This window comes from Dermacentor andersoni, chromosome 1, assembly GCF_023375885.2.
Source record: "Dermacentor andersoni chromosome 1, qqDerAnde1_hic_scaffold, whole genome shotgun sequence".
Classification (NCBI taxonomy): Eukaryota; Metazoa; Arthropoda; class Arachnida; order Ixodida; family Ixodidae; genus Dermacentor; species Dermacentor andersoni.
Window position 1 is genome coordinate 370,744,495 of NC_092814.1, and position 144,179 is coordinate 370,888,673.

Sequence of the window (144,179 nt, forward strand, 5' to 3'; positions counted from 1 at the left end):
GACTATACCTTGTAGTGTTTACATTTATAGTAAGCACGACAGACTCTTTGTAATGGTGCGATATAACATTGAAAGTGAAATAAAACTTAAATTAAATTATGGGGTTTGACGTGCCAAAACCACTTTCTGATTATGAGGCACGCCGTAGTGGAGGGCTCCGGAAATTTCGACCACCTGTGTTTCTTTAACGTGCACCTAAATCTAAGTACACGGGTGTTTTCGCATTTCGCCCCCATCGAAATGCGACCGCCGTGGTCGGGATTCGATCCCGCGACCTCGTGCTCAGCAGCCCAACACCATAGCCACTGAGCAACCACGGCGGGTAAGTGAACTAAAACCCATCGGCGCATACACTGTGACACGTATACAGTGTCCCCAGTGCACATAATTTTAAACTGTACTTTCACCTGGATCGGCTCACGAAAACGGCGAGATAGGCTGGCCCACCAAAAAGTGTGTTACTCGAAGGACAAATATTAATTAACCAATGAAATGTTGCACATTTACGTGCAAAACCACGATCCTATTATGAGGCATGGCCGTAGTGGGAGACTACGGATTAATTTTTACCACCTGAGGTTCTCTTTAACGTGCACCCAATGAACGTTACACGTTCTCGCATTTCACCCCCGTCGAAATGCGGCAGCAGGGACCGAGATTCGATCCCGCGACCTCGTGCTTAGCAGTGCAACGCCATAGCGAGAAAGCCATCCTGCCTGAGCTCGCAGAAGAATGCTTCGCATTAAAAAATGACGGCTATAGCTACATGACGTCACTATGCCGGACCACTTTCCCCCAATTCATTTTAATTAGCCCGTCACTATGCAAGCTAGTTTGCCACTGCATGGGAAAACAAGCAGCAGTAAAAATCAATTTGCCGATTGTCACCGTCTATATGATTGGTTCTGCTCATTGAGCTGGTTTTACACACGTATGTCACAGCATGACTCACTAAAACTGGATGGACACTGCAGTGTTAATTAATAATCATAGCTAATGCACCTATAGGCACATTACCGCATATTTCAGAAAATCAGAATAAACAGCTGAAATACATTCGTATGCCGAAACAGAGCCTGTGGCACGATATACGCCGTAGTGGAAGGCTACCCATTCGCCTAGCTGCTTAAACGTGCACTTAAGTCAAAGTGCACGAGCGCGCTATTGCATTTCGCCACCCGCCGCATTGCATCGGCAGCCGCCGGGAATCGAGTGCACGACCTCCTGCTCCGCAAGCTGAACGCCCTCGCCGCTGAGTCACGTACGCCCCTTCATCATCATCATCAGCCTAGTTACGCCCACTGCAGGGCAAAGGCCTCTCCCATACTTCTCCAACTACCCCGGTCATGTACTAATTGTGGCCATGTTGTCCCTGCAAACGTCTTAATGTCATCTGCCCACCTAACTTTCTGCCGCCCCCTGCTACGCTTCCCTTCCCTTGGAATCCAGTCCGTAGCTCTTAGTGACCATCGGTTATCTTCCCTCCTCATTACATGTCCGGCCCATGCCCATTTCTTTTTCTTGATTTCAACTAAGATGTCGTTTACCCGCGTTTGTTGCCTCACCCAATCTGCTCTTTTCTTATCCCTTAGCGTTACACCCATCATTCTTCTTTCCATAGCTCGTTGCGTCGTCCTCAATTTCAGCAGAACCCTTTTCGTAAGTCTCCAGGTTTCTGCCCCATATGTGAGTACTGGTAACACACAGCTGTTGTACACTTTCCTTTTGAGGGATAAGGGCAACCTACTGTTCATGATTTGAGAATGCCTGCCAAACGCACCCCAACCCATTCTTATTCTTCTGGTTATTTCAGTCTCATGATCCGGATCCGTGGTCACTACCTGCCCTAAGTAGATGTATTCCCTTACCACTTCCAGTGTTTCGCTACCTATCGTAAACTGCTGTTCTCTTCCGAGACTGTTAAACAGTACTTTAGTTTTCTGCAGATTAATTTTCAGACCCACCCTTCTGCTTTGCCTCTCCAGGTCAGTGAGCATGCATTGCAATTGGTCTCCTGAGTTACTAAGCAAGGCAATATCATCAGCGAATCGCAAGTTGCTAAGGTATTCTCCATCAACTTTTATCCCCAATTCTTCCCAATCCAGGCCTCTGAATACCTCCTGTAAACATGCTGTGAATAGCATTGGAGATATCGTATCTCCCTGTCTGACGCCTTTATTTATAGGGATTTTGTTGCTTTCTTTGTGGAGGACTACGGTGGCTGTGGAGCCGCTATAGATATCTTCCAGTATTTTTACATATGGCTCATCTACACCCTGATTCCGTAATGCCTCCATGACTGCTGAGGTTTCGACTGAATCAAACGCTTTCTCGTAATCAATGAAAGCTATATATAAGAGTTGGTTATATTCTGCACATTTCTCTATCACTTGATTGATAGTGTGAATATGGTCTATTGTTGAGTAGCCTTTACGGAATCCTGCCTGGTCCTTTGGTTGACAGAAGTCTAAGGTGTTCCTGATTCTATTTGCGATTACCTTAGTAAATACTTTGTAGGCAACGGACAGTAAGCTGATCGGTCTATAATTTTTCAAGTCTTTGGCGTCCCCTTTCTTATGGATTAGGATTATGTTAGCGTTCTTCCAAGATTCCGGTACGCTCGAGGTTATGAGGCATTGCGTATACAGGGTGGCCAGTTTCTCTAGAACAATCTGACCTCCATCCTTCAACAAATCTGCTGTTACCTGATCCTCCCCAGCTGCCTTCCCCCTTTGCATAGCTCCTAAGGCTTTCTTTACTTCTTCTGGCGTTACCTGTGGGATTTCGAATTCCTCTAGGCTATTCTCTCTTTCGTCGTGGGTGCCACTGGTACTGTATAAATCTCTATAGAACTCCTCAGCCACTTGAACTATCTCATCCATATTAGTAACGATATTGCCGGCTTTGTCTCTTAACGCACACATCTGATTCTTGCCTATTCCTAGTTTCTTCTTCACTGTTTTTAGGCTTCCTCCGTTCCTGAGAGCCTGTTCAATTCTATCCATATTGTAGTTCCTGATGTCCGCTGTCTTACGCTTGTTGATTAACTTAGAAAGTTCTGCCAGTTCTATTCTAGCTTTAGGATTAGAGGCTTTCATACATTGGCGTTTCTTGATCAGATCTTTCGTCTCCTGCGATAGCTTACCTGTTTCCTGTCTAACGGCATTACCACCGACTTGTATTGCGCAATCCTTAATGATCCCCATGAGGTTGTCGTTCATTGCTTCAACACTAAGGTCCTCTTCCTGAGTTAAAGCCGAATACCTGTTCTGCAGTTTGATCCGGAATTCCTCTAGTTTCCCTCTTACCGCTAACTCATTGATTGGCTTCTTGTGTACCAGTTTCTTTCGTTCCCTCCTCAAGTCTAGGCTAATTCGAGTTCTTACCATCCTGTGGTCACTGCAGCGTACCTTGCCGAGCACGTCTACATCTTGAATGATGCCAGGGTTCGCGCAGAGTATGAAGTCGATTTCATTTCTAGTCTCACCATTTGGGCTCCTCCACGTCCACTTTCGGCTAACCCGCTTGCGGAAAAAGGTATTCATTATCCGCATATTATTCTGTTCTGCAAACTCTACTAATAATTCTCCTCTGCTATTCCTAGAGCCTATGCCATATTCCCCCACTGACTTGTCTCCAGCCTGCTTCTTGCCTACCCTGGCATTGAAGTCGCCCATCAGTATAGTGTATTTTGTTTTGACTTTACTCATCGCCGATTCTACGTCTTCATAAAAGCTTTCGACTTCCTGGTCATCATGACTAGATGTAGGAGCGTAGACCTGTACAACCTTCATTTTGTACCTCTTATTAAGTTTCACAACAAGACATGCCACCCTCTCGTTAATGCTATAGAATTCCTGTATGTTACCAGCTATTTCCTTATTAATCAGGAATCCGACTCCTAGTTCTCGTCTCTCCGCTAAGCCCCGGTAACACAGTACATGCCCGCTTTTTAGCACTGTATATGCTTCTTTTGTCCTCCTAACCTCACTGAGCCCTATTATATCCCATTTACTACCCTCTAATTCCTCCAATAACACTGCTAGACTCGCCTCACTAGATAGCGTTCTAACGTTAAACGTTGCCAGGTTCAGATTCCAATGGCGGCCTGTCCGGAGCCAGGTATTCTTAGCACCCTCTGCAGCGTCACAGATCTGACCGCCGCCGTGGTCAGTTGCTTCGCGGCTGCTGGGGACTGAGGGCCGGGGTTCGATTGTTGTATTTATATAGGAGGTTGTGGCCAAGTACTGCACCAGGGTGGCCAATCCTGCTCTGGTGAGAGAGTGCGTTACCGGTTCTGGTCACCGGGGTCAGGCCGCACTCCAGGCCTGTTTGTGCAATTTTCTCAACACACGTTTTTTTTTTTTTTGTATTTTCCGGTGGAGAATAGCGCGGCACCGGGATATGAATCACGGTCCTCTTGCACTGGAGCCGGATACTCTACCGTACCCGTAGGAGTTAAATTAAAAATTAATTTATGGGGTTGTACGTGACAAAACCACTTTCTGATTATGCACGCCGTAGTGGAGGACTCCGAAAATTTCGACCACCTGGGGTTCTTTAACGTGCACCTAATTCTAAGTGCACGGGTCTAAATCGATGAGGCCGAGTTCATTAGCGCCGTCCTGTCTCGCATACAGCCATCACGCTCTCCGTTCGAATACTTTGTCCTTACTGTTCTATACCGCGGCTTCAACGTGTTTGTGGATGAGAAATAAGGGAAGGAAAAGGATTATTGCCATCGGCTTGCTTTCTTTCTTCCTAAAGGTTACGGCTATGAGGAAAAGGATTTCGAATGCCCACATACGAGTGTCCTTGTTCCAACAACAGCAGTTTGCGACGGGATTCCGGACTGCACTCTACCGTCTAATGTTAGCAGCGGTGACGGCCTGTCCGACGAAAGCACAGATATTTGCGGTAAGCTTCCCCGAAAAACTCGCATGCACATCAAAACCTAGGTACACTCATTCTACAGCTGCTGGTAAGTATTTATGCGTGTAATATTTCATTCATTTATAGTAGAGCTTCATTTTCTATCGTTCGTCGCAACAGCGCCGCGTTACTTTTCAATCTCCCGCGAGAAAAAAAAAAGGAATTTTTTCGCTCTGGCGGGATATGCCCCATTTGTCTAAATACACCAATTTTTCTAAATGATTCACCCTATTAGAGACAACCATTAAGCTGTTCGAAACGTTAATAGTCGTGGAAAGCAATAAAAAAGAATTTATGGAAGTCGGTGCTAAAGGAGAAATTTCAAACAGAAATATTCTCCTGTGATAGCGGACATAGCGATTGCCTTCTGGGTCTGAGACAGCATGCTGGACACACGGTGAGCACCCCAGTTGAGGGTCTCATTGACGACAAAAAATATGTGTGCGTTACTGGTAGGAAATTTCCTTGGGCGCAAAGTCGAGGAAATGCTCTCATATTGAAAAATAATGTCAGCGCGACCAATCCTATCTTCAGGGGTTGCCCTTCTAGAGCGGTCCGTGCATAACGAGTGTATGCTCGACCACATTTGTTCGGAGAAATTCACGGTGCAAACTAAAGGAGCACCAAGAACACCGACAAGACGGGCGCCAATGCAATACCTCGAACACCGTCCGTACACATTGTCCGTGTATCAGTTTCTGACGCTTCCCCCTGCTAGCACAGAATTCTCCTAACTCATCGATGCACTCAGAGGAAGATAACTGTTGAAGGAGCCGCGCTGTTGTGCATATTGAAGCCCCAATAAAACGCATTCTGTCTAAAGATGCTAAAGCTTCGTTTTGTTTCGAAAAGATCCCTTTTCTAAAGATTCGTCTTCCTAGCCCATGGAATTCAGATTCCTTGCATATTTATCTCTGTAATTGAAATTACTTTCTTGAAAACTCCGCTGTTATAGACGGGACAAGTGTTAAAAAATATGACGCAGACTGCGCCCGCTCGTGTCACACTTCTAACGCTTGTCCCGTCTTTAGCTGCGCAGTTGTCAAGAATGCAACCGCACCAACTTGTCCAGCTGTCCATAGTTTTCATACTTTTGTTTGCCATGAGTATACAGTTATGATTTGCAGCGCGCTCAAAGAGTCAACATTAGTTCATCGAACTACGCAATGCAACAGACTAACTTTCCGCGTGGTTCTGTTTCAGCTCCTGCGGCTTTCTTGGATGAGACCGTGTTCCAGAGCCGTGAGGTCACAAGCACGTCCATGCAGCTTACCTGGTTGAAAGCTGCAACTGGTGTCTCAAATCACTCGCTCAAATTGGCCGGCTACTTCCTAACAGGAAAGTCTGAGCCTCATTCGTTTCAAAACACTGTATCTGGACGCCTGCACTCATATCACGCCCAGTGGTTGAAGCCATGGACCAATTACACCGTAATTCTGAGGCCATTTTTCACAGAGAGTGGCAAGCCTCATGTTTCGTATAAGATTGGCAGGGCAGCTTCGGTGAACGTCCGGACAGAAGCTGCTGGTGAGTGTGTCGATAGAACGTTAACATGTGCACCGCAGAACTTTGCGGGGGCTCGCAACCGATACATCATTGCTGTCATTTTCATACTTGAGCAAACATTAACTTGAGCGCGCGTCAAATCATAATTACTACAGCGCAAGCAAAGAAGACGATGGAGTGACACAAAGAGACAGGACCGTGCGCTGAACATACACTGGCGTTTTTTTCTATTGGGAACACATGTTTTATAATGACGCCAAGCTTCTTCTCGTGCATGCTCGCCATTATTTATCGTCATCAGCAGCAGGAGTAGCCTATTTTTAGTTCCACTGCAGGACGAAGGCCTCTCCCAGTGATCTCCAATTACCCCTGTTTAGCGCTTGCTGATTCTAACTTTCGCGTGCAAATTTCCTAATTTCATCCCTCCACCTCATTTTTTGCCGTCCTCGACTGCGTTTCCCTTCTCTTGGTACCCATTCTGTAACTCTAATGGTCCACCGGTTATCTGCACTGGGCATTTCATGGCCTGCGGAGCTACATTCTTTTTATCTTTATGTCAACTATAACATTGGCTATCCCCGTTTGGCTTCTGATCCACAGCGCTCTCTGCCTGTCTCTTAACGTTAAGCAATAATTAGACGCCATCAAATCACTAAGAAAGCCCACGGGCATCAAAATGACGTAACAACCAGATGTCAGTCAAAGCAGGTTCGTTGTCTAAAAGGGCCACCAATGACTGACTCACGCACACGCTTCTGCTTTTTTATGCATACAGTGCCTCCATTAGTTGCATTGCTATCACAACTTTGTGAGGTAACATTACATGTGTTCGATAGAACTGCGCTTGGCACGCGCAGCTCTTACAATGAGCGTCCAGTAACGAGTGGTTGTCCCATTCAACATTGTACAAATGCTTGCCAAGAGGTTTGTTCAGACACGTTGTTCTCGTCTGCCCCATGTGCACACGCGAACAGGTGAGGGGAATGTGATGCACTACGCAGCTGGTGCATGCCATGTATAGCTACCGTTTAGCTTGTTCTTGGTTGTAAATATTAAGTCAGTGACGTACCTGGACACAACCTTCAGTAGGCGATGTGACAGCCCGTGAATGTACGGAATAACTTCTGTACTCCTGCGAGTAGATTCCTGGCGCGCCGGTGGTTTACCCACACGCTCCTTTTTTATAACTTTGAGACTCTTAACACTGTTGCCACAGAGCTGTGACTTTAGGGCCTCTTTTACTCTTGTAACCGGCTCCTCAACAAAGAATCCCTTTTGTGGGTGCACGATTTTGTCAGCGCCACCCTTAAGCACGACCTGGCAATGCTATTCTTCATTTTTGTGTGCGCTGAATAATAATTTAATTTCTTCTGCCTTCTGAGGTGATACTTCCGGCGCGTGTGGCTTCTTGAGAGATACAGTTCGAGGTCCAAATACTGCAGTTTGCTTTCTTCTGGGAGCTCGTAAGTGAGCGTTATACCCATTCCATGTTGACCAAGCGTCTTTTCAACCTCACGCATCGTTACTTCGATTTGATCACGTCAATCACAACCAGGTAGTCGTCTGCATACCTCAAGTACTTCATCTTTGCACACACAGCACGTTCGATCGCTCTTCCGACTTTCGCGAGTAAAATAGTGTTGAGGACTGGGGCCCCACCCTTCATTCTATCCAAACTCCCAATCCCTGCAGAAGCAGTCTGCCATTCCACTCTACGACGGTGTACTCTAGGTAGCAACTAGTGATGTGCGAAAAGCCTTCCACCTTGTCACGAACGCCAATTCAGTGTTGTCGTCGCAGATGCATTCCCATACACTGCGCATAAACTCATCCTGGGGAAGGGAATAATATGAATACTAATGATGAAGTAAGTCATACATTCTATTACCAAGATACCTAAAGCGTCATTCTTACCAAACATAAGGCTTTCGCATGCACAGTATATATATGTATGGGATTTATTGATAGGAAAGACAGGGAGGTCGACTGTACTCTGCACTGGGGAAGAGGGACGGGGAGTGAAAGTACTGGGATGGTTGATGATGATAAGAGAAGTGGTGAGTGCTTATGTACATGAGACAGTTGTCTTGCTAGAGCCGCTCGTCGAGCTTGGTGTCCTGCAGAAACTTCAACAACACTTTAGTTGCCCGCATTGAAATTGCAGTGTCAGGCCATGGGCCGAGGATCGCTTCCTCCGACAGTGGTTGCCTGCTAACGCTGGCTAGAAAACTTCCTAACGTCCTTCGCTCCGGCATATATGCTGGGCAGTCACACAGTACGTGTTGCAGTGTTCCAGGCATCTGGCAGTGTTCACAATCAGGGCTGTTCGATTGGCCGATGAGCTGCGCGTAGCGACGGGTGAAAGCAACGCCGAGCCGAATCCTGTGTAGCAGTGATGTTTTGGTCCGTGTAAGCTTGGGAGGCAAACAGAATTTGCCGTCTGGGTCGATCATATGTAGACGTCTGTGAATGTTGTCATCGTGGGCTCTGTAAGCCTTTGTAAGGTCCTGCATGAGTGCCTTGATCATGGAGTTGATGTCAGGTCGCTAGTAAGCAATCCGTAGTTCATCAGAGGAAGAGGAAGCCGATCTTGCCTCACTGTCAGCGAGTTCATTGCCAAAAACACCACAACGACTAGGCACCCATTGAAAGGCGATCACGTGGCCACTTAACTCGGCACTGTGATGAAGTTCGACGATTTCCAGCACGAGCAGGTAGTATGGTGCTTTCTTTAAAAAGCATTTTAGCTCCTGTAGCGCTGATTTGGCATCGCACAATACCGTCCATTTATGCGTTCTCTACGTTCTCATAAAACGTTCTCTGCGTTCTCATAAAACGGACAGCCTTCTGTATTCCCGCAAGTTCCTCAGTCGTAGGTGTCGATTTGTGGTCTAATCGAAATCATCGAGTAATTCCAAGTTGTGGGATGACAAATGCGGCCGTTGTAGCAGATAGCGTGACCGAACCATTGGTACAAAAACTACATACAGCTGCATGACAGGATTGATGCCGTGATCGTCACAATGCGGCACCAGCTCCCGTGTACTATGTAACTCATAGAACTTTTATCTTCCAGTGATAATGAAAAAAGTGAATTACGTTGCATTCCAGCAAAAAAATTGAGTTTGTCAAGATTTGTGGGATTTTTTAACACTCACTCACTCACTCATTCACTCACTCACTCACTCACTCACTCACTCACTCACTCACTCACTCACTCACTCACTCACTCACTCACTCACTCACTCACTCACTCACTCACTCACTCACTCACTCACTCACTCACTCACTCACTCACGGATCGATGCTTTATTTTCAAACCACTCTGTCAGCACTGTTTCTTGGAGCGTGGCGCCCTTTCTTGGCAGCCCTCGGACGCACAAGACAAAACATCAACTCCTCAATCACCGTAGTGCTCTAGATATGCCAATTAGCCGGCTAATTCCGCGATGTCATGCTTAGCAGCACAACGCCATAACTACTACGCCACCAGGGAGGGTTAGGTTCCTCATAAACAAGGCTGTCTGAGATGGTGGCAAGGAAGCGGCTCCATGAGACCCCCTCAGCATTTCTATAGCAACACGCTCCCCACAGCATTATTTAAAAGATAATTAGAGAAGATTGCCAAATTAAATATCACTTCAGCGATAATTACTCGCTTACCCATGTCCTGGACACCTAACGATGTGGTGCCTCCTGCGCCCCTCCAGAAAAAAAAAAAAGAAATAACGTTATTACCACCTTTTCACCATCCTCAAGGTAAACGAATATGCAGTTTACAAAAAAAAATATGTAGTTTACAGTGAAGCAGTTAATACAAAGCAGTCGGAATCATCATCAGCCACCTCATTTACGACCTGCCAAACTAAAGCCTCTCCAAGCGACCTCCAACTACATAAGCGCACGACACTGGGTTGGGTGTTTCAACAGGGGTGGCAGATTGGTCAAGTTGGTACGGCGTGATCTTGTTTTCGCTCAACTCATGCTGAGTGTAAAGGAAAAGAGAAGACAAGCAAGATGGCAGTACGGATGCTCATCATTTGATCTTTTTTTACAGCGAAGCTTTTAGCCTGTAGTTGGTCTGGATTTTTCTTATCCGTGTGTGCGGTGCTCACAGAAAAATGTGGGCCGATCCCGGAGACAGTGCAAAGAAGCGGGAAGGGCGCAGTGTGCTGCTTTTGAAAGAGGCATCACATGACGCCATTAGGTGAAATCCTCCCTTGACATCTTCGCGTGACGTCACACTTGACGTGATGACGTCATCAGATTATGTCATGTGATATCATCACGTGATGATGCCGTTATTCTGGTATATTCGAATTACAAGCTCAACATATGTCTGCAGCTTACATGTAAGTCGTACTGTACGAATTCTCTGACGCACTTTTAGAAATTCAGTTAGTCCAATAACAATTTTGCTACACTTCCGCACTTGTGTGTGCGAGCGTTACTTACGTGCGCACACAATGTATCTGTCCTTGATGCGTGGGCGCTCTGCCCATTGCATCTGCCACACAGCGTGTGTTGCTACCGTAATCGACATTATGGCAAACACTGTGCAAAAATGACGGTCACTTTAGCTTACGCAAAAGAGCGTCAAGGCGAAGGCCTGCGCGCTCAGGAGACATTCATTAAATCAGTTGACGTTCTCATTCGAATGCGCTGTTACTTTTTATTGTTTTCTCCTGCCAAAGATCGTGGGTTCGAGTGCCTTAATTGACGCTAGCTCAATTGACTGTGTGTTATATAACTTCGCACTGAATAACAACAAAGTCGTGGTTTCCACTCCAGCCAAACGTCGAGGGTGCGGCTCCCACCAAAGCTCGTGGGTTCTAGTGCGTTAATTAACTTCCCCTTAACATCAAAGCTCGTCAGTTCGACTCCCGCTGAAGGTCGTGGGCTTGAGTGCCAGCATTAAGAATATCTTCATAACTTTGCCATTTTTTGGCACGATGAGCGACATCGGAGCCAGCTATGGAAGAAGACGAGGACGAATGCGAGAGCAGTGGCACGAGCAAGAGGGGCAGTATGGGAACGCTGGAATGATGAGCGGCATCGGAGCCAGCTAAGGAAGAAGAGGACGACGAATGCGAGAGCAGTGGCACGAACGCGAGGGCCAGTATGGGAACACTGGTATGATGAGCGACATCGGAGCCAGCTATGGAAGAAGAGGACGACGAATGCGAGAGCAGTGGCACGAGCGCGAGGGCCAGTATGGGAACGCTGGTATGATGAGCGACATCGGAGCCAGCTATGGAGGAAGACGAGGACGAATGCGAGAGCAGTGGCACGAGCAAGAGGGGTAATATGGGAACGCTGGAATGATGAGCGGCATCGGAGCCAGCTATGGAAGAAGACGATGACGAACGCGAGAGCAGTGGCACGAGCGCGAGGGGCAGTATGGGAACGCTGGAATGATGAGCGGCATCGGAGCCAGCTATGGAAGAAGACGATGACGAATGCGAGAGCAGTGGCACGAGCGCGACGGACAGTATGGGAACGCTGGAATGATGAGCGGCATCGGAGCCAGCTATGGAAGAAGACGATGACGAATGCGAGAGCAGTGGCACGAGCGCGACGGGCAGTATGGGAACGCTGGAATGATGAGCGGCATCGGAGCCAGCTATGGAAGAAGACGATGTCGAACTCGAGAGCAGTGGCACGAGCGCGACGGGCAGTATGGGAACGCTGGAATGATGAGCGGCATCGGAGCCAGCTATGGAAGAAGACGATGACGAATGCGAGAGCAGTGGCACGAGCGCGACGGGCAGTATGGGAACGCTGGAATGATGAGCGGCATCGGAGCCAGCTATGGAAGAAGACGATGACGAATGCGAGAGCAGTGGCACGAGCGCGACGGGCAGTATGGGAACGCTGGAATGATGAGCGGCATCGGAGCCAGCTATGGAAGAAGACGATGACGAATGCGAGAGCAGTGGCACGAGCGCGACGGGCAGTATGGGAACGCTGGAATGATGAGCGGCATCGGAGCCAGCTATGGAAGAAGACGATGTCGAACTCGAGAGCAGTGGCACGAGCAAGAGGGGTAATATGGGAACGCTGGAATGATGAGCGGCATCGGAGCCAGCTATGGAAGAAGACGATGACGAACGCGAGAGCAGTGGCACGAGCGCGAGGGGCAGTATGGGAACGCTGGAATGATGAGCGGCATCGGAGCCAGCTATGGAAGAAGACGATGACGAATGCGAGAGCAGTGGCACGAGCGCGACGGGCAGTATGGGAACGCTGGAATGATGAGCGGCATCGGAGCCAGCTATGGAAGAAGACGATGACGAATGCGAGAGCAGTGGCACGAGCGCGACGGGCAGTATGGGAACGCTGGAATGATGAGCGGCATCGGAGCCAGCTATGGAAGAAGACGATGACGAATGCGAGAGCAGTGGCACGAGCGCGACGGGCAGTATGGGAACGCTGGAATGATGAGCGGCATCGGAGCCAGCTATGGAAGAAGACGATGACGAATGCGAGAGCAGTGGCACGAGCGCGACGGGCAGTATGGGAACGCTGGAATGATGAGCGGCATCGGAGCCAGCTATGGAAGAAGACGATGACGAATGCGAGAGCAGTGGCACGAGCGCGACGGGCAGTATGGGAACGCTGGAATGATGAGCGGCATCGGAGCCAGCTATGGAAGAAGACGATGTCGAACTCGAGAGCAGTGGCACGAGCGCATCACCGCGCGAGGCGAGCTCACATAACTTTCTGTACCACACGCCGCGTTTTCAAGGCATCCGTCCGATGAGGCATTTAAGGCTTTCGCCATAAAAACCGCATCTCCAAATAGCGGCCGCAGCCACTCATCATCATCATCATCATCAGCCTGGCCACGCCCACTGCAGGGCAAAGGTCTCTCCCATACTTCCCCAACTACCCCAGTCATGTGCTAATTGCGGCCATATTGTCCCTGCAAACTTCTTAATCTCATCCGTCCACCTAACTTTCCACCGCCCCCTGCTACGCTTCCCTTCTCTTGGAATCCAGTCTGTAACCCTTAATGACCATCGATTATCTTCCCTCCTCATTACATGCCCTGCCCATGGCCATTTCTTTTTCTTGATTTCAACTATGATGTCATTAACTCGCGTTTGATCCTTCACCTAACCTGCTCTCTTCTTATCTCTTAACGTTACACCCACCATTCTTCTTTCCACAGCTCATTGGGTCGTCCTCAATTTAAGTAGAACACTTTTCGTTAGCCTCCAGGTTTCTGCCCCGTAGGTGAGCACTGGTAAGACACAGCTGTTATACACTTTTCTCTTGAGGGATAATGGCGACCTGCTGTTCATTATCTGAGAATGCCTGCCAAGCGCATCCCAGCCCATTCTTATTCTTCCGATTATTTCAGTCTCATGATCCGGATTAGTTGCCACTACCTGCCCTAAATAGATGTTTTCCCTTACCACTTCCAGTGCCTCGCTACTTATCGTAAACTGCTGTTCTCTTCCGAGACTGTTAAACATTAGTTTTCTGCAGATTAATTTTTAGACCCACCCTTCTGCTTTGCCTGTCCAGGTCAGTGAGCATGCATTGAATTTGGTCCCCTGAGTTACTAGGCAAGGCAATATCATCCGCGAATCGCAAGTTACAAAGGTATTCTCCATTAACTCTTATCCCCAATTCTTCCCAATCCAGGTCTCTCAATACCTCCTGTAAACACGCTGTGAATAGCATTGGAGAGATCGTATCTCCCTTCCTGACGCCTTTCTTTATTGTATTTTGTTGCTTTCATTATGGAGGACTACGGTGGCTGTGGAGGCACTATAGATATCTTTCAGTATTTTTACATATGGCTCGTCTACACCCTTATTCCATAATGCCTGCATGACTGCTGAGGTTTCGAATGAATTAAACGCTTTCTCGTAGTCAATGAAAGCTATATGTAAGGGTTGGATATATTCCGCACATTTATCTATCACCTGACTGATAGTTTGAATATGGTCTATTGTTAAGTAGCCTTTATGAAATCGTTCCTGCTCCTTTCGTTGACAGAAGTCTAACGTGTTCCTGATTCTATTTGCGATTACCTTAGTGAATACATTGTAGGCAACGAACAGTAAGCTGATCGGTCTATAATTTTTCAAGTCATTGGCATCCCCTTTCTTATAGATTAAGATTACGTTGGCGTTCTTCCAAGATTCCGATATGCACGAGGTCATGAGGCATTGTGTATAGAGGGTGGCCAGTTTTTCTAGAACAATCTACCCCCCATCCTTCAACAAATCTGCTGTAACCTGATCCTCCCCAGCTGGCTTCCCCCTTTGCATAGCTCCTAAGGCTTTCTTTACTTCTTTCGGCTCAAATTCCTCTAGACTATTCCCTCTTCCATTATCTTCGTGGGTGCCACTGGTACTGTCGTCGGCAAATCCTTAGCCACTTGAACTATCTTATTCACATTAGTAATGATATTGCCTGCTTTGTCTCTTAACGCATACATATTATTCTTGCCTATTCCTCGTCTCTTCTTCACTGCTTTTAGGCTTCCTCCGTTCCTCAGAGCATGCTCAATTCTATGCATATTATACTTCCTTATGTCTGCTAACTTACGCTTGTTGATTAGCTTTGAAAGTTCTTTCTGTTCTATTCTAGCTGTAGGGTTAGAGGCTTTCATACGTTGGCGTTTCTTAATCAGATATTTCATCTCCTGCGATAGCTTACCGGTATCCTGTTTAACGAAGTTACCACCGACTTCTATTGCACACTCCTTAATGATGCCCATAAGGTTGTCGTCCATTGCTTCAACACTAAGGTCCTCTTCCTGAGGTAAAGCCGAATACATGTTCTGTAGCTTGATCCGGAATTCCTCTATTTTCCCTCCTACCGCTAACTCATTGATCGGCTTCCTATCTACCAGTTTCTTCCGTTCCCTCCTCAAGTGTAGGCTAATTCGACGTCTTGCCATCCTATGGTCACGACAGCGCACCTTGCCGAGCTCGTGCACATCTTATATGATGCCGGGGTCAGCGCAGAGTATGAAGTCGATTTCATTTGTAGTCTCGCCATTCGGGCTGCTCCACGCCCACTTTCGGTTATCCTGCTTGCGGAAGAAGTATTAAGAATCCATTCATTCATTCATTTCATTTATTTATACTGTCAGCCCTCATCGGGCTATAACAGGAGTGGAGAATAAAACAACAAAAAGAAACATAGAATGCAACCGAGTTGCAAGCTTTCACTCACAAACCTTGTCTAAGAAGGGAAGAGACGTATGAAATACAACATACAAGGGAAAGTCATAAATAAACCATTCACAATTTGGCACTGCATCGTCATAGACACAATAAGAGTCGCACATGTAAAAGTAGATGCATACATATTGGGTAATTCACTATGTGTTATTACAAAAACTTGTGCTTTTAAGACTTTCCAAAAGTGTAGATAAGGACATCGAGGTTACAAGAGAGTCGGGTAACAAATTCCAGTCTCTTATCGCCCCAGGAAGGAAACTGAACTTGAAGCAATCATTGCGGGCGAGTGGAAGAGGAATGTACATTCTATGACGATGCCTCGTTGACGCGTTCATGGGCATTTCAAAATAACCTTCCGGCTTAATATCTACTTGACTGTGAATAACTTCGAAGAGGAATTTTAATCTGTCGTATTTAGTTCTGAGCTCAAGTGGTGCTAGATCAGCTAATTCACATAACTCTGTTGGAGAAGGGATGCGACGATATTTATTAAATATAAACCTGGCAGCTAGCCTCTGTATTCGGTCAAGTTTAGAACAGTTAGTTATGGTGTGTGGGTCCCAAACGATTTTAGCATATTCAATAATTGGTCTAACTAGAGTTTTGTAAGCAAGACATTTAATTTCAGGGGTTGCCCGATTGAGGTTCCGCCTCAAAGACCACAGGGCTCTAAGCGACTTGATGCACACATGTTCTGTGTGTATATTCCAGCGTAAATCTGATGTAAAAGTTAAACCCAAGTATTTGTGTTCTTCAAAGTTCTCGGGTTTGTCGTCATCAGTGTAGTATGAGTAACTAAGGGTACGCTCTTTACGTGAAATAGACATGGACACTTATTTTTGAAGGTTTATGGCCATTTGCCAATCGTCGCACCATTTTTCAATTTTTCTAGATTTGAGTGAATTTCTTCTTGGTCTTGTCTCAATTGAATCTTGTTATAAATGATGCAGTCGTCGGCAAACAAGCGCAAGGGTGCAGTGATGTCATTATGCATATTATTAATAAATACGAGAAGTAAGAGCGGTCCTAGTACCTTGCCCTGAGGTGCACCAGACTCTACAAGTGAGGTTACAGACTGGCAGTATCCAATTTTAACATACTGTTCTCTGCAATGAAGGTAAGACGTGAACCATTTCGTGATTGTGGGATATTTAAATATGGCGTCTATTTTGTATAACTTAGAATGAGAAGCTTTATCAAACGCCTTTGCCAAGTCTAGGTACACTATCTCAGTTTGGCCACGTGAATTAATGGTTTGGGATAGGTCATGTACAATTTCTGTAAGTTGAGTTGTCGTGGAAAGTTTTCTTCTGAACCCATGTTGACGGCTGTATAATACCTTATGGTAATCCAGATATTTAATTAAATGTTTTGATACAATATGCTCCAGTAATTTCGAACACGCGCTGGTAAGGGCAATTGCCCGGTAGTTCTTGACGTCTGCTGTTGCGCCGCCTTTGTGTATGGGTACGATTTTGGCACGCTTCCAAGGACTGGGGAAACAGCCGGTAGTAATAGATGAGTAAAATATAATGGCAAGTTATTTTGAAACCCACTCCGCATACCTGTATCAAAATTCGTTGGGTATTTCATCTGGTCCAGGTAATTTCTTCGTATTAATGTAGAGGAGCAAATTAAGAATTCCTTCTTCACTAATTACTATATCCTCTATTGGGACCCTATCGGAGGTATCTACAAAGTGTGGAACCGTATTGTTATCTCGCGTAAAAACAGACGAGAAAAAATCCCTAAAGCTGTCAACCCGTTTATCGTTATTTTGACTCGCATCCACTTGTGGTCGCTTATTCTTAAGATCAACGTAGCGCCAAAATTTTCCGGTCTTCTGGAAGAAAATTTCTAAGTGTGATGCTATAACCTGCCCTTGCTCTTCCGAACAAGTTGTTTTAACTGTTTACTTAGTTGTCGAATGGGTTCCTTATATTATGAGGTGGGGTTTTGCGAACAGGCTTTTCGTTTCCTCTTCAGTTTCGTTTTAGTATGTATGATTTCCCTCGTGATCCAAGTAGTTTTCTTCCTGGCAATTGCGCGACTTTGGGGACAAAACGTTCGATGCACTGACGCACAATGTTTGAAAAAGTGTTCCGCAGCAGGTCTGTACTGGCTCCGGAACGATAATGCATTAAAAACTGGTCGAGGGACTGTTCTAAGAAGTCAAGTGCCCCGACGTCATCAGCAGCTTGAAAATCTAGAATGAACTTCTTTGAATGAGTACTAGGTATGTACGCAGTGACGTTTAAAGATAACAAAACCATATTATGGTCGGATAGACCCTCTGCAACTTCACAGCAAACAAAAGAAGAAATCAAGCCTGGCGATACAAAAACCAAACCAATAATCGGGGACGCGTTCCGCATACTCGTGTGTAATCCGTTACAACCTGGGGTAGCTCGTAACAAAACGCAAGCTCTAGTAGTTCTTCACAACAAGTCACCTAGGATCCTAATGTTATCACCTTGGTGCAGATTCGAATCCATAAAGTTCCTAAGTTGAAACAACGAATCTATGGAGCAACCGGGGGCACGGTACACACCACCTATGAAAACTGTTCGACTGCCTAAGTTGGTTTTAATCCATACTGCTTCAATGTCACTCTCAACTGGCAGAATCGTGAATGAAATGTTGCTTTTAATCATAATGGCAACACCACCACCCCTTCTCCCTCGATCTTTTCTTATTACTATATACCCGGAAGGTGTTATTTCCGCATCGCATATGTGCGTGTGTAACCATGTTTCTGTTATGACCGGGATGTCTGGGTCATGTTTCAAAACAGCACGTTCCAAAGCATCAGCCTTGTTCACCAGGCTTCTGGCATTTAAATTTATTATTTTAAAAGCAGAAGGTTTCGGGTGATCAGTTTATGCCGTAGTTTTATCGGGAGAGGCGTGGCACTTGCTCCGCGCATTTGTTACGTCATTCCAAGTGTACATAGTTTTATCAACTCGAAGCTTGTCAAAACATAATTTACCCTGGCACCCTTAATTACTTCTTCTTCCGATGATTTCCAAAGTTTCTCGCGGATTTCAACGACTCGCCTGGAGAAGTCTTCATTATTGCTAAATTGTGTACCTTTGAGTTTCCTGCAGTTGCTCAAGAATATAACTTTATCCCTGAAGTCCGTAACTCTAACAATAATTGGATGACTTTACCAGGGATTTTCTTTCCTAACCTATGTATTCGTTCGATCGAGTTTAGTTTCTGCTTTAGTATACCTCCAAAGATTTTCTCGTTCACATTTTTCATCAAAATTTCATCTGTTTCAGATTCTTCCTCCTCTACTCTCCTTGTGATAAGATTATTTCGCCTAGAGCGGTTATCCAAGTTCTCAGTTTGTCTTCTCAAGGCAGCCACGTGCACATCTAGTGTCTCAACACAAGTTTCCACTTTGGCAAGCCTGTTCTCAATTTGTTCCATGCTCTGTAACTTCTTTTCGATATCGACAAGTTTACCTTGAATTTGCGTTATGTTTAATTCCGATGATACCTGTTTTGGTTGAATTTCGGTAACTTTTGACAAAATTTCTTTTTCGTTCTGAAGCATTTCTTTAACCATATCCTCCAGCGGAGGCCCAGGGTTTTCTTCTACATCTCCGGAAAGCATAAGTAACAGGCTTGCCATTGAAAACACATCATTCGAACAATCCAGCACTATTTGTGGACACGGCAACACAATAAGACATAAGGAATTGCTAGAAAAGCCTGTTTTTCGGCCATCAACCTGCACGAAGAGCGGCACATTAGGTGTCATCGTCACGACAGGGTTGCCGTGTCCGCTGAAGAAAGCAGGCGCTGGTAGCCCTTTTAAACCTAACGGCAAGGCCATCCACTTAACGGTGAGTGACGTCATCGTAGCTTTGCGCGGTCCTCCGTAGGCATCATGCACATACGCAGCAGCTGAGATTGTTGGGGGCGTAGAAAAGGTACCGAAAGCGTTGTCGAAACGAAGCGGCACCGGAGTTCCCAATTCAGCGCCACGCCAGCAGCATCCGTCGCTTGTCGAAATCGTTGTTCCCGAGGCCGAAAAAAGAACAAGGCATCCAGCGGCAATCTGCACGAAGAGCGGCACATTAGATGTCATCGTCACGACAGGGTTGCCGTGTCCACGTCTCAAGAAGTCCACGTCTCTTAGTTCTTGGTGAAGGCTCAGATTAAACGGGGACAATCGATGTTTCATAAGGACTCTATACACTGTTGTTATGTTCGCTTCTCAAGACTCGGCAATTTCTCGCGTGCTTGCTCCGGGCTTTGCCACAAAATATACTGGAATGCGCAAATTATTCCGTTCTGCAAACTCTACTAATAATTGTCCCCTGCTATTCCTAGCACCTGTGCCATATTCCCCCACTGACTTGCCTCCAGCCTGCTTCTTGCCTACCCTGGCATTGAAGTCGCCCATCAGTATAGCGTATTTTGTTTTGACTGCACCCATCGCCGATTCCACGTCTTCATAGAAGCTTTCGACTTCCTGGTCATCGTGACTGGATGTGGGCACGTACACCTGTACAACCTTCAATGTGTACCTGTGATTAAGTTTCACAAGACCTGCCACCCTCTCGTTAATGCTATAGAATTCCTGTATGTCAGCAGCTATATCCTTCTCCTAATTCTCGTCTCTCCGCTAAGCCCCGTTAGCACAGGACCTGCCACTCAGCAGACCTCAAACGGCAGCTGGAAAAGGGCCTTGTCTTTCAGTTTCCGCGTAGCCGAAATATGTTTTCTCGTATATTTGAATTACAATCCGAAGCTGTAATATCTTTAGCTTATGTCTAAGTCGTACTTCACGAATGCTCTCGCGCAATTTACTTTGAACATTGAAATAGTTGAGTAAAGCACTTGCGCTTGGTGGAGCGTCTAGAGGAATGAGCATGTGTGCTTCACTTCTGCACACGTGCGTGTGCGTGTGACGTACGTCGCTTGCGGTCGTTGTGCTTGTCTAACGCCGTCTAACCTAGGTCGTGCTTGTGTAACGTCGGCAACAGCTTCGTTGCACATTCACTTTTACAGGCTGGAATGGAGGCCGATTTTTACCTGTCTTGTTCTCTTTTCCTTTACACTCAACCAGAGTGGCGCTAAAAACAAGGTTGAACAAGGCTTGTGGTGCTGAGAAGCAGAGAATGACGAAGACTTATAGTAGCAACATACACCACAAAGCGCCGGCTATCATATAGAAAATTTTGTTGCGAACGGAGCAATAGTCTCAAAATCCTATGTGTAAAAGCGAGAGGTCATCGCATCCTGCGTAAGCGAACATCATTTTATAATAATAATAATAATAATAATAATAATAGTAATAATAATAATAATAATAATAATCTTTATACATTTGCTGACATCACCGTTTCATTACAGTTGGCAAAAGCAAAAGCGCTTGTGGGCAAGGTAGGGCTGGTAGTAGGAAACGGGTAGACAACAGGTTAATAACACACCACATAAAGAAACTATTGGTTGCAGTGAACTTGAAGAGCGAATTTTCACGTTTATATTTTGAAGTTAGAAAAAATATTTCTTATGTCGTGCGTAAAATTAAAATGGTTGCTCAAAAAACATGGCAAACTGGTACGTTCGACCAAACATCCCCGCCATGACTTTGTATGCCGTAATAGACTACAGCCAAATTTTTTTCTGCACACGGCTAATTGTGTTACGTCTGCACGCACAAGAAAAGACGTAAATTGTTATTTCATACCTTATTTCTGATTCTCTAAGTGGTTTGTAGACTATGGGCCCTATGACGTAAAACTCTTCCAATCTGTTTTTATTGCAGTCTCCTAACGTCAAATATACGTACTGACCGAATCGGACGGTAACCCGAAGTATTGTTTGAAAAGCCCAATCGAACGCGCTCCTCGTTTGTAGGAGGAAACTTTTTTTGCTTTCAAAGTGAATAGCATTGCCTACATTGAGCAGGTTTCCTTGTCAAATTGGCTGACAAGAGCAGAGGAGCACGCTCAAGGGGAGAGGCTTTCGATGGGGCAGAGCCAGCACAGTGAAAGTAGATAACCGGATGAAGAGGGAGGTGCCGGCGTCTGCGATTGTTCCGTTTCCCCTTAGCTTGCATTCGCTGGTCCAAAATCGCGGCCGCGTGCAACGGAAGTTTGAAAATGTCCCTAAAACGTATGCTGAGCAAAGTAGATTTGGCAGAGCAATGACACATATGTTCCGAAAGGTCCCGATAGCGTTAGACTGCCACGCAAAATCTTTTTTTATACGCCAATAAATCCATTCTCCCTGGCAGCGCCGAGTAGCCACTGCCCCAGCAATCGGCGGGCCGCCATGTTTTATTCCTTTGGGAACGGGGCAGGCTCTGGCTATTCAGAAAAATTTTCATTTTTGTTCGGCATATGAATGCGTCTTGGACGCGTACACGTCACTTTGACGCTATTAGTTTTCGCAGTTTTGTACCGTCGCGTGACAAACATGCGAAATGGGCGCAGCCCGAAAAAATTTCGTCAATGACAGAGTATTACGACGAAAAAGACGTCGAATCAGAAATAGTTATTTTCTTTCCTTAGGTTTAACCATGCATAATCAGTGTACACGTATTATATCGCACGCATTATATCCCATGGGGCGTTTTCGCGGTTTTCGTGACGTCGCGTCAGAGACAGGCGAAGGAGCGGTGGCCCGAAAATTTTTTGACCGATTATGGAAAGCCGATTGCAGAATTCGGCTGGAAAAGTTTGGAATAGCTTTACATTATAGCGTCTCATTTTACGAACAATATGCATCATGCAAAGATGTTCGGGCATGCGCACATTGAACGTAAACGCTTGGCAGGTCCTTCAAAGTGTACGTTAGAAAACAGTGTCGTCGAAGTTTAAATCTACGTATTTTGTGTATTTTTACCTGAGTTACCGGCGGTCATGAGCGTGCATCGCAGTCACTAGTGTGGAGATAAAAAGGTGTTATATTTGCGACCTGCTTTATATCATATTAGATAAATCACTACATATTAGTACATGACTCATTAACGAAAATTTTGTTATCAGCGAACCAATGTAGAAATTTAGACGCATAACGATGTGTACCCGAGCAGGTCTGTTTACGGATTTCTTTGGCGTAACCAAACGCGTGTCATATCTGCATAGTTGCTAATTTTATCATACCACCCGATTTTCAGCCGTCCTCGAGTGCGTTTTGCTTTACCTTGGTGCACATTCTGTCACTTTAGTGAGTCCCCTTCTACCTGCCCTACACGTATGAAACAGAATCTCGCCTATCCCCGTTTGCTCTCAGATCCAAAATGCGTTGTCTTCCTGTCTCTTAACACTGCGCATATAATTTTTCATTCCATCGCTTACTGGAAGATTCTGAGCTTCTTCTCAATCTTCTTTAACCTCTAAGTTTCTGTCCCATATTTTAGCACCGGTTGAATGCAACGACTGTGCACTTTTCAAGAAGAGTGTTAAGGCTTCCGGTAATTACATGGCAATACCTACCTTATGCGTGCCAACCCATTTTAGTCTTATGTAAATTTCGTTATCATAATCACGGTCCCTCGTGAGTAATTGGCCTAGATAAATGTACCCTTGCGCAGGTTCGAAATGTTCTAACTGATCCCAAATTCTCGTTCTCTTACCATCTTACCTTAGTATTACCTTGCCTTAGACGAACATTACCCTGCATAGCGCCCTCAAATATTTTTTTGTTTTCAAATCGTTTCTATCGATGCTCAACAGGACACTCTCAGAGAGGGCCACGTATTGCTGAACTGTTGAATGAATTATGGGGTTTTACGTGCCAAAGCCACTTTCTGATTATGAGGCACGCCCTAGTGGAGGACTCCGGAAATATCGACCACCTGGGGTTTTTTAACGTGCACCTAAATTTAAGTACCCCCACTGGTGTTATCGCATTTCGCCTCCATCGAAATGCGGCCGCCATGGCCGGCATTCGATCCCGCGACCTCGTGCTCAGCAGCCCAACACCATAGCCACTGAGCAACCACGGCGGGTGTGCTGAGCTGTTCTGTGATGTTCCTCACACTTAATCATTCCTACTATCGCAACTTGAATACCTTTAAGCGTGCAGTGAATAGCACTGGAAATACCGGGTCACATTTCCGGACCCCTTGCTTAATCAGTACTTTCGCGTTTTCCTTTTCAGGAATTATTGTGGCTTTTCAATCCTTGTAGATAATGCCCACACACATTCCCGCATGCTTCGTATATTCCTTGGCTGCGCAACATAGACCTGCGCAACCTTCAATGTGTACCTCTGATTAAGTTTCACAAAAGACCTGCCACCCTCTCGTTTATGCTATAGAATTCCTGTATATGACCAGCTATATCCTTAATAATCAGGACTCTGACTCCTAGTTCTCGTCTCTCCGCTAAGCCCCGGTAGCACAGGACCTGCCACTCAGCAGACCTCAAACGGCAGCTGGAAAAGGGCCTTGTCTTTCAATTTCCGCGTAGCCGAAATATATTTTCTCGTATATTCGAATTACAATCCGTCAGACCTACTGAAGGTTGTTCATCACTACAGGATTTTCTAGTGAATGAAACGTCTCTTCGTAACATATGAAAGTCATATAGAGAAGTTGGTTATATTGCGCTAATCTATCAATTATCTGACTGAAAACATGGACGTGATCCATTCTTGGATAGCCCCCCCCCCCCCCCCCCCTCCACATTGCCAGCCTGTTCTTAGGCTTGATTTAAGTCAAGTGTTGTCCTGAAAATAACCTTAGTGAATTTTTTTTACAATATAGAAAGCGAGGCAATGCGCACGTAATTCTGTTGGAAATAGGGCTTAGCGAAATTTTTTATTTGTCTATTTAGTTCATAGGAAAAAAAACACAAATCGCAGCACAAATTGACGAGGGCAGGAAGCCATTACACGGGACAACGGCTACAATGCCAACTGATGGTTTATTTTAAAAACACTGCACTTCATTCCAACTAAAGCCCCAGGAACTGGACATCACACTTGTCATGGCTTGTTTCAAAAAGTCCATTGAAAAATCCTACTTCACGGACAGGCTACCATCTATTTAAAAAAAACACTATCCCAAGCTATTATGTTTCTATGACGTCCCCCGGGACTGCAGAAAGAGCGAACGAGTGAACGTGTATGCAGCTGCCAAGAGACCCGTACTGCAACAGGAAGCACGTATTTGGGGGATTGTATGTTGTACATTGTCAGCATTCTACAGAACGGACGTAATATTTATCACTTTTGACATATGTTTCAACTGTGAACAATGTTCCTGCTATGTAAATCGCGGGTTCCACACCCTATTCAACAGTTTCCTTCTGGTGTTCACATTGTGTAAAATAATGAAAGCGATGCGCTCAATTACGAAGCACTCTCACACCTCTAAAAGAAGTCAGAGCACCGCCCAATGATTAACTTTCTACAGAAATAGTTCACTTCTGTTTCCATGGTCTCCTGACAATATACAAATGGCCTGCATATAGTAAAGACGATCAGCCGAAAAGCAATTCTATAGAACCAGATCAGAAACGGGTCTACCACCCTCTTGCATGTCAGCGTGGCTCTTGAGATCGGGCGCAGCCTTTCTCAGCTTTATTCTAGAGAAATTGCAAGCGTTGAACATACGCAGGCTTCAGGTTTGATTATGAGAAAAGGTACTTGAGAGTTTGTGAAAAGAAGTTCCCCATACCTGCCTGCTGCAGAGAGATTCCAGAAGGGTAAAACACAGTTCAAAATGGAGTCTCACCGCTCCACACCTTCGTATATAGAGTTTCCTCGAAGCTTCCTGGCGTGTAGGCCCCATCAGAAAGTGTATCCGGCATGAAACTATAAAACAAATGGTTCATGCATATAATAGGTATATACGTGCAGTATACCATTAACGTTTATGGACGATGGGATCTGAGAACAAACCGAATATCTCAACAGCCTCACAACGAAATCTGGTATTCGGCTTTACAACCTGTGCATGTATGTGCGAACGACACTGCGGTGCACGCTTTTATTGGCGATGCTGTTACGCGCTGCTCTGAAATTCAACGTTTTCCAATGTCCCATGGTCTGCAAACGCTGTGGTTAAATGTGCGTACGGCATACGCCTTCGGTACACGTTATGTCATTGTTGAGACGCAGGCCATGTGCCGGAGCTCATTGTCGATGTACTTGACGAGGCTGGCAGATTTAGTATAGCATGAACAATTCTGTTGTGTGACAGCTATTTATTTCGCCAAGAAAAGAATAATAATTACCATCAGTAAGAACTATCGCAATTTGCAGGCGAGGTTGGACGTTAATGAGTGCTAGTAATAGATAATTTCTACTACCAAGTGGCGCAGGCCTTGTTCACAGTAGTTTTAAGCGGTAAAAGTGAACTGAAGGGACGGGACAGGTTCTCTCTGTCCTTTCTGCTATAAAATAACAAAAATTATCAATAGTATTACAAGCAGGCCAAACTCATTACTGGCGACCATTACCACCTCCACAACTAAAGATGTGAGCACCGTAGTAAAGAAGTGTCCTAGCCTTGTACTCTGTGCCGAGAGAAGGAAAGTAGTGGAATATTGCGACGCAGTCGCAATATTCCACTACTTTCCATAATTGCAATTTGCAATATTCAATTGCAATATTATTGCAATATATATTGCAATTGCAATATTCCACAATTGGTGAATATTGTGACCGACGCAGTCGCTCACACAGTATTGTACGCAACAAGTCTTGCGCATTTTTCGTCTACCACCGGATGGAGTTAACATTCACATATCTAGGCGAGCAATTTGCGTTCGAAAAATATTTATATGTAGAACAAAGCAATGAGGTGCGTTTAGGTTAACAGCAGAGGGGTAGCATTCGTGCATCTAAGAAAAAGAAAAGATAGAAATGGGAATGAAGGCGGGTGCACAATAACAGCAAGCAGTATGGCCTGGGACAGCCGCAGGACCACCACAGACTATCACAACACGCCAATAAGCCCGGGCAATTTCAGAAGACAAGCATGGATTGGAGTGTGGAATAATATACGGATTGAAGTATGAATTAAAGCAAAGTATGGATTAAAGCGCAGAGCACCTGTCAATAATGCCGCGCCGGAAAAGTATCTATTGGGTATCCTGAAGCAGCAAGCCGAAGTGATGAAACGTTATTTGTTTATTGCTTTCTCTAGTCGGCGTACTTGGAGCAGCACTCTCACAGCGAGTGCGATTGGTCTGCTTTAACGTGACATTTAACGTGACAGTTTTGGGACGGAAGGTGCCCCATCCTATGTAGCCGGGTGGGTGTGAAATGACTGTTATGCGGGTTCGCAGCCAAGAAAATGTCGATCTTTCCACGCGGTTAAAACCTCTTGCGACCAATGCAGGCTTTCCCGCTGAGCAGGCCCGTGCGATGGACGCGTAATGGCTGCAAACAGCGCCGTTGAGCCTTCCAGGGTTGTCAGGCGGAATTATAGTCAATGGATGAGAATGTGCTAGCCAGTGTGGCGGCCTTCTCGCTTACCAGGCGCGTGCGATGGACACGTAATGGCTGCAAACAGCGCCGTTGAGCCTTCCAGGGTTGTCAGGCGGAATTGGTGTCAATGGATGAGAATGTGCTAGCCAGTGTGGCGGCCTTCTCGCTGACCAGGCCCGTGCGATGGACGCGTAATGGCTGCAAACAGCGCCGTTGAGCCTTCCAGGGTTGTCAGGCGGAATTGTTGTCAATGAATGAGAATGTGCTAGCCAGTGTGGCGGCCTTCTCGCTGACAAGGCCCGTGCGATGGACGCGTAATGGCTGCAAACAGCGCCGTTGAGCCTTCCAGGGTTGCCAGGCGGAATTGGTGTCAATGGATGAGAATGTGCTAGCCAGTGTGGCGGCCTTCTCGCTGAGCAGGCCCGTGCGATGGACGCGTAATGGCTGCGAACAGCGCCGTTGAGCCTTCCAGGGTTGTCAGGCGGAATTGGTGTCAATGGATGAGAATGTGCTAGCCAGTGTGGCGGCCTTCTCGCTGACCAGGCCCGTGCGATGGACGCGTAATGGCTGCAAACAGCGCCGTTGAGCCTTCCAGGGTTGTCAGGCGGAATTGGTGTCAATGGATGAGAATGTGCTAGCCAGTGTGGCGGCCTTCTCGCTGACCAGGCCCGTGCGATGGACGCGTAATGGCTGCGAACAGCGCCGTTGAGCCTTCCAGGGTTGCTAGGCGGAATTGGTGTCAATGGATGAGAATGTGCTAGCCAGTGTGGCGGCCTTCTCGCTGAGCAGGCCCGTGCGATGGACGCGTAATGGCTGCGAACAGCGCCGTTGAGCCTTCCAGGGTTGTCAGGCGGAATTGGTGTCAATGGATGAGAATGTGCTAGCCAGTGTGGCGGCCTTCTCGCTGACCAGGCCCGTGCGATGGACGCGTAATGGCTGCAAACAGCGCCGTTGAGCCTTCCAGGGTTGTCAGGCGGAATTGTCAATGAATGAGAATGTGCTAGCCAGTGTGGCGGCCTTCTCGCTGAGCAGGCCCGTGCGATGGACGCGTAATGGCTGCAAACAGCGCCGTTGAGCCTTCCAGGGTTGTCAGGCGGAATTGATGTCAATGGATTGCTAGCCAGCGTGGCGGCCTTCTCGCTGCCTGCAATTGCAATGTGGGACGGCACCCATTGAATGGCCCCTTTTGTGGAGTGCCTGTTTGAGTCGCTTCAGTTTCATTTGAAGAGAACGTTCCTCAATATCGAATCTAGCTTACGGCGTCTTCCTGTTTTGAGGCTGGCACCCTCCGATGGTGAGCCAGTACTTCGTTCGCTTTCTTGTCCTGCATTTTGCGTCGTAACCGTACATCCTTGCTTACGCTTAAACCCAACTCGGTGATGTTTTATAGATCATGTCCAAAGCCTCACGTGAGCCAATCACCACTCTCCATATGTATTATTCATTTCTGTTGTAGCATATCGGCACGTGAGCATTATCAGGCACAGTAAGTCTTGCGCAGTTCCGCACTGCTATGATCGACCTAAGTTTTCCAAGAAGCCATCAACTACCCCACCTGGTGACGGAGGGATGCGCCAGCAGCAACACGCAGCTGTGACGGTTGGCGTCCACACCTGATCATTCACTTCGCTTCAAGAAAGCAACGTCACCCTCCTGACCGTCACGAAGTGGCCAATTTTCGATGAACGGGTCCTTCCCGTGGGAGGAGGAGGAGGAGGAAGTAAACTTTATTGCCCTAGAAAGAGTAATTCAGCGGTCGGGCCGGATGTCTTCATCTTCTATTGGTTGATGCCGATCTCCGGCCTGCATGGTTGGCGCCCCTATTCCAGGGCACCACTGAGCGTGGCTGCTCGTCGGGCATGATCCACCAGCCTCCGTTGGAGGCTAGGGTCGCCGCTGGAGAGCACGCTCTCCCACTGCTCCGCACTCGGATTTTCTATTTTGTGGAATGCCTTATTCGTATTTCACTCCCATGTGACGTGATAAAGTGTGGGTATTGCGCCACACCACGGGCATGTGTCCCTGTATTGACCTGGGAACATTTTGTATAGTTTATGTAAATTTGGGAAAGTTCCTGTCTGCAGCTTTCGCCAGTAAACTGCCTGTTCTTGAGTGAGTGTATTGTGAGGCGGGGGATATCTGATCCTCGTCCCTCTATGGTAATTTAGTAAGTCAGAGTACGTTGGGATCACTGTCATGAAGTCCTCAGGATCTCTGTTTAGGTCCGCTCGGTTTGTATGCTCGCGAGCGATCCTATCTACCCTTTGGTTGCCCTCAATCTCAGTGTGCCCCGGTACCCAAAAGATGGTGTGTCTAATGGGTTTATTCTGTTGGCCTGCGCGGAGGAAGATTTGGAGCGCTTTTAGACCGATTCTGCCGTTAATGTAGTTTCGGCATGCTTCCTTGGAATCTGTTAGAATTATAAGGGATCTATTTGTGCGGTAGCCCTCCACAGCTGCTAGAGCAACAGCCATTTCCTCTCCCTCGGTTACCGTACAATCCCGTGCCGACGCGCAAGCGATTTCCCGTGGGAAAGCATAGACGACAGGTGGATGCCTCCTATTGTGACCTGTCTGAGACAGGTGCACCACGTACACGAGTAGCTGATAGAGGTTATGAGCTCCCCGAGCAGCTCATAAAGGACAGCACTGGAGCAGCACACTGACAACTAGTGAGGGGCGATGGAGGTGGTGAATGATTCGGCGTTTTGATTGGCCAATCGATTCCCTAAATGAAAGAAAGATTGGTTATCTGAGGTCGTCCTGGCCCCCGTGCTAGATGAGAACCACTGCAGACTCGGATGCGAGTCACAACCATGTACCAATGAAGTGAATACAATCTTTTCTACTCTTTCTTTTTCATCATCATCTCGATGCCCGGCTTCGTCGTCGTTTCCTGATTCTTGCGGTGAAGACCCACCTGACCCGGCCGAGATCGTATTAGCACCGTATCACTTGGGCTATCCATTCGCAGGAGAGTGCGGTGCAATCTCCTCTCAAGAAGAAAACTTCATGTGTGGAGGTAGCGTTCCCCAGTACCTCCGACTTCTGGTCTCCACTCGGGGCACTAAGTATTTTTTGTTTATTTCTTCATAAACTTATCTGAGAGCACTTAGGTATTCCTCCAACGGGCGCTGTCGTACACCGGTGCCAGCAGCGGTCATGAAACCGACTTTGCGAGCGTGCCCAAGCAGGTATCGCCGTAAGAAGAACGAAGAGAAAAGAAAGAGAAAATCTTTTTTGACGTAAGTGGCGTGCGAGATTGATCATCGGAGCCTTGTATCTCACCCTTTTGTGAGTCGCGAGACCCGAATGCCGAGTAGTAAAGAAAGTGCCTTAAGTAAGAATTTTCAGAGTGGGGGTCTTGTTTATGCTTTACGTCGTGCTTATATAATATGTAGGACTGCACACTAACAACTGCCACGGGCGCACGCTGGAGGCGTCCTTATTAGATATCTTCAATCCTGCGTCTTATCTCTCCGCGCCTCTTCGCAGCACCGGTAGAGCCCGGCTTGGTGTCCGTGCTCTCGGCCCAGCAGCGCCGCATTGTGCTCAACATCATAGGCCCACCGACCTGGAACAGCGACCCGGTCGGGTTCAACGTGGCGTGGCAGGCGGTGAATGATCGCCGCGGACCACACGGCGAGCTGAAAGTGCCGCTGCCGCCCAACTGGTCACCTGTGGAGAACACGCTAAACGCCACGATACCGCTGCCAGGTGGTCACGACTACCGTCTTTCCGTGAGTGCCCTAGGGTCGGATGGTGCCGACAACGATATCTGGGGCCCCGCAGTAGACGTCAACGTAAGCCTGCCACTCGGTAAGCCAAAAGTTCAGCGGACATATACAGAGTGTTCAAAATGAAGCTTTATGGTTTTCTTAAAAGTAGACACTACGAGGCATGCGAATACCACCTGCGCAAATAAGTTATGTGGCCAGGGGCACACACAGTGAGATTATAATTATCGCTGTGAGCAGCCCAATGAAATAAAATTGAGTAATTAACTTTTTTGTTGACTGCAGTAAGTGGGTATGTTTGTATCGAAAAGTTAGCGGCAGCCATGTTTCTACACAGTATCAGTTGGAAGAAGTATTCTAGCATGTGTGTGCTTCGAGATATCCGACTCCAAATTTTAATGGTCTTTCGCATGATTACGCGTGCAAGAGATGAATGGCGCAAAGCTCCTCCCAGATGTGACGCGGCTGTTGCGTGCGGCGTTTAGTCTGACAACGGGGCGGAGGCATTGGCAAAGATGATAACTGCCCCCTTTCCCCTTTTTCCTTTATCTATGCCCCACTTTAACGTATGTCCCCTTTCCCCTCTCGGCTGGCGAAATGAAAAATCGAAAAGCCCAGAACTGCCGTCGTAACATGCGACCGCGCAGCCTGTAACGTTGGCGACAGCTGCCATGCCGAGATAACGGCGCGGGCGGAGAAGCCGGAGGGCAGTTCGCATGCGTAATGGTGACTGGACGAGCCGGCAGGGTCCTTGCCTGGGCTGCGCAAATAGAGTGACTGCTGATTTCCAAGTATTGTAAGTTTTAATGAAATCAAGAGCAACAACTGCACGGCACACCGCGCTGTCATATCTTGATTTCGCCAGCCGAGAGGGGAAGGGGAGCAGTTATGATCTTTTCCTTTGCCTCCGCCCTGTTGTCAGGCTAAACGCCGCACGCAACAGCCGCGTCACACCAGGGAAGAGTTTTGCGCCGATCCTCACTCTCTTGCATGCGTAATCAGGCGAACGACAACTAAAATTTGGAGCCGGAAATCTCGGAGCACAGACACGCCAGAAGAATTCTTCCCACTGATACTGCGTAGAAACACGACTGCCTCTAACTTTTCATTACAAACATACCCGCTTACTACAGTCAATAAAAAGGCAATTATTCAATTTTCGTTAATTGGCCTGCTGACAGCGATAATTATCTTCTCACTCTGTGTGCCCCTCACCGCATAAGTTATTTGCACAGGTGGTCGTCGCGTGCCTTGCTGTGCCTCACTTTAAGAAAACCACAAAGCTTAATTTTGAACACCCGGTATAGCTGTGCGGTATGTGCAGTTCATTGCGCCTGGTCCGAACAGTGGTATAGTGCCCTTAAATCACACCAGTCTAGTAACCTAGCTGCTGCTGTACAGGAAAGCGCACACCCACAGAAGGACGGTTAGATGAGCGGAAGAAGGAACCCGCCGTGCTACTATATGCTGGCTATGCCCTCCCCCCCCCCCCCCCCTCCCACGAAAAAACGGTCGCAGAAGGGGAACACGTGCCAAACAGAGATGTGGGGCGCCGGTGGTGGGCGGTCGTCACGCCGGAGCAACACGAGGCTCGATGGCGGAAAGTTTGGAGTCTGCGAGCGTCGGCGATGACGCTGTAACAGCGAGAGGCTGAGTTGAAAGAAAAAGCGAGAAGCGTAACGCCGGTAAATACAGGCGAGGACGTCAGAAAAGCACGAGACTTCATTAGGGCGATTAAAAATTTTAAAGGTGAAACGAAGAATGAATTATGCAGTGAATTGTGCGCATACGCGATGCAGATATCATGCGATGTGCATCACACGTGCGTATTATATGCCTATGAGCACCATATGCACATCCTCAAATGCACGTCGTATGCTTATTATCATCGCACATATGAATATCTGATGAACATACCGCACTGGATCAATCAAGCGCTAGCGGAGTGTAACTACAAAAAAATATACACAACGTCTTCTAAAGTCTGACAGAAGAAGGAAGAAGGATTAAAACTGTATTTATAGAGAGACATTTTTCTTCTTAGAACAATTAAAAAAAATCTATGAAGCACATGACGCACTTTGGTCTATTCAAATGAATTACCTAGGGAGGGGGACAGTAGTTACAAGAGAAATTACAATTTTCAGCATTCTAAATAAAACGATTCACTGGATAACTTGTAATTACTCCCTTTAAGGGACAAGTTGCCATTGCGGCACTGAACCCGAGCGGTAAGTAAAGTAAATCCATGCCTGCTTAGCGCACAGCCTAAGCTCTACTTTTGGGATACCCGTGCCTGATATCCGTGTTAAACCTGCATTGGCGCTCCAATTCAGATCGTCCCGAAATCGCTTTGCTCACGCTTTCGGGAAATTGTCAAGTGGAACGTCAATGTATTTCGTAGCACATTTTAAGGCAGGACATCTCGCAAGTGGAGCTAGTCTTGCACTTTCTTCAAAGCAAGCTTGAATGCACTGCAGCTTGGCGTCAATATCCGAATTGTAACATGTACCTTGAAATAAAACTGAGCAAATTACTAACTGAATCTTTTTTATTAGTCACGAAAACGATTAGTTTTATAGTGGTGGTAATTTTTGTCGGTCACGGAAATTCACGTGAAAAAGCTGAACAGCAATGTCGCAATCTATTTCCTTAATTAGATGCTTCGAGCTGGCGATATAGCTTATGTGTAGCCCTTTGTAATGCTGCAGATAACGTCGATTTCACGTAGTGTAAAATCCACGTAACGTTTACAGCACAGCTGCTAGGCGCCTGTTCCTGAGGCGAGCATCGGCGTAACCGAGCGAACGGATGCAGCGAAGGATGAAAGAGTGAACGTGGAGCGCGGCAGAGGATGAAATACGCGAGGAGGAGAGCGGAGGGGGAAGGTATGGCGAAAGCGTGCGAAGACAAGCGTAGTGCGGCGACGTTGGCTGCGAAATGGAGCCAGAGTAGCGCGCCAGCGTAGTTCACCTGCGAGGTACATCAGCGGCGGCTGCTGTGAGTCGCGCCCACACGTCATCCACACGCCGTCTCTCGCGGTCTCCAGATTAGGGAGGCAGTGGCGCCGCACTTCACTCCGTTTGCAACGTGCCACACGAGACCGATTGTACGCGCCAGCCAATATATCGCGAAATGAAAACACGTATAGAGCTGCGCTGAAATATCGCATTAGGGAGTATCGTATTAGTAAAGGCAAGGCGCAGAAGACCAGGACTCAAGAAGAATAACACAAACGACAGGACCGGCGACACTCACAACTAAGTTTATTTCCGCAACAAGCCTGCCTTATGTAGGTTAATCAAGCCGAGTCACACACGAAACTTCATAAGTATAAAACAGCTATAAAACAGTTAGAGTGATTTCATTTGGGTTTTCCGTCTGTCTTCCTTTTATTTAACTAGTTTTTATTTTGTTGACGATTTTCTAGTGGCTCTTAAGCTTTTGTTGCGTTTTTTTTTTTTTTTTGACGCAGACACTGTTCTTTAGACTTTATCGTTCAACTGTTCTGTCCATTTCATTGTTTGTCACGTGGTTCATTTTTCGCGTGGTCACATGTTTTATCAATTTTTTAGGTGAGTGACTATTAGAGATTTTGGTTTTGACGCAGACGCTGTACTTAGACGCTTTTATTCATGCTTTTTCCGCGTAGGTCATTATTCCCATAGTCGCGCGGGTTTTATCACTGACTGGGCCTTAGGCGTTTCAAGTGTGTTATGTTGTGGATAGTTTGATAGTGAAGCGTAGACGGTACTTCTTATGTCTCGTTTTTTGTCCCCGCTGGCTTGGAAAAGACTATGCTCGATGAATTGCTTCGCGTGCTGCTCCACGTGTGGTTCTTGTTTGCTCATTTGATATTTTGTGCCAGATATGATTCCTGAGTGGCCAATAGATTGCTGTTTTATACTTCTAAAGTTTCGTGTGTGACTCGGCTTGATTAACCTACATAAGGCAGGCTTGTTGCGGAAATAAACTTAGTTGTGAGTGGCGCCGGTCCTGTCGTTTCTGTTCTTCTTCTTGAGTCCTGGTCTTCTGCGCCTTGCCTTCACTAATTCAAGCATGAACCAACTAGCCCAAGCAAGAGTTTTACTGGAGTATCGTAACTGTTGCTAAATTTTTTTTTTACCAGCAATTCAAGTGCGCTATGTCCCACCGTAAATCGACGTGTGATCGGCAGCATTGTTACTTCATAACCTCGCTTTTCAGAACGGAAAGGGCCATTTTCCTATAAAACGCATTCTGGAAGTTTTTAAACATGCTTGCATGCTAATAGGCGCGCTTTCGTTCTTTTAGACTATTACGAGATTTCAGCGCACGTCATTGGCCCATCCAAGGCAGTCATCTCGTGGCGAGCCTCCGAGATAGTTGAAGTCTTCAAGGTAAGCTCGACAAACAATGCTTCCGAGCATTTTTTTCCTATTTTGATCATTCATATTTACGTGTAGGCCTTTGTGGTATTGTGTAGTTCATTATAGCTATTCGTTCATGGTGACGGCTGGTGGCGCCCAACAAGACCTAAAATTGAAGTTTAAGGAATGGGATGTAACCTAATGAGCTCAGTACTGTTATAAAATAGACATGTGCATAGACAGTAACATATTTCTAACCTTACAGTCAAGTACATATACATATTTCCTTGGTACGCGTACGACGCCGTAAGCACTGAAATTTTCAGGCACGTCCTGAAAAACTAACGTTAACGGCAAGAGAATGTGATACAGCTAAACAAATATACGAGAATATAAAGTACAAATAGCATGAGAAGGGCTAACAGCCGCCATGTTTACGCCAGGTTTCCTGTTATTGCTTCCTGTGAAAGACATGGAAAGGATCTAGAGTCAAATAAGTTAGTTTTATCTCTTATAGAAAAAAAAACAGAGCAGGGATGGAGCAATTTCTCTCAATTTCGATACGCCCACGTAATATTGTGCTGTTTGCGAATATTCAGGAACCCTCATTTCTGGAGAGTGGGTTGACGGCGCTAAGTTTTAGATTCGGTCAAAAGAAATATTACCCTATGATGCTGAACGGTGTCTGTGATCAGAAAATCACAATACAGGGATATTGAATTTATAGAGTTTAAGAATACTAGCACTTATAAACATGGACTCAATAGATAAAACTTTACACAGAAAAACAGGAACGTGTACTCAACACTAAGAGTGCGAGGTAGTGCAACTGGTGTAGTGAGTGAGTGAAAACATTTATTGAGTCTTTCAAGAATTTCGCGGTTACGAGGTCTCCGTCGTCTTCATCTTCTTGGCGCTGGCGACTTGAGACTTCTCTTCAGCAAGGATGGGCCCCTATTCCAAGGCTCCACTGAGTCGTGCTGCATCGCTCGCGTGCTGCACTAGGGCCCTTTGGGCCGTCAGCTCGCTGCTGGTGACCCGACTCTCCCATTGCTCCGCACTCGGGTGTTCGTGTTTGTGGAATGCTTTGTTGCGTTCGCACTCCCAGGTGATGTGGTAGAGTGTAGGTGTGGCACCGCACCGTGGGCAGGTGGCCTGAACTTACATAGACGAACTAGAATTAGATATCCGCCACCACACAAAGCCCTCACAAAGGAGGAAGCTACCAGCTGGCGCAGACTACAAACAAGCTCCTTCCCCAACTTACACGTGCTCAATAAGATGTTTCCGACGCAACTGGTGTAAAAAAAGAGTTGTGGTTCCCGAATTTGCACATGGAAACAGGACGTTGTCTTTCAAATATAAAGGTTTAGCTGAACTAGAGATTAAAGCGCTGCGTGAAGAGTACCTTTAGGTACGCACTGACAAACCACAAGCGGGGCAGTACAGGTTGACGTAGGCTGGGCATTCTAAGAATTGTGGCAGGTTCCGAGAAAAATCTGCTTCGGCAGATGACTCATAAATAAGAAGAAAAATAGATAGGCAGCTAGGGTAATGGTGTACTTGTATAGAATAAAACGTCGCATCGCAGCGCACGAACAGAACCAGGAAACTAACATTAAATAATGGCGCGAACAACGGCATGTAAAAGCTGGTTAACGTATAATTAGAGATGCAGAAAAGAATACTTAATAGGCGCGATGGGGAAGAACCCAGCCTCTGCTGTATCTCAATCCGCAAGGAATTAGCTCTGAAGAGCAAACGTTATGATAATTCAAAGAACAGCGTACTACTGTTGGTAGCTGTTCTATCAGGATGTCGTAGAACACGGCATCAAAGTCGAAAAAATGCCGATGAGAATTGTGCATGCGTACAGCGAAAATAGCGTGGCAGTAATTCAGACTATTTAGTTATTATGTCGCAGAATCCATCCAGAAGTAAATACAGACGTAGTTACCTGTTCTAGGCCTTGGGCATTTAGGATAACAGCGAAAACGAGAATGAATCTGCGGTAGAGTGTACTCAAAGACAGCCTGACTATGGGTAGCGTAGGCGTAGGAAGAACGCATAATGAAAATACTTTTTGGGACAATGAACATCTCACCTAGGATGGTTTGCTAATACGAGCCACGGATTTTCATGCCACCTTTAAATGCAGAAAAAAGGTAAAAATAACCTGTTTGGTAGCATCAGCTGCCTACCCCCATGCACTTGTCAAGGGGGGTGCTTACAATATTGCCACCTGGTGTCACGAAGAAACCCATATGAGACGAAGAAGTAGGAAACCTACGCTTCGTTTTCCGAGGCTCCACGTCCCAGCGCCAGATTACAATGCTGTTTAAAAACATTTCATTTTACCGACCAATTACGTGAGAAGTCTGATGGAGGTGCTGCGTAACGCGTAGTCAGTAACTCCAACGTCGCCTAGCAGCTGCAACATGAGCCCTGTGCCTGTGGACATTCCAGTACATCGTGCCAGTTAATGACTGCAATGCCGGCCCCCTGAGTCGGAACAACATCCTAACGAGGCAGCAATACGACCTGAAGCACTCATGGACGTCCCTAGCTCTGTCCATTATACCCTACACAACTCGCGGGTGCGAAATTCTTTCCATGACGAGTTTTTTGCGGACGTGGAGGACCGGTTAGTCCAGTATAAACGTGTTCCTGCATTCCATGAGTGGGACGACGCCACAATACTGCGCGATGTCTATTTCAGCATGGAGGCCGGTGCCCGCACCTGGTTTCAAAACCGAGAACACGTCTTAAAGTCCTGGCGCGAATTCCCCGTCGGCTCCTAGAAAGATACACCAGTGCTGATCGTCAAGACCGAGCCGATCACGCTCTCGAGTGGCACGTTCATTTGCCAAATGAGTCGGCCACAATGTATGTGGAACGCATGGCGCGCCTTTTCCGATGAGCGACCCTGTCACGATGGAGCACAAGCTGTACCATTTGATGCGTGGCGTGAAAGAGCAGCCGTTTGGGGGTCTGGTGCGGAGCCCCACAAAGACCGTCGCTGAGTTGCTTACTGAAGCCATCATGATGGAGGTGGCCAGTAAGGACTGCATCAGCGCCACTTAGCTTGTTCGCACGCTTCGCATGCAACACCGACTGGGTTCGCGAATTAGTATATTCCGCCATGCGCGAACAGATCCAAAAGCCTAAGGAGAGCCCAAGTATGTGATTGGTTCCATCATCAGTGTCATCCGCGAGGAAGTACAACAAGCACTCATGGTTTCACCCAACCCCGATGTTGATCCACAACTTTCGTGACCATACATTCGCGCCCAACTTACGCGGATGGTTTGTGACAAACCATACTTGGGCCATCTCCCACACCCGCAGAGCACGCCTTGTCTTCATCCCCAGTACCATCAGCAACAGTCGGTCCATGAATCGATGGTTACCAATCGTCCTCACGGAATTCCCATGTCTGGCGCACTTCTGACCGACGACCCTTTTGCCTTCACTACGGTGAGGCCGCTCACATCTATCGCGAGTGTCGGTGCTGACAACTTGGGCTACGTGGCTTTTGCGTCAGCCTGCCTCATCCCGAATTTGGCCAGAGAAATTGCAGAATTAACCGCCCAGCAGCCTATGTCATCATGTCTAAACCTTCATCCTATTTCACCATCTCCCACGTAATTATCACCCAAGCGTACATGCTTCGGGACCATGGAACAGAGGTGATAATAATGAGCCCGCGTCGGCAACCCTGAAGGCAGCTACCTTCGGAGTCAAGGTCGCTGGGCCTCGACGTGCAGACGACCTCACATCGCCGCGCTCACAAGAAAACGTGCATCAACCGCAGATATCTAGACTTTGACGCGATCATGGCACATATAGCCCCTTGTGTGAAAAGACAGAATCCGACAACCAAATCTGACAACGGTGACCGCATTTGGCTAGACATACCTGTGACGGTTAGCGGCCGTAAAGTTAGTGCATTAGCAGCCACGGGTGCAGATTTTTCTATTCTGGGCGGAAAAATGGCGACGGCTGTCCAAAATGTTACGATTCCTTACATTCGCACAACCGGTGGCCACGTTGTTATTCCTCTGGGCCGCTGCACGGCCACAATCAAAATTTGAGTGACCACATTCCCAGCCATGTGTCTTGTTTTCCGCGACTATTCTCGCGATCCGATTCTCGGCGTGCATTTTTTCTGCGCGCTTAAGGCGCAGCAATTAATCTTCGCCGACGCACCGGCCCCTTTCGGAAAGAACGAGCTAAAGGGCGAAAGGAAGACAGCAAATGCAATATTGCGCTCCGTGTTTCTGACGACACCGTGACTTTGCCTCCACAAGCGACAGTTCTGGGCGAGGTCACATGCCAAGGCTTGCCGGATGGAAACGCGGTCGCAGAAACCAGCGCGTCACTTTTGTTGCAGACGGTGTGCGTGCAGCCCAACGCTTCACCAAGTTCATGACTCACGCAGACAGATACCTGCCACAAATTTTTACGAACATTCGCCCCTTTTATGAGGCACCGCCGTTGCCTACGAAGACACTGCTGCCGACATTGCCGAGCGCTTCGCATACGAGAAAGTGCCCGTTGACGCCGCTTTCTTTGGTAGCATGGATGTCAACCCGAAGCATTCTGACTCAAGCAAGACCACACTACACGAGCTTCTCGTGGAATTCGGGTTGTGTTTTGAGTCTTCGTCTAAGGTACGCCAAACGCATCCCACTAAACACCAAGACACTACCGATGCAGATACACGCTCTTCGCGACAATATCCCTATCGTGTTTCGGCGAAAGAACGCGAGGCTGTGTAGGCGTAAATAAACTATATCCTTGAAGATAGTGTCAACAAATCATGCCGCGGTCCATAGTCCTTCCCGGTCCATTTAATTGTTGAAGAAAAAAGGCGAAACGCTGTGTGTGTGCGACGAATATAGAAAAATCAGTAACGCCGCAAAAAAAAAGAAGACGTTTTGCCGTTGCCGCGGGCCGGCAACTGTCATGACCGTAGAGGCATGCTAAGTATTTTTCAGCTGAGGTTAGATGAGTGAAACCACAAAAAAACTGCGTTTCTAACTCCGGGCTGTCCGTACAAATTTCGTGTGCTCCATTTCGGCCTCTGTTCTGCTTCCGTCACATAACAGTGAAGGATGGATGCCGCTCTCGCTGGCTTGAAATGGCAAAGCTTCCTCGTATACCATGACGATGTCCTTGTCTTTGCGAAGAATTTCAGCGAATACCTGACGCGTCAAAAAAATGGTCTTAGACTCCATTTCGCACTGCTGACGTCCCACTCAAGCCACAGAAGTGTCATAGTAAGATAGCGGTCGCTGCCGGTGGGGGCAGCTTCGAGCTTGTCATTCAAGCCGCCGATTTTAGATTATTTAGAGCCTGCATGCACAGCTTTGCAATCTCTTTATTAAGTGAACGTGCTCCGGCACATTTCTTTGCAATGCAAAACTTCAATTTGACTGTCGAAAATTCCCTGGTCCCTATAACGCGAGAAGGCTGGCGTATTGATGCGCAATGTGTTGGAGCTCACGTTGTGTGCGGAGGTTTGGAGGCACGGCTCGGCGAAATGCTAAAAGGAGCTGGAGTGCGGAATGTCCACGTGCGAAGTGTGGTTGCGTAACGTCCTACGAGGCGGTGCTTGGGGTCATCGCGTGAACTCTATTCAAGGGAGTTTTAGCGCAGGTCGTACCACGTGTCTATAGGCAATGAGCGAATGTTTGCTGCAATTTACACTACCCATAAATATGGGAGCCTTGCTTTGTGTGAGATCGTAATACTTTGCTATCACGGCCAACGCTTCGCCCATAGAACGAAAATACCAATATCTTTGAAGTTAACGAGGGATTAGTCGTACAGTTTTCAGAGCGAATAATGCGTTCCCGGAAAAAATTACGTCTCTATATCTGCTCCAATAATATGAATAATTAGTATCCTGGCTGAAAGGATTGCTATGATATATTTTCAAATATACGTTGAGTGATTTTACTAATTTTTGCTACATTCTTTCTTTTTTGCAGGTGACTGTGTACATTGATTATGTGAGTATTGAATTGAATGGGTGTTTCTTTGTTGCAAACAGTACGCAGAGAAATATGTAAAAAAAGATCATTTGGATCCTTAGCCCGAGGTTAGCTGGGATCCAAATGCATTCCTAATTTTTCAGCTTTCCGTCATCCGAATGTCGTAAGGTTTACAGCAACACATCAATCTGTGTACGCTCTATGTGACATACATTTTCGCGTAATTCTTTAGCGCATTTTCTCCAAACCAAGCAAGCACCTCTCTTATCAGAACGAATGGCAACTTAAAATGTACATGCAATACGAAAGGAAACACCTAAATTTATTCAAGTTGTTATAGTGTCATAACGCGCGTACCCTACTGAAAAGTATACAATAATAGTGAATGTTCAATAGGTGAGGTACTTCTTACGCATTACAATGTCAGGTTCAATTTCAGATACCACGAGTATAACCTTTTGCTTGTTCTAAACTTTAAATGGCAAATACGGTGTTCCATCTCATAATGCTCGCGAATGTACACTAATGTGTTATTTGCCTTAAATATTGGCACCATATTATTTGATTTTTTTAGCACGTAGAAAAAGAGAATAAGGTGCTGCGGGGGCTGCTCTGATTCGAGTAAGGCAGATCAAAATAAAACTTCGTATATTGCAGTGTAAGAGCGTGAGAAAAGCACTCATTCTATAGGCAATGAAGACAAGAATTTTACGAAACGAATTACATGTAAGTAATTACTAGTCACTAATTAATTTCTTCTCAATATATTGTAATGAACGGAATATTTTATTTGCTCGGTAACGCTCAATGTAATTCAATTACTTTATTTCGCTGTCTATCTACAAGTGGTTCTAGGAGGGTGGGTAGCGGGAGGGGGTATTAGCAAAATGTTCTATCTACATGTATGTCTATAATTAAACAACTATGGCAACTGTATTGCTGCGAAGAAACACAAAAAATTAATCGACGATTACAATACTGCCTAATGCGAAATTTGAGTGCAGCTGTATACGTGTACAGCTGCACGTTGCAAACGGAGTGATGCGTGGCGCGACTGCCTGAATAATCGGGAAATTGCGAGAGGCAGCGCGCGGGTGAAGCGTGGGCGCGATTCATAGAAGCCGTCGCAGGCAGACCTCCGCTCATACAGACCTTTGTGTCCATGCAGATGACGCGCGCTACTCTGGCGAAATCTCGTAGCCAACGTCACCGCAACGCGAGTCTTGCGCGGCACTACGCTTCTCACGTTTTCGCCATGCCCTCCTCCTCCGCTTTCTGCCTCATGGTCCCGCTGCGCCCTCCACCTCCACTTTGGTCCTCGCACCCTCTTCGCTATCGCAGTCTTTTATCTGTCGCTGTGCTCCGCCTTCGCTTTCATCCTTCGCCGCGTTCGTTCGCTTGGTTACGAGGGACAACGATGACGCTTGCCGCAGGGACGGGTGCCTGAGATCTGCGCTCTGAAACCTTTTCAACCTGGCCCTGTGATGAAGACAGTACAACGCCACACAGCTTCTACGTAGCGTTATCTGCTGCGAGGAAAGTACTAGGAAATATGGACCGGTCCCGAAGGCAGTGCAGTACAACAAAGCGTCTAAAAGGGCTAGCTCAGCGAGGAAAGAATGGGGGAAACTGGCTCGCGGCGCTCTTTGCCAACCGTTTCAATGATATTGTTGGCTTTGGCGCGAGAGAAGTATGTGTCCAATCGTAGCTTCTGTCTTCGTGCACAGCAGCTCGATGATGTTGTACATGCTGGAATCTAATGAAAACGGGGAGACATAGTTCCCCGGGACTCTGCGTGGTCGGTGATCTGGCAGCGCGTGCTCTTCTTGACATAGAACACGTCTGGGAGACCATTAAACGTGTGCGTATACGACTCCTCGTCTGGCCGTGTCGCTCTTCCTTCCTGGCTACAACTTGGTTTCAGAAGAAGAGGTTCTACCAGCGGACATCGGCTCCTAGACCTCCTCCGTGAGACGAGCGATGCCAGCAACGAAACGCCGGTGAGCTGCTCCCTATGCGCACATCTCGGTACTCAAGCAACGCGACCCCTTAACGTTCGAGGCCATGACGTCATTCGTAATTCAGCCGCCGGACGCCTCCAACTTTTCGTCGCCGAATGAGTGGCCGAAGTGGAAACAAAGATTTGAACGTTTCCGAACCTCTTCAGGGTTGTGCGTTAAGCCCGAGAAGCATCAAGTAGACGCGCTACTCTACATCGTGGGTGAGCGAGCTGAGGAAATCTACGCCATTTTTGCTCTCTGAAGAGAACTCCAAGCAATTCAACGCAGTCGTGGAGCAGTTCGACAAATGCTTTATCCCGCGACGCAACGTAATCTTTGAACGAGCCAGATTCAACACCAGAGTGCAACAACACGGCGAGTCCGTCGACGATTTCTTTACTGCGCTTCACAGATTTTCGAAAGACTGCGAGTTCGGCGCTCTTTGAGGAGAGTTCGTGCGCGTCCGCCTCGCAGTTGTGATAAAAGATAAGCAGCTATCCCCCAGGGCTAGAGCTCGACGCAGACCTCACTCTTCAGAAGGCTTTCGAGTCCGTCCGCCAGATCGAGAGCGTCCTTCAGCAATAAGTCGACCTCCGCCAGGATGTGCCATGTGCGAACAAAGTTGCATCCGCTCCCCAATCCACCTGGGGTACTTCGAAACAGGACAAAAGCGGCAGCTATTCACGTGGGGCAAACAAGCCATCTTCATCCTCCGGTAAAAACACCATGCAGAAACCATGCCGTTGGTGCGGTCAAGAGCGTCACCCTCGTACTCTGCGCCCAGCAAGCTCGGAAGTGTGCAGGAATCGCCGGAAAAAGGGTCATTACGTCTCCGTATGCATGTCGCGGAGCCTCGATTGTGTCGAAACGCAACAAGTCAATTTAGAAGCACGATTCCTCGGAGTAATCAAGACGTCTGATACAGGAACGTGGGAGGCAACAGTCTTGGTTCAAGGTGAGCCAGTAAATTTCAACATTGACACTGGCGCCGCCGAAACAGTCCTACCGAAGCAAGTATTCCAGACACTCAAGGACAGACCTTTTCTCTCAGCTCCTCCTCGCCAACTACATGGCAGATCCTCGCCAGAGCTCATCTAGCGCGACCATACGACTACTAAGGATGTCTACGTCTTAGACGAAGTCCGCACTCCGTTGCTAGGCAAGCCAGCGATCAAAGAACTCCGAATGTTGGCACTTTGTCATATGTAAGAGGCATGGGACACTAAAGGAAAAGAAGAGGACGATGTGCGCCGACTGGTTCGAACCACACGGGCCCTCGAGGCACGTGACCCGAGGTGTGATCGGAGGAGAAGCGGCGCTGAGCTGGGATTATCGACGTGGCTCTGGGCCAAGAAGATTGGAGCGCCAGCTTCGTACTGGCGACAGGACCCATGGATGTTCGGACAGGTCCGTGACGCTGGCGACCGAGGGTGTGGCCGTTGACCTCGGCGACGTCCGAACGAGGCTCCCTGGACCTGCTGCAGCCTCCCACGGCAGTGCCGGGCACTCCAGGAATTGGATCCCCCTTCTTCGGCAGACCAGCATGGACGATAGTCCCCGGGGCTTCTCGTCGGCACTCGGAGAAGAAGCGGTGGAGCCCGGTGTTAGACCTAGCCAGGCAGGCTGAGTGCTTAGTCACCAACATCGTTCGGGACGCCGGCATCCGAGACGGAGTAGCTGGCCGGCCGATACCAAGTAAGCAAAACTTGCGGAATCGGCGGGAGCACTGACGGTGACCAAGAGTCTAAGCACATCGGACTTGGAGTGACGTGCACCAAAGGAACCTTGTAAGAGCGTTCTTTTGTTGTTATCGTGCAGCCATAGGCCACGGTTGCCGGACTTTCGCGCTAAACGCGCTAAGGACGCACGTAGGCGAAAATAAGGACGTTGTTTTGGCTAAGCAAGTGTGGAGTTTTATCTTTGTCAGTTGAGTTTTGAGTTCCGTTTGAAGTGTTTTATTTTGGGTTTGTTATTAGTAAAGTCTGTTTGCTGTGCTCGCCTGCGTCTCCCGACTCCATCTCTCCCAACGTCCCCACGGCCCCGAGATCCATGTGACACAAATTGGCGAGCCTACCAGGATAGAATCTGTACCAGGATACGTCCCAGGATAGAATCCTTACTAGGATACGTCCCAGGATAGGGTCCGTCCCAGGATATTTCCAGGATTCTATTTCGGCCCTGTCACTGATCTTGCTGGTTTAGAGATGGAGTGGGAACATTTGGCGGCGATAGCCAAAGATTTAAACATGTCGAAGGAAGAGACGATGAAGTTCTTCGAGTGTGCTCAAGAAGAAAAAGAAAAGGAACACGAACGAGCGCGCGTGGAACACGAACGGGCGCGCGAGCAACACGAACGAACGTGTGAAGAGCAGAAACGAGAAAAAGAAACTTTAGAATTGAAGATAAGATTAGCAGAGATGGGCATGGGCTCTCGTGAAGGCACGAGTACTCCCGGATCGGCGTCGTCCGACTCACCTGCTTCCAGGCCAAAACAGATTTGCCCTAGGAAATTGATGGCACCTTTCGATGAGCGGAGGGATGACCTAGATGCGTATTTGCATCAGTTCGAAAGAATAGCAATTGGGCAAGGCTGGGAGAGGAGCGAGTGGGCTAACGCCTTGAGTCTATGTTTAGTGGGCGAGGGTCTGAGTGTCTTTGGGCGTATGCCAGCCGAAGAGTCCTTAGACTATGACAAGGTCAAGAAAACTTTATTGCAAAGATTCAGGTTGACAGCAGAAAATGTTACGAGAGAAGTTTAGGTCTTGCAAACCTGAAGATTCAGAAACAGGCGAGCAGTTCGCGTGTCGGCTCACAAATTATTTTGAGAGGTGGATAGAGCTGTCCTAGACGGACAAAACAAATGAAGGGGTTCGCGACAAAGTCGTGGATGAGCAGTTTCTTGCCATATGTAGCAGCAATTTCGCGATATTCCTTAAAGGGACACTAAAGTGAAAAATTATTTCTTCTGCCTCAGTAAATTACCGTTCTACAACACCAAAAACACCACTCTTACAGCGATAAGACGTTTGGTAACCCAGAAACAGCGCAAGAACTAAATAAGGGTGGCGACGCCTACTTAAGTTCCCGCACCTGGCGGCTGTGACGTCTTGGATTCTGATGGCATCTTCTAGGGCCTACTAATTATATATAGCGGTACAGATTGACTACATTGTGTTCTAAAGGAACCAAATATTAAACATGGCAAGTTTCGGGAACCTTTCCTCATCCAACGCGGCCCAAATGCGAAAACATACTTTGCAATCCCTGACGTCACGCTGACGTACCGGCGCTGGGATTTCAGCGCAAAATTCAAATACTGATACTTGGACCTTCGTTTTCTCATCTAATATTGACGCGAAATAGGTTTGCACGTGTTGACACGGGACCCTTAAGGCGAGAACGACGAAGTTCGTGGTTGCGCGCGTGCTCTCCGAGGACCAGCCATCGCTAAAGGCAGACGTTTTTTCTCGATCTGTCGGTGCTAAACTGTTTTAGTTGTCATAGCTGGGTGACATTTCTGGTGAACGTGCTGGGTACGGTCGATGTTAAGATCTCCGGAGCATACCCCAGACCTGAGCCCGGCGAGTAGTTCAACCGAGCTTACCCCTGTGCACGTACGTGCCAGCCGACGCCTCCAGGGACTCCAGCCACAGCACGGTCTGCTACCTGAACGAACTAGAATGACGACCCAACCACCTCCTGCCACTCCTGCAGCATCGCACGTTGTCGTCAATCACATCCGGACGCCGAATCTGTTCCACGGAAGTGCTTCAGAGGACGCCGATGACTGGCTTGACCATTTTGACCGGGTTGCCAACCTCAACGACTAGAACCACGAGCGTAAGCTACGTTACGTGTACTTCGCTCTTGAAGATTCCGCGAAAACATGGTTTGAGAACCACGAGGCGACACTGACGTCATGGGAAGAATTTCGTAGGCAGTTCCTCAATGCCTTCGCCAGGGCGGACAGGAAGGAGAGAGCGGAGTTAGCGTTGGAGGCAAGAATTCAAGGCCCAAATGAGCGAGTGACTGCGTACGTAGAAGACATGAATCGGCTTTTCAGACGTGCGGACCCTTTGATGACTGAAACAAAGAAGGTGCGCCATCTCATGCGCGGCGTCAAAGAGGAAATCTTTGCTGGCCTAATTCGAAATCCGCCGACGACACTTGCAGAGTTCCATGACGAAGCCAGTACTATGGAAAAGGCCCTTCAACAGCGGGCCAGGCAAAACAACCGCGACGCCGTGATTTCAAGGGAGCTCTCTGCCGTTACCTTCGGTAACGACGTTGGCGCCTTGCGAGAACTCATCAGGGCTGTCGTCAAGGAGGAACTGCAGAAGATGCAGACGACCACTGCCCCTGTGGGACAACTTTCCATTGCGGAAATGGTGCGCGCCGAGGTCCGACAGGCCGTCCATGTTCCTGGACAGTACGAAGCACCACAGCAGGTACCGCACGCCGAAATGAGTTACGCTGAAGCAGTACGCCGTCCACCACCCTCAAGTGCGTGCAGCATGGTACACCCCACTCAACAAATGGACGTAAGCTTCAGGCCGCCTCGCAGCCCACCGCACATCGCCGAAGCAAGGACTAGGAAGAGCGACGTCTGGCGCACCACAGACTACAAACCCCTTTGTTTTCATTGTGGCGAAGCCGGGCACATCTACAGAATGTGTCCTTATCGTCATCTGGGGCTTCGTGGATTCTCGCCGAATGCACCTCGTCCACGACCTGGCGAGCGGCCGCCGGAAATAGAGAGTTTCGTCACAAATCGTCGCAATGATGATCAGCGATGGCCGGAGCCCCGTTCGTCGTCTCCTGCTCGTTACAGGTCACCATCACCAAGCCAAGCTTTTACTCGCGGCGCTCTGAGACGCCGCTCGCCTAGCCCGGCGGGTCGGGAAAACTGAGTTCAGCGACCTCCGTAGGTGAGGCCGCTGACGACGACCGTACGCAATATCCTCCACTACGCCGACAACGACGAAAACAGAACGACGCAGACGTACAGATGGAGTCGAACACCTTACGAGAGGTTGTAACGTCGAACATTCCCGTCACCATAGACGACGAAGAAATACCGGCGTTAATCGACACTGGAGCGGACACCTCAGTTCTGAGCATGGACCTTGCCTGCAAGCTGAAGAAAGTTTCTACCGAGTGGACAGGGTGGCAGATTCGAACTGCACGAGGCCATCTGCTAACCCCGGTAGGGAGATGCACAGCGCGAGTGAGCATTCGTGGGTTTACGTACCTCGGAGATTTTGTTATCCTCCCAAGCTGCTCGAGGGACCTAATTCTGGGAATGGACTTTCTGCAGGCTAATGGAGCTGTGATCAACTTACAAAAGTCGCGGGTAACGTTTTCGACGGCGCAGGCCTTAGCAGGGAGCAGCACTGACGACACGTATGTCAACGCCTTGAGGATTGTTGACGAGAACATCACGGTGCCGCCAAGGAGCAGCGTATTGACCCTCGTCACCTGCGACGCATTCGACGGCTATGAGGGTATTGCCGAGGCAAATATCCCGCTGCTGCTTGAAAAACACGTCTGCATCGCCCGGGGCCTTGTTCGAATACAGCATAAGTGCTCGCAAGTTTTGTTGACAAACTTCAGCCATAAGTATCAGCACGTCCCTCAAGGTACAGCTGTGGCATTCCTGAACGAAATTGCTGACTTCTCCGATATCGGCACGTTACAAGTGACTTCACCGGACGCAACAACTCACGCCAGCCTGAATACCCGCGTCCACATTAATGCTGACTTAGCAGATGTCCAGAAGGATCAGCTGCTGGGCCTACTGACAGAATTCTCCGGCTGTTTTTCCACGGAATCCAAAGTCCAGCGCACTTCCGTTACGCAACACCGGATAGTTACAGAGGAGTCGGCGCGGCCTGTTCGTCAGCATCCGTATCGCGTGTCACCTATGGAGCGGGAAGCGATTAAGCGTCAAGTTCAAGAAATGCTAAAGGATGACGTCATCCAGCCGTCGACAAGTCCGTGGGCATCGCCTGTCGTACTAGTAAAAAAGAAAAACACCACACTCCGCTTCTGCGTTGACTACAGACGGCTTAACCAAGTCACCAAACGCGACGTTTATCCCCTGCCGCGGAGCGATGACGCTTTGGACCGTCTGCGTCATGCTCAGTTCTTTACTTCGTTAGACCTAAAGTCAGGCTACTGGCAAATCGAAGTGGACGAGCGTGACCGTGAAAAAACCGCCTTCGTGACTCCCGATGGGCTGTACGAATTTAAAGTGCTGCCTTTCGGTCTCTGTTCCGCTCCTGCTACGTGCCAACGAATGATGGACACTGTACTCGTTGGACTAAAGTGGCAGACGTGTCTAGTGTACCTAGGCGACGTTGTTGTGTTTTCCAGCACGTTCGATGAACATCTCACCCGGCTACGAAGTGTTCTTACCGCAATACGCAAGGCCAACCTCACCATCAGGCCTGAAAAATGTTACTTTGGCTTCCAGGAACTCAAGTTTCTAGGCCACGTGGTCAGCTCCCAAGGAGTACGACCAGACCCAGAAAAACTCGCTGCCGTTGCAGAGTTTCCTCATCCTAAAGACAAAAAGTCTGTTCAGCGGTTCCTGGGCCTCTGCGCTTACTACCGTCGTTTCGTTGAAGGCTTCTCAAGGATTGCTGAACCGCTCACGAGACTGACGCGACAAGATGTGCCCTTTGCGTGGACGAAAGAACAAGAGCAGGCCTTCACCGAATTGCGTAAACGCCTTCAATCCACTCCAGTGCTGGCGCATTTTGATGACACCGCGGCAACTGAAATACACACCGACGCCAGCAACGTAGGACTCGGGGCCATTCTGGTTCAATGGCAAGATGGCGCAGAACGTGCAATTGCGTATGCCAGTCGTAGTCTGACAAAAGCAGAAGCTAATTATTCAACGATCGAAAAAGAATGCTTAGCAGTCGTGTGGGCCATTAGCAAGTTCCGACCCTACTTATACGGCCGGCCATTTCGAGCGATTAGTGATCACCACTCGCTCTGCTGGCTTGCCAATCTACGAGACCCGTCAGGTCGCCTCGCTCGTTGGAGCCTCCGCCTCCAGGAATACGACCTAACTGTTGTCTACAGATCCGGACATAAGCATAGCGACGCTGACTGCTTGTCACGTTCTCCTATTCCTTTGACATCCTCCGACTTGGAGCTAGATTTGCCGTTTCTTGGTGTCGTCGACGTGGTGCGCATGGCTGACTATCAACGTGCAGACTCTGAGCTGCTTCCAGTCATCCGATATCTCGAGGGAGCTGACGTTGTTGTCCCACGCCCACTTTCACGAGGATTGACGTCGTACTGCCTGCGAAACGATGTCCTGTATAAGAAAAATTTCGAGAACAGCCAGGAAACGTTCCTTCTCGTCGTTCCGGCGGCACTGCGCGAGGAAGTTTTACAGGCGTGTCACGACGATCGCTGTGCCGGCCACTTAGGCTTCGCGAGGACATTAGCGCGCATACGGCAAAAATACTATTGGCCACACCTATTTTCGTCGGTTCAGCGCTATGTGCGAACATGCCGTGACTGTCAGAGGCGTAAAGTTCCACCCGTCAAGCCTGCCGGCCTCCTTCAGCCTTTGGATCCGCCTCCGGCGCCGTTCCAGCAAGTGGGAATGGACCTTCTTGGGCCGTTCCCCACGTCCTCCTTGCAAAATAAGTGGGTAATCGTGGCAACTGACTATTTAACTCGCTATGCGGAGACGAAAGCTGTGCCGCGGGGAACTGCTGCTGAAGTCGCCAGCTTCTTCGTCCACAACATCGTGCTTCGCCACGGTGCACCCGCTGTACTCATTACTGACCGCGGTGCGGCGTTTACAGCGGAGTTATTGCAACAAGTCGTCACACTGACGCACACCGACCACCGAAAGACCACAGCCTATCATCCCCAAACTAACGCCTTAACAGAGCGCCTAAACAGAACATTAGCCGACATGCTCTCCATGTACATTGATGTGGAACACAAAACATGGGATGAAATTTTGCCATACGTCACGTTTGCTTACAATACCGCTGTGCAGGAGACCACCGAGTTTACACCATTCGAGCTTGTTTACGGACGTCGCGTTACAACCCCCTTAGACGCCATGCTCCCGGTAGACCACGGAACCACAAGGAATGACAACACTGAAGATTTCGTCGAGAAAGCCGAGGAAGCTCGCCAGCTTGCTCGGAATCGCATCCGCACCCAGCAGAATACCGACGCCTACCGTTACAACCGGACCCGACGGAATGTCCAGTACTTACCAGGTGACCGCGTGTGGGTGTGGACACCTATCCGACACCGCGGGCTCTCAGAGAAATTGTTGCGCCGCTACTTCGGCCCCTACGAAGTTGTACGCCGCCTCAGTGATGTGAACTACGAGGTGGTGCCTCAAACCTCTGATCCTGGCTCGAACCGACGCCGTCCCCGTGCTGAAGTCGTCCACGTAGTACGGATGAAGCCGTACTACGCACGCCAGGGCTAAGCAACCCTCACAAACCGCTTCAGCATTGTGTACATTCCTGTATGTTTTTTTCTGTCTTTTCATGTTGGCACTCTTGCCCATAGTGCGCGCCCGCTGCCCTTGAAGCGACCGGGCCGGTCGCTTTTGAGAGGGGAGCAATGACGCGAAATAGGTTTGCACGTGTTGACACGGGACCCTTAAGGCGAGAACGACGAAGTTCGTGGTTGCGCGCGTGCTCTCCGAGGACCAGCCATCGCTAAAGGCAGACGTTTTTTCTCGATCTGTCGGTGCTAAACTGTTTTAGTTGTCATAGCTGGGTGACAATATTCAAACTATTTTTTAAATGACTGCCTGCAGGGTTCTCAAACAATGCTTCATTAGTCTAAACTGATTTATTGTTTCGCTTTAGTGCCCCTTTAAGGAAAGAAAACTACAAACTGTCGAACAGGTGGCAGATCAAACGGATCAGTCCGTAGAGGCACAGGGATTGAAAAATTTAGGACAGAGCGACAATGATACCCACACGACAGCAGATGGAGAGATGAAGAACCAGGGGCAAATCAGTAGACGAAGGGAACCCCAGAGATGTTTTCTATGCAACCGGTTAGGTCATGTAGCGATGAACTGCCGAGTGAGAGATAATCGTCCCGAAACACTGGTGGTTTGCCAGTTGTGCCAAAAGAAAGGTCACAAGGTAGACGAATGCAGGACTAGGTCCATGGATAAGACGGCATGCTTCATGAGGTCAAGAGAGGACGGACAGAGAGAGCAGGACATGCCTGTATTGGAAGGCGAGGTACAAGGATGCAAAGTTAGTCTTGAGAGACACGGGAACCAATACCATTTTAGTGAGGAGGAGTCCAGTGCCAGCAGAAAGCATGACCGGGCACCTTAAACCAGTGATCTTGGTAGATAAGTCCGTTAAATATCTGCCAGAGGCACGGATTCAAATATCGACACCCTTTTTTACCGGGCTGGTCACAGCTAGATTTGTGGAGGACCCTCTTTATGATTTGATTGTGGGAAATGTACCTGGGGTGAAGAAGGCAGACGACCCAGACCCAAGTTGGAGGAGGAAAGGCAAGGACGTTGAAGAGAAAGAACACTCAGAAGCGCCAAAAGGGGAGATGAAAGAGGCAGATGTAGAAGCTGCAGTACAAAGACGAGCGAGCAATAGTAGTACCAAACCTCTGGAAGCAGTGCATGTTTCAGCCATTAAGGGACTAAATGTAACGGCTGTAGAATTTAAAGAGTTACAGAAGAAGGACGAATGAATACGAAAGTGTAAACTAAAGATAGGAGAACCGATGCGTAGGAAAAGGATTAGAACAGTAGTGGAGTTTGTAAAGAAGAATAACCTATTATACCGGAAGTGTACGTTTAGTTCAGGGCGGGAAGTACTACAGTTGATGATCCTGAAGGAGCTGAAGGACACAGTACTGAAGATAAGGCATGGTAGTGTAACCGCAGGTCACAAAGGAGTAAAGGATACATCAGAAAGGATCACGGAAGAGTTCTTTTGGATCAGGGTGCAGAGTGACGTGAAACGGTATGTGAAAGCGTGCGACTTATGCCAAAATATAGTGGCTAAGGGACGTGTAAAAAAGTATGAACAGAGGAAGCAGATAGGAAGGGGGAAGAACGAGCAGGAGGCTAGAGTTTTATTATTATTAATATTATTATTATTATTATTATTATTATTATTATTATTATTATTATTATTATTATTATTATTACTTTTCTGTTCCTTTGCTGTTACTACATTTCTGGATAATGAAGGCAGAGCTATTCGTCCTGCTAGGGCAAAGACTAAGAGGGAGCGGCGTCAGCACTACACCACGGATCAAAACGAAGGGGTTTATGCAGCTAGAATGTCCGATGGGCTGTCATCGTACGACAGAACCCCCAAATGCTATCGAATTACGTCTGTCTGATGAAGAGTCCGTTAATTTTATGACAGAGTGTTGTGAAGCAGACTTGTACGTGCTACTTAAAACGAAAGTAGCCCATTACAATTACAATTACTTCACTGAAAAATGTAATTGATTACAGTTACCAATTACTTGATTAAGTTACTTGAGAAACAGATAGTTCATCTTGAACAGTGTTCTAGGAATGCCAATCTTGAAATCCAAGGAGTGGTTAAGACAGTAAATGAAAGTGTTGTTGCCATATTGTCCACTATCGCACATGCTATTGAACAACCAATCAGTGAGTGCGATATCGAGACTTGCCATCGAGTCCCCACGCGTAATCCAGATAAAACTAACATTATCGTGCAATTCAAGTTCCGGTCGAAGCGCGACGTGACATTAAAGAAAGCGAGAAAAGCCCGGCTTACTAATGACAGCCTAGGACTTGGCAGCTCAAATCCTATGTATATGAGCATCTTTGTCCTACACTAAAGAGACTTCTCAGTATGGCTATCAGGCGTAAGAAGAACTGCCAGTGGAGATCCGTATGGGCCTGTAATGGAAGGATTTTTGCGAGTCAGTCAGACACTTCTAGCGCCATATCCATAACATGTGAAGACGACCTCAATAAGATAACACCGGTCTAATTAGTACCCCTCTTTCTGCATACAGTTTAAGCTTTCAAAATGCGCTACCACGATTTTGCGTTGCCCCATAAAATTCTTCCAGGTTCTTCTATGTACAGTTCTGTTTTGCATATTAACACATGCTCTGCTCTCGCTAAGCATGACCAGATTGCCTATCTCCTAGACGAATTCTCTTTTCAGTATAGTATTTTAATGCTTACTGAAACATGGTATTGTAAAGGGTGTGCAATGCTCCATCTTAATGGATACAAAAACTTTATCAATCGCAGTAGTCGTAGGGGCGGTGGCGTCGCTATTTATGTTAAAGCTTCTAAAGAATATGAGGTAATGTCATATTATACATGCATTACAAACGATTACGAAGTACTAATACTGAAACGAAACGCTGACGTCGTTACCGTCGTTTATCGCCCACCAAATGGGAATTTTGGGCACTTTATCAACTTTTTTCAAAACTTCTTGCAGCTTGTTTCCACAAATAGTCTGAAACTCGTTTGTGGTGGAGACTTTAATATAGATACCCTTGAAGCTAGCACCTACGTTCAAGATTTCAACAACACCATTTCTTCCACAGGCTTTGTGAATATAATCACTACGCCGACACGCATCACTGTACTAACTTCATCGACACTTGATTTGTTTATTAGCAACGCGGAAACTAGAGTCGCTGATGCAGGAACAATAGCCTCTGACATAAGTGACCAGTTCCCAATATTCATTATTTTCTCCCCCCCCCCCAAAGTTCATAAAGATAGTCGAAGGGACGCAATCACAGTGCAGTATGTATCAGACGATGCTTTACTTTTATTTAAGCGTGATATCAGTGCTCAGGATTGGTCTTTTCTATTCGGAATAAAAAACGTGAATGATGCATATTCGAAGTTCATTGAAAATTTTCAGCAAATATACGCTATACATTTTCCTTTTACAACTTTCAAACCATCAAAAAGAATAAGAAAACCTTGGGTCACTCCTGCCCATAGGAAAGCTATTAATAAGAAAAATCGATTATTTCGCACCTTTTTACGTACAAGAGCACCGTCTGACTTGAAAGATTTTAAAACTTTCAGAAATTAACATAAGACCGAGCTTAGGTCGGCAAAGTTAGGATATTATCAGCGGTTGTTTTCTGATATAAAGAAACAGCAACCTGACGCCGCATGGAAAATGCTAAATAGGCTTCTCAGTCGCGAAAGTAAAACGGAAACGCCCTCAAAGTTAATGCACAATAACCATGAAATAGTTGGTCAGGCGCTTGTTGATCATTTTAATCAAGCGTTTCTAATACACGCCCTTCCAGATAGTAACCTACAGGTTATCAGACCGTCAAGCAATTGCCCTGCTGAGAGCTTTTCTCAGCATGATATAAGTGAAGCTGAAGTTTATCGAACATTTCTAGGTCTAAAGAACAGCAAGGCTTTAGATATAGATAACCTACAAATAAAGCCCATAAAATATGTTATCGAATGCATTACACCTGTGCTCGCCCACATATTCAATCTCGCTATCCAATGAGGTCAAATTCCTGGCGCACTGAAACGATCCAAGGTAACAGTCATTTACAAAGGGGGCAATAAAAATGAGACAAAAAATTATAGGCCAATATCTGTGATACCAATTTTTTCTAAACGCTTAGAAAAGATATTCTTTTCTCGGCTAACTTCTTTGACAAAATAAATCTTCTTTCCGACGCGCAGTTTGGTTTTAGAAAAAGACGCTCTACTGAAGCAGCTTTATTAACTCTTAAAGAAAGTGTGCTACAGAACATTAAAAATTAACATATAGCTCTCGGTCTTTTCGTAGATTACAATAGGGTATTCGATTCACTTAACCATAACATACTTATACTAAAACTCTCAGACTACGGGGTTAGTGGTAAGCAGCTCGAACTATTCCTTTCGTACTTAGCCAACTGGACTCAGTGTGTGTACGTTGGTAATTACCATTCCTCTCCCCTTCATATAAAATGTGGTGTGCCCCAAGGCAGTATATTAGGCCTTCTTTTGTTTAACGTATATATAAACGGTATTGTCCGTATTGACACAAACTCAAAATTTATCATATATGCCGATGATAGCACTATCCTACTCTCCGGAACTGACGAAGCCGATCTAGCGTTAAGATGTAATAAGCTCGTATTTTGGTCAAATTCTAACTGCCTCAAAATTAACCCAGCTAAAACCAAGGTACTTTTCTTCCATGCAAAAAATAAAGTCATTGATTTAGACCAGGATATGTACTGCGACGGGCACAGGATTGAAATCGTCAATGAATATAAAATTCTCGGAGTAACATTTAGCTCAAATCTCACATGGGATTGGCATGTTGACAACTTATGCAAAAAACTTTCAATGACCACCGGAGCTCTATCGCGTTGCCGTGCAATTTTCCCAGTGGAAGCAAAAACCGAATATATTTTGCATTGTTTGCTTCCCATATTAATTACTGTAGTATCGTATGGTTGACCACTACACAAAGGAATATTACAAAAGAACGTTGTTCGCAATATCGCAAATATTGATTATTTAGCTCCCACAGAAAATTATTTTAGGTTGTATAACATTATAAAGATGCAACATATGTATGAATTTCATGTTTTGCATTCATTCTTTGTGTCTTCACCCACTTTTAAAAACTTTGTTAACACAATAGCACTGCTTCAGCAATATACCAATGTTCGTACACGTTGTCTTGACTTTTGGATAATACCACGTTTCCGCACTTTTTACAAACTGCAGTGCTTTAAATATAATATTCCGTTAATCCTCAATAAATACAAAGATATAGCGAAGCCCACACTAGCATTACTTCATCAGCTCTTTGTTTTTAAAAAAAATCTTACCTACCAATATTGTCGTGAAGCTACATACATTAATAATTCCTTTTTTTAACAGAAGCTAAATCCTCCTGTGTCTGCTTGTATTTCACATTGTAGTGTTTTAGAATGTAATATCTTTTCCTGATGTATTATATGTGTTTGTGTGTATGCATATGTGAATTCATATATATATAGTAGACAAAGAGGAATTCTTCAGGCTACGTTTCAAACGTAAAGAACTTGAGTGGTGCTACAAAGTAAACGGAACAAGTATTTAATTTCAACAGTTTCGATCGGTGGACTGATGAAGATCAGGGTTTACAAATGTATATATATATATATATATATATATATATATATATATATATATATGTAATTTTCCCCTTTTTTTCATTATATCCGACTTTTTTATATATATATTTTTCTTCAGTATATAAGCATTGTTTTTTTTTTCATTTCTAGCAATATATCTAGTATTGCGTATTCTTATAGTGTATTCTTATTCTGGTGAACTGTTATGTTCTTGTTTAACGGTTCGACATTCACGTCGAGGTCAAGCCCTGCCTCGAATCTGGTGCCCGGGCCTCTGTCAAGTTGCATACTGCAGCTTTTAGCCCTGTCAACCACAAACCTTCTTTTGGAAAAATAAAGAATTTGAATTTGAATTGCCACCCCACGTAGGTAACTCAGGAGTTACTCGAATGCAATAGATTATTTTTACGTTACGTTCCTCCGAAACTGTTATTAACTAAGCACAGATAGAGGAAAGAGAACCAGCGGGCTCGGCACTCTCAGGGAGTCCTCTGCAGCTCTTCACACATCGCTTATGTTCACTGACAACTGCTTTCCAAAAAAATGTAATCAGTGTTCTGTCGTTTTTGTTGCGAAGACATCAGCAACGACACTAAAAGCTCGCTTGGTGCGCGCGCTGGAGCGAAGCCCGGGGCTCTAACCTAAACGGATCTTGCTAACGTGTACGGTTACTCAGCATCTGGACCCTCTGTGAAGCACAGCGTTTCACTGTTGCTGATAATTGGACAAGACGCCCTCGCTTGGGCTAGTGAAAATTTGAGAAAATCGTCCGCATTTGACTTCCTAGCATTAATGCGGCCATCGCCAATCGAGACGTACCAGCACTTGCTCCATTCGCCGGCCATCATCTGGCACGGCACTGAGTTGAGAAAATAATTATTGAGCTCCAGGGCTTGCCTGTCTGAAAATCTGCGAGGATGCTTCGTGGCCCGATCTCGGGCGTTCTACTGCAGTTGCCGACGAATTCAGGTACTCAAAGCTGCGTGACCTCTTACAGCTTGCCTCGTCAACAACGTAACTAGTTGCATGTAGTTTGTTACTGAAAAAAAAAAGTACTTGACTTGTAGTGAGTCTTTCCGAGCTAACAATCTCATCCCAAAATTACAATGTTACCAAAAATGTTAACGGATGACATGTAATTTGTTATGTGCAAGTCTGTGTGAACATGTACATTACGCACGAGCATATGTAGAACGCCTATCTTGTTAGTTTTTCTTCGCTGTTTTTATTTTTAGATTTAGCGTTTTCATCAGGACCAGTATGTTTGAATCTCTGCTGTGTGTGTAGGCGTCTAACATGGGGAAAGGGGTAGCCTTGATTTCTTAAATATGTATTTGAGTAGCCCTCTCTAACGTCGCCTATTTTCAAATTTGCCTACAGCTATGAAACATCTACAGAAAACCGTACGGTGCATATATTGCTAAAAGGATAATTAAGAACTAAGCCTCTGAGATGCTAAATTCTCGTACTTTTGGCATAGCACAATGACCGAGTGTTAAAATGTCAAGACAACTATTGCAGCTTTCGCAAACATGTTTGCTTCTTTACAGGGCGAAGGAAACCTTGATTTCTACTCTATGCGGGAATTTGAAGGTACCGACACGACGTCCTCGAAGCCTACTGTTCTTTTTACCGATCTGGAGCCTTGGATGTACTACATGGCAAGCCTCGAAGGTTGCCTTGGAAAAAACTGTAGCGCTGCAGTGAACACTACATTCAGAACACCACCAAAACGTAAGCACACAAATTTTAAAACACACCTCAAGTGGAAATATACATTGCTGAAAAGCACACATGTACGAATGTGTTATGCATGATGCATGTATGCTAAGAAAGCTGTTTATAGTAGGAAAAATTCCGAGAATTGTTATGAACCAGTGTATTGTAGCTTGCTACTAAGCGTCGGCTTAAGGGTGCGGGTAAAAAGACTGAAAAGAAAACGATTGGTCAAAATAATTCTGTTAGAAACTGTCATCAAGCCGTTTACATTATAAACGTCCAATTGCATTTAACACAAACGTGTGTGACAATGACAAGACCGCGACGAAGACGAAGCTGGCGTGTCGATGACGGTGATGAAATGGGCGGATGGACGGTCACGCCACCTGGGAGCCTAGCGCAACGCCCCAAGGCCCGTTCGCCAATCCAAGAAAACCGTGGAAAGCTCTCAAAAAAAAAAAAAAGAAAGCATTCGCTTAAAAAGATCTGGCAGCACTTTCTTTAGAGTTTTTCATCGAGTTCGCTACATCACACAAAAGCCACAATGTACTCCACGGCCTGACGAGCAGAGTATTTCGCCCATTGGACCCAAACCAGCTATTGCATTCAATCGCCAGCGGCACGAATGTGACACTAAAGGTGGCATAATGCTACTTCTTGCGTCCCGCGATGAAAATATACGGGATGAAAGCTACAATACGTGCCGATTACAATTTATACACTGACAGTTGTGATAATAAATGCGGCGTATCGTTTCGTACAAAAGGAAAGTAGCCTTTGGGGGCATGTTCCTAAAAGGATACTTTTGCATGGAAGATATAACTAGGCCCGTGAAAAAAAAGGCACTATTGCTTATATCACTGCTTCCTACACGCTCACTGCCATTGTGCGAAGCGCTCATCCAATGTTATATAAGCAGAATTTCAGTAAACCTAAATCACTTAAACGGAATTGCCACCTAAACGGAACAACAACCTTTAGATTGGTTGGCTTTGTGTTCGGCTAACGCAAGAAAACTTTCCCTACTCGGAATGAAATTTTTGAATTTCTTTCTAAACGCAACAGAAGCAAGCTGTAAAGGATTTTTTTTTTAAAGAGGCAGGATCTGAAATCATTTTTCTTGGCGTAACCTCTCTTTTTTGTATTCACGAAGCCCTCCTTAAAAAGGGTGGCAAAGACTCAAAGAGGCACAAATCTGACAGATGTTTAATGCACGTCCTGTACTACGTGGAACTCCTCACAACACCTCCACTCGCCTCATATAGGCGACCGAAATAAGGACAACCGAAATTTTTCGGGCGCCTCATAGCGCACGGCTCGATAATTTGGACTGTGTCTGCACGAGCACTTGTTATTCTGCCGCCGACAAGAGCAGTAAGAGCTATGCTTTTGCTTTGTCATGCCGCCAGCGCTTCCTCGAAATGGAAACTAGCGAAGTCTCGTCAATCCAGCAGCCGCCGACGAAGCCCAGAACACGAGACAAATTAGCTGCTGCATTTGATTCCTTACGCTTAACACATCTCACAGTGGTACGAGGGTGCATGTCATATAGTGGTGCACCTCTGCACATTTCTCTCATAAACGGCACTCCCGCTAATCGGAAAACATTTGTCTGGTCCGTTGAGGTACCGTTTGACGAGGGTATAATGTATTTTATTCAATGCCAGTTTATGCCCTCCTTCAATTGCGGGAATGTGCACAAACGAGTTCGACGACGTGCGACCATCACTTGCCTCTTTCCCTCCCGCTACCCTTCCGCTTATGCCGAAGGGATCTGGTGGTGAACGCCACACAAGTGCCGCCAAATGTAAGTGCATGATACCGCGCTAACACAGCGCGAACCCGACGTGCTGGGACCTAGGGTGGTAAACAACTGACATTGTGTTTTGCACAGAGCAGAGTATTCAAAATAATTTTCTTTTTTTGCCTCCCGCCCCCCCCCCCCCTCTCTCTCTCGCTCTCTCTCGCCCTTCCACCCTTCAAAGTCCTACCAAAGCCCGTTCTAGTCAGAGCTGTATCTACAAGCAACAGCTCGTTCGAGCTCGCCTGGTCCTTCCAGAAAGACGATGTCCGCCTCTACAACGGCTTCCGTGTGCGCTACTGTCATACGAGCGCTGCCTCGTGTCTCCAGGTTTACACCGAGAAGCAAGAACTGACTGTGCTCGGGCTCGATTCGGGCGCGACTTACGATGTTGAGGTGCGCGCACAGTTCACCATCACTGGCGGACGGCTGATGATCGGGTCGCCTGCTTTGGCGTCCGTGACTACGTGGAAAGACCGTAAGTGCTACGTTCGCCTTCTCTGCGCAGACCGGTCAGTGTTGTTGTGCGGCGCCTGCGTGAGCCTCCTCCTTCGGATTAGCCCACAGCGATAGCAACGCCCGTGGCTCACGAGTGCTTGTGCAGACGCCATTTTTTCTATTGCGAGTGCCGTTTCGTCCTTGCAGTGATCGCGAGAAGGAAAGCAGCGAGTCGTCTGCAGAGGACGCACCATCCTCGGCCAATCATGGATTTCATGCTTGAGAACAGAAGCCCCTATTTTCTTTTTATTTATGCCGTGGGCCATACTACCGCCAGTAAATAACAGAAAAAAAGGAGAGAGAGGCAGGAAGAAGAAAGCAGTCAGTACCTAAAGGTCCGCCTCGGGTTACACAAAACATTATCACGAAGTGTGAGAGGTTCAGAATGTGTCACCAAGTAATCGCTACATAGTGAATTTCCGTACAGAAGCCATAAAGTCACGTTTGGAAGAAAAGAAGAGCGTAAAAAAGCACAGGCACAGGCAGCCGAGTAAACTTTAATTTTACTTTTTTTTTAAGTGCAGGGAAACATATGCCTTTCACCTAGCTTTGAAGATCACTCACTGAAATGTTAAAATGATGATCGCAATTTCATACGCCGAACAAGAGAAGAAAAGTATACAAGTAGTGCACCTCACCGGCACTAGCCTATTAGTACGTGCTGAAAACTTGAAGCATAACGCATAAGCTACGGAATGAGCTCGAGCAGCGAGTGGTGGAACGCAAAAAAAAAAAAAAATATAAATAAATGCGGATCGAAGGCACATTTTGGCATCTATGTGAAGGGAAGCTTTTGTGAAGTGGTTAAGCAAATGGCATAAACTGGCCCGTTTCATTCGTGCGTCTTTGGCGCAAAAGAAACACGTGCACACGCGTGTGTTTCCACGCATCCGTGCTGTGCGCAATGTGACAAACTTCCATGTATTGCCTCGCAAAAAAAAAATGTGGAGTTTTGCGTGCCAAAAGCGCGCTAAGATTATCAGGCACGCCCTAGTGGGGGACGCGGGAATAACTTCGACCACCTGGGGTCCTTGCGCAGTGCACTCCAATGCGCGGTACACGGGCGTTTTCTTTATTTTTTCGTCCCGCCATCGAAATGCGGCTTTCGCAGGCCGGGATTTAGATCCCGCGCCATCGCGCTGAGCAGCGTGACACCACCACGGCGGGTCGTGTATTGCCTCGCATTTCTCTCTTTCTTTTGTTTTTTGTTTTTTTCTTACGTGTGTTAAATGTGCGGCCGCTTCTCGGACAATTCCCAATTGTAGGTATGTGCCATGGTACAGGGTGATCATTTTTAAATTTTGTAGCAGAATTCTTGTCCTTGAGCTGAATTATTCGAAGAGGCGGACATTACTAACACCATAAATCGAAATGCTATATCCAACTAATTAAGGAAAATTCACTAATCATGGTCTTAATTATATAATGTTGCAGCACATATTGCAACTTAGCAATTCTATTCGGTGAGCTTGCAAGACGTATCCACTTGAAATGAATTTCCCAGATGGCATCGGTTTTGAGATATTATTTCCCAAAGTGTGGGGGGGGGGGGGGAGGGGTGGAACGAGATACATGGGCGCTGCGGTTACTTTTGCGCTGTAATGGGTAAAAGAGCGTTTTGTTTAAAAAAAAAAGCAAGTCGAACAACAGTGCCTTTTTAGGGCAAGTTTGATGGGGCATATCTTCAAGCTGGCGTCATTCTGGAAATTTATTCCAAGTCTTGCAAACTGCCCGGCTACAATTCCTTAATTGCAGTACGTGCGGTAAAGAAATTCATTCAAAAGATAATTAGTATAATTTTGTTAATTAGTTGAAAATGTGTTTCGGTTTCTTGTGCAAGTGCTGTCCTCCTCTCTTATCAATCCCTCTTAAGGACTAGCATTATGTTATCTACAACAGGTAATTTTTTCTTAATTTCATAAAACTTAAAAATGATCACTCTGTATAAAAATAATCACCATGAACACGCGACTATTATCTGAAAGCGCTGAAGGCGTTGGCACGACAGATGTATACGTGAAAGAGAAGCTTAATGTCTCGAGCATGGTGCTGCTGTACTGGCAGACCGAGGTTGGGCAAGATAACAGCATTCAGCCAGCAGCCACGGTCAGGAAAATCCGCGAGGGTCCGCAAAGCAAAGCAACGCTTTAAAAACTTGGAGGACGCTTAAGCTTCGCCTTTAAGAGTGGAACGCCCGATAGCATTCAAAGATCTCTGATTGCTTCTCACGCTTCCCGGCAACTGGAGCGTATGTAACCGCAATGTTTACCGGGAAACGGTGGCCGCGAATGCTATGCACGAAGGTGGGCTCTGTGGTAGAAAAAAAACTATGCAGATCCCACGCACTGTGGGAATCGATGTAAGCGAAACTTTCCGTGCTGGATGCCTTGATTGACGATAATTAGCGGTAATTTTGACGGCTAAAGCTTAATTTCTTCAACGTTTAGGTTAACATGAGAGTGGTGAGTTTATGTTAGACGTTACCTGGCGTGCACTACTGCTCTTTGTCTGCGTAGTACACAGAACACACAGGGAGAGGTGTTTGCTTGAGGCGTTGTTGTGCGCCATATTTCATTACCTGTGAGAGGGTTGAGCGCTGTCATTTCCTCACATGGCACATCGCTTTGCGGCAGAAGTATTAAACTTGAATTGGAATATAAGGTTGTACATTCCAAAACCACACTCGGATTATGAGGGAAGCTGTAGTGACGGCCTCCGGATTAATTTTGACGCCGTGACATTCTGTAACGTGTCCCAAACTCTAAGTGCACGTACGTTTTCTATTTCGCCCCCGTCGAAATGCGGCTGCCGCGATTGGGATAAAATCGACGACCTGTAGCAATGACATAGCCGCAAAGCTAACGCGGCAGCCACAGAAGTGTTGATTTGACGGTCGACCGCTTCCGTACTGTCTCCTGGACCCTGCGGTGCGGTTTAATTAATGCGGCTCTGCTTCTGCACGCCCTGCGTAAGTTGCCCGCTTGACATATTTGCATGGCGTTTATTTTTCTAAAATGGCAGCAACGTGCTGTACCGTATCTTGAACTTAAGCTTATCCTGTTTTCCCGCAGCCGCTGTCGTATAGTGGTAGAGTGTCCTTGCCTTTTCACGTCACCTCCCCCCTCTCTTATTTCGGCACTGCCTCTTCTCCCTCTCTTTCTTATCCTCTCGACAGTTCTATCTGCGTCCCCTCTGACCTCGCACGTTAGTAGAAAGGGAAGCGCTGCAGTTTCTGCAATGTTAATGAGGGGAGTGACGGATAATTACAGCTACCAAGCGGCTAACGTGGCGACGGCCAGGGAGCTCCAGAGGGCATTGTGCACATTCGACCTGGTGAGGTGAAAACGAGTTTCTCCCGTCGCCTTTTCTCTCTCTCGCGTCTGTCATCTATATACACGCTGTGAACCACCGCCCGACGTGGCGTGCGCGACGGCAGCAGCCCACAGCAGCAGCAGCAGCAGTGGGAAAGTCGAAGGAAGAGGCAAAAAAAGCTTCGCTTTAAAAAAACACGGCCTCTTGCGTGGGTCGCGATGCGGCGGAGGCGAGTGCCAGCTGGAGGTATTGCAAGGAACCGGAGGCGCCGGTACGTGGCCCCGAGACACCCCCGCCCCGGCGTGCGCAAATGGGGGACGTCAATCGTAGAAGCGCTGGAAAAGGGTCTTCTTTGAGCTTTCGCGTAACAGAATTATGTTTTTTCGTATAGTCAAATTACAAGCCGAGAGCTAACATGTCGCTAGGTTGTGTGTCTGTCATAGTTTACGATATTTCCGCGTATTTTAGCTTGAGAAATTCAATTGGTTCAGTAAATTCCTTGCGTCACATGGATGGCCTGGGAATGGGTGGTTCGAAAATCTTTTTCTTTTTTTCTTGTAACTACGTACGACGCCGGACGCCGGGCGCCGACGCGGCATACCGGACGCCGAGACGGGATTTTCGGCGACACAGGCTTAGCGCTATCGCGTTAATAGATCAGCCAAGCCCGACGAGACAGGAAGAAAAAAGGTGGTCTGCATTGGAGAGCAAACGGCGGTAGCCGATTTTAGAGCTGAGATTAAATAGAAGCAGTGTAGTTACGCAAGCCATTTATTGGGGAGATCAGACAGCGATTAGGATAACAGAATCGGCGACAAATCCGCCGCGGTGGAATAGCGGCTATAGTGTTGCGCTGCTAAGCACGAGGTTGCGGGATCGAATCCCGGCCCTGGCGGCCACATTTCGTTGTGGGCGAAATGCAAAACAAAACAAAAACTGTGTCCCGTGCATTGAGGGCACGTCAAAGAACCCCGGGTGGTCAAATTAGTCCGGACTCCCCCACTATGGCGTGTCTCATAATCACATCGTGGTTTCGGCCCGTAAAACCCCAGGATCGCATTATTAGAATCGCCGCGAATGGAACAGAAATGCAGTGAAGGACGGCAGTAGAATAGGTGGTCTGATGAGATGAAGATATGAGCAGGTACAGATGGGGGAGTCGGGGGCTGACGCAAGGAAAGGGATTATTGGAGATCGCTGGGGGAGACCTTAATCCGGCAAGTAGACATATATCGATGTTCACGATGACGACCAGACAGCCACCATGAGCACACTGTATAAGGCGCTTTTTTTCAGTGCACGCTCGATGGGCGTTCGCACAGTACAGTGGTGCCTGATAACGTTCTTCTAATGAATCTACAAAGGTAACAGTTCGCCACAATAGACATTAAAAGGGCGTTCGCCCCCCCCCCCCCAAAAAAAAGAAAACGTCAGCATATATTATTTGAAATCAGTCGTATGGTGGCTATTCATCTTTATCCCCCACTGATATCCACTTACACTGCAAAATATTGGTCCCCGATGCACGTGACGGCAACGTTAACCGCGAAGCTGACTCCGCTATTTCATCCCTGTTTGCGAAGCGTTTACCAACGCACTTTTTCTTTCGAGCCATTTCGCCACTTTGAGTTCGCTGTAAGTTTATTGAAGATTCATCTATTCTTAAGAAGCAGTAAAGACGCACATATCTATTTAATACGTGAATCGCTTAATTACCAAGCCGCTCAACGTATTGAGCTACATGTAAAGTGATCAACCTATAATACCAAATACAATGATATATGCCTATTATTACACCGAACACTTCCTATATATCGTCAGACAGCTCGGGTGGACCCACTAAATTCGTTCTTTTTTTTTATTTTTAGATGTGTGTCGCACTTATTTGGCAGGTTTCGCGAACAATACCTTGGACATGCCTACGGACAGTTCTTGACACAGCAACTTTAGGCCAAGTTCTGCACAACCACGTCAGTGCAATCACCCGCGCTCAAGTGAGCCCAACTGCACCACGTAACACCCGCCGTGGTTGCTTAGTGGCTGCGGTGTTGGGCTGCTAAGTACGAGGTCGCGGTATCGAATCCCGGCCACGGCGGCCGCATTTAGATGGGGGTTAAATGCGAAAACATCTGTGTACTTAGATTTAGGTGCACGTTAAAGAACCCCAGGTGGTCCATATTTCCGCGGTCCCCCACTACGGCGTGCCTCATAACCAGATCGTGGTTTTCGCATGTAAAACCCCATAATTTATTTTATTTTTTGCACTACGTAACGACACTTGCATAGAATTTCCCTCCCCGAAATTAGTGTCAACGGAAGATAAGCCATTTTCTATATCTGCACGATCCGCGACGGTTAGAGTGCACCAGCGTGCAGCAAATTTCCCTAACGGTGCCACAACACTTAGTCATGGTACGCCATTCCCTACCCCAAACTGGGTGATGCCACTACGACAAACACGCTATCAAACCAGCGAATATGCGTTGCTCGTTGGCCTTCGCCTTGTCCATGTGGAATGACAGCGGCGGAAAATGCTTTTTGTAACGAGAGACAACTTGTACCCGCATGTAGTAACAGTCTATGTCATTTTAAGTTTCGCTTTTTTTTCTTCCCTTTTTTGTTGTCGTGCGCTGCGCCGAATGGCCGATAACGGCGGCGCCGCGGTGTCTGAGCCAATAACAAATATTTAATGGACTCTTAGAGTGCACCATACCCAACCCCAGCTTTCTAAAGCCGCGTGGCGACCGAAATACGCCATACGACCATCTATTTTATATACTACGTGCGGGGCTCTATGCCACGTGCAGGCTATATATGCGTGCAGGGGCCCTATAATGTAAAACTATTCCAATGTGCTTTTATTCGAATCTCGTGACGTCAAATTTGCGTAACCGCCGACGGAAGCATCGGGCGGTGACCCGCAGGGTTGTCTGAACAGACCAACCAAACGCTGTCCTCGTTTATAGGAGGTCAGATTTGTTTGCTCCAAAAACGCATAATATTGCCTACACTGAGCAGCTTGTTTTATATAATTGGCTGACGAGAGGCGAGGAGCACGCTGAAGTAGAGAGGGACTCGATGGGGCCGAGCCAGTGCACTGAAAATTGATAACCGGATGGAGAGGGTGGTGCCGGCGTCTGCGATTGGTCCGCTTTCCCTTACTGAGCTTGCGGTGGCTCTTCGAAAATCACGGCGGCATTCAACGGAAGCTTAAGAATGCCGCTAAAACTGATGCTCAGCTAAGAAGACTTGGCAGAACGAGGATCTAAACGTGCTTAAAGTGCTCGAAAGCGTTACACGGCCACGAAAAAAGTTTTATTTATTGTACGCAAACAAACCCATGCTCTCGGGCAGTTGCCTGATGGATCAGCGGCAGCCATCTTTTTTTCCTTTCGGAACGGGGCAGCCGGCGCCTATTCAGAAGAAAAAAATTCAGTTTTGTTCGGCATAATAATGCATCTAGAACGCGTACCCGTCACTTTGACGTGGTGAGTTCTCGCGGTTTTGTGACGTCGCGTGACAGCCAGGTGAAGTGGGAGTAGCCCGAAAACTTTTGACCAATGGCCGAGGGCTAATGGCGAAGAGGCGTCCAATCAAAAATAACAATTTTTATTTTGTTCTGTCCAATCATGCATAATCAGTGTGTACACGTCATATCAGATGGATCTGTCATGGCTTTCGTGACGTCGCGTGACAGACAAGCAAACTGGGGGGAGGGGGGGGTCAAAAAATTTTTTTGACCAATCGTGGAGGGCTGATTGCAGAATTAGAATAGAAAAGTTTGCAATAGCTTTACGTTATAGCGCCCCAGGCTCATTTATGCAAAGCCATGTCAAGACTACATATAGAGTATAACCACTGCCCACCATGCGGCCTATTATGCGCCTTGCTGTGTTTGATCTTGTACAGCCGAATGCTTTCACTTCAATGCGCCACGGATGAAGATTGGGGAGATAGGCAGGAACGCCGAGTTCACTATCTTGCAAAATGCCGATGGCGCCGCGTAGATACCAGGGGCGGAATATTATAATGGTTCGGAAAACGGAACCGTTCGCTCCGCCGCTTACGTCACTAAATGTGCCAATCTCAAGCCGATGGTGGAAGAAGGGGAGGACGCGACCAATAGGTGAGAGGGTGCCACCTATGAAGTTTACGTCATTATATGACGAGCTAATCGAGGAACTGCAGAATGTTTCAGCTTGCTAAATAAATATAAAATAAAAATTGAATATTATACGGCAAGTTCTAAAGTATAAACGTGTGGCGGCGGGCGTTTACACAATGCAGAAGTAATTTATTCATGTCATTCTTTTTCATTCTCAGCTGACAGGTGGTGTCGCAAGCTTAAATGAGTTGGCAGAGCGCAGCGCTGTCGTCTGCTACCAAGAGCTCGCACGATGCACGCAACAGGAAGGCACTGCCAGCACTTCTTAAGGGGCGAGCGCGACAAAACCCTGAACTTGTTCTTAGGGCCACCTTTACTAGCCAACCATACCAATTTTCCTTTTTTTTTTTCGCCCTTCGTCATCGGCTCGGACATGACTCGCTCACCGCCGCGCTGCCGCTATCCCTGCTATCTGTCCCACGGCGCGTCGCGTGATAGAAGCAATGGAACTTGAAATCGAACATTACGATATACGGGCCCTGCATTGCGTGCGTGAAGTAAAACCGAAGAGCGTGGTGCTGACGGTGCGCACTGTACCACGAAAAACAAATTGCGGCCCTCCCGAATTAGAGAAAAAAGGGCAGCCAAGTAAGAGATCTCCTAATAATCTTCCCATCCTGACTGTAGTTTTATCGGCCGAACGAAGGAAGCGCTGAACCAGCCTAGGTTGAACCCTCATGATTGCTCAACGGCGATCTGCGAGCTATTCACGCTGGCGATAGCACTGGGAATTCGATCTCACCATGCAAATATCTCATTGGCATTGGCTTTGAAGCGGAGGTCATGGGAAAGCTGACCCAGCCCTTCTACCAGCCAACACAGTAATTCCGAGATCAACTTCGTGGGCAGTGTCGGCAGCAGGGACCTAGGCCATTCCGATTAATGCTTCGCTTCCGGCCGAGCTCTAGGAGCAGGTCGGTGGCGATGAACTGCAGCGCGCAATTCCGTCCTCTGCGTGGAAGGACCACTGGTACGCTTGCACCCGAGTCTCCTCGAATTCGTAGCGTAGCCTGCAAAATGTCTACTTAGAAAGCCGGCGGGGGCGGTGCAAATAATTATCCGTCATCTCTTCGAACGCGTATCCCACTTCCAGCCGTGGTCGACACCGAAAGAGCAACGCCAAGTACACGACAAAGGCAAGTGATAGCCTCCGAGTCAACCAAGGCACGCGCCCGGTTCCCCTCTCAGCCAACGACGGGCTCGCTTTGAAAATTATTGACAGATGCGTGACGTGATCGTAATTTGCGGTGCCGCGCCGCTGTCTCTGACGGCTTCTGACGCAAGCACAATTTTGACCAATCAGGTGAGGCCAAGTGAGCGGTTCCCCTTCCGAACCGCTGTAAGATTCGGCACCTGGATAAAGGTTCAATAGGCCCATCGCTGCGCCGATAGCTCGCAGTGTTGTCGGCGTTGCGAGAGGAAACAACCGCACAGAAGCGCGGTTGTTGCTAGGGTTCCCTGGATAGTTCCTCATACATGGCTCCCAACCGAAGTCCTATGCCGGGATACTTGTTCCTAAATCCACCTTAATCCACCTTATTCCACCTGAAGCAATGTTAATACACCTTAATACACTTCATTCCACCCTAAGCCACCTAATTACACCTTAATCAATGTTGAACCACCTCAATTCATCTTAATCCAACTTATTCTTCTTTAATCCACGCTGATGACGATCTTTCCTGCCACTTGTTGTGGACAACGCAGCTTTTCTGCCTCACGGGGCGTATAATTATTTCCAAATAATTCGAACATTCACTGCCACCTGTGTTTTGCTGTACGAAGCTTTAATCGGCGGACATGAGTCGAATCCAGGGAGCCGGCATTCCTCTCTATCTTATACCGTAAATATACACTGCGGGGATTCACGAGATCCGTACCGCGGATGTTTTCTTTTTTTTTTTTTTCTCAAGACCAAACGGGGCATGCCAGTCGTTCTTACTTTGAAAATAGACTTACTCTTCTGACGTACCTCTAACTAATATGATTTGAGCGTGTACGCCCAATGCATCTTAAAAGGAAAATTTTCAAAGTGAATTAGGTGTGTTCTAAAGACTTTCAGAAATACTGCATCATTCGTTTAAAGAATTGAAGGGGTACTTCGGGCGTACCTTTGGCCACAACCTAAAAGTAAAGCTCAAGTGACCATGATAATATATGCATTGACTCAATGACTGGATAACAATTCTGCTATGCAAACGTTTATAAACAAAAATGAGCAGGAATCATGCTCTTACGTATTTATGTCCTTGTTCTCAGTGCTTTGCGTAGTTGTTGTTGTCTCCAGTGGTGTTATTTTATTCTTCTCCCACACGCGTCTAGAGTGATGGTAAAAGAGATACATTTAAGGAAACATTATTTTCTCTAGGCTAGGTTTCCCAGTGACACAAAAAAGAACAAAATAAAGAGCTCCGAACTTCAGAAGAAGAAGAAGCAGCCCAGAGCCTAGAGCCCCATATTTTTTCCTTATAGCCTAACTTCAGCGTTTTAAAATAAGCTCTACATATGTTTTGTGTGGCGACAATTTTGTGTGTATCACACGTACGCAGTCCCCGACATAAAGGTCACCGATGAAGCAACAATTCCAGACCACGTTGGAACCTATTTGCTACGCTGGGAGTGCGTCAACAGCGACGTCGATTACTTCCAGGTATGATTCACTAAAGTAAGAAAAGCAAGTAAGAGACGTTTAGGATTCCAAATTATGACGTCGAGTGAATTTAAAGCCGTTCGCCTATGCTGAAGCCCCATGGGGTCATGATAGTGTCGGCTATTCTTCCATATGCTCATCATGGAAATGTCTGTAGCGGATCGTTATAGTCAGAAGTGGATGACATTGACAAGGCTTGTCTGCGATCACTTGTAACGCAAAAGAATTCGCCCGCAACAGTAAGCGGTGGTATGTCCTCTTGCAGTACAGCGAAAAAAAAAATTTCTTCGTGATGAAGTAGCGTGACCTTTTCACTCGCTGACTACAATCTTCTGCCTGAAACTCGCAGTTGTTTTACTATGATTTTTTTACTATGATTATTATAGCAGCTTATATTTTTTTTTTCTCATTCAGTGGTCGTACGTACCCAGTGGCACATACCGAGCGACCCGAGTTGATGTCAAAGAGGTTCACTTGATACCAAAACATGCCCAGCGGCCCACATCTAGTGACCCAAGTTAGCGTGAAAGAGGGTCATTGAATAGCGGCACATAACAGTGCCACATACCGGGTGACGCAAGTTTGTCCCACGGCTGGTTTGGAACCCGGTTCCTTCACCACCGCAGCCCATTGCTCTAGCAATCATCCCGCGGAGAAACATCGACCCAATATGGCGAGAAAACGGTTAGACAGACAGACCGACGGGCACATAGACATCCGAAAGTGCGTGAAGTGTCCCAAGAATGCAACTCGCATTAAAACCGAAACCCACGGGACAGAAAGCGTTGTTGTTGTTTCATCCTACTCTCAATCATTCGCATTGGTCTATTTTTACCTTGGCAATGTTTAAATTTCAAACGCTCCCAGAAAGACCGCAAATGAACACAAGAAGTTCGGCTGCGTCACATCCGTTGACTCATCTAGCGTAAGAACGAGTCCCCCCTCCCCCTGTCATCGGAAGCCCCACCGCCGGCCGCGAGTCATTGAGAGACCTACGCGGGCCGAATCTGGCCCGCGGGCCGTAGTTTGAAAATCCGTGTATATTAGATTCACAGAATGGCTGCCAAGGGAATGGAAGCGCAATCGAGCACGGCAGAGAATTAGGTGGTGTGATAAAGCTACGAAATTTTCCTGCACAACTACGATTCAGCCAGCGCAAGACAGGGGTAATTGGATATCGCTAGGAGAGGCCTTTTCTCCTGCATTGCACCTAAAGTTATGATGATTATGATGATGATATTGATGATAAAATGATTCTAAAAAATCGGGAATGACAGGAACTAAAACCGCAGTATTAACAATGTGTCTTATTGCGGGTTTCGTTTGCATCTCATATGTTGTCGCTCTGAGACATTCAGTGTTGCGCACTTGGTAAAAGGTATCTGCATAGCTTAGGGGCTGGATTCAGAAACATTTTTGTTCGTATGTGCTGTTTGTCATTCGCTTGCCCCCTTTGCTAATAAAATACCCGGCATCAGAATTTGCTCGCACAATTATGGGACGCTACAACGTAAACCTATTCCAAACTTTTCTATTCCTATTCTGCAATCATCCCTCAACGATTGCTAAAAAAAATTGTCGAGCCACCCCCACTTCGCGCGTCTGTCACGCGACGTCATGAAAACCACAAAAATGCCGCATCTGACACGATGTGTGCGCACTCATTATGCATAATTATACCAAACGAAAGAAAAATAACTATTTCTGATTCGACGCCTTTTTCGCCATTAACCCTCTGCAATTGGTCAAACGCTTGCAGGTCACGCCCACTTTGTCTGTCTTTCGCGTGACGTCCCAAAACCGCGAAAACGCACCGCGTTGAAGTGACGTGTACGCGTTAAAAACGCATAGTATACCGAACAAAACTGAATTTCTTCCTGAATAGCCGTAGACTGCCCCGTTCCGAAAGGAATAGAAGATGGCTGACCGCCGATAGCTCTGGCACTGGATAATGGGAGCTGCCGTGGAGCATGGATTTCATTGCGTATAATAAACACTTTTGCATGGCAGTATAACCCTATCGAGCCCTTTCGGCACGTATACGAAATCGCTGTGCCAGCTCTTCTTTGCTGAGCATCCATTCTGGCGACAATTTTAACCTACCGTTGCACGCCGCCGCAATTTTAGACCAGCCACCGCAAGCTAAGGGGAAACGGACCAATCACAGACGCCAGCACTGCACTCTTTATCCGGTTATCTACTTTCGCTCTGCTGGCTCGGCCCCCTCGAAACTCTCTCCACTTGAGCGTGCTCCTCGCCTCTTGTCAGTTAATTAGATAAGAAAAACTGCTCAATGTTGGCAATGATATTCGCTTTCAAAGCAAAAAAGTGACCTTCTTTAAACGAGGAGCGCCGTTGATTGGTCTTTTCAAACGACGCTGCTGGTCACCGCCCGATGCTTGCGTCGGCGCTTGCGTAAATTTGACCAACAGGAGATTGGGATAGAAACAGATTGGAATATTTTTACATTATGCGGCCCCTGGCGTAAGAGATTTTTGTGAATGCGGGCACCTGCCTGAAAATTAGGACATTGGTGAAAGTTAAGGCCGTCCGTTTTCTTCTATCTGCGCGTGCGTGTGCGTCGATTGCGCTAATTTAAGGCCGCCGCTAAGCACGGTTTCTCTGCTTTCCTCAGTACAAAACAGCGGAGGAAACAGCCTGGATCCGGTGCACTAATTCGGCTGACTGCGCTGTCACGGTTGATAAGGGAGGGAGCACCGTGTTCTCAAGTGGATACCTGCGGCTGACTAACCAAGTGACGAACTTCGACTTCAATCTTTGGGTCCGCGGCTGTAATGACCATGGATGCGGAGAAGAACGCTCGCTGTCAGTGGACTCGTACGTTCCAGGTATGACTTTCAACCCTTTTCGTACTTATAGTTTCATATCTATCCAAATTAGATAACACTTCAGATGATTTTTTGCCGACATGGTAAGCAACAATGCAGGTAAGGTGGTCACTGCTTGATGCGCTGTTCACGCATGGTTCTGTCTGAATAGAGTGATTCAGAATATGCGCTGAAACTTTCTCAAAAATACGGCAGATGAAATACCTTAGCTATTTCTTTGGGACTCCCTCAACCGCAGCTACAGGTATTTCGAAATGTCTCGAGGCATTAAAAGGAGAAGTTATTATCAAACTAATTAACTTTTTAACTAAAACAGCTTTAGGATGGATCCGACTGCGAGTCTTGAAGTACATCATTCGAAGAGTTTACGAGTGCTTTTAGATTTGCAAAAAGCTAACGCTGCTCATTTCGATGTGCAGCGGTAATGCACGCGTGGTCATTAGTAGTTGTAGTGCATTGTGGCCATATTTCCCTCCATCTTGAACTCAAGCAACACGTTGAAGAGCTTGTAGGCTATTGTTCTGTTTGCTATGCTTCCTGTCATACGGCTTTAGTGTCCGATGCTCATACTAGGGCACAATAATACCATGGAAGGAGCTGGGAAAAAACATGGGTCAATAAGAGAGGGTCAAGAACTAATTATGAAGTGTTGCCTACTGACTGCATGTATGGCTTTCAATGTATCGAGATGACAGCCACGGCACTGGCCTGACTGAGTGCTTCTAAAGGTTCTCCTTAGTTTTGACATATGTTTCCATCGTGAAACAAGCATTCTTCTAGTCAAGGGTGCCTTGGGTGGTGCTAAACATTTGAGAATTTGTACAATATCTTCATGATCAACTACGAAGAAGCATTACATTGCACAAATAAATATTTCCTACGGGCTGCTTGAAGAGCGTCTGAATTAGGGCGCACACCGGCTCTGAATTCTTTCACTTTCATTTGCTCTTGTACGTGTCCATAAGTGCGTGGTACGGGATCGCTTGTTCCATTTCTTTTAGCCTCCTGCTTCTTTTTTATGCCACGCTCGTGCATTTGATTTTGGCACACCGACTGTAAATGTAAATTGAAAATACAATTCACAATGAGAAAGACGTAAGCTTGACTGTTCCGGCAGTACACGGGCATCAGCCAAAACTTGCGGGTTTTGTTAATTTGTATCGTCCGAGTGTTTAAGTAGAATACAGGATCGCAGACGTAATATATATAGAAGAGACATGATGGCACAAAAAACACGATTAGGCATGAGAGATGGTAGCTAGCTTTTCTGTGACACGAACCTAATTAAACCACCGATCAGCATATTTGTGTTTCCGCTTACCCATACCCGGTCCTGTGTTCTGTGCTTTAGTGGTCTGTATGATGTATCCCTATAGAGTAGCCGACTTACATAACTTGTAACCAGCACAGTGCGTTCGCGCGTTACATCCCAAGCAATGTTAGTGACAATAGTACATTACACAGTGAAACCGTCAGTTGCATCATACGGCAACACATTTCATGAATGACGAAAAACACAAGGTATAAAATAGCAAAAGAAACAGGAGGTAGAAAGCAGAGGTAATGGCCTACCTTAGTGTGGCTGTGCGATGATAGTTGTGAAGCATGAGAAAATTGATGTTTTGATATTGGCATTTTGTGTCCAGCCTACTTGAACATACCTATAAATATATTATAACTCGTTGACTGACGTTGTTCTTGGTTTGCTTTGAATTATTACCTAACCAAAAACGTAAGAGAACTCAAAAATTTATATACTTGAAAGAACACCGTACATATAGGAAACTGCGCACCCCTCTGCAATGTTTAAAACGGTGCAAGTCTACGAATCTGAAGCCTTAAACTTATTTTCACGTGCTTGCGCGGATTGCAATGAGAGCTCTTGCAATGAGAGTACCTTAGCCCTTGGCAGTTATAACCTACATTTCACTTAACTGTTACTACCACTTTTGTCAACGCACTAAGGTAGCATCAAGGATCATCGTGCTGGTATTTTGTCGGAGACCAGTAACCTAATAAACACGTATATGGTGGGCTTGTGTCTGTGTAAGCAGACTTTCTGCGAGAGTGTGCTGCCCATCCGCTCGCCTGCTGCATTAGATGTCCAGCAGGATTTCCAGTTAGGTATTTATTGCCCATTGGTGGAGTTACCGTCTTAGTGGTTGTGGTTGTTGGCAAAGAAAAAGAACGACGTAAAAAGCAGGTTTCTAGCTTCTGGCGTGCCATGCTCCCATGCCACACCCAAGAACTTATACAAAGCACAACACGAAGTAAGGGAAGTGCCAGCCTAGTATGTGTCACGTTATAATGTTAGCTACGATGACTTAATTGCAGCAAAGTAAAATAAATGCCGGTAAGTAACATTGATGCAACTGACAGTATTCCACATATCCTAAAGCGTCTCGAAATCTCTATTATAAACAGGATTTATGGGAACGTCGTTCCGCTCATGTCAAGTTGGGAGTATTATATATGCAAGAAAAAAAATCAGCGTTGCATGCAAACAGTTGCTGCTTAATGATATTGTCAAAATTAAATTACATTATCGGGTGTTACGCGCCAAAACCGCGACCTGATTATGAGGCACGCCGTAGTGGAAGACTTCGGAAATTTGGACCACCTGGAGTTGTTTAAAGTGCACTTAAATCTAAGTACACGGGTGTTTTCGCATTTCGCGACCATCGAAATGCGGGCGCCATGGACGGGATTCGATGCCGCGACCTCGTGCTTAGCAGCCCAACGCCACAGCCACTAAGCAACAAAGGCGGGTCGACGATAATATTGTCGATGTATTGGGAGATGCATTGCGGTCGATGGATAAAGGTGTGCAGAATTTGTAACACCACTGCACTTTCATAAAGGGACACTAAAGCGATCAGTTTAGACTAATAAAGCATTGTTTGAGAACCCGGCAGGCAGTCATTTCCAAATAGTAGATTCCTTATTAGAGTAGAAAAGTCTCCAACTCTCTGCGCCATATGTCAGCACCGGTAAAATGCACTGATTGTATACTTTCCCTTTCAATGATAACGGTAAGCTCCCAATCAGGAGCTCACGATGTCTGCCGTATGCGATCCAACCCATTTTTGTTCTTCCTTGAATTTCATTCTCATGGTCAGGGTTCCCTGGGATTAGTTGACCTAGGTAAACGTACTCCTCCACAGACTCTAGAGGCTGACTTGCGATCCTGAACTCTTGTTCCCTTGCCCGGTTGTTCACGAATATCTTTGTCTTCTGCATATTAACCTTCAACCCCCCTCTTACACTCTCCCCGTTAAGGTCCTCAATCATTTATTGTAACTCGTCTGTAGTGCTGCTCAATAGAACAGTGTCATCGGCAAACCGAAGGTTGCTGAGGTATTCGCCGTCGATCCTTACTCCTAAACCTTCCCAGTTTAATAGCTTGAATACTTCTTCCAAGCACGCAGTGAATAGCATTGGAGAGATTGTGTCTCCTTGTCTGACCCCTTTCTGTATAGGTATCTTTCTACTTTTCTTGTGTAGAATTAATGTGGCTGTGGAATCTCTAGATATTTTCCAGGGCATTTACGTAAGCGGTCTGTACTCCTTGATTACGCAATACCTCTATGACTGCTGGTATCTCTACTGAATCAAATGCTTTATCGTAATTTATGAAAGTCATATAGAGAGGCTCATTGTACTCTGCGGATTTCTCGATAACCTGAATAATGACATGGATGGGATCCATTGTAGAGTATCCCTTCCTGAAGCCAGCCTGTTCCCTTGGTTGACTAAAGTCCAGTGTCGCCCTTATTTTATTGGGGATTATTTTGGTAAATATTTGATATAGTACTGGGAGTAAGCTAACGGGCCTATAATTTTTCCGTTCTTTAACGCCTCCCTTTTTGTGGATCAGTATAATGTTTGCATTCTTCCACTTTTCTGGGACCCTTGCAGTCGATAGACACTTTGTAGAGAGAGTCGCCAGTTTTTCTGGCATTATGTCTCCTACATCTTTGATTAAACCGACTGTTATTCCATCTTCTCCTGCCGCTTTTCCCCGTTTCATGTCTTGCAAGGCCCTTCTGATCTCACCTCTAGTTATAGGAGGAGTTTCTGTATCCTGTTCATTATTGTTTCCAATGGAGTACTCTTGACTCTTGTGGGTACTGTACAGGTCAGTACAGAATTCTTCCGCTGCTTTTATTATACCTTCGCGATTGCTGATGATATCACCCTGCTTATCTTTCAGTGCATACATCTTGGTTTGTCCTATGCCTAGTTACCTTCTCACTAATTTCAGGCCGCGTCCATATTTTACGGCTTCTTGAGTCTTTCTCACGTTATAATTTCGAATATCACTTATTTTCGCCTTGTTGATCAGTTTTCACGAAGTATTAATTATTTTACTTAGTGAACTTTTTAATTATTGCTTGAATCGCAAATATGTAAATACAAAGTTGTACGTCACCTTAAATAACCTCCGAATCGAGCATTTATTTCGTGCTGAAGTGTGCCTGGTTGTTTTATCGAAGAAAAAGCAAAAGCCGCGAAATACGCGAGATATGAAATACATGCGCGCTAGCGCGCTCCTACTCAAGCGCCTCCCCGCAACCTTTGAAAGATATACGGCTGCATTCGTTTATCGCCGCATCATACAAAGCTTCGTCATGTAGGATGGCTCGAGACCTAACTAGCGTGGTGCGATAAGCGTCAGAAACTGCGATAGCTTTAACCTTCGCGTATCATCAAGCAAAGCTACCAAAGAAATTCAACCAATGGTAAAAAAACAGGGCGCGAAAGAGCGCGAAAAAAAAAGAAAAAATGGCAGCTCTCGAAGAACAGGAAAGAGCTACTCAGGCGTTTATTTCAATAAAAAAAAAAAAAGCACGTAAGGCGTCTCAGCCGCCCACAAAAAAATCATCCAAATGTGCAACTGCTTTAGCCATTTACCCTTTCTGCCTCTTGAACTCCGGAAACGAGACAAAACAAAGCAGTTTTTTACCTATTTCTATCTTTGTCGCAAGATTTTTTTATGTCAGGATAGGGTGGCATCATGTAGGTGAGCTAAACAGTCAGGTTTAAACCAGTTTTGAGCTGTTATTTTCCACTGCCACTTATAGGACGTGCTCAAACAAGTCACTGTCTGAAGCCAATATAGTACTTGCTTCTTTCCAACACTTGTGCTGTTGCAGCTCTGGCCAACGACGTTGGAACCTCGCGGCAGACTCTACTAATTTTGGTATTAGGGCGTCCGGTGTGGTAGTTTCGCTGCTATACCCGCGATCTTTCACGTAACCCCCCTAGAAGAAGTCCAGCGGTGGCATGTCCGGCGACCTTGCAGGTCAGGGCACAGGTCCGTGTCGGCCAATCCACTTTCCAGGAAAAAGCTTGTCGAGCCACGCTCGAGACTGACTACTACTATGCGCAGGAGCACCATCGTGTTAGAACCAGATGCTCCGAAGGTGCACAAGTGCAACGCTGCAACAGACGTCATTCACGGGGCCCTTGAGGATGTCGTTGACGTAGCGTTGCGTCGGTAGTGTGTTGTCAAAAAAGATAGTTTCGAAGGTGTTGTCATCAAAAATACCGCACCGTGAATTCAACCACCACTGGTATTGGTGTCGTGTTTGTGCCAGCCAGTGGGGATTCCTATCACTCCACTAGTGCGCCTTGTGAATATTAACTTGTGCGTTTCTGGAGAAATTAGCCTCATCCGTCAAAAGCACGCGAGTGAGTGACTGAGTCCGGTGGTTCACATTTCGTGAACATCCAACTGGCAAAGTGAAGTCTGTTTTCAAAATCTGAGTCTTCAAGTTTTCGTTGAAGATAAGCATAGTACGGGTGCGTATGACCTTTTTTTTTATATTCCTCCACACTAATGACCTTGAGGTTCCGGCCTCCGCACTGGCGTCGCGCGCACTACCGTGAGGGTTAGAAGCAAAGAATGCCAAAACACCAGTTTCCGCTTCCTGAACTACCGTCGCGGTTCTGTGTCGCTTTCTTGTAAAGCTACCCGTCTCGCAAAGAACTTCGTACGTTCTAAGTATTATTGACGGAGTAGGGCTTCCTCCACAAAGCCACATCCGGAATAGCTTGGCTTCCACCCTCTTTTCGCCGTGCGCCGGCCCCCGAGCCCGGAACAATTTAACCTTCTGATCATTGGTGAAGGGAATGGCTGTCTTCTTCAAGAGCTGGTCAGTGGCGTGCTACCGTTGAGATCTCCCGTTATTATCTACGCACTTAGACGTCAAGCAAAAATAAGTTACGTAATCCACAACAGCATATGCCGCCGTAAAGATCCGCCAAAACGTCTTAGATGGACATAGCCTGCGCAAGGTTTGTTTCAATTGCTAAAGGGAACAAAAGGAACATACTTTTAGGGCGCGCCTATCTGCAGAAGATGAGTGTGCAAAATTACAGTCCCAAGTGCGCCGTCACGGTTTCCCGGCTTCGAAATTTATAATTTATAATTACTTGCATGATTGCGTAAGTTTCAATGTCAAAACGTGCAACGCATTTAAGAAAATCATCGTCCTCAATTTGAAGCTCTCAACAATTTCCGCAGTATTTTTTACCGACTTTCAAGGTCATGGCGCGAAACGAGTAACAGACGGCGAAATGAAAACCTGTCGATATGGCGTAGCGAATATGGCATTGCGCAGCATCAAATCCCGGCCGCGGCGGCGGTATTTAGAAGGGGGCTAAATGCAGAAACGCTCGTGTAACGTACATTGAGTGCGCGTTACATAATCCTAAGTGGTCGAAATTAATCCGGTGTCCTCAACTACTGCATGCCTCATAGTCAGATCGTGGTGTTGGCACGTCAAGTCCCGGTATTTAATTAATTCCTTTACTGCGCAATGAAGGCGGGCCCTCGCGTGACGCGCGCGCGCGATAAGAGCGCTGTCAAAAGAGGTTTCGAAGAATCAGCACCACTCAATGACTCACTTGGTGACTGCAAAAAAGTGACAAGGCGAGGGCGTAGCTGTTGGCTGCTGCTAGGAGCAAGTAGCTGCGTAACGCTCTGTCCTACAGCTTTGCCCACCGGCTTAGGGCGGCCATCAGAAATAATACTGAACAGAAGCAAAAAAAAAAAAAAAAGAAGCGCAAGCCTCTGCAGCCTACAGATACCTGTCGCCTTGCCACTTTTTCGTGGCCACCAAGTGAGCTATTGAGTGATACTGATTCTTCTAAAACCCCTTTGAGAGCGCTACTATCGCGCGCGTGAAACGCATGGGCTCGTCTTCAATTCGCATTCTTTTGCGCGTTTTGCACCCCAACATTGAAATACGGGAAACGCGGGAAAATCTAGCGAGTTGCCCCCTGTTGAATACGCTGTTTTCGAATGCGATGCAGAATTTGACATTGGAGCTTGCGCAAATGTGCAAGTAATTATAAATTCGGGAAACCCCGCACGGGCGTCTGCGTAAGCTAGCGTTTTGTTTATTGCGACGCCACGTACCCGAGCACACGAGAACTGCACCCTCCCACGTGTAGCCGTGCATGGCTTAGCCGTGTCCGGGGAAAAGGGGATCCTGGAGGTTGAGCCAATGCCGTGTGTTGGGCCTTTTATGGCCCCTCAACTTTTTGGCCTTTGCTTCACGTAGACGGCCCACAATACTCACCTACGTGGCGGAAATCGGTAGTTGCATTTTCCTACTCTTCTCTCTCTACAAAGCTGTCGAAATGTCAAGAACACCTAGCCACTTTCAAGGTCAGCTGTTTACGTGCGGCTCAGAATCACAATGTTAGAAGCTTCGTAAATCGTTTCGCCCGGTTTTATTGATATTTTTTTCTTCTCTCGCGCCTCTCGACGTGCCAAGAGACATTGAAATATATGAATAATATCGACCTACGAACTGCAATAAATTGCGCTCCATTAGCTTAGTGCTGCTTCCTAGCATAAGTTAGTTACAGATTTGACCATCCAACTTGCATGCCTCTCGCCCATAGGCTTGGACTTAGACGTGGCACATGGCTTGTTCTGGTAATCATTCACTCCACGTTTGCTTCCCCTCACAAAGTTTACAAACCATGTCTGACTGATCGCTGACGCGTTTGCTGTAGCTTAAAGGAGGCATAACAATCATGACTTACCACCGACTCGGTCTGAACCGCCAGACCGAGTCGTCTGTCGAAACCCATCTATCGCGGATAATTCAAGTGAGTTCTTAGACATGTGGGAGCCTCTGGACTGGACTTCTCCGCTGTAAGGTAGCCTCGCCGCCTACAGGGCTATCTGACTGAGCTATCTCGGTTGCTCGTTTGACATAGTCATAAATTCAAACCGTAGGGCTTTTTTTTTTCTTTTTAATCTGAAGGTGGTAAGCTCGAATTCACCTCCTGTACACTATATCTCCAGGCTTGGGGTGGCGCCTGACACCGGCAAAAAGGGCCGAGAAGCAGTGTTGCTATACTAATCCAGGAACAACCAAATTAGGAAGGCCCACTAAGCTTCAACAAAAGACGCGCCCTCACCAGAACACGAATTTGCCTCCCTGGTGCAGTATTCGGCCACCACCTCACAAATGACTCATTCGATCGACCAATGGTCCTCAGTCCCCACCAGCTGCGGAGCACCTTACCTGTAACGCAGCAGAGGGTGCTACAAATCTCTGGACCAGGACATGCCGCCACTGGGAACTAACCTTGGCAATGTTCATCCCACAAACCCTCTCGAGTGAATCTACGTTAGCAGGGCTCTTTGAGGAACTATCAGGTATTTTTAGGATATCATTGGCCATTGTGAGGTTAGAAGAACTGGTGAGGCTTATGTAGTGCTGACTAACGGCCACGTCCTGTCCTATAGAGGACTCCCAAATAAGAAGTACTATGTGGTAGGATTCCTAACCCATAAGGACACAATGGGCAAGATTGTCGAATTCTACAGCGTCAATGAGAGGGTAGCAGTAGTCGCAATAAAACTAAATAGCAGGTATAGAATAAATGTAGTGCAAGCCTTTGCTCCAACCTCCAGTCACGATGATGATCAAATAGAACAGTTTATGAAGAGGTTGAATTAGCGATGGGAAATTTGCAAACTCAGTCTACTGTAGCCACGGGCAACATCAATGCAACAAATGGGGCAAAAGTTGGCTGGCGAACAAGCAATTGGCAACTACGGCTGTGATTCTAAGAACACTAGAGGAGAGATGTTGGTAGAATTCGCGGAAAGAAATAAGTTTCAGTAATTAACACCTTCTTCAGGAAGCTTAACAACAGAAAGTGGACCTTGAAAAGCCCTAATGGTGAAACAATAAGTGAAACAGATTTCGATCTTTCTGGCGATTTCACCGTGGTGCAGGATGTAGAATTGTTAGGTAGGGTAAAGTGCAGTGATCATGGGTTAATGAAGTCTAAGATCGACCTCGATATGAAAAGAGAGAGTAAAATTAGACAAGAAGAAACAGGCCAACCTACACGCAGTAAGGGTAAAAGCAGGCCAATTAAGTCTAGTACTTGCAAACACATATGCACCCTTAGAACCGAGAGATGAAGATGAGATAGAGGTATAATGAATGAAACCCCCGCTAGGCTGGCTTCAGAAGCAGCAATTGAAGTGGGAGGTAAGGCACCAGGGCAATGAGTAGGTAAGCTCTCCCATGTAACGACGGACCTAATAAGAAAATGACAAAGAATGAAAGTGTCTAACTCAAAAGATGAGATAAAATTTGCAGAACTGTCAAAACTGATCAACAAGGAGAAAATAAGGGATATTCGAAATTATAATGTGAGAAATACTGAGGAAGCAGTAAAAATTATACTCAGCATGCTATAAGTGAGAAGAAAACTAGGCATAGGACAAATCAATATCTATGCACTGAAAAATAAGCAGGGTAATATCATCAGAAATTTCGAAGATATAGTAAAAGAAGCGGAAGAATTCTGTACTGACCTGTACAGTACCTAGAGCAGCCACGATACCTCCATTTGTAGTAGTAATGAACAGGTTAGAGAGGCTTCGACTATAACCAGAGATGAGGCTAGAAGGACGTTGCAATATTTGAAACGGGGAAAACCGCCAGGAGAAGATGTAACAACAGTCGATATAATCAAAGATGGAGGAGGCATCATGCTTGAAAAGCTTGCGCCCCTTCATACGAAATATCTTACGACTTAAAGCATCCCAGAGAATTGGAAGAATGCCAAAATTATACTAATCCACTAAAACAGAGACATTAAAGAATTGAAAAACTATAGGCCCATTGCTTACTTCCAGTATTGTATAAAATATTCACCAGGATAATTTCTAACAGAATAGGCTGGCTTTAGGAACCGATATTCTATAATGGCTCAAATCGATGTCATCAATCAGGTAATCCAGAAATCTGCAAAGTACAATCAACCTCTCTCTATAGCTTTCATAGAACAAGAAAATGCATTTGATTCAGTAGAGATACCAGCAGTCATGGAGGCATTACGTAATCAAGGAGTACAGTAGCCTTACATAAATATCTTGGAAAATATCTACAAAAATTCTACAGCTATCTTTATTCTTCACAAGAAAAGTAGAAAGATATCTATAAAGAAAGGGTTCAGGCAAGGAGGCACAATCTCTCCAATGTTGTTCACCGCATACTCGGAAGACGTATTCAAGCTACTAAACTGGGAACGCTTAGGAGTGAGGATTAATGCCGAATATCTCAGCAAACTTCGATTTCCTGATGATATTGTCCTGTTCAACAGCACAGGGGACGAGTTAAAACAAATGATTGAGGACCTTAACAGACATAGCGTAAGAGTGGGGTTGAAGATTATTATGCAGAAGACAAAAACAATGATCAATAGCCGGGCAAGGCAACAAGAGTTCAGGATCGGCAGTCGGCCTCTAGAGTGTGTGATATCTTTACCTAGGTCAATTACTCACAGGGAACCAATCATGGAAAGGAAATTTACAGACGAATAAAAGTGGGTTGGGGTGCATACGGCAGACATAGTCAGATCCTGACCGGAAGATTACCACTGTCGTTTAAAAGAAAGGTGTAGAATCTATGCATTCTACTATTGCTAACATATGGGCAGAAACTTCGAGATTGACAAAGAAGCTCGAGAGCAAGTTAAGGACTGGGCAAAGGGTGACGGAACGAAGAATGTTACGCGTAACGTTAAGACACAAGATAGCAGTGTGGATGAGAGACAAACGGAGAGAAAAAAATGGAGCTGGGCAGGTCATGTAATGCGTAAGTTAGATAACCGCTGAACCATTAGGGCTACAGAATGGGTGTCAAGAGAATGGGAGCGCAGTCGAGGACTAAAGAAGACTATGTGGGGAGATGAAATTAGGAAATTCGCAAGCGCAAGTTGGAATCGGTAGGTGCAGGACAATCCGCCGTGGTTGCTCAGTGTCTATGGTGTTGGGCAGCTGAGCACGAGGTCGCGGGATCGAATCGCGGCCACGGTAGCCGCATTTCGTTAGGGGCGAAATGCGAAAACACCCGTGTACTTAGATTTAGGTGCACGTTAAAAACTCCAGGTGGTCGAAATTTCCTCATGATCAGAAAGTGCTTTTGGCACGTAAAACCCCATAATTTATTTTTTTTAAGGTGCAGGACAGTGGTAATTGGAGATCGCACGAACAGACCTTTTTCCTGCAGCGTAGATAAAATGGGCCGATGATGATGATGACTCGTCTCTCCAATCTTCGTCTATCTCCCTCACTTTCAATCTTTCCTGTCTTCACTTCTTTTTACTTCCGATCTTCCCAGAAGCAAGGGGTAACTTTGTGTATTATATGCAGCCTTGGGCATATGTATTTTGTTACAGTGGAGATGTACCGTTGACGTGCACAGAAATGATTAGCTCCCATCCTGTGTCGTCCCCTGGTTGGGCTCCATGGTGGGTTACTTAATTTAGATATATTATTTATGGCATCCAATTTCCCTCCACTCCCTGATCGCTACTACAAGAGGCGGCGCACCGAAGAAATCTTCAACTTCTTTATGGAGCCGAAAGAAACTTTCCAAAAATACCACGTAATTCACAATCAGTGCGATACCAAGTGTGTCCACAGAATATCTCCTTTCGTTGTGGCAAAATCATTGACTGACGGGATCAAGCGGCGCAGGCTACAAAGGAACTCAAATGGGTAGCAGCGACCTTCTTGAAGTTCTTGACAAGAATCGTGACAGTATATTGTTCAAATTCATTGCTTTTTGGGACATTCCTTTTTCAGTCGGCCCACACAGGTACATGAACACTGTCCGCAGTGCCATCTCTGAAAATTACCTGCTTGATCTAAGCGAAAGAGAACTCGAGTGAACTCGGGGGATGGCAAGGTCAGAATGTAGCAAAGGTCCAACGAATAACCATCAGGTGCGACGGCAAGGAAATCTACACGAAACACGTAATCATAACATTTGGAACAAACAAGCTACCAGACTCAGTAGAAACTGGATACTCCATACTCCGTGTACAGCCATACTTTCCGAATCCACGTCGATGCTTCAAGCGTCAGCGGTTCGGGCACGGTTCGCAAAGCTGCCGAGGGTGCACTACTTGTGCAAAATGCGCATCCAACGAGCACTCGTCTGACACTTGCACTTCCACCACCAACTGCGCTAACTGTGACGGGGTTCACCCCGCGTAGTCCCGTTCGTACTCGTCGTGAAAAAGCAAAAAAAAAGCAAATCATCATCAGCCTGGTTACGCCCACTGCAGGGCAAAGGCCTCTCCCATACTTCTCCAACAACCCCGGTCATGTACTAATTGTGGCCATGTCATCCCTGCAAACTTCTTAATCTCATCCGCCCACCTAACTTTCTGCCGCCCCCGGCTACGCTTCCCTTCCCTTGGAATCCAGTTCGTAACCCTTAATGACCATCGGTTATCTTCCCTCCTCATTACATGTCCTGCCCATGCCCATTTCTTTTTCTTGATTTCAACTAAGATATCATAAACTCGAGTTTGTTCCCTCATCCAATCTGCTCTTTTCTTATCCCTTAACGTTACACCCATCATTCTTCTTTCCATAGCTCGTTGCGTCGTCCTCAATTTGAGTAGAACCCTTTTCGTAAGGCTCCAGGTTTCTGCCCCGTAGGTGAGTACTGGTAAGACACAGCTATTATACACTTTTCTCTTGGGGGATAGTGGCAACCTGCTGTTCATGATCTAAGAATGCCTGCAAAACGCGCGCCAGCCCATTCTTATTCTTCTGATTATTTCCGTCTCATGATCCGGATCCGCCGTCACTACCTGCCCTAAGTAGATGTATTCCCTTACCACTTCCAGTGCCTCGCTACCTATTGTTAATTGCTGTTCTCTTCCAAGGCTCTTAAACATTACTTTAGTTTTCAGCAGACTAAGTTTTAGACCCACTCTTCCGCTTTGCCTCTCCAGGTCAGTGAGCATGCATTGCAATTGGTCCCCTGAGTTACTAAGCAAGGCAATATCATCAGCGAATCGCAAGTCACTAAGGTATTCTCCGTTAACTTTTACCCCCAATTCTTCCCAATCCAGGTCTCTGAATACCTCCTGTAAACACGCTGTGAATAGCATTGGAGAGATCGTATCTCCCTGCCTGACGCCTTTCTTTATTGGGATTTTGTTGGTTTCTTTATGGAGGACTACGGTAGCTGTGGAGCCGCTATAGATATCTTTCAGTATTTTTACATACGGCTCGTCTACACGCTGATTCCGTAATGCCTCCATGACTGCTGAGGTTTCGACAGAATCAAACGTTTTCTCGTAATCAATGAAAGCTATATATAAGGGCTGGTTATATTCCTCACATTTGTCTATCACCTGATTGATAGTGTGAATATGGTCTATTGTTGAGTAGCCTTTACGGAATCCTGCCTGGTCCTTTGCTTGACAGAAGTCTAAGGTGTTCCTGATTCTATTTGCGATTACCTTAGTAAACAGTTTGTAGGCAACTGACAGTAAGCTGATCGGTCTATAATTTTTCAAGTCTTTGGCGTCCCCTTTCTTATGGATTAGGATTCTGTTAGCGTTCTTCCAAGATTCTGGTACGCTCGAGGTCATGAGGCATTGCGTATACAGGGTGGCCAGTTTCTCTAGAACAATCTGCCCACCATCCTTCAACAAATCTGCTGTTACCTGATCCTCCCCAGCTGCCTTCCCCCTTTGCATATTTCCCAAGGCTTTCTTTACTTCTTCCGGCGTTACCTGTGGGATTTCGAATCCCTCTACACTTTTCTCTCTTCCATTATCGTTGTGGGTGCCACTGGTACTGTATAAATCTCTATAGAACTCTTCAGTCACTTCAACTATCTCATCTATATCAGTAACGATATTGCCGGCTTTGTCTCTTAACGCATACATCTGATTCTTGCCAATTCCTAGTTTCTTCTTCACTGCTTTTAGGCTTCCTCCGTTCCTGAGAGCATGTTCAATTCTATCCATATTATACTTCCTTATGTCAGCTGTCTTACGCTTGTTGATAAACTTCGAAAGTTCTGCCAGTTCTATTCTAGCTGTAGGGTTAGAGGCTTTCATACATTTCTTGATCAGATCTTTCGTCTCCTGCGATAGTGCGAAAAGCAAATAATCGAAATCAAAATCCAACTTAACCTTTCATTCCAAGAGACACGTAAGCGCTTCTCATTGAACCAGTGTAGTCCGTCCTATACCAATGTGTCGCGCCGAGGGGCAGCGCTACATCATTAGGCGCCCGCCCAAGTCACATGGAGTGTGACGGCGCTCACATCATTAGCAACCCCCCCCCCCCCCCCGCAGCTGGAGTAGCCAGCGCTCTTCCGCCCTATGTCAAGGAGGGCCAGCAGATGCCCGGCCCTGCCGGACCCAGGGCCACTGCCCGTGCAGATAGGCCCGAAACTCCGCGAACGTGACCGCTGAGCGGGCACCATCGACCACCTCAGACGTGGTGGTTGATACAACAACCACAACACCGGCGTCTCAGTCGCCTAGAGAACGGCGCAGCTGCCTCAAGCGCGCTGGGAAGAAAGAAAAATTCCGCATGACGGGGCTGGCAAGGCCTCGTGAGCTAACTTAATCTATATTTCTTACACACACCCCACAAAACACACTTTACATGGGTACACAGATACTACAATGGCATGTTAGGGGTTTACTCCATAATCTAGATGATGTTAAAGAACTCCTACATTAGTTCCATCCAAGGGTGTTGTGTGCCCAAGAAACAGATCTTAAGTCTTTGCACACGAACTTTCTCCGTGAGTATAACATTTACCGCAAAGACCGCAACGAGGCGCTTGCCTCGTCGGGTGGTGCGGCAATAGTAGTAGATAAGGGTGGGGTTGCTTGCCGGCAATCGCAGCCTAAAACTCTCCTAGAGGCAGTTGCAGTCTGCGTGGTGGTCCTTAACGAGTTTGTCACATTACCTCTCTATACATCTCCCCAAACCAGCATTATCGATCATTATCACAGCTTTATCGATGAATTGCCCGAGCCTGATCTTGTAGTAGGAGATCTTAATGCACACAACGCTGTGTGGGGAGATTGTCGGCGTGATGCCAGAGGACACTGAGTAGGAGACTTCCTCTTCTCTGCAAGTGCATGCTTGCTGAATCGGAAAGAGCCTACATACTACAGCGTGAAAATCAAAACACTTTCATCTATCCATTTAGGCATTGCATCTAACACATTAGTACTGTACCTAGAGTAGAACGTGATTGAGAGTTCACACGGGAGTGACCATTTGCCCATTGTGATAAAATTAACAAAAGGTGATTAGTGCTCCCCACATGTGCCCCGTTGGAAAGTCGACTGTGGCCACTGGAAACGATAGAGGAAGCTCACACATTTGGCCTGAGATTGCATATGTACACTTTCTATTGAAGATGCAGTGACATCTTTGCGGTGTTTATAGTTGATGCTGCGTCAATATGTATCCCCGAAACGAATAGATTGCCCTCTAAACTACGTGTTCCCTGGTAGAATAATCAGTGTAAGAATGCTCGCAGAGAGCAAAATAAGGCTTGGGCTCACCTTAGCGATTCTGTAATTACCGAGAACTTGACCAGCTTCCAGAAAAAGTTCTAATGTAGTAGAACGCGCTGCCGCGCCAAAAGGGAAAGCTGGTAAAATTCCTCTCCAGCATAAATATTTAAACAGATGGACGAAAAGCTTGGAACAGGGTAAACAAAGTAAAAGTCATGAAACTCATCCTCTACCATTAGTACATACACGAGAAAACACACTTGAGGGCCAAGCTGATTCTCTAGGCTCACACTTCGAGCATATATCCAGTACATCCCATTACACATATGCATTACAGAGATATCAGAGGCAAGTGGACTGACTGCCTGTGGATCGGAAAGGAAATAGAAATTAATCTTACAACTGTCCATTTAATATGGCGGAATTTCAGAATGCACTAAATGGTTTAAAAGGTCCGCTCAAGGAAGTGACAGAATACTGCATGAAACGATAAAAACTTACGCCCTGAAAACCACAAAACACTAATATCACTATTTTTCTCCGCCGGCTACATTCCGTCCACCTGGAAGGAAGTGATAATCATTCCAAATACTCAAGGACGCCAAGGACCTGACTTCAGCCAGCAGTCACAGGCCTATAGCCTTGACAAGCTGTCTGTGTAAACCGAGAAACGGTTGTAAAAAGTCCACTCCAGGAAGTGACAGAATACTGTATGAAACGATCTAGCACTTACACCCTGAAACCCATAAAAACACTCATGTCAATCTTGGATTCCATGTTTTCCGCCGGCTAGATCCGTCTACCTGGAAAGTGGCAATAATAATTCCAATACTCAATGACAGCAAGGACCTGACTTCAGCCAGCAGTCATAGGCCTATAGCCTTGACAAGTTATCTATGTAAACTGGTTGAGAAAATGGTTAAACGACGCCTCCTTCATTTTCTTAAAAGTAACGAATTATTAGACCCCCTGCATTGTGGTTTCAGGGAAGGTAGATCGACAACTGATCACCTTGTCCGCATCGAGACGAATATTGGCGATGCCTCTGTGCATAAACAGTTCTTTTTGTCAGTATTTATTGATATGGAGAAGGCATAAGACACCACATGGGAGGGGGGGGGGGGGGCGTTTTGGAATTCTCCGTGATTTGGCTGGAATGGGAATCCAGGGCAATTTGCTGAATGTAATCCAAAGTTACTTGTCGAACCGCATGTTCCGTGTTAAATATGGTGATGTCTTATCTCGTCCATTTGTACAGGTGTACCACAAGTTGCTATGCTAAGCTGTACCCTTTTGGTTGTAAAAATGAACTCTCTGCATACTGTCACACCGAGTACAATGTTTTATCATATTTATGTAGATCATGTGCAAATCGGTTACAGGTATTCTAATCTTACTATGTGCAAACGACAAGTACAGCTTGGGCTGAAAAGTTGTCCAAGTGGGCAGACGAGAATGGATTCACGCCAAATCCCCTGAAAACTATGTGTGTCCTTTTCTCGAATAAGAGAGGTGTGCAGCCAAACCCCGTTATTTATCGTAATGGAGAACGACTATGTGTGAGCTCCGAACATAAATTCTTAGTTATTATCTTAGACTATAAACAATCCTTTATCTCTCATATTTGAAGTATCTTAAAGCAAAGTGTCTCACGACAATGGAGCTGTTGAAGCTATAGTCCCGCACATTTTGGGGAAGTGACAGAAGATGCCTCTTGAGCTTGTACAAAGGTCTCATATGGTCATGCCTTGACTACAGAGTCATAGTCTTTAACTCTTCTACGCCTAGTGCCATGAAAATGCTAGATTCCGTTCACCACTTGATACTCCGTCTTACTACAGGTACCTTCAGGACTAGTCCTATAGAAATCATGTACGTTGAATCCAATGAATGGTCCCTACATCTGCAAAAGACATATTTAGGTTTCTCCTACGCCGTGAAGGTTAAATCAGATATGCATCATCCATGTCATTCCACAATTCACGACATATCCAGAGTCAGGCTCTTCCTTAAACTCTGTCCCCCCGGTTCGAAGCACTGTCCGAAGAAACACGCGTCCTTCATCTAGAGAATGTCCTGATGGCTTCTACTCGGCTTCCATCGCCTTGGGAGTGCCAGATTATTCAGTGTGACATCTCTTTCGTAGAAATAGCGAAACGAGCACCTGAGGCGCACATACAACATTTTCTTGAACTTAAGGCGAAGTATTCCTGTGAGGAATTTTTCACGGATGCTTCGAAGTCTCCTTCTTGTGTTGCTTAAGCAGCTCTCGGACCCTCATTTTCAACATCTGGGGCCCTAAATCCGCACACCAGTACCTTTAAAGCGGAAGCATACGCTATACTTTCGGCTATTCAGTACATAAGGCTCACGACTTTCGCTACGGCTATTGTCTTCACAGACTCATTAAGTGTAGTGAGAGCCCTAATTAGTCTTCAAAAATACTACAACTCCATTTTGAATTAATTGTAGAGCTTGTTGTGCCCCGGATATCTGTGCAAGCAAGTGATTGTCTTATGCTGGGTACCTGGCCACAAAGGTATAGAAGGCAACGTAGCTGCTGACGAAAACGCTACGTCAGTAACATTTAGCGACGCAGATGTAAATGTTTCCATCGCTGCCACTAACATAAAATCTTTTGTACGCTGTAAGCAGAGGAATCATTGGCGATAAGAGTGGAATACCCAAGTATTGAATAAGCTACACATTATAAAACCAAAACTATGGAACTGGATAACTGAGAAAACAGCATGATACAATGGAGTACTTGTTTGGCTATTAAGAATAGGAAACACTTATGGTACTTACTCTTACCTCTTGTCTGGGAGGGATCTTTCCATTTTAGTAAGTGTGGCAATGACCTCACAGTTCTCCATGTCCTTATTCAATATCCTGTAATAGAAGCAGAGAGAAAAAAGTATTTCCCTTCTGCGTACCGCGAAAACATACCTCTCCACCCGACATTCTTTCTTAGCAATGAACCGTTTTTTAATCTGAAGAAGGTTGTAGAGTTCTTAGCTGAGACAAACACCCTGATAATCATCTGGCCAGGTAATTCTGAGCATGTGAACAGCCCTTGTATCCAAGGGCTCTCTTGAAGCTCTAGTGTAACTGTTATATTTTTGTTGTGTCATATGTTTTTATTAAAACCCAACTGCAATAGCCCACATCACTAATTAGTCAGAGCCATTATTTTAGTACCAATATGTTTTACACCATTTAATGTAACAGTTTTTAAGGCCCTTTTACAGCCCTGTCGCATCTTCCATTAGGGATTCCTTGACCGCGCCGTCCACATTTTAAAGATAACATTACCATTTTTCATGGCACTATTTCACCATACCTGGACCTTGCGCCATAAAAGACCACACATGAACATAAATTGAGGAAAATAATGTTTAATGGGTAGCTGATCAATTATAAAAAACATCACGAGCTTTCGCAACGTGAGGGCTAACAAAATACCATTCTTCCTATCATCGTGCCTGGTATGGTAAGGTATGCAAAACTTTAATCAGGTCCTTCAGGTCACGCTAGATTCCTAGCCCGAAGCGGGCCGCTCCCACGTCGGAACCGAAAGGCCTAGCCTCTCGGCCGCATCGCGGGCCCGATGGACTGCCCATGTCTGTTCTTCCCGTTCGGGGCTACGGAGAGCCGCGTCCCAACGCTCTTTGGTGGTATCCTTGTCGCTGCGTAACGCGGAGCGCCGCCAGAGCATATGTTCTAAGTTTGCTAAGCTACCCCATCGAGGGCAAGTGTATGAAGCCACGGCTTCGGGAAATATCTTGCTTATTAATAAGGAATTTGGATAGATTCCCGTCTGCAAGAGCCTCAGGGTGAGAGCTTGGGGTCTGTTTAGCTTTATATGCGGAGGCGGATATGATCTGCGCGCCAAGTAAAATTGTTTTGTGAGTTTGTTGTATGCGAGAAGATGGTCCCTGCAGCACGTAACCTCTAAGCATGGCTGCCCTAGCGCCACGCGGTCTTTAAGCCCTCGCGCAGCGTCGTGAGCCAACTCGTTGAGATTAGTCGGCGCTCCATCGATTTCTCCATTGTGTACGGAAAACCAAATGATCGTGTGTGGATTAGAGTCCTTGCCGCGGAGGATCGCCAGGGCCTGTCCGGAAACGATGCCCTTGCCAAAGGCTCTCATTGCCGCCCTCGAGTCACTGTATATTCTGGTTCTCTTGCCATCCAGGTGTGCCAGGGCGATGCCTACCTTTTCCGCCATGTCTGGATCCGTTGTATATGGGGACGCGGAATTCGTGACGTTTCCTCTATCGTCCAGGCAGACCGCGGTGAACGTTCGCCTGTTAGGTTCGAATGCCGCATCGATGAAAGTGCTTTCTTCTACTCGTTCCCTGGCTTTCTCGGCTTTAGCGTGCCTTCTGCCCGTGTACTGGGTGTACGTTCCTCGGAACGGGCATGACCGCGATGCAGTCCCTCAGCTTCCTCTGCAACTGACAGTACTTATCTTCAACCGTGGCGGGCGAGATGCCTACCCTCTTCAAGATTTGTCTTCTGGACTGAGCGGTGGAGGGTCGGATGTATTGAGCTCTCTCTTGCGCCTCGGCAATCTCTTGTAGAGTGTTGTGCATGCCCAACTGCATGAGCCTCTCGGTCTTTGTATATAACGGTAAACCCAGGCCTCTCTTAATCACCTTTCTCAGGAGCGCGTTGAGTTTGTCCCTCTCCACCCTCTGTCATTCGTGCATTGCAGCGACGCAGGCAAAGTGACATAGAACGAAGGCGTGCACCAACCCGACGACGTTGTCTATGTAGCTGTTTTTTTTTTTTTTGCATAGCTTTTTCCAAACAGTGATGTGCGTGGAGCTTCATAGAATCGAAGATATTTTAGTGCAAACAAAGAACGCTTCCCTATATGCGAAAGTTTCCCACATATGCGTGATATCCGCCGATATTTTGCTTTCGTAATAAAGCTTAAGAATGCAGCCTTAAGAATGATACGGTTGCGAGCCATATTTTCTGTGACGCTTAGATAGGTAGAAGTCCCACACCACCATTGGAGCCCGCGAGTGCCGTAGGCGATTGTAGACACGAGATCTAAAAAGCGTGGCCTGTAGCCTACTGCCTGCGTGAGATTATGACAGTCCCGAAAGTCCTTGATGGTGTTAGCTCCGGCGCCGAATCTCGTAAGGACGATGTCCCCATCTAACGGGTTCTTTATGATAATTAATAATCACTGCTTCTATTCCAAAATATCACTTGTTTCTTTTCATAATTAGCATCTAAACGATAAAAGGATTACATGTTGAAAATAGTGTGATTGCACCCCTGTCAGTGCATGCCTTGCAGACACTAACATCACCGTACAAGAAATCGCAATCTTCAGTTTACTAACGAGATTTTCATATTCAAAATTTAACTACCGGCTTAAAGCAACAAACTGCAATTGCACTAATGATCCCCAATACAATGGAGACATGTCCTCGCGACAGAAACACTGTGACTTGCACCAGGCTTTCGATATCGGTATCCGAACTCTGCCAAAAAATGCATAGGCGTTAATTTTCTTCCGGTAATCCGCGAAGGATGATTTCAGAAAAATAATAACTGCCATTAATAAAAACAAACTAGACATTCCGTTTATTTGATTTCTTTCTTCACCTGCGTGTATTGTTCAACTTCACGCTCCTAATATGAATAAAAGAACCAGCAACCAATTAGCCCGCCTCACCCCCTTCATAACTAGAAAGCCAATGCATTTAATAGTACATTCTGGCAACTGGTATCTCAAAATGGATGGTTTCCTGAAGTATTTGATGGGTGGGCATAACGTTATTATTATACGGTTTCATTGTGCAATTAGAGCTTGCATCCTAAGGCTAATAATTAAAAAGGTATTTATTGAAGCGTCGTTATTTAGGAAAAAAACTAAACTCTGCGGATTGCTGGACACATTATATTCGCTTCTTCTTGTGAACCCGATCAGCAGGCTCAATGCACCTTATGTAACATGTCATTTTTCAGATATCTCTTCGAAAAACACTATGCACATACAACGCACATGTTGGTATCCATATGAAGCGAAGCTTCACCGAAGTGTTGTATTGAATGCTGTAAAACACACTATGGGCGATATGCCAAGATTAGGCACATACCTAGCGGCACATATTCATTGGCCCAAGAATGGGGCGGCTGGAATCAAAATTTTACAAAATTAAGGAAGCAGTAGGATAGGATGCGCTATTTCATTAAGAGGTCTGTGTGCTATTGAGATACCACTGAGCCGACACACTATGGTCGCGCTTTGTGTCATACCTTATTGCTTTTTGGGGCAGTGTGCAAAGGTCTGTTCACTCGCACTACCTTGTCGGTGACTATTCAGTGTTATACGAGAAGTATACCGCTCCCTCGAACTCGGCAAGAAGCACAGCGACGACACGCAGTACCGAATCAACGCGGCAAAGAAGGCTTCGCTTTAAAGGCACGGCATGAAGGATGTAAGCACTAAGAAGAAAACTGTGAAATTCCTCGTCTTCTCAATTTTCAATTGCCTAATAGCCCCCAATTTATTATGCACTGATCGAGTGGCACTTGGTGTCATCGGATTCGCTCACTCATTCGACAGTTCAGAGCAGAGTTTCTCTGCCACCCAAAAAATGGGACATGGAGGCAAGATTAGTTTCCTGGACCTCCTTTCTTCTCTTTTGATGAACCTTCACCGCTATGCAACACAGTTGCGCTTCGTATACCCGTTGCCTAAGTTATCTTGGGGCCGCGATTTATGACACTTCTCTGTTAAAAACTAAAGGTGTCAACGACGTGCAAGTGGTGTAGTGGCGCCGATTCATTGACGAAAAAAAATTATCCCATGCTGCTGGCTCAGAGCAATCCCATATTTCAATCGTGGCTATCCTAAAATCTCAGTAATTAAGTTATGTTAACCACAGTCCCAATTCGCTTATCCTTAAATCCCGAAGTTTATTGGTTAAAAATTGAGACATCGGTAAGCATAGGCATTTGGGAGTTGCACATTGCATGTAGATAAAACAGTCAAATATATCCATAAGGATAAGCATTTACAAGTTGCGCATTCCATGTAAGCGCACAGTATTTCTGCGCACGGGAATCCCCGTTGCGCCTGACAATGTGTTTATTGAAATTCAGTGTAATTCACAGCACCCTCACACATGTCGCAATTGCAGGTCCACCTCCACTCAGTGATGTCTCTATGACGAGAAGTGAACATGATGCAACACTGCGATGGAGCGTGCCGCATCCAAGTGCATTCAACGGCGTCGAAGTTACATGGAACTGTAATGGCAACACGAGTATCGTCCATTTCGCCAAAATAAATCAAATTCTCTGGAACCCTTTTTTCTCCGGGCAGGCAGTGCTACCAGGTGAGAAGCAGCAGCTGGTATTTGTACTTTGTCCACATGGAAGTGTGCTGCATTCAGTGTATGCACAAAACTCGCGATTTCTGCGCGGTTCGAATCTAAGAAGAAACCAACTTGGTTATGAAATGACTAACATAAATAATTGATTGGACGTTTCTCTAAACAATATTTTTATCCAGTATTTTCTTCACTTCGCCAACGTGGTTTTCGGAGCTTTTTTTTTTTTATGCGCTTCGACGATATGCTAAATACATTTTGCAACAATATACTCAGTCTATGCTTATGCACATTACTAACAGAGCATGAAAATTTTAGAACGGCTTTGCAGAATCTCGTGTAAACATCTTGCAAATTGCAGTAGCGAAGACGTGATCTCTGCTTCGCGCAGCAGGCTAATACGTATTATAGCACGTTCCTTCAACATCGAATCGGTTGCCCCAGCTCTAAATAAGCTAGGAGTATTGCGCTTTCCTTTTATCTTCTACAGTTCATTTAATTTCCTAATTCAATCCGTTTATTTGCACAATATTGTTACGAGCCACTTATTCTGCGGATGAAGCGGACGTTTTGCTTCATTTACAAACGCTGGCGCATAGCCACGAAGAAGTTGCATAGAAGCCGAGAAAGAGGACGAGCTGTGCCCCGTCCCGCCATCGTTGTTGTTGTGGTGCCGCTCGCTGCCAGTGTATAACTATTGTGGATAAACCATTTTTCACATCTCCGCGTAACATATTTGCTGGAGGTATTGGGTATACCCGAAAGACAGCACGAAACTTCGCAGCGGACATCTTCTGGGCCATGCGACCATGTCGACCGAGTGGCCCGCTGACTCCGCCTCGACTACCACATCGGTTTTCCTGGCCCAACTCCGAGACCCTGGTACCTCCTCCGGTACTGACGCCGTGGACGCCGAAGACAAGTTAACCGAATAAGAGCGAGCCAAGAAGAACAAACGGTGGGACCCAGCCATTATGCTGGCTAACGTTATTCACTACCTCAAGGTAAGGGCCCGTGTTTGATTCCGAACACACGAGAAGGAAATGGCTATTTGGGACACCTGCAAGCAAAAAACTGCAGGAGCTCTTCCGGAAGTGAGTCAGCGAGCCGCCAAGAAGGAACTTTCATGCCGGGCCCAAACATCAACTGAACCATATGTCGTTTCCATTCAAGACGTGTTAGCCCTTTGTCGGCTGGTTGATGACAAAACGCCTGAAGCTGACAAAGTCAGCCGCATACTTAAAGGCATCGCTGATGACGACTTCAATTTACTAGTATATAAGGACTGCTCGGCCGTCGACCGGATCCCGGATACTGTGGTCCAAACCAGTGGCACTCGCGTGACGATCAGCCATATGCTTCAACTGTAATGGGATAGGCCATACTTCCCGCCATTGTCGCTATCGCTGGCCGTCGTCACCTGGTCCCGCGTACACTTACCGCCAGGAAGACAGTCGGTCGTCGTTTCCTGCTCGCAACGACCCACCGCACCCTGATGTTCCTGCTGCGACTCCACGATACAACTCGCCATCCTCGCAGAACCGGCATCATCCCTCTCCGCTGCCCCGTCGCTCGCCGTCGCCACACCCTCGTCGTCCACCTTCCGAAAACCAACCAGTGCGGCTCCGAGAGGTGATGCTGCATTGACCAACTCACTAGGAAATCTTCTGTTGACCCCGGCTAACCGACAAAGCCTTTTGGATGGAGAAGTGGACGGCGTGCCTGTGTCGGCGCTCATAGACACTGGGGCGCAACTATCCTTCATGAGTGCTCGCCTTTTTCGTCGTCTTCGCAAGGTTCTTACGCCAGCCTCTTCGCCTGTCGTTCGCGTTGGCGATGGTGGTAGTCCTTGCGTCGTTGGCATGTGTTCTGCGCGTGTGAGCTTCGCTCGCCACCAGACTTCATTTCTATTCGCCGTTCTAGACCAGTGTCTCCATGACGTCATCCTTGGTCATGGCTTCCTGAGCACCCATTCTGCCCTCATTCTCTCCGTAACAATATAGAGAAATCTGTTCCAGAAGTTCTAAGGGCAAAGTTTGTAGCAGTGACAATACTTTAATTCTATTGATGACTTTGCAGGTATCCCTGAAGACGGAGAATATTGCAAGGCATCTGTCTCAATGTACGAAGACCGAGGCGGAGATATCTATTATGGTCCAGTGATGCCAGCCATTCTCCAGTAGCGTAGCGACGGCAATGCCACAGCGGTAGTATTCCTCCACACTGGGCAGTGTAGGTACCTTCATTTCTGCGGTCAACAATGGAAATAAATAGAACACATTCAATCTACGTGCCGTAATCAAGTGAAGATATTAGTTTAATCAGAGGGTGTTGCTCAGCATGAAACGTGAGGCGTGGAAGCTCAATGATAGTTCCACGACACTTTGATATCGTATAATCGCCACGTGCACAAGAGAAAAAAAAAGTGAGCTTTCCAATACTCAAACTGTACATTGAGTTATGAAGGACATTGAAGGGAAGGCTCCGGGCTCTTGACCACATGAGATTCCTTAACGTGCATGCAAAGCTCGGCTGACGAGGATGCACACGCCGCCATACGTCAGCTTCAGAAGCTGCTGTAGCCAGCTCACGCGCCTTCCTTCATGCAAAGCAATCTTGAAAAAAGTCCCAGTTTCGCCGGAAAAGCCAAGCATCGATTGCGATAGCAAATTCGTAGAAAGCCACCATCGTCGGCTCACCATCGCACGCTTTCACTCGCACATACAGCATACGGCGCGCGGCGAAGACATTATCGCACTTGGGCTTTATACGGAACATCACGGCGACGCCTACTGCAATGATAACGCCGGAAATGCGCATGGAGTGTCCATGTAATTGCTGTCGCAATAAAACGAGCTCTCGAGGGCACGGGAAAATAAGCGAGAAAGTCACGCAGAGTCCGCAATGGCCGCTACGCAGTGCCTGGAAAGCTGCGGGCGCGCACGAGATGCCGGGCGTGCCACCGCATCAAGTGCATGCGCACTGCCGCCTCCGAGGGTTCCCTGCATACGCAGAGCTTTCACGGACGCACAACTAAAACTGCCCAATAAAACATTTCCCTCGTGCTTGCCCGCGACCCTTGGCGCATCGCATAGCAGCAATTCACATCTTCTAGCTGAAGATGAAGTAAGAAGTCTTCGTCGTCAACGCTGTTGTCGGCTCTGACAAGATCGTCATATGCGACATCGCTCAGAACAAAGCATAAGCCGTCGTCATCATTGCAGGAAAGGCCATCGCCGTCACTGCCGTCGTCCACGGAGCTAGTAGCGCCGTCTGCTGAAATTCCTGCATACTCAAACTTGTGGTAGCTATTGTGCGAATGAGGGGGCGCCAGTGGGAAGACAAATTAACCGAATCGACATGCTATCGCATTCTATATAAACGATTTTTTATATAACATTGGATTGCTTTTCACTTGAACTTTGCAGTGTGTTCGAATCAAACAAAAAGTAAAATGAACCAAGGTTGAATCAACGCGACTCGTCTGTAATGGTTAAAAATATGCAGATTCAACGCACATGTTGCGATCTGTCTGAAGCGACGCTTTAGTAAAGTGGTTCACGAAATGCTTGAGAACTAACGGTGATGCGCAGAATTGTGCTTAGTTACATCCTATGCAACTAGTAATCTCATGGAATGTTGTTCTTTATCAACCACAAAGTTCACGACTTAATTGTCTTGTTCACACGCTGTGCCAAAGTACCAACTCCTTCAGGCAGATGCACAGTGTGAGACATATGCACCCTCTCACAGCGCATATCAGTAATATTGACACGTGTACTTATCTTTATCGGGCGACCACGTTTCGCCGCCTAACAACGGTAATCGAACAGCGACGGACGCGCCTGCATGTATCCGACGTTTCTGGAAAGTTATCGATGCTTCTGCCCGGCTGTCTGTTGTCGCCAAACCTTGTGTTATCTGATTTATTCGCCTGACGCGAATGGTGTAGAACTTTGTGGAAGGCACGCGGGTCCCAACGATTAGTCTGGAACATTCGACGATTCTGTATAAAAGCCGACGCGCTTGACCCGCTGATCAGATTTTCGACGATCGCCGAGCGTGTTCGCCACTATCGTTGTGCTATAAGTGTAGCCTGTTTTGTGGGCACAGGTTCGCCCAATAAAAGTTAGTTTTGTCGTTCACAGTATTGCTACTGTGTTATTGAACGTCACCACCACGTGACAATATCAGCACTCTCAGTAATTCACCTCTCACCGTGATGTCAGGTGCATGCGCAGAAACGTACGACACGCATCGAGCAACATTTGGCGATTGTAGTATTGTAGGTGATGGTACCTGTTATAGTATTCTAGTGGGCGTGACCATTCTGGAAGATCGTTCACGAACGGGAACCCACGCAGTGACACCTACTGAGTACCCTAATAAAATAAAAGAAAATACACTGAATCAAAGAATCTGGTAAATATAATTCACTCCATTAACAGATCGGTGTGTTTTGGAGATGCTTGTGAGCCGACATTATATGTTTAGGTTTTATGTAGGCAGTTAATTTTTACGCGCAACAAAGCTGGACATACTTGGTCAGCATACATGGGTTGTGTAAGCCACTTCGTGGGTACGTTCGTATAAGCTCTTTCAGAAGTATATTTTACAAATATGTCCACAAATATATTTCGGCAAATATATAAACCACAAGTACATTCGCCCAGAAAGCGAGCGACCCAGAAACACTCATCAGCCAGGCAGCCACGCCAAACCTGGCAAAATACAGCAGAAAAAGCTTCGCTGTAGTAAGTAAAAAAAAAACGCAATAACGAAACGAAAGATAGTCGAGTGAACCCCTTTGTGTGAGGTACATTGGGGCACGCCAGCGAGCAGTCTGCAGGTGTCTCCAGAGCTGTGCTACAGCGGAGAACGAAAACGGCGAACTGCAGACGCTCGGCTGATTCGTAACCGCGCGGGAACGTTGGGCACAGCTTTAGCTGCGTCAGTTATTCCGAGTTTCCAAACAGTCACAGCTGCAATTCCGACAAATACAATAGCCAACAATCACAGTTCGCATTAGACCCACCACCGTGAAATCGAGTTGCTAAGAAGGCCGGTGCCGAAGCGCAGTAGTTCGCGCAGGACTTCGCGCAGCAACATGGAGAAGACCAAGGGTAACCCTAACCACTGGCACACATCAATATAGACGCCAGCGGTGCCTTGGCGCTCAAGGCACGTGCCGCACTCGCCGGAGGAAGAAGGCGTGCAGCCAAACGCCCGCGTCGGCGTGGTACAGTACGTACATTCGCGAGCTTCTTTTAAGGTGATCGCACTAGCACCGACATAGTCAAATAAATCTTCCCCTTCTCAGGGAAGCGATGACGAGAAAACAGCTTACTCTCGCCCATGCATAGCTCGAATGCGTCTGCTAGGTGGCGCTGCGATAAATTTCGATCGGCATTCCCGCGATCGCCTTTCGGCCACGTACGCTCGCCAGCGCGCGCAAGCTCGCTCCTGTACGCGCCGCGCGCCTGCCGCGCCTCGCGAGGTTAGTATGTGCAATGGAAGCGCGCCGGCCGACCCTGTGTAGACGCCTTCGCAGACATCGCTTCTTATTGAGCAACTGATAGCGTTTCATAGCGCCCAATGTAGATTTGACAACTATCCGACCGAAGCCGGTGCAAGACAAAGATATGCCCCACCATGCAGCATGGCCAGGCTGTAGTGCGGCCAGGGCGCGCACATAGCAATCGTCCGCGTAGCTTCGCGTGCTGTTTAGCGTAGATACTGCGGTCGCAGATGTTGTACCTCGACACATTCTTTTCACCGCGCTCCTGTAGGTGCCACCATGTTTGGTGATGCGTCCATTGCTTGCCTCAGCCGGCCTCCGTTGGCTCTCTTTGTAACGGCAGCGCACGATGCCTTTGCAGCGGAGAAGGATGGAACAGTGACTGCGTGAACGGAACGAAACTTTCGGCAATGCTTCAGAAGATATGTAAATGTCGCATATCCATCCTTTCGAATTCGTTGCTCCTTGTTTGTCCCAATGGTGCGAGCATTGCCGCTAAGTGCGGGGGTAGACTTTTTTTTTTTCCAAGTACATATATAGTCACCTGCAAAAATATGCGGGGTCTCCAACGTGTGGCGGAGCGACACAGAACTGCACGGCTACGCTGTCTACCGTCACACAATGCGGTGTCAATGCTGCGCAAAGTGCGCCTGGCGCGGAAGTGCAGGGAGCCTTGACATCACGCTGTGTGATGGTAGGCGGCGCAGCAATGCGATGTTGCGTCGCTCCGCCACACAGTGGAGATGCCGCATAGTTTAGCGGTTGACTGTGCCCTCAGGTAATGTACTAAACCACGAATTATGTCATTCACTCATCATTGTTTCTTTGTTAATAGGAAATATCGGGATGTGATGTAAATTTTATTAAATACCCTGACGTAGCTTCTATGTTACTAAATTTAAAAACTCAATCATCATGTGGTCCCGACAACCTTCCTAACGTGTTTCTGAAGAGATATGCTGAATCTGTTGCAAGGTTTCTAGTTATTCTATTTCGTATTTCATTACTTCATGGACAATTACCGAGCGACTGGAAGATGGCCAGGGTTGTGCCAATACACAAGAAAGGTGACCGCGCATTATTACAATATTACCGTCCAATATCATTTACGTGATCATGTTGTAAACTAATCGAACATATTATTACCAACCAGATTAATGAATTTTTAGATGCGCACGCAGTCCTCTCTAATTTCCAGCACGGGTTTAGAGAAGGATACTCAACAATTACACAACGAATGACAGTGATACATTCACTCGCTTCATGTCTTGATAGGAACGGTCAGATTGATGCAATATTTCTTGACTTCAGTAAAGCTTTCGCTAAAGTTTCCCATGACAAACTAATATTAAAACTCAGACGCATTGGCCTCCCGAAAATCTTAATCATATGGATATCAAACTATTTAACCAATCGCTACCTATTTGTAGCAGTTAATGAGCGACAATCAGATTTCCTTTCGGTCGGCTCTGGCGTGCCCCAAGGAAGTGTGCTAGGGCCATTATTGTTTCTATTATAGATTAATCACATTACTACTGAACTTTATCCGAATGTTCAAATCAGATCGTTTGCGGATGATTGTGTGCTTTTTCAAGAAATAACTTCGATTAACGACCAAATCCACCTTAACTCCTCGCTTGGTAAGATTTTTGAATGGTGTGAAACGTGGGACATGAAACTTAACACTGATAAGACCATCTTTCTTCGCTTCTCTCTCAAAAAATAACTACAGGCTAGGTTCGTCACCTTTGCTGGAAGAGACTAAATATAAGTATTTGGGTGTCACACTTACTAATACTTCATCGTGGAATTTACATATAGATAACATCTGCTCTTCTGCATTCCGTAAACTGCACTTTATAACACATAAGCTTAGAAATCCTCCCCCTAGCGTAAAATTAGTTGCTTACAATTCACTAATTAGACCGAAACTTGAATAAGCAGGCGTTTTCTGGGACCCGTTTACTAAACACAATATCACCCGCCTAGAAAAAGTACAGAAAAAAGCTGTAGCTTTATTTACTCTAAATTTTCCCCGTCTGACTCACCCTCTGAATTAATGCAGATTAACGGTATCCATTGTCTTGAACAACGAAGAAAAAATTTACGTTTCCAATTTCTTTGTTTTGCTTTGAAATCAAGATCTAGCTATTAACCCTTCTCCATATCTGTCGCTTTCGACGTCGAGGCATACACGCCACCATCATCCTAATTCCCTGACGCCGTATTTTGCGCCAACAGATCTATTCATGTTTTAATTTTTTCCTCGCACTGTAACCGACAGGAGTGATTTTTCATTGCCTTTCGCCACACTTTGATGTTCTTAACTTTGTTATTATTGTTTTGCTGCCATTTAACCCACCCTGCTTGGACGTGTAGAAGGTTTGCAGTATTGAATAAAGGAAGAAGAAAAGAAAGAAATAGTTTAGAAGCCACAGGTTTTCATCTTTCGTGGTTTGTTCATTAACGTATTTTCGTGAAACTTTATTACAATAAACATATTCTGCGTGATGACACGTGACTGTGTCAATTGCGCTAAACTTCTTTGTACAGCGCTTCAAGCCTATAATACTTTCAAGTTTCACAACAGCTTACAGAATACATGCAATATGTTTCCTCATTCGTTTACGCTGTGGCTCGTGACGATACGTTCAGCTTCGATAAATCTAACATATCTAAACCATTTGCTTGTCAGCAAACTCTATAACAAGTGCACTCATACCTTCATATATAATTAATTGTGCATGTGCCTATGCGAGTTAGGTGAATGGAGCCGGGTGTCAGTGGAGACCAGAAAAATGCTTCCCAACGCCGAGCGGAGGTCTACAAAACTTGCGGTGTCATCTGCTAATTACATTTTTTTGAAACATTGTCTTTGGCCAAAACGATCACAAAATTGCTTTGTCACGGTAAAAACCTTGGCTTTAGTTATATGATGAATCTACCGCAATGCGGTGCAAAGATGCCAGGCCCGAGAAAACATGCAAGGGCTGCTACAGTAAAACAGCGGTAACGGATGAAACAGGGGTATAGTGGCACATCTTATTTTAGTGCTTATACATTGTCAGCATAAAACACAGCGAGTTGAGAAGCATTTAGTACAAACATACTTATGAAAATACCACAGTTGTCCATCCGCTATGTAAAAAAGCAGCCTTATGTACAAGTGTCTACATTCATACAGCATATTTAACAGATAAAAATTCACGCTGAAACTTCTCCAGGAGTTGTCTACGTATGCGTAAGCATCGTGCCACTTCTCCATCTCAGACAGCCCGGTGTCATCAATGTTAGGAAACTTGATCCAACCAGCATAAACGACATCGCTGTGCACTGTAAGCAAAAATTAGCCGAGATGGGAGTTTTATCGGCTTATCAGCCCCAAAACATCCCATGCCCCAATCATTTACTCCATCATAGCGTAGTGAAGACGGCGTATATCGCCATTATACTCCCATCGGTTAGCAACGGCGTACAAGAACGACATGACCTGATTATGCTTCCCACGGAATTTCAGGTCACGAGATTGGAAACTCCCCATGGGAGTTTTAAATACCATTTTGGTATAGCGACGTGCGTGTTTGTGTGAGCGCGCGTCCGTGTGAAGCTTGTGAAGCTCCAGTGTCCTTGCTGGTTATCTCATATGAGCATTTGCCGAGAGAACGAATTACCAGCGCACCGAGCAGCTGCAACGACCGATTATTGTTTTGTGCGAACGTGTCAAAGTTCTTTGCACCGCTCAAACATGCTGGACATCTTCCCTAGGTTGTACGCTTGAAATCGGTTGTACGCCAGAACGTTTTCGGTCTACGAGCAAACGCCAATGCGACAAAATGCTGTGCGCCTGTGCAAAGCATGTTTTGGCTCTGATGCACGGCCGCGCAATCTGCGAAATCGTGCCGTTTGTGCACTGGACGCACAACAAGTCGTGTTATACAACTGTGGGCAACAGTTCACAAACTCCGGGCGAATTGCAGCAGCAAGTGCCACTTCCCGTCACAGTGACGTTTACTAATCGACACAGATGACAAAATGTATCACGCTGCCTCCTCCTTGCGTCGCCTGAAGCCGTCGCTGCGGTTTACCGGCAAGCAACAGACTTATATATATATAAGAACGCACCCCTGCATGCACAACAGATCAAGGTCAAGCGCACACAAACTAAGACAAAATGAGGAGTAGGCAACACAAGCTGCTGCTTGTGTCGTCTACTCCTCACCTTTGTCTTAGTTTGTGTGCGTGCGTGTTGTCTTAGTAGCAGCAGCAGCAGCTGCTGCTGCTGCTGCCGCCGCCGCCGCTAAAGATAATCTCAAGTGCAACACAGTAGACACCGACGCAGCAGCGGAACGCAAAACAGCAAGATGCACGCAGTGGCAATTGTCGACACGAAAGCCCAACAGCAATTTACGGCATCCGTCAGGGCAGGCACTCCGGCTGCCGCCGAAACTTTCACCGTGGCAATGGCCCCCGCTCTCTTAGAAAGCACGCAAAAGAGTGTCACCCTAATAACAGGCTCACAACAACCATATCGCTTGCTTCATAGACGCTACGTGACAAGGCAAGTCACTCTGTGCTACCGACACAAGTCGCCTATAATCAGCGCATCGTATAGTGCCCAGGCCACACGGGCCTGAAAGGGAACCAACTGGCCGATTCGCCTGCTCGAGGTATTCTTAACAGGGCAAATTCGGCTGAGACTCTCCTGGGAATCCACCGTAGCAACCCCAGTAAAACGAACGACTTAGAGATTCTCCCTCATCAGCGCGCTACCAGATAAGAAATAACCTCCCTCTCACCCAAAACTCAGCGCAGAGGAAGCTGCCAGCTGACGCAAAATGCACACGGGGGCATTCCTCCACCCTAAATTATAAAATACCATGTTCCCCATTCGCTACAGGGCTACATTACGTGGTACGGTGGCATACCAAGACTGCAGCGCATTACATTGGATTGTGAATCACACCCGTTTGATAAAACACCCCAAACAATGTAGCAATGCGAGGTCAAGCGGGCGGCCGAGGCTGCAGTGAGCTCTGGACTAAGACGGGACTCCGACCATTCCATCAAAATCCTTTTGAACAATAAAAGTATTTCTTTCTCGCCATCTTTAGCAACATTTATACCTTACGAACATAAAGCTTTCTCAATTCGACCGTTGTTGAAAGCACCCGCCGCGGTGGCTAAGCGGCCACGGCGTTGCACTACTAAGCACGAGGTTGCGGAATCGAACCCTGGTAGTGGCGGCCACATTTCGATGGGGGCGAAATGCAAAACCCCCGTGTTCCGTGCATTAGGGGCCCGTTAAAGATCTCCAGGTGATCAAAATTAATGCGGAGTCCCCCACTACTTTAGCCATCATGATAAAATCCTGGTTTTGGCACGTAACACCCCAGAATTCATTCATAGAACAAAGCAAGTGTTGGAGTGAAATTAAATTAAACAAGTTTCAGGGGAGAACAACTTCGCTATTTTGCCAGTCAGCAACCATCGTATAGCTATACGATGGTTAAAAGAATATGTGACTTGACACAACACTTCCTTTTTACATCGAAAATGCATTCGATTGTGTCTACATCTTGAAAATACTCACATCCCCTTCAACCTGTACTTTACAATATCTGGACTCTGTGCCATAATACATAATACACACCTACGATGATGCCCGATACAGACTGCACAGCCATCTTGAATCTATTGTGTGTCGCCAATTTGTACATGAATACATGCCGTAACTAATTCAAAAAAAATTTACTGATGGGGTCGAGGGAGTTCAGCAAATTGGCCATCAGTGCCTATTATACACAAATATGTGAGTGTTTATTTACTTCGCTTGTCTTGCTTTGAAAGTGCATGTACATTTTTTTTCTGTTCTTCCTTCTTTACGTACGTGTGCGATCCATGGCAAGCGAAAGCTTATCTATAGCCTGGGAAATTGACTTTAAAGCTGTTATAACACCTGGAGGAAAACCGATGCTGCTTGTTTTGTGAACCCAGTGCGCATTAGCTTTTCTGTTAATATTGCTGTTTTCATATTTATCGGTGCAGTGATTTTTTGACGAAAAATAAAACAAAAAAATTCATTTTCTTCTACAATGTCTTAAATTACAAATTATTTTTTGGAGCCGCTAAGAGAAAAAGTACTGACCATATTTAAGAGCAGCTCAAGAAAACTGAGTAAAGTAAACACGGAGACATAGACGAGAATTACGTGACCTTTGTCTTTTTTAGCGCTATAGTTGAATTTCTTTCAGTTTCACCACGCAGCCTAATTTTCGTTTTAAGACCAGCTGCCTATTTACATGATATTTGTTATACTATAATGATTATGTTACGCGCGATAGAAAACTCAAACATGACCGAAGTTCACATGAACATGGGGGCTAGAAGTGATAAACACTGGTCGAACGAGCACTATCAGCTGCAGTCAACGTTTCGACAAAGAAAATTCTCTTCGTGAGGGCGGCAACTGCCCTCACGAAGTGAAATGTCCTTTCAAAGTGTTGGCTTCATCGGCAATCCTGGTTCGCCCATTATTCATCACGATAAAAAATTCTCTTTGCACATCAAATTTCTGTAGAGTGGAACAGAAAAAAAGCGAAGTAACAGAAAATATAAACAGAAAAGAGAACTTTTTCTATCCCTCAACCTGGATAATTGTTTTACACATACATTTTATGTGAAACACAACAGAAAATATTAGTAAAATAACAGAAAAACTGAAAACAGAAGCCAGAACATTTCCTGTAATACAAAACACATAACTGTCTTTAAACACAAAATTTCTCCTAATGTAAAACAGAATGAACTTGTTAAATAACTCAAAAAAGCAAAAATAGAAAACAGCTTTACGAATTGCGGCCGACGAAGTTAGAACTACGTGACGGCTTTCCTCACATATCGTACAACCACAATAGGGCTGGGAAATGTGAGGTCACAGCGAGCAGCCACACATAATAGAGGAACGCCACAAGGAGCAGTGCCGTGGTCGGCACTTTTCAACGTGGCCATGATGAAACCCCCAGCCCAACTCGAGCAAACACCGGCGATCAAACATGCCTTGTATGTAGATGACATCACGACAAGGACTGTCGGTGGGCCCATAGGAGAACAATGAGAGGCAATACAGGAGGCAGTAAACATTGTAGCAAGATACACGGAGACAAGCAGGCTGCAATGTGCGCCGGAAACGCCGGCGCTCCTGGTAATCGAGAAGTGCTCACCAGGACGATCAGTAACTGTGGCACCGAACAAGTATGTGCCCCGAATAGGTCCTAGCGAAATACCCAAAGCGCAAAGATTTCGTATCCTCGGCTTGCCCTTAAAAAAGACGGGGGCAGAGGATGCGTTATGCAGATGTAACAATGCACGTCGACGCAGATCTTGCGCTTGATGGAAGAAATTACCAGCGGGAATACGGGACTCAAGGAACAGGACCTCATCCGTCTAAAACAGGCTCTGATAGCAAGCCGCATTGCGTATTCGGTACCATATCTAAATTTAGGCAATGCGGAAGTGGAGGTTCTCGACCGGCTGATTAGCAAGGCGTTTAAGCAAGTGCTCGCACTGCGGTCCGGTAAGGCCACTTCTCGCCTTGAGGAAACAGGCGTGTACAATAAGGAACGGCAAATCATAGAAACCTATCTGGTAAGCCAGCAGGAAAGATTACAACGCACAATAGCGGGACGTTGCACCTTGGAACTTCTTGGATATTCTATACGGAAGACCGGCGCATTAGCGAAAATTCCCACACAAATACAGGAAACTATGGATGTCTCACCTATTGCCAGAATCATACACCCAAACTTCCACATGGGATGGCGACAAGCCCGAGTGCTGGCGGTCCCGAGAATGTATGAGAACCACCCCAATGTCTTGTACATAGGGGCGGCCAGCACCGAAAGAAGCACCGCATTCCTCACCAGCGTAGTCGACAATCACGGGACCGGAATAAATGCGTCGTCGCTTTCCACAGCGAGTACGACGGAGGCAGAAGAATTAGCGACAGCATTAGCCATCTCGACGAGGCACTGTAAGTGCGTCACAGTTTTGACCAGCTGACTCTCATAAGGCATGCCGAAATTTTTCTAGGGCCAAATTTCCAGCGCCACACGTCGCATTATTAGTGGGGGACACCATCTCCCACCGTACATACAAATCGTGCGAACTATGGGGCATGAATCTTTCCGCGGCAATCAGCAGATACACGCCTACGCCCGAGCGCATGCACACCGGGAGCCGCGAGAGGGACGAGCCGAGCAGTTCTGCTGCGAGCCGCCACCATTAACCTACGTGCAGATCCCACGTCACTGTCACTTTTCACGGAGCACACTACCACCGCTTCACAATTTTGTGCCGGAAAGGCGGAAACTTCAAACAAAGAGATATCCACACTTGAGTCTCTACCGCGCCATACACCCTGGGCCATATTCCTATATATGGCCACACTGCCATCAATACTCTACGCTTTAGCACGTGGTATGAGTCTGCGCATGCACACCAGACATCGCTCACATAACGCACCCCACCAGACAGCAATGGCAGGCAGCGCTGACCAGCTCAACCTGGACAGCCAAGCGAGAAGGGCAGCTAAGACCGCTGGACCCCTGCGCTGCAGAGTGGAGTAGCTACCTACATTCGCGTGCAGTTTTGCATAACGTTTCTTCGTTCTCTCTCTCTCTCTCCTTGGCAGTAACCTCAAACTTGCTTTGAACACCACTACAATGAGAAAGCTACGAGGATTGCTCTCGTAATGGTGCATGCCGGCCCGCTGTTCAGGCGCTTTGAACCTGGCGTGATTAGTCTACCCGGCTCAATTACGGTATATCTTTCGGTGCGGGTTCTGTTGAATCGACAACCAGTGCCCTGATAATGCAACGATTCCATGCAGTTCTTTCGCTCATCACGCTTTGTCAGGGGTCCAAATGGCGATCTCCCTAAATGTTTGCACCAAGATTGATCATTCATGAATGGTGGATGATAAGAACGCAGAACGCATCGGAATCGAGGAGAAAAATCCTCGCTTTATAACAGCCCTGGTTGCAAGCCGGAAGCTCAGCCGGATTGATAAAGGTAAATGTCGAAATTGATGCCATAACCACACACGCAATGCAATAATGAAACAACCTATTTAACTAAAACGAGCATATACTGTCAGGATTGGGGGCTCAATCCCATCGCTCGTAATCAGTTGTCAAGATTGGAGTCAGGATTGAATTAGAAGGTAGCTGGCCCATGCCGTCGTCCAACTTATCCACGCTGAGGACGTTGATGAAGGGAAGGACTGCTTCTCATCGAGAACGAGGAATATGGGTTTATTTACAGTATCTATATGGGTTTATTTACAGTGTCTCCATGCAGTTCATCAGTCTAGCATGACTGCGAGAGAAAGTACATCAGTCTAACATGACAGCTTGAGAAAGAGTACATCAGTCTAACATGACTGCTTGAGAAAGTGCATTCAGGAGCCGCACAACAGCGGTTTATAAACACTCGGTCCTCCCCCGATGCCCAGGTGACGGAAACGGCCATCCAGTCATCGTAAACAAGTCGCCTCTCTGCGGGACGGTTTACACACACACACACTTCCTTGCGCGAGGTTCACGGTCCGGAGCCGACGTCAGACGGACTTTGTAGAACTCGGGGCTTGTGTCAGGAAAGGTGCCTTTAATTCCCCGAGCTGACCCCTGCAGCGCGGCCGGGTGCCCATTGTCTTGCGTCTTGGACGGCGCATGGAATGGAGCCTCAAACTACGTTCCCGCGAGCACTCCCCCGCTCGCGGCAGACCAGGGTGGCGGTGGCTGCTCAGTAACAATAGTTGGTCCGCCGAATGCATTCACTCACAACGGCGACGAGGCTAGAGCGTAACGGTGGCGTTCAAAGAAAGGTTGCCGCCGCTGTCGCAACTGGCTGGCAAAACTTGCACCTGAGCTGGGCCGTTCTTAACAATACATACTGGCGATTTGTTAAAATGTACTTATCGATTACATGTTCATCGCCACGTCGGCAACTTTTCATGTAAAGGACGAGCAAACTCACACAAAAACTTCAAAAAAGAGCCCACACAATACTGATCAACATCAGAAGGCATGCGATCACTGCGCAGTGTTCAGGCTCACCTGATCATCATGATGAGTAGCACATGTCGATGTGTTGTGCTAAATAACATACTGTAGTCGTTGGCCAAAAAATGACTGAAGAAATTTCGCTTACTGTCATTGCAACAATTTACCAAGGTTTAGCTCCGCAATAAATAATTTGTATTGTGAAATGAATTTCTCCGATCTTCATGCTTCCCCACTATTACGTGCGAGCCAGATGAGTTCGCAATAATCCGTATAACCTGGTGCACAACTTGCAAATTGAGAACAGAAAAGGCCTAACAATTGTTCTCGTTTACATTTCTGCATTTATGTTGAAATGCTTCCATCGTCCTGTCGCATTAGATTGCGTTACCCCAAAGAAGACTGCTCTCACGCACCTTTGTCGGAGACGACGAAGACAGCACGAAAAGGAACACGTAGGCACGCATACCTCGAGGGCAACAACAACGTCTGGCTGCACGTTCCGATGCTTCGTGACACCGTGTCGTAAAGCGTCGTCGCAGAAGCACTCCAGGTCCGTGAGTTACGTCTTCGATTGGGAGAAAAGCATCATGGCCCCCACGCATGGTGTCCCCGATGCCCTTCTGATGCCGCAGTTGCTCAATTCGGCGAGTGACATCAGGGACCCTCGCAATGTGTCATCACCGTGCTAGGCGGACTACTGGTGCGAGGAGCCACTCGACTGCGAGAGTGTGACTTCTTTGGGGCAGCTCGGCACAACATGCGAGACCAATAGAAGCTACCACAGGCGCACAGGGCGTCTGGAGACGGGCGACATGCACTGACCAGGCTGCCGAGACGTCGTGCAATCATTTCCTCCGAGAGATCGACCCGAGCGAGCGGGACAACGACATCAGCTGTGGCTGCTGGCTTGAGCACATCCACAAAACTGTCCTGGCCGTGCCTGATTACACCATTCGGGGTTCACCATTCAATGATTACACCATTCAAAGCGGAGTTCGTGGCGCCAGCAAGCCGCCAGCAAACGCTCGCAGCTAGCTACAACTCTAGCAGATTTCGTCGCACGTGGCCGTAAATCGACCTAATCACCCCCCCCCCCCCCCATTTGTAGCCAGTCGCTAAATGCAGGTCTCAACGAGACAACAAGAGACAGTTATTCGTAGAGTAGCTCAACTTAAGTGTACATGCGTAAGAGGCGATTTTTCGAAAATTAACAACATTACACCATAGACTGCACTATTCTGGAATGGGCTAAACTAGTCCTTTAGTAAAAATAGAGAGGGAGAGAGAGAGAGAAAGAGAAAGAAAGGCGTGACAACCAACGCCGATGCAAAAGACAAAGTCGGCCTACGCCGGCGTAAAAAGAAAACAGGCAAGTGGGAAAACTCTACATGAATAAAAAAAAAACGAACAGTCCGGAATAAAGCTAAGGTATAAGAAGGGAACGAACAAAATAATGCTAAAATATATAGCAATCACGCAACATTGCAGCATCTTTGTTGCCCCAATTTCCTCAAATATATGTACGCGTACCAAGTATACGTGGAGCTCGCGCTCTTTCGCGTCGTCTTTGGTTGACAGGCCCTTCTCTTTTATTGCAAAATATTGTTCACCTCATCGCAGGCGCTTTAGCTGTCAAATACGCAGGTCTAGGCTCTGATCTCGCCTCTTTTGGGTGCAGGACTCCGGTGCGCATGGGCCGCGTACCGCAGCCGGGTGCCTCTCTCGCACTTAGACACTTCTGCGGTAACCGGTGCAGTATCGGCGGCAACCCGGTCTTGGAGATCCGCGTAAAGCACTTCGCGTGTACTGACGACGGCATCGCTAGATGGCGCAGCTCATCCAATGTCAAACACGAGAGAGGAGCCCCGTTGCAGTACGCTCCTCATCCATGACGCGTTTCGCCTATTCTCTTACTTGGGTAGTCATTGTAGGTGGGTTCTGGCCCAGTGTTTATTTATCGATTCAACAGTCACTTCGCTTGAGCACGATTTGGTTTTACTAAAATTTGGATCGATATTGCTGCCTTGTTCAGCGAGTGTTCAGTTCGGCAACCTGTGCCGCTATAAAGAAATCATGCTGCTGCAAACGTGTCCTCGCTTCGTCAGCATTACTGAAATATCGACCTCCCCTAGACTCCCCAAAAAGGTAGCGGGCATGCAGTGGGAAAAGGCATGGAGAATCGTTCCTACACTAGAACGCCTAGAGCGCTGAGGGATGTTCCAACACGTCAGGTTCCCCAACTGCAGAAACAAGGAGACGGCAGCTCACGCCATCGCGAGTTGTGTGGTATCTAGGACTTTCTGGCGTTTCGTCCAGCGATGCATACCTTGTTTATTCGAGGCCCACTATTACACGAGGGGCCGGTGTTCCCGAGGTGCCTTCGGAAAGCTGGTCCTCGCTACTAGGAAATATGTCCTTTGCCGCAACTATTGCAGGGCGGTCGGCAGCCGCTGTCGCCTGATCGAGGCTGTAGTGGCCTTTGAGGGCTGACTTTAGGAGGATATTATTAATCTTGCTTGAGACCCCATTGGTAACACACGACGAGGCTGAGTTCCTGCGGTACTCATCCTGCCCGTTTGTAGTCCTAGTGGGAAGTGGCGTTAAACTTTCTGTGGTCTTTGCTGATATTGCCGTGATATAATTTATTTATGCTCAAGGGCCGAGCAGTGACAACCTTTTGATATCGGTGGTAGCCACACGTGTGTCCCTTTCCGAACTGCCCGCAAACAATCGTACGGTTGCGAAAGTGTGCAATCGTTTTTGGCTGTATGAGTGCAGAGGAGGCTTCCCTGTGAACGACTTCCACAGCAACGTTGGTCTGAGCTGTACGAGCCCCCCTGTGAACTTTTCTTTTCAGGAAATAAAATTTTTCATTTCATCCATCCCTCGTGCGTGGGCGCTCTGGCAATTTCTTCTGTCGCACAGCGGGTGCTGCGACCGTAATCACATTATGGCAAACCCTGTCCGACAACCGCTTCTCACGATTTGTACATCCATACCCTTCCATTGCTACATCAGAATCGTGTATCTACACGCCCAACGCGTCGCTGCTCTGGTGAGTGAGTGAGTGAATAAACTTTTATTTGGTCCAGCAAAGCGCGATAAAACGCGCACCCGGCTAATACCACGACGGGACTGACAGATCTAGTCTGCCGGCCCGATCGCGGGCGCGCTGGACGGCCAGGATTTGGTCCTCAAAGACGGGACTTCGCAGAAGCGCGTCCCACTCTTCCTTGGGGAACTTCGGGCCCAGCGACCCGCACTCCCAGAGCATATGAGGCAACGTAGCTACCTCACCACAGGCCACGCAAGAACAATTCGGATAAATCTCTGGATATATGCTATTAAGGGACGCCGGATTTGGGTACGAGTTCGTTTGCAGAAGTCTTAGTGTGACCGCCTGCGGCCTGCTTAGCTTGGAGTGAGGCGGGGGGAAAACCCTTCTCTCTAAGTAAAAGAATTTCGTGATTTCGTTGTGTGTGAGAGGAGCGTCTCTGTGTCCGGGGAGAGAGTCGCCCGATCCGAGGGCAGCGCGGTCGGTAAAGCCACGCGCAGCCTCGTGGGCAGACTCGTTGAGGTTCAGAGGAACCCCCTCAATCGCCCCGACGTGTGCACGGAACCAAAGGATCGAGTGCATGGAGGTGTTGCCCTGTTTGGCGCCTTTCAGAATTTGAACAACCTGCCGGGCTACCTGGCCTTTCTGCAATGCCCTGATGGCGGCTTTCGAATCGCTATACTCCGAAGTCTCTCCGACCGTCTTGCATGGCGAGTGCAATGGCCACTTGCTCGGCCACCTCTGGGTTCGTCGTCCGGACGGAAGCATAGTTGATGACTTTGCCCAGCGTGTCAATGACGGAAACCGCAAAAGCCTTGCCGTCTCGGTATGCAGCTGCGTCTGCTCTGGTCAACTTTTAATACTTTTGAACAGCGCACCCTCATTGTCGTATCGTATAGGGATGAATAGCCTGTTCTTAATAGCGCATACGCACACCTACCTGCACGGATATATATATATATATATATATATATATATATATATATATATATATATATATATATATATATATATATATATATATATATATATATATATTTGAATAAAAAGACAGGAAACTCAGTGGTGCTATTTTTATTTATCATATTAGAAGAAGCGAAATAAGAAAATAAGGAGAGCATAGGCAAAATTATCTGCAATGCCTAATTAAAGAAAAGACAAATAAAGCGAAATGAAAGTGGATGAAAAAGGAACTCACCGCAGGTGCGATATCAACCTACGTCCGCACATTGCTTGTACGCCCCGTTTAGCAGTTTAGCTACTGCGGCTTTTTCATCCCCATTTAATTCCATTTATTTGTCATTTAATTAATTCAGTTAGGAACTGCACACAATTTCACCATAATTTCTTTGGTGTCGTTGCTATATATATATATATATATATATATATATATATATATATAGTGAGACAGAAAGAGAGAGAGAAAATAGATAGATAGATAGATAGATAGATAGATAGATAGATAGATAGATAGATAGATAGATAGATAGATAGATAGATAGATAGATAGATAGATAGATAGATAGATAGATAGATAGATAGATAGATAGATAGATAGATAGATGGTTTTACGTGCCAAAACCATTTTCTGATTATGAGGCACGTCGTAGTAGGGGACTGCGGAAATTTCGACCACCTGGGGTTCTTTAACGTGCACCTAAATCTAAGTACACGGGTGTTTTCGCATTTCGCCCCCATCGAAATGCGGCCGCCGTGGCCGGGATTCGATCCCGCAACCTTGTGCTCAGCAGCCTAACACCATAGCCACTGAGCAACCATGAGAGATAGATAGTTAGATATGGTGTGAGAACCAGTTAGCAGAAACTCGAAATTATGCACATAAATGCCGAGAGCGTGCAGAGATCTCAACATGGCATATAGATACCCCAGAAGCTGATGACGCCGCATCCTCCCTCAGCACTATCGCTCGTGTGCACATTGTCATACTAAATAAACCGAATTCTTCCTCGATGAGTACGACTGTTTCTATGTGAAGAAACAAAGACATAAAATGTAGATTCTGACAACCCTGCATGCCTGAGTATAGTTATGATCACGTCTGCTATGAAAGATGCAAGCAGCACTAGAGTACAGAGAAGTTCTCATCGTCTATAGATGACAAGAACTAATGTGTAAAAATTATGGAGATCCCACGCACTATGGGAATCGATGTAATGCGAAGCATTTTCCAATTAACCGGCAATCGAGCTTCGTTTCGAACTCAAGCGCTACCAGTTCGACAAAAATGTTTGTCAGGCAAGCGACTGTTCATGTGACGCAATCCTGCGTGTGATGACAACAGCAGCAAGACGACGACGGCAGCAAGACTGTCTGAGGTGAATGAACGTTAGGACCTGTTTTATCACGAAACGTAATGATCCCGAAAGTGGTACCATGTCGCACAGTCTGTTCCTAGCGCTAGCTGCTACGAGGAGAGTACTGGGAAACGTGGTACGACCCAGAAGGAAGTGAAATCTAACGCATCTTTAAGCACTAGCCACAAAGAGACCAGAATGCAAGAAAGTGGCACGCTACCATTCGTGACGTATGCGAAAGACAATGCTAAAGTTTGGCAGAATGGAAACTGGCTCGCGCTCATACGCCAGCTCGCTCGTACAGTGTGACGTCACACACGGGCCATTCGTCTTAATTATAGTTTGCATGGGCACGACACAAGTGTCTGGCACAAGAGAATGCACAACAAAAGGTGCCTGAAATGGTTCGCATTAAAATTTACTGCTTGCAAGAGCAGCAGCTACATTATAAGCAAAACGGACAAGAGCATTCAATCCTGCGATGGGAAAACATCTGTTATGCTCCCATTAATTATCAAGATTGCCATGCGCTGTGCTGCTGTGTTTCGACATGTGAAATCGCCACATTCACGTGACATTAGCCGCGTATACAGTGTTTTCCAATTTTCTAGTCCCCAGTGTATTATTCTTGATCTTTCAACTTGGACAGCGTATGCATGTATGACAATTAGGCGCGCTCGCGCACAGAAGAATTGTGGCACACACTGACATTCAAATAGGTTCTTTTTAGACATACAATATACAAGGTGCTCGAATCACTGTATACAAATAATATGACAGATGACGATATCAATCAACTGGAAGTTCGCTAGAAAACGCGGGCTGTCCTTTCTTCTCTATGGCAGCACCACCGCCCCATGCTTCTACCCGCCGCTGCAACGCACCGAAAACACAGCCTGCAAACTGTGCTGTAGGAGTGCGCAGGGGCAGCCCCGGTGCCCAGGTCGAGAACATAGCAGGTGAGACGTGGCCTGCCAACAGTTCTGCCAACTGCGGACGTTTGCAGGCGGCTTGTTGGCGGCACGCACATCACTGTGCCATTGCGGCCACTAAAGGCACGGCCAGCACCACATGCCCGCGGGGACCCAAGCTAAAGTTCTCGGCCTCAATCGGAGCAGTGTTGTGGATCTGCTCACACCACCAGCCGAGGCTGACGTCGTTGGCCAGCTCGCTCAGGTGGACCGCCGGCACGAGGTCGTTGCACGACGTCACTGCAGACTGGTCAGCGTCGCCCTTCACCTGACGCCCTTTGCACCTGTGGTAGCTTCCATTGGCGCCCTGTGCTGCTCCGAGCTGTCCCAGACAAGTGATGGTCTCGCAGTCGGGTGGCTGATGGCAGCTGTGGTCCATCTCGCGAGGTGATGACAACCCGATGGGGATCCTGACGTCATACGACGGGATGAGGTTCTGGGACATCGCAAGGACGCCGTGGACACCAAACGCGGGGCTCATGGAGCTCTTCTCTCAATGAGAGATCTGCCTCCCCACCTGCAGTGCTTCTGCGACGACCGCTACCTGCGACGAGACGGTACGACAACGCAATAGAACATGCAGCGAGACGTTGACGATGATGATGATATTCCTCTCTTTCGGCGCGTGTCAACGTGTCCTCTTCGTTATCTTCTTTGTCGTCTCATTTACAAAGGCGCGTGACAGCAGTAACTCTTAGCGTAATCCACACTGAAGTGAAATGGAAAATTTTCAAATAAATAATTGCAGTAATTGCAGCACTATTACGAAAATATTTGTTAGACCTTCGATCTGTGACGTCAATTTTGGTGTTTTGCGTCTGGTTTTACAGGTTATTTGTAAATTCATTTTTCCCGCACGAGATGCAGGGGAAATAAAAGAAGCTCTAAGAACTTCTTATTTTAAGAGATAATATTTTAGCGCGGAGTCTATCCGTGGAGAATCGTTGGGGTGAGGGTAGGTGGCAATTTCGTTAGCTCATTTCTTAGCCAGCATCCAGAAATATTTTTGTAACTGAGCACTAAAAGATGTGCTGGTTGTGATGAGCATTATGTGAGAAAGATTGAAATATTTCAATTATTGCATTACTTGTGGGAATATATTATTTCTTTTTATTGTGTTTTCTAAGTTTCCTTACCGTGTGCCTACGAAGCTTCTCAAATGGCCAAAAACGTTTTTTTTTTTTTTTTTTTCTCCAAGAAAATCACCACCACTTTCAGTCCGTGAAGATGGTCGAACAGCGAAGGTGTTCGTTGCACCGAGTGTTACACCACGCTTGTCAAACTTCGCTAACAGTCTACATTGTAAATCTTTTGTTTCACCATTCTTTCCCCTGATTTTAGCTTTTGAGCTAGGCAGCTTCTTCCTCAGGAGTACGCATTACTCGTGGTCTTCCCATAGTTGTAGCTGGGATGGAATGTGCGGAACCACTAATCCAACGCTCCCTATGATGGGTGCAAGGCCCACCATTCGAGATGCGGCAGCTGCAATTGTTTTGACGATTTGTTGGATTGCTTTGACGATTGATGTCATTGCGTTTGTTAATGAGGTTGCACACACGTTCGGTTGCAACGGAGAGAACGACCTCAGGGACGGAATGACCGCAGTCTCCTGTTGTCGCTTGCATTCGATCTCTAGAGTTTTCTCGGTGGCGTGGTTAGCTGCATCCACCCGTCATTCACGCTTGCGATTCTTCAAAATTAAATTGCTTCAAAATTAAATGTAGCCATCACGCAAGACAATGAACAGCTCATACCCCCTTAAAAAATGGCTCACGCACTCGTAAACGTGGCCTCCCTATTGCGGTGACGGAAGTGGTATTGTATGTTGGAATGACGAGCGGCAACACAGCCAGCTGTGGAAGAAGACGACGACGACAACGAACTCGGGAGCAGTGGCACGAGCGCGTTCGCACAGTACCGCCGAGGGGCACCAACGAACAAGCTGTGGAAGAAGATGACGACGACAACTAATGCCGGAGCGTCGCTTTCTAACGGCCGCAACAGCTTCCCGACGAGACGAGCGATCTATCGCCATCTGCTTCAAGACCTCCTTTTCCTTCTTCATTTTGGGACAGTCCTTCCAGGAAGCATCATAGGACCCAAGGCAACTGGTGCATTTGAGAACCGTGGTTGCACAAGAATCTGCAACGTGGGACTCGCTGCAGCGTGAGCATACGATATACTGCCACCTACTGCAACGTACTGCTAACGACCAGTGGCTCCTTGGCCTTCACAGGTGACTTCAACATGCATCACCAGCTATGGAGAAGCACCAAGATTATATTCAGACAGCAGAACCATGGAAGCCTGACGTATCGGCGGGGCATTTGCTTGGACTTAACTGATTTCAATGCGCTTTGCTGCGTGCTCACAGAGTGTTCCCTCTATCCCGCTTTCTTCTTTCTGTTCCCCCTTTCCCTTACCCCCAGTGTAGGGTAGCAAACCGGACGCTCGTCTGGTTGACCTCCCTGCATTTTCTCTCTTTACTATCTCTCTCTCTCTCCTTAGGTGTTCTATTTATGTGCACTAGTTGAAACCTAAGGAGTGTTCACCAGCGCCACCGCGCATTGCTATGGCATTGGATGTAGAACATCCTATATACCGCAGACGTGCGTAGTACACGAACTTTGGAAGAAGGAAACTAATCGATATACCCTCACATGCTACCTGAAGGCATCAAAGCCACCGGAGTCTGCTTTTTGTGTCCCATTCATATGAAGCCAACAAACAATGACACCACGGAAGGCATATAAAAATACATTGAGCTCGCTAGCACACGAGCTTACGCTGGCAGAAGGGTTTGGGTGCGAGCTAGTTGGTACGGATCATTCATATTTAAAACAGCGCCAAAAAACACGGACAAGGGCGAACACAGGACGAGCACGATGTAACTTTATAGAATTTACATACTCGTCTCTATAGTTTGGATCTGCATTTGCAGCTCCGTCTTCCGCCAGGAATATCGCGAGCTGAAAAAACACTTCTGCCGCCGGTGGCTTAGTGTTGCCTTCACAAACGCTTATTTAGAGTTGTCTTGGAATGGCCGAAAACCCTACATACGACAATTGGGCTGCGAGCAGACAACTGCACGTCTACTTTGAGAATGTAATCGCTTCAGTGCGCCTAGAAAAGAACGTTCAACCATTTTATACCGACCAAAAGATAGCCCTTTGTAGGAACAGGTAAGGCTGGAACAATGGCCGAGATTGTCCTCAGGACACAAGACTTTGAACGCGTTGTTGCACTTCTTGAAGTGAAGTGACTGACAGACTTTGAGAACTGCAGCTACATCACACTCATCTACAGTTCCTCTTCCTGAGGTCATTCTTTTTCTTCCCCATGTGTCGTTTTATTACCTTTAATCACCTTCACCCCCTTACACCAGTACAAGGTAGTCAGCGTTTCTTCGTTTCTTCTTTTCCTCCTCATGCCAGTTTTCCTCATTCAAAGTGGTATGTTTCTTGGCTACGTCCTACCAGCGGCCCGTGGAAACCAACCATACGCGTGTTTCTTACCGCTTGCCGCAACTTTGGCCTTCGCATTTAGTTTTCCCTGCTCGCCAATCTTTTATCAACCCGCCGTGGTAGCTCAGTGGCTATGTGGTTGGGCTGCTGAACACGAGGTCGCGGGATCGAATCCCGGCCATGGCGGCCGCATTTCGATGGAGCCGAAATGCGAAAACTTCCGTGTACTTAGATTTAGGTGCACGTTAAAGAACCCCAGGTGGTCGAAATTTCCGGAGTCCTCCACTACGGCGTGCCTCATGATAAGAAAGTGGTTTTGGCACGTAAAACCTCACAATCTAATTTTTTTTAATCGTTTATCATCTATAGGGCAAAATGTATTTCGTCTGCTTTACCAGTATTTGTTCCCTTCTGCACTTTCAGGCTCAGTTGTCATTTCTTTTGTCAGCGTTATTTGCAGTTTAATGGCCATGTGGCAGAAAAGAAAGAAGAGGAAAATTATACAGATCTAACGTGCGTGTTCCAATCTATGTAAAGCGTAGCTTTAGTGGCTTTAGTGATGCAATTGACTGAATGCTGCACAAAAATGCGTTGGTACAGTTGCCTCTATTTTCATTCCACGACACGTGTATCCCACGCAATGTTTATGCTTAGGCACTCCGTCGTTCAGGAGATATGCCGAAAACGGTGCATGCACAGTAGGAGACATGGATGCAGCGATGTCACGAGGACGAAGGCAATAAGTGTTATACTAGTCGAGAGAAGGATAGTGACGAGGGGTGTATGGCGCAGATAAGTACGACACGTGACTAAATAAGAGGGGTTGCTAATAAGTTCCTAGCTTTCACCAGAGACAAGAGAGCCAGAGTGATGAAATAGCACATTTATTCAATACGTTCCCCCAGAGACTTGTGCACTTGGTACTTCACGTTGGCAGCTTTTCTATATCACTAAAATAAAAGTATTTTGGTTGGGCCTCAGACCAGCTCTAAGCAGTTGTTTGGCTTCATAAATGACCTCACAACTTTGCCCCTTCAGGTTTTCCTTGAAGTTCAAGATGAGCTAAGAACAGATAATAGTCTGAAAGGGCCAGGTAGACCAATTGGAAAACCAGGGCATTCAATTTGGAAGCCGCAAGGTTGCACTCCTAAATAAAAGCTAGCACCCTTTGGGGCTTACCTTGTCCCACAACGATGATTATATTCCTGGCTTGTGTTTCCTTTCTTCAAAAGTCGGCGCTCGCTACTTTCCTGTCGAGAATGCTGTGTCGCGCTGATAACGCGCAAACCCTTCGTGGCATGGAAGGACCGGGCTTGCAGAGTTAAATAAAAGAATGCGCGAAAGAGAAAGGCCTATAATTTTGTGGGACAAGATGCGACCCACAGGGTGCAAACCTCTTTAGGAGTGTCGACTTATGCGTAGCTGCATTGTTGTGCAAAAATAAGGATACTTTCCGGAACTTTCCACGACGTTTCGTATTAATTGCCTGTGAGTACAATACGTACGGCATGTTAATGTTAGAACCGTAGTGTAGGTAGTCTACCAACGGAATACGATTTCTGGCGCATATTTTTTTTTTTTTTTTTTTGGGGGGGGGGGAGATTTCTGGGTGCGAAACATCTTTGGCCGTGGAGACCCACCGTGGCGCCATTCCTTCGACGATTCCTTGGTTTCATGATCATAGATGTGGAGCCAGATGCCATCCTCAGTCATAAACCTAGCCATAAAGTTCTGTGGAACTTAAACATGGGCCATATTGGATGCTTCAAATTGCACTAACTGATCAATGTTCAAACATTTCGGCACCTGTCTCGCTGAAAGCTTGCGCATCTCTAGGCTAGTGAAGATAACAAAGGCAACACGCTCCCTCAATCGAGACGTCTAGTATCTGGGCTATCTTTTTGGGGGATAATCGCCGGTCCTCAATAATCAGCTCATCGGTAGTATTAGAGGTTGCCGTGTCAGTTGATGTGGCGGTTATCTACAATGGTGAAATTCCCAGTCTTGAAAAGAGCCATCCAGCTTTTGACAGTACTGTAGGAAGGTCAATTTTGCGCCAGTGTTTGTGACACCTTAGGGTGAATGTTTTTCACTCACTTTTTTCTCGAGAAAGAAAACCTTAATGACGGCCCGTAACTCGAATGACGCGAAACTTGCTTGTGCCTCAGCCAGCAGAGTTTCTCACTTGAAAGAAAAGAAATTTTTAACAATCCCAAACATATTATATTTGCACGGTTACATACCAAGGTATACTGTCATAAGCCCCTACACTCGTTTTTCTATTTCATCTGGAAGGGGGCAAAGCCAGGAACCCTCTCGTACATTGAGACCACGGGTTTATTTCTTTGCCGTGGCGGACGTATTCCGATCGAGGCGGAATGCAAGAACGCTCGTGTTTCGGTGTACGCCGCCGAAACCCAGTCGGTCAACTAATCCAGATCACTCCACTGCAGCGTCTCTCATAGCCCCAGTATTTCTCTGGGGCATTATGAACCCCGTGAAATCGCCAATGAATGAATTAATTAATCAATTAACATACCCTTTGTGCCACAGTGGCACACACCCATTTATGAGGGTTGGCCAAGAATAGGCTCATACCCAGTGGCACGAAGCCAAGGGTCCCAGGATGGGTCAGCCCAATCAAATAGGCCGTTGCAATATGATGTGCTATTCTAATAACAATACTAGTGTGCATCAGAGAAACATATGAGCCCACATAGTATGTGCCAGTTATATGTCGCGATTTGTTTTATTAGGCAGCACAAGGGTGTGCTCAGTGGCACAACTCTGTCGGTCAGCAAGCCGGCTTGCTGGAGCTTGTATACGGTGTAAACGTTCATACGCATCTCCACATGTATATCCTGCAAAACGCACCAACGAATCACGCTTGTGAGAATACGCTGCCAAAGCTTCCCCTTAAAAGAGATGGTGCCGCGTAGAACAACTAAGAGTTTCGATGGTATGCGAGTTGTTTTCGGTGCGCATGCAGGTGATGACGAGCCTGCGTCACGTGACACGATTCGCGGGAAGGCGAAGAGCATTCTCAGTGTCGCAGGCACCAATGTTTACCGACGCCGGAGGACGACTTACAAAGCATCAAAACTGTTACTTGAGGAAATGCTGAATTGAAATACCGGGTCCACAGTGGTGGACAACATTTAAAAACACTCTTCTTCTTCACATATAAAAAGCCAGGACATATAAAAAAGTTATGTGCTGCAAAGAGCACTAATATAAAAATCAAAAGAAAGACATTTGCCTGACAACATCGTCGGAGCCGCCGTGGTTCCCTAGTGGCTATGGTGTTGAGCTGCTAAGCACGAGGTCGCGGGATCGAATCCCATCGACGGCGGCCGTATTTATATGGGGGCGAAATGCGAAAACAACCGTGCACTTAGATTTAGGTGCACGTTACAGAACCCCAGGTGGTGGTTCTTTAAGATGGTTCTTCTCCCACCAACACAGGAATCTGGGGAAGGGGCACGTGTCCGGTGTGCCACCCCATGCCTACACCACTGCAACGCTTGATGTTCCTAGCTTGATGTTCCACACTGTGGCTGTTACACACTACACTGCACTCCGAATGTGCTTGGGGTCTGACGAATGCCAAGTATTGCATTTGTTGATCCTTGAATCCTCGTTATCGTTAAAGAAGAGAATAGAATATATCTATATTCACTCGCTCATTTAGTTATCGAGCGCTGGACTCGGTGGCTGCGGTGCCGAAGTTTGGCGCTAAACTTCCCTTACCGATGGCAGCTCCGCCGCCAAATGTTCAGCTCGCACGGATTGTGTGCCAGGCTGAACAAGTACGTGCCCTTGTGCAACCCGATATCCGGGGCAGAAGCGATTCCCCAAATTTCAGCGCACAGCTGATTACTGTCGCCAACCGAAAGGCACGTCTCCGCCGCCTCGACGCCTATAAAGCTTTTCCAGCGTCTGCCAGGTCAGAGGCGACCTCATCAGCGACTTGAGATAGCCGCTGTTCTCGTTGTCCAACACCATCTTTCCGGGCGTGGGGACGTGCTGTTCTAGCGCGTTGTCTTTCAAAGGCACCGTGGACGCGACAAGTCGAGAAGCTTGTAGTCGCCTTCTCGGTAGGCCGCCACACCAGGGTCTTGGTCAACGTTGACGAGGAACTCTCGCGAGGACAGACTTGTGCAGGTCCCGCCTTGGCGGTCGACAAAACAGGCCACAGGTTGGCGCCATCGATGTTGTCCAGTTGGAAGCGACTCCACCTGGTGGGAAGAGGCGCGGATCATCCCTGTGCTCTTAAGTGAGGCAAAGACAGAAGTGAGCGCGCATATTTTAGAACGCACCTCGCATGCCCCAACCACTGGCACGCGTCGGCAAGCTTCGGCGCGCGCCGACAAGCGAACGCTTCGCTTCGCGTTGGTGGGAGGAAGAGGGCACGCAACCACTAGACAGAAGCTCCGACGCGCGCCGAAGCTCGCTCCTCGGCTGCGGCGCACTGTTGCTGGACTATTCCGTCTTCATCCGTCAAAGTCCGGCCTAAAACAGCCTGCTGTAAACAAAGCTTGAAACAATAGGTTAGTGATCTGTATGTGCTTTTAGATATAAAAAACACGTTTGAATAATGAATATACGCCTGCCGCAACAGTTTGTTTTTATTTTTGAAGTAACAATAGAGTACAAAATATCGACATCAGCGCTCGCGCGTCGTCTGTCTGCAAGATCGCTTTGCAAACACCTGCACGACGATGCCATATATCAAAAACTGTTGCACCATTTCATTTTTTGGTAGCTTATTGCACAGCCAACTATGTAAGAATTAGGCGTGCAATGTATAACTGAAAAAATATGTGTTGGAAATATTGCCACGTAGTAGTAACGGTAAATAAATAGTGCCGGCTCAATCGCAACGATAGCGGCGAGCAATGTCGGCAATCGTCGAGAATCTCATCTGCGGGTCAAGCGTGTTGGTTTCCATACGTCAGTCGTCGAAAGTTACAGCCTATTCGCTGGTGCCCGGGCGCTTTCCAGAAGCTACAACACAATTCGTGTCCCGTATGCAATCAGATTAGCAAGGTTCGTCGACGACAGAACCATCGATAACATTCGCGAAACTTCCGATACGTTCAGGCGCATCCTGCACCGAGCGATAACGTTTAACATTTTTTAGCCGGTGAAATACGGTAACCGGATACAGATAAGCATACGTGTCGATATAATTATGCTTGTTGGTGCATGAAAGGAACGTGAAAAAGTGGGTTCTGAGAAAATCAGCAAAAAAGAATTGAAACACTTCTAGCACTCACAAAAAAAAGCTAGAATAGCTAAAATGTATGTAATTCGTATCTTGCCTCCCCCAATTCTTGAGTCTGCGAAATCTAGTCCATGGAGCGCCTCTATTATTCTGGGTTGTTTTGATGCATCAACACCGCATCCGGAGGCCTTCACATTGAGTGTATTGCTACAAAACATTTTCACAGTGTAAGGGCCATGTTCAATTGTAACTGGTTTCCACATATCAAGTTTGTCTTTCTTTACATTAATGAAATGACATACCGTCAGATAATACAAGCTTGAGAATTAGAGGGTTGTAATAGGAGTCTTTCGTTGCCCTTTGCCAAGTCGTACCATTGAAGCACTTATTCGAATGTATGGGAGCAGCTCATTTGCATAGTATAAGAAATATATAAACAGGTTATTTTCACAATTTATACACTTCGTCACCACAAAAAGAAAAATTGCAGTTTATTGTTTACAGCCTGCTATGATGTTTTGACTGAGAAAGATATATTCAATTTGTTCTGAGAGGCACGCAATAATTGCTGTAGCATATTATTTTATTGCACAACACTGCATACAGTAGCCAGCCATTATTAAAACTCAGAAGAAATTATTAGCACAATGCATATTATCAGGCACATAGCATATTATTGCACTTTCTTAATTCATGCCAGAACGACGACCACAGGCGTCCTTCTCCAACAAGGTCAGCATCCATCGTGCCTCCTTACCATCGGGTTTCACACCCTCAGCACGTTCAACCTCAGCTTTGTGGTGTTTAAAACAACCTCAAGTGCGTCTTACGGTTCCAGGGATAAGAAAGAAGACCGACCTGCCTACCTTGGCCTTGAAGCAAGCAGCTCTGGATTGTTTGCACACTTTCTACCTTGATCGAGTCCACATATATACGGATGGTTCTTCCACTCAGACCAGCTCCACCAGCGCAGTGGTTATACCATCACGATCACTAAGCATCCAATACAAGATTTCTCACTTGACAACATCGACCGGTTCGGAGCTTGTTGCCCTCTGAGGTGCCGTTGATTATATTAATAACCAACCGGCTAATCGGTGGGCAATATTCTGCGATTCAAAGGCGGCCTTACAAAGTCTTCTGTCATCTCTTCGTCGCGGGTCGTGTGAACAACTCGTGTCGGAGATACGAGAAAAGCATCATCACAGGATCACGAAAGGACACGACGTCGTGTTTCAGTGGCTGCCTGGTCATTGCGGTATCTCCGGCAACGACCTCGCTGACGAAGCTGCTAGGAAAGCCCACGAAGGAGCAACCCTTGTTTCTATACCTTTATCGCGTACCGACGCAGCCCAACACTTAGGCAAGCTAGCGCACTCTTTTGACATTGGAAAAGTGGCACACACCTGAATTCACTCAACATCGACTGCATTCCCTCGATCCCTCTATGCAACTGCGGCTGTTACCAGGTCTTCCGCGAAATGAGGAAACAGTGCTGTGCCGCTTACGTTTGGCCGTCGCATTCACCAATGCATATGCATTTTTTATTGGGATGGCTGATAGCGCCGAGTGCAATGCCTGCGGTGTCGAGGAAACCATAGAACACCTACTGTGCTACTGCCCATCTTTTGAAGATGAAAGGCAAGACCTCTGCACAGCTCTCAATCAGCTAGATGGAAAGCCGCTCACCTTGAACAAGATCTTGGGAACATGGCCTCGCATATCGCAGCTACAAAAGGCCACAAAAGCGCTGCTGCGATATTTGAAAGATACCGGATTGAGTCAGCGTCTGTGATCCGGACTGAGTGGCCGATAGATATCCCCAGTGGACTTTCTCTTCTTTTAATCTTTCCGTCCCCCTTTCCCTTTCCCCAGTGTAGGGTAGCCAACCGGGCTCAATCCTGGTTAACCTCCCTACCTTTCATTTATCATTTTCTCTTTTTCTTCTTAATTCATGCCCTTTCTTTAATTGCACAAAAGCTACTGCACTGAAATAGTGTACTAGTACATACTTAAAAAGCACAATTTTATACTACAATAATCATCAATCATTCAAATTTTTATTGTAGTGCCCAGGAACAGCTAGAGAGCCTTTGTACTGGTGCACTTAACGAGCACTATGTGAGACAAAATGTACAGAAAACATGAATGTAGTAGACAAAAAAATGGAAGATAGAGAAACAAATAGGGAAAATAGGAAACGCGGAAAAGTAAAAGGGAGTTAATCCTACGTGATTATCTACAGATACACAAAACACAGGAAATGAACTCTGAAGTATGTTTTGGAGTCGAGTCTTATTAGCACAATCTTGTAACAAGCCCAGGCAACGAATGTGGAATGCTACCTGGTATACTGTTGCGGCATGAACAAATGCATATGATCAAGAAGCTTTGGAATGTATAATGTCATGGACCACCTTATACAGGAACAAAAGGTGTGATCAATTAAGACTTGAATCTAGAGGTGCGAGTTGAAGTATACTTGAGAAGGCTCAACTGTGGTCGCCAGAATGGCAAAAGTGGTGCTTTAAGATAGATATCAATTTATTCTGGATGCGTTCAATGAGGTCAGAATTAAATTTGCTCATTGCACCCCCCTCCTACAGAGGCATACTCTAGTAGTTGGAGGCACACAGCAGAATTTCAGAAACACAACAGGTGAGTGGAAATCATGCAATATAAGGCATGCAATTCCAAGAGCATGAAGGGCATGTTGTGTAATTATCTATGTGAAGAGAAGCTTAGCATTTTGTCGAAGTACACACCAAGATCTTTCATTTCATCGACCCTAAGGAGTGGAGCATCACGTAGGGTGTATCAAAATTTCACATGGTGCGTTTTGTGCATATAACTTAATGCCATAGTGTTGGAAGCATTTACGAGTACTTATTGTTTCTGCACCAGTTTGAGAGTGAAAAAAATTTCTTTTTGGAAGTCGATGCAGTGGTGAACACTGTTGACATTCTCAAAGAGTTTTAAGTTGTCGGCACACAAAGTCATGCTGTTCATTTATTAAAATGCTCGTAGCACTAACAGAAAGCGAGGAATCCCATATCAATTCAAACACCTGACGCACTGAAGAGGATAGATATAGGTCGGCAGTTAGTAACTGCACATCTAGCACCTGATTTGTGCATGAGCAATGTTCATGCTACCTTCCGAGTACTAGAAAAGGTACTAGACTTTAGGGAACTATTGAAGATGCTTGTGAGAACGGGGAACAAGTATGCTTCTAACTGCACATCTAGCACCTGATTTGTGCATGGGCAATGTTCATGCTACCTTCCGAGTGCTAGAAAAGGTACTAAACTTTAGGGAACTATTGAAGATGTTTGGGAGAACAGGGAACAAGTATGCTTCCATACGCCTTAACCCTTTCAGATGCCACTTTATCCCGTTGATTTAAAAGTTGCTTTCACCACATCTCTTCCATCTTCAGAATCGTAGAAAGTGTACAGCTGCAGCAAATATTAGGAATTTCAATTGTTTAGCGAGTTTTGTCAAGTTTACTAAATTTCGACTCCATGCGAAAACTCACTACAGGAACACAAAATATGAGAACATGTACTATTTCGTGTTTTGAAAAGCTTAAAAAGCACTTATCCAGCCACTTGAAAATTATGCCTGGGGCACGACATAGTAAAAAACAATGAAAGAAGTGAACCCGCTACATACAACATACTGACACAGAGTAAAAGCACCCAGCCGTCTACCTTCCCGCTCATGTTGTTAAAACATTCTGCACGTTATTCAAAATTGCAGCACAGTTCCAATAATAAGTCTTTCAAGATGTATGAAACACATTTTAAATACCATTACTTTCATCAGTGCTTTTGCTATTGATGCACTCTCCTGCTGTTGCACAATTGTGTAGACAGCGTCTCAAATGGTTAAGCTCTGCGGAGGAAATACCATCAACACCGCAAGAAAGGGAAGGTTTAAGGCACTTCATACACCTGAAAACAAGGTTTTCATTGACTGATAGCATACACTGTGCCAGACTGAGAAGGAAGGTTACTTGAAGCATATTTCACACCATATAGCAAACAGAAATGTACTGCAAAGGCATCAGCAGTGTTCGAGACAACACCACTATTTTCATGAAGAAGACGTGCATCTTTGGCACTCTTTTTAGGAGAGCCCACAAAGCTTCTGAAATATTTTGAATTATGTGTCACGCTGGCTTCAACACAATCAATGTGGTCGTAGTGATGATTATAATAATAATAATAATAATCTTAGTGGTAACTTGGCACACTAGACAAAAAAAAAGGCAGATGCCTGTATGTTAGAGCATCTGATAACCAGCCATCTAGAGCAGGAATTTGCAGGATGCAGAAGACACTTCCTCAATAACGCAGCACGGCACACGCACACATTGGACAGGTGCACAACATACAGGAGTGCCAATTCAGTCTGGTTCCAAGGAAGGAGAATCCTAATCGCCAGGGGGGTGGAGAGAAAGCTCTGTAAGCCAGATATAATCATGGAGTTGTGGTGTCGGGCCATACAGGTGCGATGAGGGCTCAGGCTGTGCTGACCACTTGTTCAGACGAACTGAAGAAAGATAAGTGCTGTCCAGAGAGTCGTTAAGCACCCTGCAGTACAGACTAGTGCAATGTTGCGCTCGTTTTGCAGGGTGTGCTACTTGAGGGGTTTGAGGCAATCCTCGAAGGCTGGCACGAGCTTGTGACACCGAAAAGACGGGAGTAAAGCGTGCGTATTGTCCGGCGCTGAACAAGCTTAAGTTTGTTAGCGTCGCGAGTTTGGTACGGGAACTATACTGATGAGCAGTAGTCAAGTCGTGACAGAATGATAGAAGTGTAGAGTGCTAGGAAAACCTTAGGTCATCAGGGAAGGGAGACACGGGACACAAACCCAAAAATGGGCCGGTGCTTACATACAGTGCTGGTGACATATGCGGAAAAGTTGAGAGAAGAGCTATATGTTACACCCACAATGGGAAGGGCCCGAACAGTCTTTATAGAAGTGCCTCCAAGGAAGAAGGTTGGACGTGCAGCAGTTTCGTTGTGGCTGATATGCATGGCAGCACTTTTTACGGTGCTACTACAAAGTTTGATATTGTAGGCCCAGTCGTTCACCTTTACGGAATGTATTTATTGTAAGCACATAAGCTGTGCATCAGCATATTGTTGTTGTGGAAGTGTTAACTTGTTAATCAAACACATTCTGCGCAGATGCATTAGTAACTTCGTTTTGAGTAGATCTTTGTCCTGGCTACAATTTATAGTATCGCAGCAAGAAACATTTTAGTAGAAGCTGTAGGGATTCCAGCAGTTTAAGCATACCGAGTGTACAAAACACTGACGACACCTTTTCAACTTCCCCACAATGCATTCACACCATCTACACTTTCAATAAACAAGAAAGTGAGATAAAAAATCAATTACAGTTTCATTGACTCAGTACTTGCTGCTTCTGAAGCGGGCATCGAAGCAATCGTGGTATACGCTGCTACATGCATAGGTCTTGCATGATGCAGGTCCTGCTATGCACTGCACACAGGGCACACGTTGCAAACAGATAATTTTTTTTTTGCAGTGCTCAACTATAAGGTCACACTGACTCAAACATGACTGCGTTCTCACGTATGCTTCAGTGCGTCAGTGTTCTTGATTGCTACACGAGCGATTTATCCCCAACTAGCCCAAAAGACGGACGCACTTGAAAGAAGTGAGTGAATGAGTACAGTGAACTTGTACTGAAGTGGATTCACATGCCCAATAGAAGAGCGCAGTGTCAGCTGAAACAGGCGGCACGGCTGATTATGTACTTCCAATAGTTCGGCTACTAGTGTCTTTCGCTTTCGGAAGTTATCTTTACCACTGGAAACAGCGCAGAGCTTGCCCGTTAAACTTGAGTCAACCGACACCACACGAAACACGCCGCGGTTGACCAACCCAACTTCCACACGGTTCATTCACCATATCACACATCACACGAAGTCAGGAGTGCCATATTTTAAATCACTGCAGCACCAAACGGACCTAAAAATTCATTTCCTTCGACAGAGTTTCTCAGCTGAGTTCGTTCACTCGCCAATTACGAACTCGATGGACGCGCTAGGCCTACGCGTAACGTAAACAACATCGGCGATAGGCGAGTGTTGATTATCCAGACTTCGGGAGCTCGTAAACATGTTTCCATTCATTTTGAGCACAACAAAATACACATACAACAAGCACAGACGTTGCGGCAATCGTGATTCGGTTGGCTGTTTTAGCAGACGATCGCACTGAGCCCGGCGGAACCCAGTGGGCAAGTTGGATTAGTCGGCGTCGTTCGAAGTCGCTTCGGATCCACGTCGCACTGTCACAACCCACGGTCGTCGGTCGGTCGGTCGTGTCGTTGTCGGCCTACTATTACAACACTGTCTTTCAGGAACACTGTCACGCACGTCGTGCGTCCAAAAAACTCGGACGATCGTTGGTGCCGGCGCCTTCGCTTGGGCGGCCATTGGTTGACGCCTGCGACGCGTCGCAGCCTCTCATTGGTGCACGCCGGCGCAGCTTCGCCGCGCGTCGGCAAACTTCTAGCATCGGCAGTAGACATAATCGCTGCGCGTCGTTACGCTTCGCCGTGTTCCCGACCGACGCTTTTGATGCTTCGGCGCGTGCCGTAGCTTTCCGACGCGTGCCAGTGGTTGGGGCATTAGGCGCCCGTTCCTGCGGCGAGCGTCGGCGTAACCGTGCGAACGACCGCAGTGAAGTACGAATGAGCGAACGCGTAGCCTAGTGGGGGATGAAAGATACGAGGAGGAAAGTGATGGAAGAGGGTGCAGTGGAATCATGTAGCGGAGGAGGAGGGTGTGGCGATAGTCAACACCCTCTAGAGAACTTAAGGCCTTCTGGCTGACCCTCTCCCCTGGAGCTACGTCACGCAAAAGAGGCCTACATAGAAGTTCCGTGCAGCGTGCTACGAAGGTACGAGCGGCGCACCTATGTTGAAAATGAAGCGCGGAAGATACACAACGGTTAACCCCGGCTATTCGGAGAAGACAGAGGGGACGACGGCGGCGACAACGATTCGATTAGTTCCAGGAGCCGTGCCGCTCCTTGAATAGCTTCGGGGTAAACAAGTCCCGGCATGCTTCCGGCATGCTTGCATGCTTCCGAGCGCACATTTTTTCTAGACGTGACCAGTGCATGTAGTTTCAACACTTGTGCTGTGCTGGCGATTGTGTGTACCGCGAGTCTTCATTTCCCCGGAATGTGGAGTGCCATGTTATGCCTAATAAATGCTGCGTGCCCAATTGCCGGAGCAATTACATGTACAAATCGGGGCAGAAAAATCTTGTCTTCAAGTTTCTGCAAGAAGAAGAAGCCCAGATGCCTTGATTAGGGCGCTACCACGTACAGACTTCATTGTATTACCGCACTCCAGGGTAAGATGTTGAGAACTTCTTTAAATAGTTACTTTTGAAAAATACGGAAAGGTTAATTGCTCAATTACAGAAAGTGCCATTACAGAAAGTGATGATCCCTCAGAGTTCTACGCCTGCGAGGATGGACACAAATGTGAATTTGTGTTTAAGGCACCCTTTGTGGTGTAGCACGAATATTCTATTGAAGAACTACTGCGTTAAGATGAATGACAAAATATTGGATTCCAGTGCTAAGGCAAGGAAGAGAAAAGCTGAAACTATGCGCAATAAGGCAGCTGTTTCCTTGCAAATAGCTGCACGAATGTTTTATATTCCATTTCTAAACTTATTTGAGTTGTTATCAGTTAGTGGACTGCGGTAATTAGTGCGTCGAAAGCGAAATTATTCGTTTGTTGCTGCGTTGCCCACGCTACAGGCCGCATATTTGCTGGTAAGCTTCCTATTTCTTGTCCTCCACTGTGAATCAATGTTTTTCCAGCTAACGTATTTTTCTTACACCGTGCCCTAGGCACAAGACAAGCAAAACTAACCCAAAAATACGTTAAAAAGTACCTAAATAGTAATCATCAACATCGCATGGAAGGGTAGCGTTAAAAATTGTTGAAGCTCAGCTCATCATTATCATGAACAGTAAATTTCAATGTGCTGTGTAAACACAGTATTCTGGCCGTTGGTAAACAGTCACCACAATGAAAGTACGCTAAAAGTCAGTGAAACAATTTCCCAAGGATAAGCTCCGATCTAAGATATTCTGTATTCCTAACAAGCATTTGTCGCATTTAATGCTTGCCCATTATTGCGTGTAGCATAGATAAGTTTCTAATAATCTGTAAAATCTTATGCAAACGATGTAAATTTGTATAACAGAAAGCGTAGCATAGCAACCGTTTTGATGCAGCTGTCAGAAATGATTTATTTAAAATTTTTACTTGTCCGAGATCCTCAACTCACACACCTTTGCAAGTGACAACGAAGACGACTAAGAAAGAAACGCGTAGACACGTCAGGCCACAACTGGTAGGAGCCACACGCATCGCAGGCTACAACAACAACAACAACTGCATCAACGTCTGAATGCATGTTCCCGTGCATCGTGACACCATCTTGTGAATGTTCATCGGTAAACCACTCCAATTCGGTGAGATCCGTCTCGGGTTAAGGCGAGGAGTCATGGCCCCCACGACTGGTGTCCGCGGTTTACTTCAGACACCCCACTTTCTCATCTCGGCGAACGTAACCAGGATCCCCCTCGAGCTGTCCTCACCATGCAAGTTGGACCACTGGTGCCAGCTGCCGCCCGACTACCAGACGATCACATGTCTGGAGCAGCTCGGCACAACAGGCGACGCCAACGAAAGCTGCCACAAGCGCACAGGGCGTCAGGAGATGGGTGGCGCTGACCAGGCTGCAGTGACGTCATGCAATGGCCTCGTGCAGGGGATCGACCTGAGCGATCTGGGTAACGACGTTAGCCACGGCTGGTGGTGTGAGCAGATCCAGAAGACTGTCGTGGCCGTGGTTGAGAACATTGTTCTGGCCCCGCGGCGCATTGTCGCGCTGCCAGTGGCTTGAGTGGCGGACACGGCAAAGCGGAGTTCGTGGCGCCAACAAGCCACTTGCCACCGCGGTGAGCAGCACGGTTGGCAGGTCTCGTCTCGGCTGGCGAGTTGTCGACCTGACCACCGCCCTCGGCTGCCCTGTGTACTCTTACAGCACCGCTTGCTGGCTGTTTTCTCGGTGTGTTGCAGCGACGGTTGCAAGATTAGGGCGGTGGCACTGCCATAGCGAAGCAAGGAGCGCCGGAATTTTCGAACGAGCTTCTAGCTGACCGATATCATCGCGTTTTGTATTAGTTATCGTTATTGCCAATCTCACATTGTATTTCGTTGCCTCTAAGAAACACATTTGAATGTCAGCAGTGTGTCACTGTTTTTGTGCGCGCCGGCGCAGATACCTTTAAATCTTTGCCATCGTTCTCAATTTCGAAAAGGTTGAAGGTTGATCCAGTTGCCATACAGAAGATTTCAAGAACTGTTGGGAGAAGCCGTATGGGCCCCAAATCCCACGTCACTGCAGCAATTGTAAGTATGCGTGGTCAAAGCGCCGCAATGTGACCGCCCTGATAATCGAGAGTAGCACAACAGAGCCTTTGCCATCGTAGACGTCCTCTGCGTTTGCTTCTTTTGCCTATGTATTTCGTCCCTTGTGAATCTTATAATTATGTATAGCACTCTTGTCACTGTCACAAAGGGTCTCTTTCCGTCTAAATAACTAAACTACGGGACGATCTCGGAAGTCATTGCAGTCTAAAAATATAGACCTACCGTCGTTGACGGCGTTTTTCAATGAAAAAGCACCCTTTGAGACTTCTCCAGCGCTGAGCGGCATTGAACCCGCCTCACATGGTGTAGCCCACTTAAGCGCCGAGCTGAGCAGCTCAACGCTTAAGTGGTCTACACCACGAACGACTCCGGTAATGCAAATATTAATTTTCAGAGTTCGTACGCACTGTTGCGCCACGAATCCCAGAGGGCACGCATTGGACTTCATTCATTCATTCATTCATTCATTCATTCATTCATTCATTCATTCATTCATTCATTCATACACTCATTCATTTTATTTCCTATTCACAATTACATATTGTGAAAGAGAAAGGAGAAAAGCCGCTGCTTGACGCCTTGACGAAATCCTTGGTCCCGCTTTTTTTTCCCTTTGGCGGCCATAGCAAGCCTGAGAAGACGTGCAAGGTTCATCTCCGTTGTGGTACCCCAAACTGCAGGCGAATGGTTTATGTAAGAAACAAAAATAATGCATCATAAATAATTTCACAGACTCTCGGAAGAGGTAGCGGTTTAGTTTAATTACACCTACTTTAAAGGTTAGCTTCCATGCGATATAAGAAATGTGATTGTCTCACAGTAAAAATGATGAGCAATGAACACCTAGCACGTTTATAGCTTCAACTATTTCAATGTTCACTGGTCTGAACAGAACATTTTGTCCTATGATTACTTTTTCGCCTTTGGGTTGCAAGATCACTGCCTTCGTTTTTTTTCTGTTAATATTTAGCAGGTTCTTGTTCGTCCAATTAAGTTTTCTAGCGCTGTATTGGCCAAGCTAGAATATTCAACACAGGAGGAAGATAAAACAAGTAGGCTGGTGTCACCCTTCATATATAACAAGTTTTACTTCGGGGGAATGTATACCATATCATTTATGCAAAAGTGGGTCGATAATAGTGCCTTGCGGTGCTCCTGAAACTATAGTCTTTTGTGCTCTTGATACAAGGTTATTTATCGATACAAACTGTTTCCTATCAGACAGATAGCTCGTAAGTAGATTGAGGGCGTGCCTCGAACGCCATAGTGGTTTAATTTATCAAAAACTATGGTGACCAGTGTAATCGAGGGCTTGTCTCAACTCTACAAATGTACCAATAACAGAGTTTTTCTTGTTTTTTTTTTGTTTGTTCGCAGTTTTGGAGAATGTATTATTTCTCATCGAGCAGAGCTAACTTGGCAGATCGGTTCTTTTGCCAGTAATACTTTCATGTTGTTATTAAGTAGTATTTGCTGCACAATCAGGACAGTTGTACTAAAATGAGTTTTTCCAACCTTCTGAAAACGCAGGAGGAATAGAAACAAGGCGGTTGTTGGAAGCATTTCGCTTATCGACTTTTTTTTAAGTGCTGCGACTTGTGCAACTTTCATTTTAGATGGAAAGGTTGCTGCCGAAATATTAAGGTGAAAGATATGCGCCAACGCGGTGGCCTACTATGTCGACAAGAGATTTCATTGGCTGGATTCGTGCATCAACGCCATCGCAATTGTATGGAGTTTTCATGTTGTTAAGAACTTGACTTCACTGATGTCCGTTGCTACGAGGAAATATTTTAGTGTATCCCTCTTCGATGGACTAAGAATAGTGTTCTGTGCGTTCCAATTACATTATTACCTCTTTGTGCAAAGTATTCACTAAAACCATTAACCATAACTTACCTATCATCGTTTTTCTCTCTTGAATAACTTCATCTACAACTTATCTGCTATGACCTCGGCATATTAGAACATCCACTTTATTCCACAGCACTAGTGCGCCCTGAACATAAAGAAAGCGCTTGAACGTATAATGCATCTCCAGTTTTTGTCATCTGTTTAATTAATCCATTTAGAGACTTTTTTTTATACGAGTAGATGTTCTGCACCGCGAGTGCACATGAATTTCTCGAATAGACGGTCCTTTTGAATTTGCTTTTGAAGCTCACGAGCCATCCATGGATTCCTATAATTTTGTTGTTTTTACGACGTTCTTTTTGGCTGAAGTGCTTTCTGCAAACGCATAAGAAAACAAGCATGAAAGCGTTGTAAGCCACGTTTACATCGCTGATACTAAAAATATGTTCCCAACGTGCTTGTTCTGTATCTGAGTGGAAATAAGCTAAGCATTTCTGCGTTATAAGCTCACAGACGGCGCTGTCACGTTACACCGACTTTGAATGATTAGTGCCTATTTTACTGCATCTTGGCACGTGGTCACTCAGGCACTGTGTTTGAATAGAGCTGGCAACAGAAAGGATTTCAAAACTGGCCAAAAACAAGTCTATGACAGTTTCCGAAGTAGGTGTCACCCGATTAGGTGAGCTAACAAAGCTCGAGCAACCATTTCTGGCAAGCACACTGTGAAATTCTATTTGGTTAATTTTGCCTCCTATGATTACATCATACCGATTTTCACGTATACATGATAAGAAATCGTCCGAAAAAATAGAGATTTGGCACGCTAACCATCCAGAGGCCGTTAAAATGCAGCTCTGACAATATTCTCTGCAATCACACACACTATTTCATAACCTCTAGTAACGCAAGAAACTTCCGCGAGCAAATTAGCCTACAAGGAACTATCTGAAAATACACAAATACCGCCACCTTTTCGTTTGTGTCTGAGTACATAACACGTGGTGATGTCAGGAAGTTCAGAAACCTCGAGGTTCTTTGATTGCCATGTTTCGGTAAGCGCAATCACAGTAAAGCATTTTCTTAAAATTTTAAACAAACATTCAAGGCCCGCAGTTTTATTTTCAAGTTAATTTATTACTTCTTGCAATGAAATATACCTTTATTGCGACATTTTAGAGCAAGTAAACACGCATGATTCTCAAAATACAACAAAGTAAATAACTTTGCTAAACGGAGGAGATTCACCTCGCATTTGATCACAACTGACCTCTCTGCATTTCTTTTGCGCCCCAGTACTTTGCCGTTTGAGTGCCAAGAAAACTGGTACCCATTTGACCTTACCCATGATTTAGCAGCTGCGAAAAAAAATTTTTGGAGCGTCAAGTCATGCTCTCAGAAATGAAAACGTTATCAGCGCTCTGTCGAAGGGTTTTCCTTTCTTTCAGGTAGGTAGTATCACGCAAGTGTTTGTCTACAAACTGAACAATTATGTCTCGCACATTCCCTAGTTTTGCTGTCGACCTGTGAATGGCCACGAGATCCTTTTTTCAAGCAGCGGCAAGGCTCATTTCTGTGCGATTTCTTTAAGTTCACAGAGCACCTCCTCTCCTTCGGCAACTCAGAGTATATCGATATTTGTATGCCTGCTGCGGCATTCAGGATCCTGCAGATCTAGTTGGGGCTACGCCAGGTCTTTTGTATCCTGCGCTTTCTCAATCAGGTAATTTCGTTCCTGAATGCTTTGCATTTCCTTGCCCTGCGCGTTCCTTAGCTTGTTCAGGATATCAAACTGATTTGACAGCACCTGAGTGAGTCCTTCGATACCGTCTACTTTTTCGGTGATAGGGAGAAAAGAAGACAGTCTTTTGCTCCTGTCTAGAACTAATGACTTCAGCTCAGTGTCCACACTCCGGTCGGTGCTGAAATTGCTGTTAGAACTAGTAGATTTACACGTTTCACTTTTGCACGACTTTTTGGTTGACTGTCGCTTTATATTCAAGATTTCCTTTGGCACACCCGAACAGGCAACGTGAAAGAGGAAACCACGCGCGGGAACAAACCGCACATAAGACAAAAAAACACATGACAACTACAAAACAATACCACACATGGGCGCAACACTAGATGGCACAGTGTCTCCTGAGGAAATGGAATTACTGTATATATAAGGAGTAATATTTATAGTAACACTAACAGGTAGGTGCGAGAGAGGAGCCCAGTGGCAGTACAGGGCTTATGCACACCGGCATGTCGCCATTGCATTATTGGAGGCACTCGATCTCGGAGGCCACGCAAAGGAATTGGAGCGGACTGAAGGCTTCACCGCGAGATGGCACAGCATATCCAATGGCAAACACTAGATAGGAGCCGGGTTGCTGCACAAACCTCCTACATTACACGTTTCGCTATTCACATACTTAGGGCGCTATAACGTAGAACTATTGCAAACTTTTGTATTCCAATTCTGCAATCAGCCCTCCGCGATAGGACATACTTTTTTGGACCACCGATACTTCACCTGTCTGTCGCGCGACGTCACGAAAACCGCGATACCTGTCCATCTGATATGACGTGTACACACTGATTATGCATGATTGGGCCGAACAAAACAAAAACATGTATTCCTGATTCGATGCCTTTTCGCCATCAGCCCTCAGCTATTGGTCAAAAGTTTTCGGGCTGCGCCCACTTCACCTGCCTCTCACGCGACGTCACAAAACCACAAAAACTCACCGCATCAAAGTGACGTGTAGGCGTTAAAGATGCATTAATATGACGAACAAAACTGACTTTTTTTTTCTGAATAGTCGCAGGCCACCCCGTTCCGAAAGGAATAAAAGATGGCTACCGCCGATCGCTCAGGCACTGGCTACTCGCACCTGCCGGAGAGCGTGAGTTTATTTGCGTATAATAAACTTTTTGCGTGACCGTGTAACGTTTTCGAGCACTTTCGGCACGTTTACGACCTCGCTCGGCAAACTCTTTTTTGCTGAGGATCCGTTTTAGCGGCATTCTTAACCTTCCGTTGCAAGCCGCCGCCATTTTCGAGCATCCACCTCAAGCTAAGTAAGGGTAAGCGGAACAATCGCAGACGCCGGCACCACCCTCTTCATCCGGTTATCAATTTTCACTGCACTGGCTCGGCCCCACCGAATCCCTCTCCACTTGAACGTGCTCCTCGCTTTTTGTGAGCCAATTAGATAAGACAAGCCGCTCAGTGTAGGCAATGTTATTCGTTTTTCAAGCAAACAAAAGTGACCTCCTATGGACCAGGAGAGCGTTTGATTGGTGTGTTCAGACAACCCTGCCGGTGACCGCCCGGTGCTTGCGTCGGCGGTTACGCAAATTTGACGCCAGGACATTAGAATAAAAACATATTGGAATAGTTTTACATTATAGGGCCCTTGGATAGTTCTCGCAGATGAGTTCTGTCCGAATTTTTCTTTATCGGTTCAAGATTCATTCGGGCTTAGCAGGATTCAGTTTTTATGAAGTTCGCATCGAGCACAGTGTTTTGTTAGGTGAGGGTTCGGTTCGCCAACCTGCGCCGCAATAAGGAAACCGTCCTGCTGCGAATATTTCCTTGCCTGTTCAGCGTTTCGAGCGGTGCTCTGCCTTTGTTATCTCCAGGATCGGATCATTCGTCAGTGCTGGATGATAGGAAACGAGCAGAACTGTAGATAAGGAATCGCTACATTAAGCCCCGAGGAGTTTGACTGATGTTGTTTTGCGTATGACGTCACCATCGTCCGGCGCCATGCTGTTATGTGGTATCACGCTATAGAGGGTACACCGCGAACGTGACGACGAATGCCAAGTTTTCGCGTTTTCCTGAGATGTGTCAACAAGTTTTTAGGGATGGGAAACTGCTGAGTGTGTCGTTACTAAGCTTTTAACTTAGAAATAGCCGCATTATCGAACGGCGACGGGCACAAAGGCGCTGCCACATCTATGCCCGCGATGGAAATAGGAGGCGAGTAAAGTCTGAGCATTTTCGATTCGTAACATGCGTGCAACCAGCTATTATTCTATGTCTAGCCTTGAACTCTATTAACGTATCGCTCAGCTGACAACAATCAGAGGTGTATCCGTGTGTCACGATGTGTGCCGCACCAGCGTACATCCCAATACAGGAAACTGCGAAGCTCCTAGGAAACACGATTTCTTAGCCTTCGTGCTAAAATTTTCGCGGTAGAATTTTCTTAGCATTGTTTACATGGCACCCTGAACTGGCTTTGCAAAATAAGGAACGGCAGAATAACCCAACCGCAAGGGCCGTCATTATAGATAAAACAGCCTAGTGACAGTGGCCGCAAATATGCCAGAATCAGCCGGACGCACGCGATGCGTTGAAAGAATATGCGAACTCTTAGGTCGCAAGCGGTGCCTGCGCAAGGGCACCTTGCCGACTCGAGAGAGCTGAAATACGAACTACTCTTTGCAACAACAACTTTATTCTCTGAAGTAATAGAGCGGCCATTGCGCGGCGTCGGTCAGACAACTTGCCGGCGAGAGTCAAATGCGCGGGAAAACCCATGTGAACTAGGAGTAGCCGGCACACGTTAGAGAGCGGGAAAAGAACGCACCTTCATTTTATATGTCCGCACGTGCTGTTTTCGCGGTACATACTAGGTCAACTTCCACTTCAACGTTAGTTACCAAGCATGACAATCTTAGAAGACATTCGAAAAGAATAACTTGAATATCCGCGAACGAAGAAAT

General features: G+C 46.5%; 1 protein-coding gene across 2 annotated transcripts; it reads left to right on the top strand.

Annotated features, from left to right (window-relative positions):
• Positions 1-30,485: 30,485 nt before the first annotated feature.
• On the top strand, positions 30,486-99,764 carry LOC126516673 (uncharacterized). Of its 2 annotated transcripts, XM_055063848.2 has the most exons (9): positions 30,489-30,867; positions 35,079-35,164; positions 41,131-41,151; positions 58,832-59,015; positions 60,986-61,279; positions 71,326-71,426; positions 74,062-74,275; positions 97,288-97,485; positions 99,559-99,764. In XM_055063848.2, exons 4-9 carry the CDS (start codon positions 58,859-58,861, stop codon positions 99,660-99,662), a joined length of 1,068 nt encoding a protein of 355 aa, XP_054919823.2. In that variant the 5' UTR covers positions 30,489-30,867; positions 35,079-35,164; positions 41,131-41,151; positions 58,832-58,858; the 3' UTR covers positions 99,663-99,764. The 2 variants fall into 2 exon arrangements, with proteins under 2 accessions (XP_072142079.1, XP_054919823.2); XM_072285978.1 differs by lacking the exon at positions 99,559-99,764 and having other exon boundaries at positions 30,486-30,867; positions 97,288-98,032.
• Positions 99,765-144,179: the final 44,415 nt, after the last annotated feature.

Bases quoted from the DNA above. Each gene is read 5' to 3' on its own strand.
- LOC126516673 (XM_072285978.1), top strand. From the start codon at position 58,859: ATGCGGGAATTTGAAGGTACCGACACGACGTCCTCGAAGCCTACTGTT. The intron at 59,016-60,985 runs GTAAGCACACAA...CACCCTTCAAAG, and splicing joins ATTCAGAACACCACCAAAAC to TCCTACCAAAGCCCGTTCTA. The intron at 61,280-71,325 runs GTAAGTGCTACG...ACACGTACGCAG, and splicing joins CGTGACTACGTGGAAAGACC to TCCCCGACATAAAGGTCACC.